Below are 144,179 nucleotides of genomic sequence, written 5' to 3' on the forward strand. Positions count from 1 at the left end.
CTTGCTCTATCAAAACCCCTCATAATTTTGAATAAGGAGAGCAATCCCAGCTTCTCCAATCTTTCCACATAACTGAAGTCCCTCATCTGTGGTATCATCCTGGTAAACCTCCTCCGTACCCTCTCCAAGGCCTTGACATCCTTCCTAAAGTGTGATGCCCAGAATTGTAAACAATACTCCAGCTGAGGCCTAATCAGTGATTTGTAAAAGTTTAGCATGACTTCCTGGTTTTTGTATTCGAGCCAAGTATCCCATACGTTTTTTTAACTGCCCTGCCACCTTCAAAGATTTGTGAATATGCACTCCCAGGTGCCTCTGCTCTTGCATCTCCCCCCCCCCTCAAAATAGTACCATTTAGATTATTTTGCCCCTCCGTGTTGTTCCTCCCAAAGTACATCACTTCATACTTATCCACATTAAATTGCACCTGCTATGTGTCTGCCCATTTCACCCATCTGTCTATGTCCTCCTGAAGTCTGCTACTATCCTCGTCACTATTTACTGTGTTGCCAAGTTTTATATTATCCACAAACTTTGAAATTGTACTACCTCTACCCAAGTCCAGGTCAATTACATATGAGAAGAAAAGCAATGGTCCGACCCCTGGGGGTCCCCACTGCATACTTCTCTCCAATCAGAAAAACATCCTTTCACCATTACTCCCTGCCAGCTATCCCTTAGCCAATTACATACCCAAGTCACCACCATCCCTTTAATTCCAAGTGCTTCTATTTTCCAAATGTCTGTTATGTGATACTTTATCAAATGCCTTTTGAAAGTCCATATATACAACATCTACCTTCATCAATCCTCTCTGTTACTTCATCAAAGAACTCAATCAGGTTAGTCAGACACAATTTGCCTTTGACAAATCTGTGCTGGGTGTCCCATGCTTCCCCAAGTGAGAATTAATTTTGTCCCTGACAATGGCCTCTAGTAGTTTTCCCACCACTGGCATTAGACTGATTGGCCTCTCATCTTTTTTGAACAGGGGTGTAACATTTAAAATCCTCCAGTCCTCTGACACCACTTCCATATCCATGGAGGGTTGAAAAATTGTGGTCAGAGCTTTTGCTCTCTCCACCCTTGCTTCTCTCAGCAACCTGGGATGCATCCCATCTGGACCAGGAGACTAGTTAACCTTGAGTGATGCCAACCTATTTAATGCCTTTTTTCTATCTATTTTCTATCCAATATCTCTACTCCCTCCTCCTCTACTGCGACATTAACTTCATCTTCTTCTTTTGTGAAGATAGATGCAAAGTACTCATTCAGTACTTCTGCCTCCACAAGGAGATTTCCTTTTTTGTCCCTAATTGGCCTATCCTTTTACTTTTTATATGTTTATAAAAGATTTTTGGGTTCCCTTTTATGTTACCTGCTAATCTTTTCTCATATTCTCTCTTTGCCCTTCTTATATCCTTTTTCAATTTTGCCCTGCACTCTCTGTATTCTGCCCGGTTTTCTATTGTATTCTTTACCTGACATATGTCATGAACATTTTTTTTCCGTTTTATATTAACTTCGATTTCCTTTGTCATCCAGAGAGCTCTAGCTTTGGATGCCCCATCTTTCCTCCTTAAGGGAATATGCTTGGTTTGTACCCAAACTATCTCCACCTTAAAGGCCTGCCATTGCTCATTTACTGTTTTCCTGGACGATCTTTATTTCCAGTCCATCTGTGCTAGATCCCTCCTCAAATCACTGAAATTGGTTCTCTTCCAGTTGGGTATTGTCACCTTTGATTTTTTTTGTGTCCCTTTTCATAACTACTTTAAACCTAATTACATTATGATCACTATTACCTAGATGTTCTCCCACTGAAACATACTCCACTTGTCCTACTTCATTTCCAGAACTAGACCCAGCACTGCTTCCTTCCTCATTGAGCTAGAAACATACTGATTAAGAAAGTTCTCCTGTACACATTTTAGGAATTCTTCAACCTCCTTGCCCTTTACACTGTTTTTTCCCCAAGTCTGTATTAGGGTAATTGAAGTCTCCTACTGTTACTGCTCTATTATTTTTACATTTCTCTAAAATTTGCCCATAGATTTGCTCCTCTATCTCCTTCTCACTACTTGGGGGTCTATAGTAAACACCAAGCAATGTGACGGCTCCCTTTCTATTCCTTAACTCTAACCAAAGTGATTCAGTCTTTGAACCCTCTAGTATATCGTCTCTCTGTAGAACTGTAATATTATCCTTGATCAATACTGCCACCCCTCTCCTATCTTGTTTCCTTCCCTATCCCTTCTGAATACATTGGAGCCAGGAATGTTTAGTTCCAATTCCAACCCATGTTTAAGCCAGGTCTCCGTTATAGCCACTATATCATAACCCCATGTGGCAACTTGTGCCTGCAGCTCATCAACCTTATTTGTAATACTCCTCGCATTAACAAACATGCATTCCAACACTATGCTAGTCGGCTATGTGTTTTTCCTCCATCTAATTCCTGTTCTTTCTACACTATTCTTAATTCTGTTGCTGTTTGCCCCTCCTAGTTTTCTATGCATCTTGTCTCTCCTCTCTGCTGCTATGTCCTCATTCCCCGACACCTGCCAAATTAGTTTAAACCCAACCCCACAGCACTAGTTATCCCAGCCCTGTTCAAGTGCAATCTGTCTGGCTTGTACAGCAGGTCCCTCCTGCTCCAGAACTGGTCGCAATGTCCCAGGAATCTGAAGCCCTCCCTCCTGTACCACTTCTCCAGCCACGCATTCACCTGTACTATCCTCCTGTTTCTGTACTCACTCACATGGCACAGGGAATAATCCAGAGATTACCATCTTTGAGGTCCTGTTCTTTAATCTTTTTCCCAGCTCCTGAAACTCTGCCTGTCGGACCTCAACCCTTTTCCTACTTATGTCATGGACCACGACTTCTGGCTGTTCCCCAGATGGGTAGAATTTGGTCTTGGGCAATAGTGTAAATTGAGCGTTACACTTCGACTTGCCTTCTTTTCTATTACTTTTTATGATGACATCCAGCCTCTGCTCGATGCCTCCCCACAGCAATGCTGCTGAGATAATGAACTCAGCAGCCTGGGGGATCAAATTGAATCCCACAACTCCAGGTACCACATACTTATAAACCAATACTACAACTACCAAAAACTTACCTTTTAAATTTAAAAATTTAGAAGAGGAGATGAGGAGAAATGTTTTTACGCACTGAGTTGTTATGATCTGGAATGCAATGCCTGAAAGGATGGTAGAAGCAGATTCAATAGTAACTTTCAAAAGGGAATTGGATAAATACTTGAAAAGGAAACAATTGCAGAGCTATCGGAAAGGAGTAGGGGAGTGAGCCTAATCGGACAGCTCTTTCAAAGAGCCGGCACAGGCACAATGAGCTGAATGACCTCCTGTGCTGTGTGATTCTATGGGTGGGTTATGGGCAGGTGGGAGGTTAAAGTGACAGCTTTTAGGAGCAGGACTGCATCCCGGCTCCAGCGCGCCCACTTCCGGGTTTGACCCTGCTACATTAGAGTGCGCGCGCATAACAGAAACCCAGAAATCTTTAAGTGCCAGTGGGCCGATATGTAAAGGGCCAATTTAGGTACTTGAAAGACTTAAGGTGATTAACTTTTTATGGATTCTGCAATGGAATAGAAAGTAACTTCTCTTGAACGTGTCTCTCATGGCTTCTGAAACATGCCATTGAAACGGAGGCAAGATGTAGCCAAAGCTCATTTCGCCCTTTAAACCGGTGATTGACACATCTCAATAAAAGGTGAGGTTTTGCAACTGGGCAATCAGTTCTCTCAGACAAAGCTTTGGCTGAGATTTCTTTGTTGAGACTGAGAATTCTTCTGTTCACACAAATTTATCTACATTTTGGAGCTCCTCAAACTGATGCTGACCAGGCGCCCGATTAAGACGGAAATGAGGAGGAATTTCTTCTCCCAGAGGGTTGTGAATCTTTGGAATTCTTTACCCCAAAAAGCTGTGGTGGCTGAGTCATTGAATACATTCAAGGCTGAGTTAGACAAATTTTTGATCAGCAAGGGAGTCAAAGGATATGGGGAAAGGGCGGGAAAGTGGAGTTGAGGTAAAAACCAGATCAAATGGCGGAGCAGGCTTGAAGGGCCAAATGGCCTACTCCTGCTCCTATCTCTTTCAGTCTTATGGTCTTACAACATCAGGATGGGCGGTGCAATGGATCTATTCCAGAGTACATCTGAGGAGGAAGCACATCACCATCTGTGGCAGGCACAGCATGCAGTTCTGAGATCTGCAGGTGCTCAAGACAAAGGTGCACAACAAGGACCCAGAGAAGAGCAGAGAGGGGACCAATGGAGGGGCCGAGGTCGCAGGAGGCACTACCCACGGGAGGGTCTACAGGCAGAGGCTGAGCTTCCTGGACCTCTCTGAGGAGCAGGCTCAATGTGAGTTTGCAGGTGATCGCAGACATCTGCAGCCTCGTTCAGGAACAGCTGCTCTCAGCTGGGCCTGATGGCAACGCAGTGCCCATTGCAGTTAACATCACCACTGTCCTCAATTTCTTCGCCTCCGGATCCGTCCAGGGCTCCACCGGTGACATTTTCAGGATGTCTCAGTCATCTACACATTAGTGTATACGACAGGTGATGGATGGCTTGCTTGCCAGGGCATCCGACTACGTCAACTTCCCCTGCAACGACATCAGCCAGACTGAGAGGGCAGTGGGTTTCAACTGTCTGGTTGGCTTCCCACGGGTGCAGGGCGCAATTGATTGCACACACATAGCAATCCGTTGCTCCTCCTTTCTTCTTCAAAATCCATTTTTGCACTGGCCCTTTAAATACTCCAGTTCACAGCATGTCATGCGGGTGCTCAGTACGCCCACTGCGCAGCTTGGAGACGCAAAACCCGAAAGTAACATTAAGTGCCTTCAATTAAGTTGCGATCGCTCAAACCGACGCGCTAAAATTATTGCCGGGTTTCCCACGTGACTAATTACCCACCCGCTGAGTTCCCGCCGCTATGCTAAAACCATGCCCTATGAGTCAGGGTATGTGATTTTTTTTTTGGTTGATTTACCTAGGGCTTCAGATAGGGGTGCAATAGTGGTGCCTTCTCACTGAACTGGACCTAATGTTTCAGACTGGTTTCATTTCTATGCCCTGAGGTTGACAATGAGCTGATTTTCGATGCGTATGCAATGCGATGCTCAGCAGCTGACAGCAGGTGGTTCTGAAGTAGCAGTTAATGAACTTGTAGATGAAAGGGTTTTTTGCATAAAGTGATCGGCTTTTCACCATTTCAGCTCATTTTAGCTTCCTCTGTAAAAGACCATGCAGAGAGAGACCACAAACATAGTGGAAGGAGTTAACTAGCAATAATTCGGAATCATGTAAGAAATTACAAGATGTTAGAAACAATTGTCAGATGGAGAGACAATGCACAGGTGCTAAGTATGAAACCATTCAAATGTAGAAGATCAAAAGCAATTATAGATGGATTTTGTTCTCAATTCATTTCATGGTCACTGAACTAAATTGAACTGTTCCAGGTGCAAAGATACAGTCTGATGTTTTGAATTGGACAGTGTTGTCATGCTGGTTAAATGTACATTTCAGCATCTTTTGGTTTAAGCTCATCACATCACCAATTTAACAGATCCTCCAAAGCTGTTTTTTTTAAATATAGTTTTATTGTCATCTATGAAGATTACATATTGGATAAGCTTAGGTGCATACATGATCACACAGTATTCACATAGATATACTGGCCTAGAAATTGAGTCACCTAATTGGTGCCTAAGGGTCCAATATGGCGGGCAGCCTTACTCATTCATTCTGCACCGGAAGTGCACTGCCTATCATATTGGTAAAGGCCCCTCCACGGGTGTCCAGGGTCCGTGCCTGAAACAGGCGTTAGGCCCTTTGCAATTGTAAAATAGGGGGCCTAACACCTGTTTGAAGCCCCCTTTGCAAAATTTGATTGTCCATGACGGCAGCATGCAGTGTGCATGCTGCAGTCTGTTTCTTCAGGCGCTTGGCAGCCAGATTATTGGTCTTTAAAGGGACTGCTAGAGGCTGCCACCCGAAAGGTAAGTTTGAACTTTTTTACTTACCTTATTGTGGAGCCCGGAGGAGCACGTCTGCACCCCCCACCACTCCCCACCCCGATTGCCTTCCTCCCAGGCTCTCCTATCAACCTAGCACAGAAACTGGCTGATCTTGCTGCCCCTGGGGATCATTATCATTCCGGCCTCATTATGTAGTGTGCGCTGCACTTGGATCACGGCCTGATTTGGGTGCGATCAAAATTCTAGGCCATAGGGGGGTTGCAGTAGGCTATGCTGCCTGATTTCATTTGTTTTTGGTCCCCCCCCCCCAACACCCACCCCCCGTTTTCTACCACCAATCTGCCTGACTTCAGAAGATCCAGCCCATATATTCATATCGAAATCAGTCACAATCCTTGTAGGGTTACACAGCACTCATATATTGTACACATCAAAATGAGTCTTAGTACAAATAAGGTAGAGCACTCATAACCATACAGTAACAGGTATGTGTAGACAGTTATGTAGAGGTTGGTAGCAATATATAAACTGGGTTAAAGTCCCTTCTTTGTGAGGGGAGGTAGTAATGACCACTGATTGTGAGCGTTAGAGAGGTGGAACAAGTAATACAGAGGCTGCACCTCGAGGTGGAAAAGTATCAAAATATGTGGGTTCATTCTACACTACTCTTCAAACCCAAATGCAATGGGGGAAAAAAATTGGATAGGGGCCATTTTTGGGCGTAGGTAGAGTGACGCGCTATTACCCCGCACCCAATGGCCTCTGCGCAGGCAGGACGCAAGTGTCGGCCCACCTGAGGACTCACCTGCAATCAACGTTCCATTCTAGGCCTTGCAGGTGGAATCAATGTCTGCATGGAGTCAGAACAGAGATCAGACATCGCATACGTAAAACACAGATCAGGTCCCATCCCTATGTTTGCACACTGATTAGTTTGCGTGTAGAAGCATTTCCTAACTTCACTCCTGCACATCCTGGCTCTGAATGTTAGGCTATGTCCCCGCGTCCTAGTATTCAAGTCTAGGAGACCTCCAAAAACAGTTACAAATGTCTCGGCAGCCAGAAGCAATAACCCAGCCACTAACCTGTAAATCCTGCATGGTCCCTTTAAATAGCGCTGGTGGGGGGTCCTCCAGGCACTCTAAGACATATTCAGATGTCGGGGTTAAGACTGTGCGTTGAGTTGAGCGTTAAGTGCAAAAATGGTGTCCATCATTTTAAATCAGCGTTGCACACTGATTGAAGCCATTTTCTCCCTACTTTACATGATTCCAGCGTTTGTTATCTGCACCTGCGCTAATTCCTATACCAAGATGGCGTCTGGCGCGTGTCACGCAGGAAACGTGCTTGCGCATCCAAGACACCATCTTGAATATCGGAGAGGCCGTGTAGTGCCGAAAAAACGGGCACCACACGGCCCAATTTAGTGTCCATTACATCATAATTTACACTCGGCATGTCAGGTAGCATCTGTGGAAAGAGAAACAATTAATGTTTCAAGTTGATGAAAGGTTATTGACCTGAAACGTTAACTCTGTCTCTTTCTCCACAGATGCTGCCTGACCTGCTGAATGTTTCCAGAATTTTCTGTTTTTATTTCAGATTTCCAGCATCAGCAGTATTTTGCTTTTATAATATAATTAACTACTGTTAATCGTGTAAATGATTTTAAAACATAAGTTATGTAAATCAAGACCATATACTTAAGTAGTAATACAAAAAGTAACATTACAGTCATTAAAAAGTTGCTTTCGAGTATTAGTAGTAATAGCCAACTAACAGATTAGCATTTTTAGCACTCACACTATAGGTGTGGACGGCCAAAATATACAGTACATTTTCCATACTATATAGTTTTACAGATCAGGCTCCCACATAAATGAACAGGAAAAATCTAGTGTTTAGAAAAACTGTGCATTTTATAGGCACTCATTTAAATAGGGCTGATACAGACACTGCTGTTCTCCTGATGGAATTGGCTGCAGGTCTTCAGCCAGCAATTTATATTACCTTTAATAGTCTTTGAGAAGGGAAGGGGAGGGGGAAGTACGGCCTTCTGACGCACCAACACTCACAAATGCTGAATAAGACCTTCTTCACCTATAAGTCCCGATGAGTGGATATCTGCATTTAGGGATGCCTCATTCTAAGAGCCTTCACTCTAACCTATTCCATCTCCTTATCCTCATCCTCTTCAGAACAAATCGAAAGAGGTCCCCACTGGGAAATCAATGATCTCTGAACTGTTTGCAGAGCTGGTGAAAAATAACAACAAAAGTCCTGCCAAAACCTTCAAAGTATTAAACAGATCGATTTGCAGGCAACGTAACATCTACCTTCAGTTGCAGCAAATAAAATTTCTTCTTCAATGCAGTATCTGTCACAGGGATATCCTAGTAGTGCTCATACCTCCACTTATAATTTGGGGCGGTTTTGGGAAAAAATGAGTTGGAAGGGTTAGCCACACCCATTTGACCCCATTTAAATGTGTCAGGGTGGGGCAGGGATGCAATGTTACACCAACAGTAAGCATTACTGGACCATTTTACTCCATTTATTGACCTAAAAACACAAAACAGATGATAATTCAGAGGAAAATCCAACCTTAGTTCTCCTTAAAAGAGCAGCCATTTCTGTAAAATACTGAAGATTAATATGATAGATGGGCATTGGTGGTAATTTAATGGTCATGCTGTGAAAAGAGAGCCATTCCTCAGGACTTACAGACATTGCATTAGTCTTGACGTATGTCACTTATGCAGATTTAGCTACATTAAGTAAATGCTTTTATGACTTATGTGAGAAGTTAACCCTTGCTGTACTATAATTATTTCACTTAGAGGGGGGAGGGAAGATTGGGCTACAGGAGCCTTGGACAAATCATTTCTCGTGCAGCAGCCCTTCCTAACTTGACTTGTTTATGACATCACCAGGTCAACCTTTAGAGTTCTGGCACATAATTTACCAAACAAAACGGGCTTTGGAATCGGTTTTCAATCAAAGACCAATTTACCAAAATGGCCGGTGGAACAAAGGAGGTTCGGGAAAACTGGTAAGTAAAATATTTTTAACATGAAAAACTTAGGAAAAAGATTAATAGATGGAATACAGTAAACCAGTTAGAAATTCTATGACTGTGTATGTGGTATTTGATTTCAGACATATTATCATGGGCTAATGATGTTAACAAATCAGGGGTATGAGAATTTCAGTCATAAGCCACCTACTTGAATTACATAGAATTACATAGAATGTACAGCACAGAAACAGGCTATTCGGCTCAACAGGTTCATGCCGGTGTTTATGTTCCATATGAGCCTCCACCCTCCTATTTCATCGAACCCGATCAGCATATCCTTCTATTCCTTTCTCCCTTGTGTATTTATCTAGCTTCCCCTTAAATGCATCTATGCTAGTCGCCTCAACTACTCCTTGTGGTAGCAAGTTCTACATTCTAACTACTCTTTGGTTAAAAACGTTTCTCTTGAATTCCCCATTGGATTTATTAGTGACTATCTTATATTTATGGCTCTCGTTCTGGTCTCCCCCGCAAGAGGAAACATCTTCCCCATGTCTACCCTATCAAACCCTTCCACAATCTTAAAGACCTCTATCAGGTTACCTCTCAGTCTTCTCTTTTCTAGAGAAAAGAGCCCCAGCCTGCTCAATCTTTCCTGATAGGTATAACCTCTTAATTCTGGTATCATCCTAGTAAATCTTTGTTGCACCTTCTCCAGTGCTTCTATATCCTTTTTATAATATGGAGACCAGGGGCTCAATTTTAAACTTAAATTTTGGGTGCTCGGGGGCGGGGGAGGGGCTGCAAAAATTGCAGAAATGCAGAGTGGGTTCGGAAGCCGGCTCCAACCTGCCGACTTCCAAATTTCCCACAGACACACCTGTCTGCACGCGGGCGTCCCGAATCAGAAAGAACCGCCTCATTGAGGTACTTAAAGCACCTTACTTGTGACATATTAGGTAGTGAGAACGATTTTTAACTTACCTGTGCGGCTTTCCCACGGCTTCTGATTCACGAAACCAGGCGTGAAGGGCCGGATCAGGCAAAAAGAAACAAAATAAATTAAACAACAAACCATTACACAAAGTTAAAACACAAAATCAACCTACCTTTCCACCCTGCTCCGATGTCCAATGTCTCCCTCTCCGATCTCCCCCTGATCCCCCCCACCGCCAATGTCCCCCCGCACTCCTCCTCTTCACCCCCCTATCTTCCCCTCTCCCACCCCCGATCTTCCCTTCTCACCCCCAATCTTCCACTCTTCCCCCCACCCCCCCACCGATCTTCCGTCGAATGACGTCTCTCTCTCTCTTTCTCTCCCCCCCCCACCCCAGCGTTGCAGCTCCTGTCAGCAGCCAGCCTGTCAATCAGACTGGCTGCCAGGCGCAAAACCCAGAAAGAACTTTAATCACCATCAATTACATTGCGATCGCGTCGGAAACAGAAAGCTTTTTTTATTTAGATTTGCCATGCACACCTTCACCCAACCACCTGCCCCCCCCCACCCAGGTGCCAACCCGCCACCATTTCAAAATTGAGCACCAGAACTGTTCCCAATACTCCAAGTGTAGTCTAACCAAGGTTCTATACAAGTTTAACTAAATTCCCTGCTTTTCAATTCTATCCCTCTAGAAATGGACCCTAGTGCTTGGTTTGCTTTTTTATGGCCTTTTTAACCTATGTGGCTACTGATTTGTGCATCTGTACCTCCACATCCCTCTGCACCACTACCCCATTTAGACTTTTATTATCCAAGCAGTACGTGGCCCCCTTATTCTTCCCACCAAAATGTAAAACCTCACTCTTAACTATATTGAAATTCATTTGCCAATTACACACCCATTTTTCAAGTTTATTAATGTCTTCCTGTATTTTGTCTCAGTCCTCCTCAGTATTAACTATATCCCCCAATTTGGTGATGTCCGCAAATTTTGAAATTTTACTTCCTATTCCCAAGTCCAAATCATTTATATAAATGGTGAACAACAGTGGTCCCAGCACCGATCCCTGTGGAACACCACTTCCCACCTTGAAGTGCTACATCATGCCAAACATGGTTAAAAGTAACAAGTTTCCTCTATCACATCAGCTGCAGCAAATGGCCTGTCTGTCCTTTAATCGGTTTGCTGTCCTGATGCCAGTGACGGGACCACTCCAAGCCATTGATTTTCTTCAGTTATTAGATCGATCCAGTAGCATCTCTTGGTAACTAAAGGAAGAAGCACTATCATATATCAACTGGAAGAAGTAGCCTTGTGCTAACAGTGAGCATCAGCTGTATTATAAAAGCAGCTGGTGCAGAGCTCTGCCAAAAAAGGTAAGCTTTTGAAGTGAAAAACAAATTCTGGCAGCCTGCTGTACCATCATTCACACTTTAATGATCGAACAGAACTGCCTGAATCATCAGCTATTTTCAATTATTAAAAATTACACTGGGGGTGAGAGACCAGCAAGCAGCGCTTTGCTATTGCATTTGAGTACACTGCACGGGGCTCTGCCTTTCCCAACTTCACAGCAATGTGAGCAGAAAGTGAAAAGGCATAGTCTGCCTGAATTGTTGTAAATTGATGCTGTATCTTTCAGTATAAAAGTGCCATTAATATAATTGTTCCAATCCTTTCTCTTATTCTTTTTCTCTCTCCTTTTTTCTCTGTCCTGTTTCCTTTTTTCTCTTATTCCCTCTCTTTCTTCATAGCCTACCTAACTTTGGGTTTCACAAATGTTTTCTTTCGCTTGCCCTATAGTTCTAATAGATAGTATTATTTTCCTTTGTGGATGCTGGGTTAGTCCTGCCTCCATGCCATTCTTTTGCTCTCTAGTGACAGAAAACAACGAAGGTCCAGGAACTATCCAGCACAGCCGCACAGGCATGAGTTCACAATCACAAGGCAAGAACATGATAAAAAGCACAGTGAAAAAAAGATCTGATTGAAAATAAATAAATGAGAAAATAGGACGATAATGAGGTGTAATGTGTTTTGGAGAGTCACATGTTGTACCTATAGAGTGGTGGGAAGAGAGTTCAGTTTAAAAGAAGAAAAAGAAAACGACAAGTATTTATTGACATTTTTAAAAGCCCAACATGTCTACCTGCAACGACCTCCCAACGATCACTGACCCCCACCTAAACGATCACGGACCCCCCCCCCCCGCTCCCGATATCCGACCTCTCCCCCAATGATCGCAGACCCCCCCCAATACAATCGTAGACCTCCGCCCCGATCTCCGCCCCCCCTCCAACAATCGTGGACCCCCGTGATGACCCCCAATACCGACACCTCCCCGATGAGCCCTGATCGCTCCCCCATGACCACCGGTGCCCCTTGCCCACCGGTGCTCCATGCCCATCAGTGCCCATGCCCCCGTCCCCACCCATGCCCATGTGCCCACCCATGCCCCCATGCCCACCCATGCCTCCTGTGCCCACCATCCATACTATCAACGGCTTACCTGAAGACTTACCTGAACACGTCCTCTCCCTGGCTAGTCTCCTGTCAATCAGGTCAGCCAGTCAGACGGGAAACGGACAAAAAAAAATAAAAGATGTCCTCACATCAAAATCGTAAGGACATCCAGGAAACCCGTACATCCGGGTTTCCCATCCGCAATTTGACCCCCCCCACCCCCTTCCTGGCTCGGGGTGAAAATCATGCCCCATGTATATTTTTGATAATTAGTTTCTAATGGCTGGCAAGAATTTAGTAAAACAAAAGAAACTTCAGCTTGAAGATTAAAAACAAAATGCTTATCTTTAACCACGTGATGTAATGTTCCACTTATCTCCATCTGTATTCTGTATGCAAGAAAAAGAAATGAAGATGGAAAGACATAAGTGAATAAAGATGTGGGATAAATATTTTTCACTAGTGTAAAGAGATTCTCCGGTCCATAAATAATTCAGCCATAATGATAGATATTTTATTGCTTAGTATGTAACTTGCTTCAATGATAAAAATAGAGCTGATAGAATGAGAATTGGAAATGAGAAAGCGAAGAGAAAACGGGACACAGTTCATCAATATAACATTTCTTTCTTAATTTCATCCGGGTCTCATGATATTTCATCATGTCACCAAGGTTTCACAATGGCCTTAGAAGGAACATCAGCTCAAACCCCAAAGGGCACAAAACTACCGTGAACGTAAAAAATTGTGGATTGTTGACGCTAAATAAGAATATTGTAATTTATTTAAGGAGTACAAATGGTTTCATAAATCATAAGGTTGAAGCCTGAATGGATAATGAATAGTACCTGAACCCTGAGGTTATTTTATAGGCTCTTACTCACTTTCTAGCAGTTCTAATTTGGTTTCATAAAATTTCCCCCATTGTCTTAATTCTAACACTCAAGAACGGGTGGGTTGGGGGCAGGTGGGTTGTTCTCAGAGCAATTAACGTCATTATGAGACGTTAATTAGGTCTTTTTAAATTGATTTTATTAGACCTTCAAATTTAACACCTCCCACACGGGTTTCCCGGGGCTCGTGAATCTCACCAGTGAAATGGAGGCGGGAAGGGTCAGATCCATGAAAGAAGTACCTTCATTGCACTGTTTGTGGGCCAGGAGGAGCAGGAGTGTTTCCTTCAGGCCCAACAAGCTTACATGCTGCGATCAGACTCCCGTGATTGGCCGATTCCCCCCTCGATGCTCGATGTCCGATCCCCTGTGTCTGACCCCCCCCCCCCCCCATGTCTGAGACACCCCCCCCGATGTCTGACCTCAACCCCTAACTGTACAAATATAATTATAGCATTTACCCACCTTCCAGCCCCCCCAGCATCTCCTTGTAGCGATCTCCCTCCTGGCATCCATTCCCCCGCTGCTTTCCCGCCCGACAGGCAGCCTGTCAATCTGGCTGGGTGTCGCGCGGGAATCCTGTTGAGAAAATTTAAAAGATGTCTGGCAGTTAAATTCTGCAGGACTTCTGGAAAACCCATACTTTTAGGTTTCCTGTCCAGAAATCCTCCCCCTCACTCTCTTCACAGTCCTGAGTACATATTGGGGCCAATGTTAATGATAACACTTAAAAGCAGTGCTGAAATTATACTGACTGAAAACAATGAGAAGATATAGGGGTAAGAATTCCTTTGGTCACTATGTGTAGGAACATTGTAAATGTGTTTGTGAAGATTTCCTCCGTTTAGTATTTCTAGCGAAATCTTACATTTTTTTAGATCATATTTACGATTTAGCTAGAAATATTGTACAGAGGAAAGCTTTACAATCACATTTACAGTGATGCTACATGTAGTGATCAGAGAAATTCTTATCTCATTGTGAGGTCAATCCTACAAAATTATATTGCCATATTATTCACAGTAAGGTATAATAAGGGAACTAATTTGCAGATCTAAATATGAATTATAAGGACATTAAGAACATAGGAATATATTTTTCTCTGTATAAAATTAAAGGTGTTTGTCACTAAACTGTCATTGATTTGCAATAAAAGTTTAGTAAAAGATTTTTTCTTTAACTTGACATACACAGGAAACTATATCCCAAGGTGTATATCTTATATGAAGCTAATTATCACCAGTCACAAAGATGAAGTGTGGGGAATGGGAATGCCATGGTAGTACAATATGAGGTGCTGCCTAAGGATGGAGCAATGTGACTTGCTATATCCTATGATATGAATAGGTTTGTCCACATATTTTTCCATAATTAACATTTTTTGCCTGCAAATATACGTGTGGATTTTACCATAGTTGTTAGTGTTCAGTAGTTTCAGGTCTCTTAAGATTCTGGCAGAACCATTTTTCAATGCTTCCACACATGTCTGAATCTGCTACTGTTGAATCTGCTTGCACACAATTACTTACATTTTCCCAACTTGCTTATCTCCTGCATGTATCTTTCTCCTAGTCTATCCTTCTCCCATTCTAACCCCTGTATATCTTCCTTAGCTGTCCTTCCTTTCCACTCCTGTCTCATTTAACAGAGATCCATGATCTGAACGAAAGGATCAATAAGCGGTGAGCCATTGTTTTTCGGACTGGAAGGAGGTGTTCAGTGGTGTTCCCCAGGGGTCGGTACTTGGACCACTGCTTTTCATGATATATATTAATGACTTGGACTTGGGTATACAGGGCACAATTTCAAAATTTGCAGATGACACAAAACTTGGAACTGTAGCGAACAGTGAGAAAGAGCGATCGACTACAAGAGGAAAAAGACACTCTGATGGTATGGGCGGACACATGGCAGATGAAGTTTAAAGTGGAAAAATGCGAGGTGATGCATTTCGGTAGGAAAAATGAGGAGAGGAAACATAAACTAGAGGGCACAATTCTAAAAGAGGTGGAGCAACTGAGGGATTTGGGGGTGTATGTGCATAAATCATTGAAGGTGGCAGGGCAGGTTGAGAAAGCAGTTTAAAAAGCCTGGGCTTTATAAATAGAGGCATAGAGTACAAATGCAAAGAAGTCACGATGAACCTTTATAAAACACTGGTTCGACCACAACTGGAGTATAGTGTCCAGTTCTGGGCACTGCACTTTAGGAAGGATGAGAAGGCCTTAGAGAGGGTGCAGAGGAGATTTACTAAAATGATTCCAGGGATAAGGGACTTAAATTACGGAGCTAGACTGGAGAAGCTGGGATTGTTCTCCTTGGAACAGAGAAGGTTGAGAGGAGATTTGATAGAGGTGTTCAAAATCATGAAGGGTCTAGACAGAGTGGATAGAGAGAAACTGTCCCCATTGGCGGAAGGGTCAAGAACCAGAGGACATAGATTTAAGGTGATGGGCAAAAGAACCAAAGGTGATATGAGGAAAAACTTTTTTACACAGCGAGTGGTTAGGATCTGGAATGCACTGCCCAATGGAGTGGTGGAGGCAGATTCAATCATGTCCTTCAACAGGGAACTGGATAAGTACTTGAAACAAAAAAATGTGCAGGGCTATGGGGATAGGGCATGGCAGTGGGACTAGCTGGATTGCTCATGCATAGAGCCGGTGTGGACTCAATGGATCGAATGGCCTCCTTCCATGCTGTAACCTTCTATGATTCTATGAATAATCACAGACTGAGCTCCTAATGGCATTGCCTCTGATGGACTGCAGCATTAATTGTATCAGCCTGCCAGCCATCACAGTCTGTGTGACACAGGACTCTATGAAAATCTTTGACATTACTATACAAACAATAGATATTATTTTATTTTCAATCAAGGGCACCAAGACATGTCATTCAAATGAAGCACACACTGCGACTAACAAAATGACATAGCATTTTGGAGCAAAGATATATGGCAGTGGTAGGATCAAGATTCAACTCCCCAAAATTCTGAGTTCCCTTTCATTGTTATGTTTCGGAGAATGTGTCAAGCATTAGAGAAAGGGAAAAGAAGAGAGGCATCTCTGAACAATTCTCTTCTAGGTGCTGGCAAAAATTAATACAACAATTCTAATGAATACACTAGAATTCAATACAATTGCATTTGTTATATATTTTATGTTTTCTATTGACTCAGATTTTTTATTATAATTTTGAGTGAAATAGTTTTGAAAGGTAATACAATAATATAAGGATCGCCAGGACCCGAATTTGAACTCAGTTCAGGTTTGGCTTGTAGATCTCAATAGGACTGCCTGCTAAGAATTGCGTAAAGGAAACATATTTTAAATCAAAGAGGAATTTGGGGCATATACGTTTCAGGACTGCCCATTTTTAAGCCCAGTTTTTAAACTCAGGGCGGGAATTGTTCAGGTGTGGGGGGGCAAGGTGGGTGGCAAGCCCCCATGACGTTGTCGGTGTGAGGCCCGGCAATTTTAACTCCCGGGCCTCATTAACATTTGCCGGCCATGTTGCCCTCCCAATCGACTGCAGCTTTGGGCAGCCTGCCCATGTGACACCCAAAATTTCCAGCGTGTTTCTCAACTACATAAAGCGATACTGCATCTCTTAAAGCAAGCTTGCATTCCCTGCTTGCATTTTTAATTGAACAACTGTGGAAAACTTGTTGGCTGCAGAGATGAGTTGAAGGGCTGCCCCCCACATTCCTGATGCCTCCCTGGATGTCCAAGAGGAGGAAATGAGGGCCAGGAGGGAGGTATTCTTCCCCAGCACCCACAAGGGCATCCCCAAAGCCACTGTCAGACAGGCCTGGACAGAGGTGGCTGATGGGGGTGATGCTGCCGACACCGACCCTAAGACCTGGGTTCAATGTAGAAAGAGGTTCAATGACCTCACAAGAGCAAGAAGGGTGAGTGCACCTCTTCACCGCTACTCCTCTCTCAATAGCACCTTACAACACTCATCTCGCTCCCTCCCCCACCACTCTCCACCAGGACCTCCTATCCATCACATCCTTCAACATACAATCACATCGGCACGCTAAAGCACCTCTTGAGGGCCCAGCTATGATATGAAAACTGCTGGCCTCACACAAACAGCTCTACAAGCTATTGGAAGGCGTACCAAGGAGCTCAACACTATGGCTAAGACTATGGAGGAGTCTGCGTCCAGCCTTTCTGGTGTCATCTCGCCTCAGATCCCTCACAGCCAGATGCTACACTGCCTCAGCCAGCCTCTCTCTCTCTTTAGTAAAAACAAATACTTATAAATACTTTTCCTGTCAAAACTTAACTCAAAAAAGGTTCTACAGTTCATGCGCTAGTTTGTTTTAAAAACATTTGGAGCAACAAACTTTAATGTCATAGCCCAAGAGAAGACATGCTTCAGGTTGTTGTAGAGATGAGCTGAGAGAATTATATTGATGCATACAGGGGGATTCTCCACAGTGCACATGCTTAGACTACAGCATTTTTCAGCTTATGGAAATTTCAGGCACAGGTGTAGTTGCTACCTCTCCAGCTGAAAGACTAATAGCTCTGGGAAGAATATTAACTTCAAGTGTATACTTTTAACATAAGCTGAGGCGTTCTAAATAATAACATCAATTAAGGTACTCAAAGACGCAAAAGACAATTTTTATCATATAATTGTGAAACGTGTAGGGGGGGGGGGGATTTGTTCACACCCTAAAACGGGCGCACAGGGATCAATCCTTGTGCCTGAATGGATAGGCCTGCGGCGCACCTAATATTGGTGCCGATTATTGGCAGTGGCTGCCTCAGGGCAACCAATATTGCAGAGGGTGCCTCAAACAGGAATTAGGTCCTTATTTGCATATAAAAAGGGCTTAACCATTGTTTCAGGCTCGGGCCCTGGGCTCCCATTTTTTTGCCTATACTAATATGGCGGGCGGCCGTAATGTCTATGTTTTTATCACACTTTGAGACCTAGATATTTGTGTTTGTCAGAAAGAAATATGGTGAATGAAAGATTTTTGAAAAACATTTTGAGTAATTTAATTGATTTAATTTCTGTATTTTTTATTGGTGGATTTTCATCACTTCTTACAGTCACAAAGTTCTGATATGTTACAACCAAAACATTTTGTAACATCCAATATATTATTCTGTTGCTAAAGTGTGTGTCCCTTTAAGGCTACAAAATCTAACTATTGTTAATATAATACCAGGTTAGTTCATTCAAAGGTTAATTATTATTAAGGCTGGACATTAGAATGTTTACTTTGTGCAAAATTCAATTAAGAGACTCCAGATATTGTGGTTGTAGTATTTTGTGTTCTTGGATAGTTTATATGTTCATTGCAAATTACTTCCTTTGTTTGTATTTTTTACAAGTGATGCAGAAATTTGCATTAGACAGGGTGTGTTGTCTGTAATGCGACAGACAGGAGGTGAGTACATGTGTAAAGTTTTTATAACATTGTAGGTAGATTACATGCTGTAAATAGATTACATAATGTAGATAGATTAATGATTTGAGTGAGTGTAGGGTAGGAAAGTTTGTAATGATCCCTAAATATTAGTGTAAAATAATTAATATGGAAACAAGGAATCATGGGCTCATGTATTAAATTAGCCCAGAAGAACACCTATTCTTATATAAAATCATTTTTGTGGTCTTTTTGTGAATCAGTGCCAAGTTATAGCAGTAGCCCTGTATCTACTAGGAACTCAACTGAGACTCACCAAACTCCATTCACTTCAGAGTCTTACAGTGAAGAGATGTTCATCCTGTGGGTCTGGGATGAAATCAGAGTCAAATCTCAGAGGTGAAAGGAAAACATTTCAGTTCATTGCAACATCCAGTCCCTCATCATCAAGATTTTACTGTTTCACAGGTTTCTACAGGTTTTTGCACCTGTGCTGTTTAGAATGGATGGTCATGCTAATGAGGCTACACTTGAGAAACACAAAAGAAAGGATGTAATCAAATTGGAGACACCATGGGCTAAAGGCTTCTAAATGGCATAGTAAGCAAATTAAATTAACTGCAGGAGAAAATGTAGACTAAAGCACATATGTTAATTACTTTGTTACTCAAAATAAAAATCTTCGTTAATATTAGAATATGTTATATTTGCTGAAATCATAGTATCATAGTAGGTACAGCACCGGAGAAGGCCATTCGGCCCATCGTGCCTGTGCTGGTTCTTTGAAAGAGGTATCCAATTAGTCCCATTCCTCTGCTCTTTCCCCATAGCCCTGTAATTTTGTTTCCTTTCAAGTAATTATCCAATTCCCTTTTGAAAGTTACTATTGAATCTGCTTCCACCACCCTTTCCAGCAGTGCGTTCCAGATCATTACAACTCGCTGCGTAAAAAAATGTTTCCTCATGTCTCCTCTGGCCCTTTTGCCAATCACCTTAAATCTGTGTCCTCTGGTTAACGACCTTTCTGCCACTGGAAACAGTTTCTCCTTATTTACTCTGTCAAAACCGTTCATGATCTAGAAGACCTCTATCAAACCTCCCCTTAACCTTCTATGTTCTAAGGACAACAAACCCAGCTTCTCCAGTCTCTCCATACAACTGAAGCCCTCATCCATGGTACCATTTGAGTAAATCTCTTCTGCACCCTCTCTAAGGCCTTGACATCCTTCCTAAAGTGTGGTGCCCAGAATTGAACACAATACTCCAGCTGAGGTCGAACCAGTGTTTTATAAAGGTTTACCATAACTTCCTTGCTTTTGAACTCTATGCCTCTATTAATAAAGCCCAGGATCCCATATGCTTTTTAACAGCTTTCTCAACTTGTCCTGCCAACTTCAAGGATTTGTTTGTGTACCCCCAGGTCTCTCTGTTCCTGCACCCCCTTTAAAATTGTACCATTTAGTTTATATTGCCTCTTCTCATTCTTCCTACCAAAATGCATCACTTCACACTTCTCTGCGTTAAATTTCATCTGCCATGTGTCTGCCCATTTCACCAGTCTGTCTATGTCCTCCTGAAGTCTGTCTATGTCCTCCTGAAGTCTGTTACTGTCCTCCACATTGTTTACTACATTTCCGAGTTTTGTGTCATCTGCAAACTTTGAAATTATACATTCTATACCCAAATCCACATCATTAATATATATCAAGAAGTGCAGTGGTCCTAAAATTGACCCCTGGGGAACACTACTGTATACTTCCCTCCAGTCTGAAAAATGACCGTTCATCACTACTCTCTGCTTTCTGTCCCCGAGCCAATTTGGTATCCACGCTGCCAATGTCCCTTTAATCCCACAGGCATTAATTTTGCCAACAAGTCTATTAAGTGGTACTTTATCAAATACCTTTTGAAAGTCCATATGCACAACATCAACTGCGCTAACTCCATCAACCCTTTCCGTCACTTCATCAAAGAACTCAGTTAAGTTAGTCAACCACAATTTTCCTTTAACAAATCCGTGCTGACTTTCATTTATTAGCCCATACTTTCCCAAGTGCCAATTAATTTTATCCCGGATTATTGTCTCCAGAAGTTTCCCCATCACCGACGTTAGGCTGACTGGCCTGTAATTGCCAGGTTTATCTCTCTCCCCTTTTTTGAACAGGGTTGTAACATTTGCAATCCTCCAGTCCTCGAGCACCACTCTCATATTTGAGGAGGATTGGAAGATTGCGGCCAGAGCCTCCACAATTTCCACCCTTACTTCCCTCAGTAACCTAGGATGCATCCCATCCGAACCGGGCGACTTTTCTACTTTGAGTACGGCCAATCTTTTAAGTAACTCCTCTTTATCTACTTTTATCCTATCCAATATCGCTACTACCTCCTCCTTTACTGCTACAATGGCAGCATCTTCTTCTCTAGTGAAGACAGATGCAAAGTATTCATTTATTACCCCAGCCATGTCCTCCACCTCCACAAGAAGATTTTTTTTGTCCTTAATCAGTCCCACCCTTCCTTTGACTACCCGTTTACTATTTATATGTTTATAAAAGATTTTTGAGTTCCCTTTTACATTAGACACTAATCTATTCTCATTCTCTCTCTTTGCCCCTCTTTTTCCTGTTTTTAGATCTCCTCTGTACTTTCTGTATTCAGCCTGCTTCTCTACTGTATTATAAACCTTATATTCATCATAAGCCTCCTTTTCCTATCTCATTTTAATCTCTATATCTTTAGTCGTCAAGGGAGCTCTAGCTTTGGATGCCCTTCCTTTCCCCCTCATAGGGATGCATCTACTCTGTACTCGAACCAACTCCTCCTTGAAGGCCTCCCTTGTTCAATTACTGTTTTGCCTACCAATTTTTGATTCTAATCCTCCTGGGCAAGATCACTTTTTAACTCACTGAAATTTGCCCTCTTCCAGTTAAGCATTTTCACATTTGCTTGTTCCTTGTCCTTTTCCATAACTATTTTAAGCATAATAATATTATGATCACTGTTCCCCAAATGCTCCCCCACTGAAACATGTTCCACCTGCCCCACTTCATTCCCCAGAACTAGATCCAGCACTGCTTCCCTCCTCATTGGACTGGCGACACACTTTTCCAGAAATTTCTCTTAAACACATTTCAGGAATTCTTCCCTCTCTTTGCCCTTTACACTGTTACTGTCCCAGTCTATATTGGGATAATTGAAGTCCCCCATTATCACTGCTCTATATTTCTTGCATCTTTCTGTAATTTTCCTGCAAATTTTTTCCTCTATCTCCTTCCCACTATTTGGTGGCCTATAGTATACACACAGTAACGTAATAGCTCCTCCATGTTCCTTAATTCTAACCAAATAGATTCTGTCCTTGACCACTCAACTACATCATCCCTTTCCAGAGCTAAAATAGTTTATTTGATCAATATTGCCCCCCTTCCCCATTCCTTTCTTTCCTTCCCTATCTTTCCTGAATACCTTGTAACCAGGAATATTAAGTACCCAATTCTCCCCTTCTCTGAGCCAAGTCTCTGTTATTTGTCACCATACTATAGTCCCATGTGGTGACTTGAGCCTGCAGCTCACCAACCTTATTTACCACACTACGTGCATTTATGCACATGCACTCTAAAGTCATCTTATAACTGCCTAGCATTTGCCCCCTGTCCGATCCCTTCCATTTTCTGAACTATTCTTTACTCTAGTGCTACTTGTCCTTCCTAGTCCTCTGTGCACATTGTTTCTCCTCCCTAATGTTTCAGCCTGGTGTCCATCTCCCTGCCAAGTTAGTTTAAACCCTCCCCTACTGCACTAGTTTACCTCCCCATGAGGACATTGGTCTCAGCTCTGTTGAGGTGCAATCCATCCATCTTGAACAGATCCCTCCTGCCCCAGAACTGGTTGCAATGCGTCAGGAATCTGAAGCCCTCCCTCCTGTACCATTTCTCCAGCCACACATTAACCTGCCTTATCCTACTATTCTTATACTAGCACGTAGCACTGGAAGTAATCCAGAATCTCCCACTGTGCCATGGATTTGCTATTGACTCCCCGGAGTGTCAACACCCTCACTGGTGTTCAACACTGAATTTATGAGTGTTGCACTCCCAGTGGATTCCTACACAGCCTGACTGTTCTTCCTAGTCTGTATGGTGGTCACCCACTCCCTCTCCGCCTGTAGCTGCGGGGTGACCACCTCCCGAAATGTGCTTTCCACGAAACTCTCTGCTTTTTGTATGCACTGTAGTGACGCCAGCTGCTCCTCAAGCTCAGAAACTTTGAGCTCAAACTCGAGCAGTTGGTGGCACTTCCTGCACATGTGGTTTTCCAGGACACATGAAGTGTTCTGGAGGTCTGACATGGCACAGGATGTGCATACAACAGGCCCCAGCTGGCCTGCCATGTTAGCTACAGCTATTTAAGCTGTTTGTTTAGCAATAAGGCAATTTACTGTTTATCTAACACTAAAACACTAACCACTAAAAAACATTAACCAACCACTGATGACACTAACCACTAAAACCAATAATCACTTAGCACCTCCTTCCCCCTCTGCACCTAATTCCCACACTCACCAAATTCCCAGTTGAAAGTCCTCACTCTGTTAGAGGTTCACTCTCTGTCTTTATCAACCTCTCTGCTCAAGCTCTAAAAATAGAGCTACTATAGAAAGTAGTATTAGAATTGCTTTATTACACTGCTTAATAACCTAGATAATAATAGCTGGTTAGCATCACTGGAACATTTATTCAAATGCAATTATCACCAGCAGCATATTTATGTAAGAAAATGAGAAAATCTGGAGCAAGAAAATGTCATTCAATCCATCAAGTCTGCTCTATCCAGAATCTCCAGTGATTGTGCTACCATGAAATTCCCACTAACAACACCACCACCTGCTGACCTCCTATTTTAAGGAGCGTTAAATTCTTTTCCCTGCCTCCTTTTTGGAAAATAAGCCGTATCTCAATGGCCGTCAATCTCTTTTCTCAACAGATATCAATCCAGCTCCCTTTTAAAAATGTTGTTATTTTCTCAGGGAGTTTGTCCACATATACACGGCCCAGTGGGGGGAAAGTTTTTTCCAATTTTTAATCTTCCTCATTCTTCCTACCAAAATGTATCACTTCGCATTTTTCTGCGTTAAATTTCATCTGCCACGTGTCCGCCCATGCCACCAGCCTGTCTATATCCTCTTGAAGTCTATCACTATCCTCCTCAGTGTTCACTACCCTTTCAAGTTTTGTGTCATTTGCAAATTTGGGAATTGTGTCCTGTACACCCGAGTCCAAGTCATTAATATATATCAAGAAAAGCAGTGGTCCCAGCACCGACCCCTGGGGAACACCACTGTACACCTCCCTCCAGTCCGAGAGACAACAGTTCACCACTATTCTCTGTTTCCTATCACTTAGCCAATTCTGTATCCATGCTGCTACTGCCCCTTTTATTCCATGGGTTTCAATCTTGATGACAAGCCTATTATGCGGCAATTTATTTAGTGATTTTCATAATTGCCCAGGATATTTTAATTCATGCAGCTATTCAGGAATCATTCCTGAGATTTTTCAGATCATTTTTTTTTTATTCGTTCACTGGATGTGGGCGTCGCTGGCAAGGCCGGCATTTATTGCCCATCCCTAATTGCCCTCGAGAAGGTGGTGGTGAGCCGCCTTCTTGAACCGCTGCAGTCCGTGTGGTGACGGTTCTCCCACAGTGCTGTTAGGAAGGGAGTTCCAGGATTTTGACCCAGCGACAATGAAGGAACGGCGATATATTTCCAAGTCGGGATGGTGTGTGACTTGGAGGGGAACGTGCAGGTGGTGTTGTTCCCATGCGCCTGCTGCCCTTGACCTTCTAGGTGGTAGAGGTCGCGGGTTTGGGAGGTGCTGTCGAAGAAGCCTTGGCGAGTTGCTGCAGTGCATCCTGTGGATGGTACACACTGCAGCCACAGTGCGCCGGTGGTGAAGGGAGTGAATGTTTAGGGTGGTGGATGGGGTGCCAATCAAGCGGGCTGCTTTATCTTGGATGGTGTTGAGCTTCTTGAGTGTTGTTGGAGCTGCACTCATCCAGGCAAGTGGAGACTATTCCATCACACTCCTGACTTGTGCCTTGTAGATGGTGGAAAGGCTTTGGGGAGTCAGGAGGTGAGTCACTCGCCGCAGAATACCCAGCCTCTGACCTGCTCTCGTAGCCACGGTATTTATATGGCTGGTCCAGTTAAGTTTCTGGTCAATGGTGACCCCCAGGATGTTGATGGTGGGGGATTCGGCGATGGTAATGCCGTTGAATGTCAAGGGGAGGTGGTTAGACTCTCTCTTGTTGGAGATGGTCATTGCCTGGCACTTATCTGGCGTGAATGTTACTTGCCACTTATGAGCCCAAGCCTGGATGTTGTCCAGGTCTTGCTGCATGCAGGCTCGGACTGCTTCATTATCTGAGGGGTTGCGAATGGAACTGAACACTGTGCAGTCATCAGCGAACATCCCCATTTCTGACCTTATGATGGAGGGAAGGTCATTGATGAAGCAGCTGAAGATGGTTGGGCCTAGGACACTGCCCTGAGGAACTCCTGCAGCAATGCCCTGGGGCTGAGATGATTGGCCTCCAACAACCACTACCATCTTCCTTTGTGCTAGGTATGACTCCAGCCACTGGAGAGTTTTCCCCCTGATTCCCATTGACTTCAATTTTACTAGGGCTCCTTGGTGCCACACTCGGTCAAATGCTGCCTTGATGTCAAGGGCAGTCACTCTCACCTCACCTCTGGAATTCAGCTCTTTTGTCCATGTTTGGACCAAGGCTGTAATGAGGTCTGGAGCCGAGTGGTCCTGACGGAACCCAAACTGAGCATCGGTGAGCAGGTTATTGGTGAGTAAGTGCCGCTTGATAGCACTGTTGACGACACCTTCCATCACTTTGCTGATGATTGAGAGTAGACTGATGGGGCGGTAATTGGCCGGATTGGATTTGTCCTGCTTTTTGTGGACAGGACATACCTGGGCAATTTTCCACATTGTCGGGTGGATGCCAGTGTTGTAGCTGTACTGGAACAGCTTGGCTAGAGGCGCAGCTCGTTCTGGAGCACAAGTCTTCAGCACTACAGCTGGGATGTTGTCGGGGCCCATAGCCTTAGCTGTATCCAGTGCACTCAGCCGTTTCTTGATATCACGTGGAGTGAATCGAATTGGCCGAAGACTGGCTTCCGTGATGGTGGGGATATCGGGAGGAGGCTGAGATGGATTATCCACTCGGCACTTCTGGCTGAAGATGGTTGCAAACGCTTCAGCCTTGTCTTTTGCACTCACGTGCTGGACTCCGCCATCATTGAGAATGGGGATGTTTGCAGAGCCTCCTCCTCCCGTTAGTTGTTTAATTGTCCACCACCATTCATGACTGGATGTGGCAGGACTGCAGAGCTTTGATCTGATCCGTTGGTTGTGGAATCACTTAGCTCTGTCTATAGCATGTTGCTTCCGCTGTTTAGCATGCATGTAGTCCTGAGTTGTAGCTTCACCAGGTTGGCACCTCATTTTTAGGTACGCCTGGTGCTGCTCCTGGCATGCTCTTCTACACTCCTCATTGAACCTGGGTTGATCCCCTGGCTTGTTGGTAATGGTAGAGTGAGGAATATGCCGGGCCATGAGGTTACAGATTGTGCTGGAATACAATTCTGCTGCTGCTGATGGCCCACAGCGCCTCATGGATGCCCAGTTTTGAGCTGCTAGATCTGTTCTGAATCTATCCCATTTAGCACGGTGGTAGTGCCACACAACACGTTGGATGGTGTCCTCAGTGCGAAGACGGGATTTCATCTCAACGAGGACTGTGCGGTGGTCACTCCTACCAATACTGTCATGGACAGATGCATTTGCGACAGGTAGATTGGTAAGGACGAGGTCAAGTAAGTTTTTCCCTCGTGTTGGTTCGCTCACCACCTGCCGCAGGCCCAGTCTAGCAGCTATGTCCTTCAGGACTCGGCCAGCTCGGTCAGTAGTGGTGCTACCGAGCCACTCTTGGTGATGGACATTGAAGTCCCCCACCCAGAGTACATTTTGTGCCCTTGCTACCCTCAGTGCTTCCTCCAAGTGGTGTTCAACATGGAGGAGGACTGATTCATCAGCTGAGGGAGGACGGTAGGTGGTAATCAGCAGGAGGTTTCCTTGCCCATGTTTGACCTGATGCCATGAGATTTCATGGGGTCCAGAGTCAATGTTGAGGACTCCCAGGGCCACTCCCTCCTGACTGTATATCACTGTACCGCCACCTCTGGTGGGTCTGTCCTGCCGGTGGGACAGGACATACCCAGGGATGGTGATGGAAGAGTCTGGGACGTTGGCTGGAAGATATGATTCTGTGAGTATGGCTATGTCAGGCTGTTGCTTGACTAGTCTGTGGGACAGCTCTCCCAATTTTGGCACAAGTCCCCAGATGTTAGTAAGGAGGACCTTGCAGGGACCATTTTCACTTAAACAAAGTCAATCCAGCAAAAGAAGTAGCTTCACCTTTTCTCTGGGTTTGTGTACTCATGCACTAAATGGATCAAGAAGGTCCCAGGTTTCATCTTCAGTGTCTACTCTTTGTTTGAGCAATGGAAAAGAAAGTAAATTTACATGTTCTGAGTTATTTGCTTATCAGGTAAGGCTACGAGCAGGAGGACTATCGATTGTAGCTATTCTACAACAATAAAGTGTCATACCCAGCTGCTCCAGGAGCCCTGTCCTGTACCTTGGGGATCAATGCCAGCACGCTTTTTGCACAATCAAATCCTTTGTCCAAGGTTGCTTATGTCAGCAAAACTCAAGAGACACAGAGGATTCCAGCTAAAATCATGTGTCTCTGTTGACGCTAGCTCCCAGTCACACTGGAAAGATAGACTTTAATTTATTTTTTGTTCTCCCTCCTGAAACTCTATTACGAGTAAAAATGTGAAGGTCATTCTTGACTTTTGCTTTCCAATGTGAAGAATAACACATCTTTGATCTCTTTAGTTCTGTGACTAATTATATACACTCTTTTGTGAGGAAATCATAAATGAGATAGTGAAAGAAATTGAAAACGTAGTATGTTAGCACCCTTAACAAGGTCAGAAGCTCTATGCTTCCAACTTCTTTTTGCCATTAACTGGCATATTAACTATCACTACCAATAACAGCAGTGACTGCAACTCAATTATACTATATTGATTATTAAGTGCTTTGTGATATTCTGTGGATGTGATAAAGTGCTATATAAATACAAGCTCTTTCTTTTAGCTAACTAAAATAGTACAGGGAACGATAGGTGAAAGTATAGCATGACCGAAGTCTTGGAGGAGTTTGCAATCTGTTAATATACACATATGGCTGAATGAGCATGGTGGGAAGATTGAAAAGAGTCAGTTGTATGTCTAACCTAAATGTGTGCAGGAGAAATGAAGGAACATTTTCCATCATCTAATATTTAAATAGAATGATGTACTAGTATAAGCTGAGAGACTTTGAGTTAATGGGGTGAAAATTGGTTATGGCACATTTGTGGGTCCATAACCAGCAGCATGCTGACAGCACACATCCAAACTCGGAGACTTGAGGCTGGCCTGAAATTGTTCCTCGGGCCTTATTATTATATACATGTGCTGCCAACGCCTGTCCACAGGCAGCTCATGCAATTTAGTAAAATCAATATCGGGCCACTTGCTGCGCCAGCAACAGCCCAATGGCAAATCCCAAAGGTGAATTGGTGGGGCAACAGGGAGGGCATTCACGAGAACTGTGGAGTTGGGGTGCTCTCCCGTTCCTCCTGGCTCTACAGGAATGCTTCATCTTTTTAAAAAAAATGTAAACTTACCTGATGGTGGCGGGCACTGCTTAGGCCACAGCATCCGTCGAAGAATCCTGAGCAGAGCAGGCCCAGTACCTGCTCCACTCATCGGAAACAAATTTCCCAGAGAGGTCCTTTAACAGGCATTAACATATGCAAGGAGGCCAACGCCTCTTTTAGGCAACTGCATGGGAAGCCTAAAATATGGGCCCGACAAATTTACCAGTGGCCTGAGCGCACGCACAAATTGGGCATGGGCTGTCCCACTGCTAAATTTGTCATCGTTATGCCCAAAAAACAGGACAAACACATACCAATTTCTACCCCAATGAAAACAAAGTGAACAACCCAAACAGCCTTTTGGTATCTATACTATTTTTGCTCCGTGTGAAATTTTTTTATATACTTTTATCCTGATATTGGTTACTTTTTCTACTCTCAGCAGGCCATACTTCCTTATTCAATCATACATATAACAGCACAGTTGATTTCTTATTCGAAGGTCACCCTGTACTTAGCTGTTTTTGTGCAGTGAAACGAAGCAAAGGAAATTTTTCTGCTGGCAAGAATACCCTACTTCCACAAGACATTATGGACTGGATCTTCCACATTAGCAGATTTACCACTAGAACTGTTTCTTTAACCTGCTGTCGTTATACCACCAAAAACCAGTGTGCCTTCATTATATGGCAGGTTCCAAACTCAGTTCTTTTTCCTGAGAGTAGCGTAGACTTCTCAAGCATTTGTGAGGATCATAGTGAAGTAGCTTTCCTGGATTTGCAGATGGAGAGGCCTGGGTACCAGTGGGCAGGGGTCATAGGCCACTTACGGTGCCTGGAATCTCGCTGGTGGTCCTCCTCACTCTTCCCTTCTTCATGCTCAAAGCAGAGGATCAGGCAGAAGCTTAAAGGAGACTTAATGTTTCCCCCAAGGCTGAATCTGCAAGCTTAAACTTAAAAATCACTTAAAAAAAAGCTTTAAAATACTTAACAAAATTCTTTAAAATGTCTAACATATTTAAAGACTGTTTTAAAAAAAATTGAAGATTTTTTCTTGAAAATCTTACAAAACTCCCCAAAATGTCTTAAACAAACATAACTATTGTTGTCAAAACTTCACATTATATAATTTCCCTTCTGGCCTTCAAAGATGGAGCTTCCCTCCCTGGGCCGTGCCTCCTGCTGCCAGTCACAAGATGGTCCGAAAGGGAAATTTTGCTCTATGTGGAACTCCACCTCTCATCTTCACTTGCATGTGCCAAGGCAAGGATGCAGTGAGCGAAGCTGCCTGCATCCAGCAAGGCTGGAGGAAAATCTTGCTGGTAATATATTGCACTGGACATGTGGGTCTATATTTTAACAGCGAGGCGGGATCTCAGTGGAGGGGTCAATAAGCGGGTGCAAAACCCGGAAAAAATGTTCATACATGTTCGCGAGTGATCGCTACTCAACTGAAGCCATTTAAGTCAACTTCCGTGTTTCACATCCTCAAGCTGCACAGCGGGTGTACTGCGCACCCACATGGTGCAATTTAAAGCCCACTATTTAAAGGGCCAATGCAACAATGGATTTTGAAGGAGAAGGAGTAAAATGCAGAATGGAGCGCCATAGAGGAAAGGCAGCACTCAGGTTCTCGGACGCCCTCCTGGCTGCTGTGAGAAGCGGGAGGGAGGTGCTATACCCACCTGACAGGAGGAAGAAATCTGGTCTGCCACCAAGAAGGCGTGGCTGGAGGTGGCAGAATAGGTCAGCAGCAGGAGCACGGTGCACCAGTCGTGGCTGCAGTGCAGGAAGTGATTTAATGACTTAACCAGGTCAGGAAAAGTGAGTACAGTTACTTAGTCACCTTATTTTGGGGTGAATATTACTCCCAACCCCCCACTTCACACTGCCCTGCGAAGCTACTCCATCACATCATTCCTCACACCCACTTAAGGCTCAGTGTCAAGTTACCTTTACTTTCTGTGCATTTCTCCCCCCCACCCCAATTTGTGCACCCACATCTCCCACTCACCCCAATCCTGATCCAATGTGATCAATCTGTCTGATAGTCACCCTCTGATGCATCTCATTCATTGTCAGCCTGACCCACATCAATGCATCCATCGGGTGACCCAGTCACTTTCATTCACTCATACGTCTGTATTTTCTCCCCTTGTAGGGGAAGAGAGCGCAAAATGCAAGGGAGAGGAGTTGGACTGGAGGGGGTCCTCCTCAAATCATGGCCCTTACAGAGGCGGAGGAGGAGGCCTTGGAAATAAGCTGAATGGTGGAGTGCCTGGCCGTTGGGGATGCAGAGACTGGCACCCCGCAAACGTCTGGTGACAGAACTTTAACATCCCTCGCACACAATGTAAACTGATGTTATCAATGATTGATCTGTTGCACACCTCAGTATACTGATCGCAACATTGCTTCTGTGATGAATCTTAATATTGCTGTATTTTCTCTTCCAGGGCCGTCAAGGAGAGAGGACATGGACGAGGGCGATTCCTCAGAGGAGCTCCCGGCCTCTGAGGGCGCACCGTCACATCTTAGTGAGCTATGCACCAGCACAGATACTCACACCTCGGTGGGTCCTATTAGAGAGGTAGTTAGTTGTCACTTGGTGAGTCACAACACACAAGTGAACACGAGCAGATACTGGTGGCAGAGGCAGCGGCGGAGAGTCCACGTCGGTGGGCTCAGCTTGGCACAGATGCTGACCTCCGGAGGCCATCCTTGAAAAGGAAAATGATTGAGCCTTTGCGACGTACCGGAAGACTTGCCACGCTCTGTCTCCACATTGATGCAGAGAATGGAGGAGTCCACCTCCAACATTAGTGGACTGGTGGCGCAGGTAAGTGCGGGAACGTCTGCGATGGAGAGAATGGCAGCCTCCATTGCGCTTCATGCACGGCTCACAAATGAGTCCATTCAGGCCTTGGTAACGGCCGTGCAGGTTCAGGGTGAACAATGTGCTGCCGCCTTAAACAGGCAGACAGAAATATTAGCATTGGCCTTACAAGGCATCGTACATATCCTCCAAACCGTTGTCCTGCAGAGTAGTAGGAGTGATATAGCCCTGGCCCGGGATAGGGATGATGGTGAAAGAGGACATGGAAGTGGGGGCTCCGCTCAAAGTGCTCCCATGTCTCACCCTGTGCCCACCCCTCAACCGCTACCCCCAATGCTGCCTCCTTTCCAGATGGCTGAGTCTGCCCCTGCACAGTTGCAGGTGGAGCAGTCTTTGGAGGGGCTCTCATGAGCTCCAAAACCCAGAGGTTGTGGGCTAAAAGCATCTCAGCAGTCCGGCTATGATTCTGAGCAACCTGCCACTACCTCTGCTGCAGCCACAGGGGATGCATCGCATAGAAGCGGAAGGAAGAGAAAAGCTAAGGTTTTGTAATCACGAAGGGTACGCATAAGGGTGTCTGACAGACTGTCATGTTTTTCATTTATATTTGATTTTGGTTAAATTCACATTAGATGTTACGATTCTCACCACCACTGCCACGTCTTGCCCATTCTTGAGTCCCTTTTGTGAAAGCGCCCTTACATGTGCTTCATCATGAACAGTGAGACTTGATGCCACTCATTGGGTGCGTTTACAATGGGCATAGTTGTGGTTGTAGGACTGTTTTGTGCAACCTGGGGGGGGGGCGGCGTTGGGGTGTGATGCTGGTGGTGGTCGTGATGGTCATTCCAGGTGATCTGAGTTCTTGACTATCATCACTTTGCAGATCTCCTTATGAGAATCTATCAAATATGAGTGACTTCCTAGCATCACAAGCAGCCAGGTGAGCCGCTGCTCTGCCGATGGTTCACCCATCATCCCCCTTCGCCTCCTTCTCATCTTCTTCAATGTTGATGGCAGGTGTGGATGCTTCATTAGCGGTTGGGACCTCATCCACCTGTAACCCTCTCTGTTGAGTGATGTTGTGCAGGACGCAACAGACGACTATTAATCTACACACCCTCGCTGGTGAGTACTGAAGGGCTCCCCAAGATTGATCCGGGCACCTAAAGCGCATCTTCAGCATTCCTATGGCTTGTTCAATGACAGACCTGGTGGTGATGTGACTGTCGTCGTACCGCTGCTGTGCCTCGCTGGTGGGGTTTGTCACAGGTGTCATGAGCCACGTCTGCAGGGGGTATCTTTTGTCTCCAAGGAGCCAGCCCCTAAGTCTCTCTAGACGTGGAAGAGGGCCGGGATGCTGGATTTGTCCAAAATAAAGGAATCATGGCAGCTGCCAGGGAATTTGGCACACCCCTGCAGAAATCTCTTCCAGTGATTGCATTGATGGAGTGATATCCCTTTCAGTTGATGAACAGTCCTGGCTCATGTGCAGGTCCTCGGATTGCACCCTATACCCGTGGGAAGCCAGCCAAAGAATGGAAACCCACTGCCCTCTCAGTCTGGCTGATGTTGTCGATGGGGAAGTTAACGTAATCAGATGCCCTGGCAAACAAGCCATCCATGACCTGTCATATACACTTACATGCAAACAACTGAGAGATCCTGGTGATGTCACCAGTGGTTCCATGGAAGTATCCGGAGGCGAAGAAATTGAGGGCAGTGGTGACTTTAACTGTGGCGGGCAATGCATGCCCACGAGGTCCATCCGGGAGCAGTTCTGTATGAATTTCTGTACGACCTGGCAACTCAATTTGAGCCTTCGTAGGCACTGCTCCTCAGAAAAGTTCAGGAAGCTCAGCCTCTACCTGTAGACCCTCTCACAATGGTAGTGCTTCCTGCGGACCTTGGCCCCTCCGATGGTCCCCTCTCTGCTCTTCTGCAGGTCCTTGGGGCACACTTCTGTCTTGTGGAGCTGCAACTCCCAGAATTGCACGCTGTGCCTGCCGTGGATATTGATGTGCCTCCTCCTCAGGTGTACTGCTGAATACACCCATTGCGCACCCCCCCCCCCCCCCCGCCATCAATGGTGTCAATTTGAGGGGGTCCAAAATGTAGGTAATTATGTCTGAAAACAAGAATTCTGAGTGCGAACAAAGAAATCTCAGTCTAAACACAAAAAACTCCCAGCCAAAGATTTGTCTGCGTGAAAACTGCAAAAACTGACCTTTTCTTAATGTGTCAATCACTGGTTTCAAGGTCCAAATGGTTGTCGGCTGCTACTCGCTCCCATTTCCATGGTGGGTTTCAGAGGCCACGGGAGACACATTCAGGTAGAGGTAAAATCGGTTGTCTGCCTCAATAAACTATAATTTAATTCCCTTAACTACTTCAAATGCCTTAATTGCCCCTTTAAGTGGCTTAAAGCCAGAACTTTTGGGTTTCTGAAGCGCACTTGCATCTAGATGTGTCTGGGTGAAACGCAGAAGTCAGTGGGTTGGAGTTGGAGGCAAATCTAGGCCTTTAACTGCTATCCTGCATAAAGTTAGCACTCCTTTAAAAATTTGGATTCAACTGAGTACACAGAAAGCTTATCGGATCTGAGCACGTAACTGCAATGAGGCTGAACCCCATGACTGCACCAGTGGGCATCAGTCGCGAAAATTGCTCTATTTTCTCAAATCGTATTTGATATTTTATGAAGTAGGTTACACCAGGAGTTCTTAAAAGATTATTGTTTGTTATTTCTATTATTGATGCTACTTTCAAAATTGTAGTATGTGTGGCACTTAGTAGAGGACACAGATAGCATAATGTTTTTCTTGAAACAGTAGTAGACCACAAAGGCAAATGACAGGTATGTGGAAGCCAATTTTGTTAATCATTCTAATAGTGAGAGAGAATAATGAGCTGCTCATTTCTCCCTTAAAATGATTGGGAGCTGAGCATTCATGCATTTAAATTCTACAGTTGAAACGCTTACAAAATTGAACAGATGAAAACTTATAGCCACATTTCCCCACATTTTGTAGCAGCTCCAAACATACTGTAAACAGAGGCTATTTTACGGAACATCAGTGGAATGTAGTTTTTATTTATATGAGTTATGGTCAATTTCACAAGCAGAAATAAAAGTCATATTTCATTTTCTTTGATATATTTTTAATATGTGATTTTTAGAGTGAAATGTTACTATTAATGGGGATCATCCCTTTTAAAAGAGGTAAATTTCAATAGTTAATTCACAAACAAAATTCCTTGTGTAGTTTTGGATCTATGCACTGCTTTGATAAGGAGAAATTTTGTATGGAACCCAGTGTACGCTGGATAAGTCAGCAATGAGACTGTGCTTGTGTACAGTCTATAGTTTTACTGTATGATTGAGAATTTTCTGTCAGAAAAAAATTAAGCAGAAATAACTATTATAATAGTCACAATTGTCCTTTAAAATATAGATGGTACTACATTTTCAGATCAAAATACAGCAACTTATTATTAGATTTTTCTTCTTTTAGCCTCACCTATTTGTTCCATTCCCTTTTCATCTCTTTTTAATTCCTGGTTTTAGCACTGTTCTGTTATCCATGTTTTTTTCTCTTGTGGACTGGTTCTTTATTTTAGCACGATTAGGGAGGACCGATACAGACTGGTTAATGGTGAGGTAGAAAAGTATCTCTGATTATTATACTTACCAATAAAAGACTTCCAGATGAGATATTTTAAATGTAAAAATTTAGTATAGTTACAATTTTGCTGAATCGTCCATTAATTATAGTAATTACAGTAATTCTGTTTATTTAAAAATTATCTATAACTAACTAAAATGCTGTGAAAAGTTGTCCAGTAAAATTAGAAGCAACTTACCTTGCTTCCTTGTACCATATTACTAGCTGGCTCTCTCCATAACACAGCAGCATATGACTCAGAATAGTGAGACTTAACCCAGCTAATAGGGTTAAATTTAATTTTAAGATTTTTTTATTCTAATGCATTCTTAATAAGGATGATTACAAGTGTAGAGGGCACTTTAATACTCACCATATATAACACACAAATGTATTCATTTTCCCTTGTAGATAACAAAGACATCCTGTCTCACTGAAAAACCCAGTAATCACCATCTCCCTCCTGATTTCAATTCCCTCAGTATTCTCTGTAACCACTGAGACTACTCAAACTCATTTGTGAAACCAACAGGACCATTGTATAATTAAGGCCCATAAATGGAACATAAACAAGGCTATTAGTTTTTTTTTAAAGGTGGTCAAAAGGAATACTGGATAGTCAGTTAATGGAGTTAAACAGTGCCATCTTGTGGGCAAGCCTTCATTTCTCTGATGCTGGAAGACTTTTCTTAATTATGGAATTTTCAAAGTTCTACATATTTTTATATATAGCTATTTCCTGTCAATTTTTAAAATATCTTTAGTCATGTTGTCATCATACCAGTTTTTCCTTTTCATATGTTATTCATTTTAAAAAGTATATTTGTAATTAGCTTTTCACAATTTTCTTCTTTTAGTTATTGCAATATTTTCTAAATGTCTTATTAAATTCTAAATTGAATACATTTCAATCTCTTTGTCCATTTTGATCTTTTTATATTTTGGTGTGTTTCTGTCAGATTCATGTACATCTCAGGTCAGCCAAGACTAATTGAATTCCAAAATTCAGCAGCTGCATGGTTGTTCTGCTGGAGTTAAACTCCTGCGCACTTCTTACTTATAGCCTTTAGCTAAGGATCTTACAGCGAGACCATGTTCTTCACCATAACAACACAAAATTAACAGTTGTGACTTTATAAAATCCTTGATCATGAACCTGCATAGTTCTTTATTGTGTGGATAAACTGACTATACCTTTTAAATCAATTTCACCTATGTTAAGAAGCATGGAAAAGAACTACTGCCATATTACAATGCTGTAACCACTATTATACCAGACACTGGAACTTCAGCAGTGTGTTTAAACCTTGGAGGGTGTCATTTTGACACCACAACCAATTAATGACTGGAATGGCAGAAAATGGAGATGATTCCCCACAATGTTCAAGCAAAGATTCCCTCCATGATGGCTCCAGGGGTCATGAATAAAACACATTTGGGAAGTCTAAGTCTAGTTTTGGCTGGGTATAAGCCTGCAATACGAAATGTATGATAATTTGACTCTGTCATTAAATAGGCTATTGCTTTAAGTGGGAATGTTAGGATGGCTCACATGAATGACATGCAGGAAATAATAAAGCAGTCTGGGTGTAGAATTATAAGCCTAGTGCTTTATGTTTAACAGAATGTGCATCAGGAAACAGATCCTTTTAATATCTGCTTAACAATAGGCCCTGCTGATGAACCAACACCAGTCCTTGTAGGCTGTGGTGTAGACATTACACTATGTGGCTACAGAAGTGGTTGATTCTCGAGATAAGAGTTAGATTAAGAGAAGTGAGTGAAGCTGGGTAAAGCTTGAGAGAGCTATGTGGTAGTCAAACGCAGCATGATTTGGCATAAATTTGCATTAAATTGGCAATCCCATTCTAATTACTTTTTCACAATTTTCTTCTTTTAATTAAGACAGTTTAAGAGAAAATAGGGAACTACAGGCCAGTTAGTCTGACATCAGTCATCGGGAAAATGCTGGAATCCATTATTAAAAAAGTGGTAACAGGGCACTTAGAAAATCATAATATGATTAGGCAGAGTCAACATGGTTTTATAAAAAGGAAATTGTGTTTGACGAATTTATTAGAGTTTTTTGAGGATATAACTGGCAGTGTAGATAAAGGGGAATCAGTGGATGTTGTATATTTGGATTTTCAAAAGGCATTCGATAAGGTGCCACATAAAACGTTGTTACACAAGATAAGGACTCATGGGGTTGGGGTTAACATATTAGCATGGATAGAGGATTGGTTAACAGACAGAAAGCAGAGAGTAGGGATAAACAGGTCATTTTCGGGTTGGCAGACTGGAACTAGTGGGGTACCGCAAGGATCGGTGGTTGGGCCTCAGCTATTTACAAACTATATTAATAACTTTGATGAAGGGACCGAGTGTAATGTATCCGAGTTTGCTGATGATACAAAGCTAGGTGGAAAAGTAAGCTGTGTGGAGGACACAAAGAGTCTGCAAAGGGATATAGATATAATAGATATATTAGAGTTCTTTGAGGAAGTAACAAGCAACATGGATAAAGGGGATCCTGTGGATGTGGTGTACTTGGATTTCGAGAAGGCTTTTGACAAGGTGCCACATCGAAGGCTACTACACAAAATAAGAGCTCATGGTGTAGGGGGTAATATATTAGCATGGATAAAGGATTGGTTAGCTAACAGGAAACAGAGAATAAATGGGTCATTTTCAGGTTGGCAAGATGTAATGAGTGGAGTGCCACAGGGATCAGTGCTTGGGCCTCAACTATTTACAATCTATATCAATGACTTGGATGAAGGGACTGAATGTATGGTTGCTAAATTTACTGATGACACAAAGGTAGGTAGGAAAGTAAGTTGTGAAGAGGACATAAGGGGCTCGATGTTACCAGGGCTGTGGGTTCGTGGCGGGGGGGGCGATTTGGCACGTAGGTAATGCGCCCGGTGAAATCAGTCTGCCCCCCGCGCGATCGCAGCCTAATTGGATCCACTTACCTGTTCTTCCGGGTTCCCCACTGCTGATCTGCGCGTCGGGCGGGCTGCGCATGCGCAGTAAGCTCTGTCAGCTGGAGGAGCTCTATTTAAAGGGGCAGTCCTCCACTGACAGATGCTGCAACAAATGGAAAAAATTACAGCATGGAGCTTCCCAGGGGGAAGGCTGCTCCCAGCTTAATGATGCCTCACTCCAGGTATCATTAGATGGGGTGAGGAGGAGGGGCAGGACAGAGATCTTCCCCCCGGCGAGAGGAAGCGGCCTGCCTCTGCCACCAAGAAGGCCTGGCTTGGGGTGGCAGAGGAGGTCACCAGCACCACCAACATATCGCCCACCTGCATACAGTGCAGGAGGCGCTCCAATGACCTAAGTAGGTCAGCCAAAGTGAGTACACTTACTCATTCCCCTACACTCCATCTGTCACATCACCGCCCCAACCCCACATCTCCTTCTGCACTGCCAACACTACTCTGTCACATCACCCCTCACACCCACTCAAACCTCATCCTCATCTTACCTGCACTTACTCACCTCGCCAGTACTCATCCCGCCACTACCACTCAACCCAATCCTCATACAATCTCATGGCTCTATCTCATACTCACCCTCTCGTGCATCTCTTTCACAGTCAGCCTCACTCAACCTGCCACTACCTGTGCTGCAGCCACAGGGCATGCATCACATATGTGCAGTAGGCAGCGTAGGGCAAACGTGTTGTGAGCATGAAGGGGATGCACAAGGGTGTTTGAGGGTTTGTCATGGATTTTACTTATATTGAATTTCTGACCAACTCACATCACATATTATATTGGCACCACTACTGCCACGTCTTTGCGAATCTTGTCTGGTTTGTGCAATAATGCCCTTTCCTGAGGATCACAATGAAGACCCACAACTGATGGCACTCATTGTGTCACTGCAGAGCGGGTGTAAGTGTATTTGCAGGGCTCTTTTGTGGAGACGTCGGCGATGTCCCCGGCGGCACCCTGGAAGGATGCGGAGGAGAAGTTGTTGAGGGCAGTGGTGACTTTGACAGCGACAGGTAAGAAGATGGTGCTCGGGCCAACCGGGAGCAGCTCGGCATGAAGGAGGCTGCAGATGTCCACGACTACATGTCGAGTGACTCTGAGCCTCCGTGTGCACTGCTGCTCAGAGAGGTCCAGGAAGCTGAGCCTCGGTCTGTGGACCCTGTGGCGAGGGTAGTGCCCTCTGCGACGCATCTCTCTCTGCGGTTGCCCTCCCTCCTGCTGTGCAGGTGGATGTGTCACAGCACTCTGTTGTGGAGCTCCACGTGTCAGAGGTGGACGGCGTGGATGGCGAGGCTGGTGATGGTGTTCGCCCTCCGAGGAGGTCATGACTGCAGCTACGGCGGCCCCCATCCGGAAGATGTACATCTGAGGGGGTCCGCAAGGTAGGTACATGTCTCCGGACCCCGAGGTAAGTGTGCAGGTTGGTGACTTTGACTGTCAGGAGGAGGGTGGTGGAGGCCAAACTTTGTCCCAAGTGACAGAGTGGCCTCCTGCAATGAGTGAGGGTCTCCCCCCACCACCTGTCAAATGGACCTTTGCAGCTGCCACAGGCTGACAGCTGCAACACGTCCATTTCAACTGGGAGTGTTTCCCCCAGTATGGGAAACAGTCCCAGTTGTTTGTAAAATCCCACCCCTCCTCACATAATCCCTTAATCAGGTCTGTTAATGACCTGAAATACCTAGATAAATATTGTCAAGTGGCATCCCGCTGGCTTTAATTGCCTGTGGGATTCCCACCTGCGGGGGCTGCGCGCGCACGCCGGCGCGTCTGTGGGGAACCCAGAAGTGGGTGGGTTGGAGCCGGGCTCCGAACCCGCTCCGGGATTCCCCGATTTTCGGAGGCCCCCCCGCCAGGAACGCACCCAATAGCGGGTGCTAAAATGAAGCCCAAAGAGTCTGCAAAGGGATATAAATAGGTTAAGTGAGTGGGCAAAAATTTGGCAGATGGAGTATAATGTGGGAAAATGTGAACTTGTCCACTTTGGCAGGGGGAATAGAAAAGGAGCATATTAATTAAATGGAGAGAGATTGCAGAACTCTGAGGTACAGAGGGATCTGGGTGTTCTGGTACATGAATCACAAAAGTTAGTATGCAGGTACAGCAAGTAATTAGGAAGGCAAATGGAATGTGTCATTTATTGCAAGGGGAATAGAATATAAAAGCAGAGATGTTTTGCTACAGTTGTACAGGGCATTGGTGAGACCACATCTAGAATACTGTGTGCGGTTTTGGTCTTCTTATTTAAGAAAGGACATAATTGCTTTGGAGGCGGCTCAGAGAAGGTTCACTTGACTGATTCCTGGGATGAGGGGGTTATCTTATGAGGAAAGGTTGGACAAGTTGGGCCTGTATACATTGGAGTTTAGAAGAATGAGAGGTGATCTTATTGAAATATATAAAACCCTGAGGGGAGTGGAAGGGGTAGATGCTGAGGGGATGATGTCCCTTATGGGAGAGACTAGAACTAGGGGCCACAGTTTAAAAATAAGGGGTCTCCCATTTAAGATGGAGGTGAGGAGAATTTTTTTCTCTCAGAGGGTTGTGAGTCTGTGTAACTCCCTTCCCCAGAGAGCAGTGGAGGCAGGGTCATTGAATATTTTTAAGGCTGAGTTAGATAGATTCCTGATTAACAAGGGAGTCGAAGGTTATAGTAGGTAGACGGGAAAGTAGGGTTGCGGTCACAATCAGATCAGCCATGATCTTATCAAATGGCAGAGCAGGCTCGAGGGGCCGAATGGCCTACTCCTGATCTTAATTCGTATGTTCGTATGTGGACAGGTTAAGTGAGTGGGCAAGAAGGTGGCAGGTGGAGTATAATGTGGGGAAATGTGAGGTTATTCACTTTGGTAGGAAGACTAGAAAAACAGAATATTTTTTAAATGGTGAGAAACTATTAAATGTTGGTGTTCAGAGAGACTGGGTTTCCTGGCACAAGAAACACAAAAAGTTAACATGCAGGTACAGCAAGCAATTAGGAACGCAAATGGTATCTTGGCCTTTAATACAAGGGGGTTAGAGTACAAGAATAAGGAAGTCTTACTACAATTGTACAGGGCTTTGGTGAGACCTCACCAGAAGTACTGGGTACAGTTTTGGTCTCCTTAACTAAGGAAGGATATACTTGCCTTAGAAGCAGTGCAACGAAGGTTCACTTGATTGATTTCTGGGATGAGAAGGTTGTCCTATGAGGACAGGTTGAGTAGAATGGGCCTATATTCTCTGGAGCCTAGAAGAACGAGAGGTGATCTCATTGAAACATTTAAGATTCTGAGGGGGCTTGACAGGGTCGAGGCTGTATGGTTGATTCCCCTGGCTGGAGAGTCTAGAACTAAAGGGCATAGTCGCAGGATAAGGGGTTGGCCATTTAAGACTGAGATGAGGAGGCATTTCTTCACTCAGAGGGTTGTGAATATTTGGAATTCTCTACTCCAGAGGGCTGTGGAAGCTCAGTCATTGAGTATATTCAAGACTGAGATCGATAGATTTCTGAACTCTAGGGGAATCAAGGGATATGGAGATCGGGCAGGAAAGTGGAGTTGAGGTTGAAAATCAGCCACGATTGAATGGCGGAGCAGGCTTGAGGGGCTGTATGGCGTACTCCTGCTCCTATTCCTTATGTTCTTATTTCAAAAGTGTGTTGTGAGAAACCTGGTGGTGTAAGAGAAACTTTCCTGAGGCTGGGGTTATGATGTGCTGTTGAGGTAAAGCAGACGGAACTTCTTTGCATGCTGGCTCATGTGCTATTCCTGAGCTGAGGGTACTTCATGCTAATAATATACCTTCCAAGTCTCCTACCTCAGATCACCTGTGGTGACTCCTAATGTTGCTCAAAACCTTCCAAGTGCCCGAACAGAGCAATGGAGCAGTGCAGTCGGGAACTGGGACAGGTGATCTTGGATCCTCCCAAGTAATACAAAACAAATTATATTAATACATAGTTCCTCTAGAACAGTTAGCTTATGTTTGTGTTTTTGTATTGTAAGACATAGGAACAGGAGTGGGTCATTCAGCCCCTCGAATCTGTTCCACCATTCAATTAGATCATGGCTGATCTGTACCTCAACTCCATTTATCCACCATATTCCTTGATAAACTTGTGTCAATAAAAATCTGTCAAGCTTGAAAATTTCAATTGACTCGGCATCCACAGCCTTTTGAGGGAGAGAATTCCAGGTTTCCACTACCCTCTGTGTGAAAGTGTTTTCTGATTTCACTTCTGAATGGCCGAGTTCCAATTTCAAGATTATGCCCCCTTGTTCTGGATTCCCCTGCCGGAGGATAGTTTCTCTGCATCTAGCCTAGTGAATTCTTTTATAATTTAAACACCTTAATTAAATAACCCTTCAATCTTCTAAACTCAAGGGAATACAAGCCAAGTTTATGCAACACGGCCTCATAATTTAACCCTTTAAGCCCTGGGATCACTCTGGTGAATCTGCACTGTACCATCTCCAAATATATCCCTCCCAAAGTGTGGTGCCCAAAATTGAACGCAATACTCCAGATGGAATCTAACCAATGCTCTATACAACTGAAGCATTACTTCCTCCCCTTGAGATAAAGATCGCAACCAACAGAGTACCCTTTGTCGTCCAGTACTTCCCCGGAGCGGAGAAACTACGCCATGTTCTCCGCAGCCTTCAACATGTCATCAATGACGACGAACATCTCGCTATGGCCATCCCCACACCTCCACTACTCGCCTTTAAACAGCCACCCAACCTCAAACAGACCATCGTTCGCAGCAAATTACCTAGCTTTCAAGAGAACAGCGTCCACGACACCACACAACCCTGCCGCGGTAACCTCTGCAAGACATGCCAGATCATCGACACAGATACCACCATCACACGAGAGGACACCACCCACCAGGTGCATGGTTCATACTCCTGTGACTCAGCCAACGTTGTCTACCTCATACGTTGCAGGAAAGGATGCCCCAGAGCATGGTACATTGGCGAGACCATGCAGACGCTGCGACAACAGATGAACGGACACCGCGCAACAATCGCCAAACAGGAGGGTTCCCTCCCAGTCGGGGAACACTTCAGCAGTCAAGGACATTCAGCCACCGACCTTCAGGTAAGCGTACTCCAAGGCGGCCTTCGAGACACACGACAACGCAAAATCGTCGAGCAGAAATTGATAGCCAAGTTCCGCACCCATGAGGACGGCCTCAACCGGGATCTTGGGTTCATGTCTCGCTACACGTTACCCCACCAGCGAACAAATGTTATCTGTTTTTAATATAACGGGTCAGTTGCTGTCTTTTCTATGTTTCTACCTGTCTATCTCTGTTTTTTTTTGTTTGTTGTTTTTTTTTTGGTGATTTGTATATTCTGAGACCTGGCAGGTAACACCTGTCTGTCTACACACTGATTGCCTTGGCAACGGGCAGTTGAAAAAACTGTCTGTAATCACCAAGCATTGTTCTGTGAATTATAAATGCGACTTCATTTCGAGGATTTCATTTCCACATCGTTCACCTGAGGAAGGAGGTAGCCTCCGAAAGCTTGTGAATTTAAAATAAAATTGCTGGACTATAACTTGGTGTTGTAAAATTGTTTACAAGAGATAAAGATCAACATTCTATTAACCTTTTTGATTACTTTTTGTACTTGTGCACTAGCTTTTAGTGATTTCTGTTTCTGGGCACCCAAACCACTTTGTTCCTCCACAGTTTCTAGCCTCTCACCATTAAGAAAATATTTCAATTTGTCTTCCTTGGATCCAAAGTGGATGACCTCACACTTCCTCCACATTCAATTCCATCTGCCACAGTTTTTCCCACTCACTTAGTCTGTCTATGTCACTTTGTAACTTCTTGCTCCCATCTACACAACTTAGTGTGCCTACTAACTTAGTGTCATCTGCAAATTTGGATATACAACTCTCTATTCCTTTATCCAAGTCATTGATATATATGGTGAAAAACTGAGACCCCACACAGATCACTGAGGAACACCACTTTATACATCCCACCAATTAGTGTATATTCCCTATATCCCTATTCTCTGTTTCCTACCTCTCATCAATTACTAACCCATGTCACAAGAAACACAATCATACACACCATTGGTATGAATGTAGTTACTGTCAGTCTTAGAACATGTTAAGTTAAATCAAATCTATAATGTTCTCAAATGAACAGGGCCATCCTGACATACTGGGTAATGAAATTCACTGGAATGTCTAAATGGACTTTTAATTTTGCAGGTCGAAGTGGTATGCGATAAGCAACATTTCACAAATTGGTTCATCTGGCTCTATTAAACATCTGCCAACTCCCCTTAGGAGCAAAATTTACCTAACAAGTATAAATTCACATAAATCACACCAAGATCCTTTCATGGTGAAACAGAAATCCCAAAATGAGACACTAACAATAATCCAAATGACCCTAATATTTTCATCCCAAATTTAATCCTGATTATAATACATATTTTGTATTAGAATGGTTACATATTCTGCCAAAATACATTACCAAAGGCATCAGAATTGGTCTGGTATATTTGCAAATGATAACAGGGGTGAAATTGGTCTTTGGCGATAGAACAAAATGGGAGGTAATGAATCAGCAGTCTGTTGAAGTCAATGGAAAAGAAAATCAGGCGGGATGTAAAACGGGCTGCTGATGCCGGCGAAGACAAATTGCATCCCCAATAAGTCAGGTTGGTTTCCGGGTTTTGCATGCCTAATATGTCACTTAAAAGTTCTGTGAAGCTAGTGCAACCACCACATATGTTGGAAATCCATTAATACAGATTCAGAGACAGGGATCAGAAACTATCCTACACCAGTAAATATAATCAGATTCTCAGCTATAATATGTGGAGCTACTTAAGTTGTCAATACACTTTATACTGTTAATGTCAGCAAGAATGCAACGCATTCTCTTTATAGCAAAAGTCTGCAACTGTAACAATGGGCCAGAAATCACACAGAGCGGTGAGGCACCGCTCACGGCAGCGCCTGCAAATTTAATTAACGAAAATACTTACTGCGGGCTCTTTGACGTCAAATTGCTTGAATTTGAATGTTAAACAAATTGTGCGCTATCAACCTAGCCTCTGTGCGGCATGAGTTGCCGCGCGGCTGGAAACATCAGTGAGGAGAAGACACAACCACAAAATTTATCAGGAAGAGAAGTCATGCCCACGGATTCAGCCTCCATTGCTCAAGCAGACAAGCAGAGTTCATTCATTTAAAGTTCATATTCTGGATATCATTGTAAATAAAAATGTTAATTTTTTTAAATAAAAAGCCAAAGAAATAATTGAATTAAGTTAAAGAGACAGAATGGAAAAGTAAAAACAAATTTTTAAACTTTTTTTAATGACCAAAAACTGTTAAAATAAGGAGTAATATAAGACTCCACATTTTTAAAAGATAATTTTTAGTTATTTGGTCATCATTAAAGACTAACCACGCTGTTATAACTCAGTTTAGATGAGGTATTTTTAAACGTACCTGTTTGGTGGTTTAATTAGTTACTTTCCAGCTGGGCAGAAAGCAAGTTGGTGCTTTTTCAATGATTTCTCTGATTGCAGCGTGTAATGTCCCTTTAACTCGAAGCTGTCATCTCATTGGTGAACCACTAGGAGCAAGTTCACGATTTCTGCGTTTTACTGCACATGTGCGAACACCGGAAATTGCTCCTTCAATTCACCACTAAAAACTGAGAGCACTGTTGAGCTCCTCCGTTATTTCTGGAACGATTTCTGGACCAATAATTTATGTCACAAATCAGTGTAGCGAACATTTACGTGTATAATTGATTTTCCATTCTTTTCATATAAGTATCCTAAGACTATCCTTCAGGGAAGTTTATATAAAAGGGTTGAAATTTCAAGACCTGACTTGGCACTGCACAGATAGCATGTGCCCCAACCGATAGGCTCGGGCCCAGCCCGAAATTGGACCTCGGACCTCATTAGCATTTTATGCGCAAACTGCCGGTGCCATTTGCGCATACAGGCGGTTCACGCATTCCAAATATCGAATGTTGGGCTGCTTGTCTCGCCAGCAGCAGCCCGAAGATAAGTCCCAGGAGGGGGTTGGAGCAGACAGCAAGGAGGGATGGCGATTGTGAAGGCTGTGGAGTTGGGGGTGCAATCATGCTCCTCCTGGCTTTACAAGAAGGTTTTTTTTTACTAATTCATATTTAAAAAATAATTACCATTCATTAGCACCCGCAGAGGCTGCTGAAGATTTCTAAGAGGGGCAGAACTGGCAACCTGTTTCACTGCATCGTACACTGATTTTACAGCGGGGTCCTTCAACAGGTATTAGATCCCTAATTAACATATTCAAGGGGCTTAACAACTGTTTTAGGTGGCCATCTGGAATGCTTGCAAAGCCACCTACACTTGGTGGCGCTTGTAATGCATGCACTGATCAGCATGGGATGATGCACCCCGAAATTGGTCTTTTTTGCCCCAGTTTTTACTTGGAAAATGAGCGCAACGAGGAACAATTTCTGCCCCAAGGTGTCTTTTTGTACATTGTAATACAGAAACTAAGGGTTATATTTACAAAGGTAGTACAATTTGGTATAACTCAAGGATCTTTACAAAGGCTAGACTCTATTGGTTCATGAATAATGAGGCGTTCCACTGACCCATTTAAATGAACAATTAACAGATCAGCAGCATCTGCAAAGGTGACAACTGCAGCGATTAATCTTCATCTTAAATCAAAAATAAACATTCTCTGGCAAAAAAATTTAAAACTATTTATCTGTATGTGCATGCATCGGATCTTCATATTCTCTTATGTTTTTGATTTCCTGGGAGCTAGAACAAAATCTAATTCCAAGGATTTTTTCAAATGTACAATATTATTGTCCACAAACAGCTGCAGTGTTTAAATAAATAAAGTAGTGGCTCTCCCATGGTGTTGTTTATGATAAGTTGGATGAAACTCTGTTTTGTAAGGACAGGAGCATTACACAATGTATTATTCTGCTGGTAAGGTGAAGCTATGTAGTGCAGTCAGCTATAAAGAAATGGGCAGAGGGGCTGGGTGTCAAGTGGGAGTGGGGAGACTTTTTTCCCCAAACGTAATGGGAACATGACAGAGGAGTGCAGTTGGGAGCAAAGCTGGGAGAGGAGCTAGTCATGCAGGGCTTAAAGGGAAACTGCAGGTTGTGGGGCCTGGAAAGGGTGCTGGAAGCTGGGGAGGCAAATGCTATGCGGGATTGAGAAATATTGGAGCAGAACAAAATTTAATCTGGGGCTGTAATGTTAAAAATATAAGTGGTAGGGAAAGCTAGGAGTGGAGGTAAGTGGGGGGAGGGTAGGGAAAGAGATTCTTTGGTTGTATTCTTAAAAATACTAATAGCAGCGAAAGTGAGCCAGAGCAGATGGGAGTGGAATGGGCTGCAGGTAAGAGGAAAAAGCCGGGGGAACGCTTTTTGAAATATAATGGGAGTGGTGTGTGGGGGAGGGGGAGATGGGGAGGTGGCTGGAGGCAGGAGACTGGCAGGCAAAGACAAAAGAGAAAGAGGTCCATGCTGGTAATGGGCCTGGAACCATAATTTTTATTTAGTTTTGCTTGGGCTGGATGCCTTTGAAACTGGTCAGGCTGGAGGCAGAACTAAGAAGGAAGTAGAGGTGAGGAGAGGGGAAGAAATATTTGAATTTACAATTTTTTTTTCCAAATGTTTTTAATATTTGCAATTACAAAGCTTGCAGGGCTTTCATAGTCTGAAATGTGAAGCTATATTAAATATGAATTTAATTTGAATAATGTTTGTGTTTCTCGAGGCAGAATCTGGACACCTTGTTCTGGTGGTTCTGGAGGTTCTAGAGGCAGCATTAGAAAGGGCATGTAATTTCTGTGATAGAGTTATTAAAAGGAGTTGGGTAAGCTAGAAGCAGGAGGAGAATCAGAGCAGGGGACTGTGGGCTGGATTAATTCCAGCAGGACTGAATGGCAATTGCAGAAAAGACCAGGCAGGAACAGAAGCAGGTGATGGGAGGCAAGGCATTGAAGGCAGGTAGAAACAAGGGGGAGGAAAAAGTTTTGGGGGCAGGGAGGAAGCTGGGCTGGGAGCCTGCCAGGCATCTGTAATGAGCCCCGACCCAAGAAAATGGGTTGGGGTCATTAAGAGTCGGGTGGTGGGTGGAAGTTTAGTCCCAATCCACCTTGAACTATGAATCCGACCTGGAGGGAAATCGAGCCCTACCTGTCAATAATCTCCCCAAATGCCTTTCCACTTTTGTTATTGGACGTCCATTCATTATGTCAACATTTTTCATACTTTCTCTACCCAGGTTAATCAACTTACATTTATATCTACATTAAGATCCATGTTGCTCTTCCTTTGCTCACGTAATTAATTTGTGTAAACCCCAATGAACGCCGTCAGTCTCCACTACTCTAGTCATCTGGTCACAACCCTAGTATAAAGATCCATTGGGTTTTACTAGAGTTGTTACACTGTTTATTTTTGACAGCAAAATAATTAAAATAATCTGCTCTTAATTCATAGTTGCTTAATTCAAATAATCTGATAATTCAATTTTATTTAACACTAAATTCCCAGTTTGCTGCATTATATATGTTGCTTAATTCAAATTCCCCTTTTTAAAGTGTAAAGAAACAACTGAATTGTCAGGAGTATAAGCCATCATGGTCCATTTCAAGAATGCTGATATTTTTGTATATGATGCACTACCTTTTTAAAGGTAGTGCATCATGTGTCTTTTTAAAAATCAGAAGAGCCATGGACAAAGCCACTAATTTTCTGTTTTCATTGAGAAAAAATCATGAAATCTGATCTCAAAATTCCAGTAAAAATCCCTGAATCCCATGGAACAAAGTGGAATTTGACTTATTCAGTCACCATAAACCAAAGGCCCTAATTATATGGAACAGTAGCCCCTTTGTGTATTATATACAAGGCCACTAGTTTTCCATATTCACAGAAAAACAGACCAAATTCTGAAATACAGTTCCCAAAACACCAACAAATTTTTGAATCCCATGCAACAAAACTGGAATTTGATTATTCACCACTACAAATCTCTGTCACAAAACTGGTGATATCAGCTTGCCTTTCACTATTAGGAGTGGGGTTCATCAGTTCTCTGCTGGGTCACTAGATGGAGCAGCACACTGTCAACAGAGTTGTAGAAAGCTGCCCTGCTTTTAAATGCTGTTTTGTTGTCCAGTTAGAAGATTACAATTTATGACGGTTTGTTTTGAGATGAAGATAGGTAAGACTGAAGTGGGTGAGAGATATATTTCAGTCACCACTGAGATACTACATTCTATGCAGTATCCAGATTATCATATTCCACCTTGAAAGCAACAAACTCTCAAAAACTCAAGTCTACACAGTAGTGAAAAGCAAAAAACTGCAGGCACTGGAAATCTTAAACAAAAACTGAAAATTCTGGAAACACTTAGCAGGTTAGTCAGCATCTGTAAAGAGAACAGATAAGTTAACATTTCAGCTACAGGCCCTTTGTCAGGAAATGGAGGCTCCAAAAAAATTAACTTATCTGTCCTATCTACAGATGCTAACTGACTTGCTGAGTGTTTTCTTCCCCATTTCTCTAAGGATCCTTGGATGCATCCCATCAGATCCTGGCACTTTGTTCTCCTTTAGCTTAATTAACTTCTCTAATACTTTTCTCTTATTTAATATCTCTGATCTCACATTTAACAAATTAAGGATTTACCTCATCTCCAGTATATTCTCTTTTGTAGCAATGAAGTGAAGTATTGTTAAGTACCCCTGCCAATTTCCACTTATTGTCTAATAACTCACACTCCTCTCTGGGGTTCCATTTCACATCAGACAATTTTCTTTTCACTGATACACTTGTGGAATACTTTTACTGTCCTTTTTAATTTTTTTGAGATTCTTTCCTCATACTCCTTCCTTGCTTTCCTGATCCTTTTTCAACTTTTTCTTTATTTTCTCATATTTTTATCATACTAACAAGCCCCAATATCCTCTCTTCTTCAATTTTAGTTTGGTTTCCTCAGACTTGAGAAAATAGAAGGGGTAGATTTTCTCCCGGTGTGGACATCAGGCGGCCAACTGGTGGAACGTGGTCGTTGGCCGTCCGATAATCCTGGCTGGTGGCCCAGTCCATTTTTAAGGCTAGGCCTCATTAGCATTCGGCTGGCGGGCAGTGGGTGGAAAATGAGTGTCCTGCAATATCGGGTTGCTCCGCCGGCTTTCGGGTCGGAAGAAGGTCGGTCCATGAGGAAAGGAGTCTGATATCTTGGAAGGGGAAGGGGGATCCGGAGCGGCAGTGCCCCAGAATGGTTTTATGGAGCCAAGAGGAGCACTCCTCCCGGCCCCATGAGAATACAATAAATCTTACCTGTGGGCTCATCTTCGGCTGAATTGTCAGCTGATACTGCATGCAGTTCGCGTGGCGGATGCTCCATTCAGTACTGTCCTAAAATGCAAACGGGATCCTATGTATATCATAGGACCTCAATTTGCATATTAAAAGGGCCTACAGCATGACTGAGGCGAGCACTCCAGCCATCCAGCGGCTGAGCTGGGGAAGATTGCAGTGGCCGCAGCGACAATGGGAACACTGCTGTAAGTCATTCCCCAGCATTTTCTGGGCACTATTTCTGCTGGGCGGGAGGCCTCAACATGGCCCCTGTAATGATAGGTGGGGGGGCCCCAAAATGCCAGAACCTTTAACAAGTAAGAAACAAAATCATTACTATTTATGATGGAAGTCTTATTTTACACAGGTTTGGTCTTTTAATATAAATGGAATCATGGTGCCAGCAGAGACCCCAAATCTATGTTGCCCAATAAAGAATACAAGCAGTTGAGAGGCAGAGATTCCAGCACAAATATGTCATGATCAAATAAAACATGAAGAAATCTGGAGTCAAAGGCCCCTAGCACTAACATGAGATGCTTTACAAAACTTAGAACAACTGGAAGGCACAGGTTTGCCAACCTATTTTCTTGATTTAAAGAGATAAAAAGTTGTCCCTTTAAGACCCTGTCCTGGCTGTAGATAAACTATGTCACCCAATTCCAGTATAATTCAGATTTCTCTGATTTTTTTTCCTCACTGGATTTTGTTCAAATTGAGAAAGTCTTTTTGGAGTGCTGCATTAATATTAATCAAACACATACACGTTAAAAGGTGTTTGTAATATCTCACTTATTTATGAACAAATATCGGCCAGAACTGTAAACTTTTATTTAAAATCTGATGATTAAAGAAATATTCCAATACGTTACATTTATCTAGCTGGTTGACTGTTTGAATTATAAAAACATCATGATGCCTTCAAAGATCTTTTTGCTTCCCAAACCCTCCTCACAACTCAGTGCCAAAAATAAATTTCCACACCTGTCTATATTCATTTTATCACCATGCCACCTGTTCAGAGATATTGGTATCATCCAGGTTGCAGATGGAAGGGCACTTTTGGCGGATTTCCACCAGTTTTGAGAAACAATTCTGCCCAGTGGGCTCTAACAACTCATCCATCATGACAACACAAAAATTTCTGTCAGCACAAAAGTTTTTTCTGCAGACAGAGAATTAAGATATCCACTCACATAACACACCAATAATTGCAGTTCAGTGTCAGAATAAGTCAGAAATTAGACCTTGATCCCTATAAAAGATCATTGCAGTTATTCTTCACTGGTAATCTTATTAGAAAATTCTACAGAAAATGTCACAATGAAAAAAATATCTGTTTCATTATTTTATTAAAATATATAATTTACCTTTTTAATAAAGATGTCTAGATACATGACCTTCTTTCCCCTATGTTAGAAGCTGGTTACTATTATTTTTTTAAAGTGTGCAAGGTGCCCCTCTGTCCTAAACTCTCTGAAGTCCTTTGATTTTGTGCCTCGCCTTTATTCTCTGTATCCTCATTTCCAATGCAGCTGTGTCTATTTTTGTATCGGGTAGTTCATAAAATAAATTGCATAAATTGATATTTTCATTTAGGTCATATAGATTAATGGCCTTTTAAGTCAACTTTATAAAATAATGTGAACACTATAAACAGTTTACAAATATATACTGCTTAAAAACCCTAAAAACCTTCTTTAAAAGCATACCTAGCTATGAGAATACATCTGGCAGATTATGACTACAGATTGTGACTACAAATCTGTCTAATAAAATAGGAACATATGAAAAGAAGTACAGGAAAACTCCACTTGATGCATCAAGCCCGCCCCATCCAGACACGGTGCAGCCACATACACGATTTACTTACCCACTAGTCAGGCAATGACCTGGGCAGATAAATCCGAAATTTTTATTGATTCCTCCTTTCTTTAGATTCACTAAAATTGAACTCTTACAAAAAGGGTATGCCATAGCTGGCCTGATCTTAGCTATCTGTAAGATCATTTCGTAATCTCTCTCTTGCCAATGCTGCTCTGACCAAGGCGAGGAATATGGTAGACAGCACAGTACGATTCTCCCACTTGATGTTTCCCTTCCTGAGGAAAAGCATCTAGCTTCCACTTAGTACCCTCTACTGCAGCATGTCTGTGATCAAAGGAGGGAAGGAAGAATGGATGGTTGGGTGAATGCTTTCACTGAATGAGGCGGATCTCATTTTATTTCTCACTCAACATTCTCCACATACCATAGGAGTCCAATCCTGTAGTACACAGGAGGAGTCTGGCCCTCTTTGTATAGATAAAGCACCGAAAGTGAGAACAGATATCTCAAACTTCAGATAAGCTTTAGCTGATAAGTCCATACAGTAATGTTTGATAAAAATATGAGGATAGCTGCAAGTAACAATCCCTTCTGACATCTGTTGACTCAGTGGCCCTGACGTTACTTGTGAGAATATAACTCCACAAAAAGCATTGAACTAACCAATTTGGCAATCTTTGGAAAGATGTCTAACATGACACAAATTGAGTAGAATCCAAATGGAATCAGTGTAACATGGCTGTCCTAGCATGTGCTTCATGAACTCTGTGCTCCACTTCAAATTTATCAGGAGACAGACAAAAAGACAGAGTAACAATTTTCTGTTGTAGGTAAAGCTACTTTAAGCAGGAACTTAAGCATTAGTATGAAAAGACAATATGGGGTCACAAAGGACATTTTCACTCTCCCAAAAGGTGGATCACCAATTAACTAACATTAAAGCTGAACAAAAAATAAAGACATGTTTGAAACAGGCATGATAAAAATAGAATACTGTATTCTAGTGCTTGGGGATATGGAAAACATGTAATCTGTGAACAGCCTATACTTTATCATTGTGAACAATGAGATCTTCTCTTGTTATTTCCCAAATCGCAACTAAAATGTATGTCATTTGCAGTTCACTGATACAAAATTGGTCTTCAGTTTATTAATGTTCATTATCCAATATTGTCAGGTTATGTTACTCATGGTACTGCTATCCCGTAGAATTCATGGCCTGTTTCATTGAAACATTTGTATGAGCAAAGCAAGGCTCGGACAGGGATAATGTGAACAGGTCTGGTCATGCTAGTTTCCTGAAAGATAAAAAAGTAAAAAGAATATAAATCACGAAACAAAGTTATATTCTTTATTTTCAGATAAAAACAGTTTCAGATTAAATCCAAAGAATACATTAGAGCTGGGACTAAAAAATTGCACTTGAATTTAATAAATGACTATTTATGAAGCAAAATTTGTCAAATTTGCCACTCAGACCAAAGAGCAACATGGTGTATTGGCATTAATCAATAGAATATATTTTGCTAAATTATTATTCTGTTTCAATTTTTCATTCTCATGGCATATTCCCATACATATTTTTAGTATCATTAATAACCCTAATTTTTTTTTAAAAATTGAGCAATGTCTGAGAGATCCATTGGACCTGAAAATCTTGAGGCCGTCCATTCTGGCCTAAGGTCCAGGATGCACCCACTGGTGACCTTCAGTGCTAACCCCACCAAAGTATGCAGGATCAGAAGGAGGTCACCATTATAATACCAACAGCAGGCACCCATGAAAATAGGGTGCATCACGGGCGCTCACTAGTCGGAGGAAGTTGGGAATCCAGGCAGAGGATCCCCTCTCCATTGAAAACATTGCTTAAACAGCCGATCGACCCCTATAATAAGAGGGCTGAAAAGTGCTGTTAACATTTTTTAAATCTGCAGGGGCCCAGTCCACCACCCAGGCCTGTTCTCCAGGGTGCACTCTACTTCCGCTGGCCAGCACACTTGCCTTCAATCGGCATACTAGCCAGGAATAAGAAGACTCCTGGCCTGTAAGTCCCTTTCATTGGTCTGGAAATCCCCTCCCTAGGCTATACTCTCATTAATATGGGCTCCCATGTTGGGGTGGATGGTTACTCCATCCAAAATAAGACTGTATAGAAACTGCTAGAAAAAGCCAGGACACATAGGAAACTCGCTGGTCCTGGAAAGCACGAAGATTGGCCAGCTTGAACACCGGCCGCGATGGTAAGCAGAGTCCGGGGGAGCGTGGGTAGGTGATGGCAATCGGGATGGGGCAAGCAGTGGCTGGCAGCGGCTGCAAATTTAATGTGGAGCCAGAAGTAGCACTCCTGTTCCTCCTGGCTCCACAATAAGGTATGCAAAAAAGTTACAACTTACCTTTTGGGAATCAGCCTCCATTTAAGGGCCACTGGTTTGGCTGCCATGCACTTGAGAATACTGACCACAGCATGCACGACACAAGCTGCAGGCAGAAGCCTTTACCAATATGGTAGGCGGCGCACTTTTGGCGCAGAATATGCACGTGCACACTGCCTGCCAAACTGGACACTTAATTGATTTCTCTTTGAATCTTTACAAGCTTCTGATCTGGTTATTTAAAAATCCAATTATTTCATCCAAACATCTGTCCCCTGTCTATTTCTGTATGTATACAGTATTTGAAACAAAATATTTTACCTGTGTTATATTAACAAAGGTCACACATTCAAGCCAAGTGTTTAGAAAGCTGTCTTTACATAGAGCACATATGCTTGCACGATCCAATATTTTTCTCGCTTCTGGGTAATCTTTAAGACCTGTATTCAGGTTGAATGAATTGCCCTTCAGCTTCTTCATGATATACCTTGCTGTAATTTCCTTCAAATTATAAAGAGAATGTACAATTAGGAGAGCAATAATGGAATTGCATACTGTCGTTTCACTTTAGAGATGTACATCTGAATCTAGCTCAGATTAATTAGATGAAATCTTTTCTCAGACTGTTGTGACAATCCTAAATGAAATGAGTTTGGATAGATCCCAGTTTCAGTTGTTACTGCATATAAATCCACATCACATGACTGTCCATAACAATTGTAAGTTGGTAGTTTTAATTAGAGGCCACAAATAGGTGACTTGTGAGAAATGGAAATGCTGTATTAAGGATAAACTAGCTGCTGATTTCATATAATAGCATAATGAGTAAATGCATTGCATGTGTAAATGCTGAGCTATAGGGCTTCATTTTAGCTATCGGGTGCATTCCTGGTGGGGGGGCTCCGAAAATCGGGGAATCCCGGAGCGGGTCCGGAGCCCGGCTCCAACCCTCCCTCTTCTGGGTTCCCCACAGACGTGCTGGCGTGCGCGCGCAGCCCCCGCAGGTGGGAATCCCACAGGCAATTAAAGCCAGCGGGATGCCACTTGACAATATTTATCTAGGTATTTCAGGTCATTAACAGACCTGATTAAGGGATTATGTGAGGAGGGGTGGGATTTTACAAACAACTGGGACTGTTTCCCATACTGGGGGAAACAGTCCCAGTTGAAATGGACGTGTTGCAACTGTCAGCCTGTGGCAGCTGCAAAGGTCCATTTGACAAGTGGGGGGGGGAGACCCTCACTCATTGCAGGAGGCCACTCTGTCACTTGGGACAAAGTTTGGCCTCCACCACCCTCCTCCTGACAAGAAAATTCTCCAACTTGCACACTTACCCCGGTGTCCAGACACATGTACCTACCTTGCAGACCCCCTCAGATGTACATCTTCCGGATGGGGGCCGCCGTAGCTGCAGTCATGACCTCCTCAGAGGGCGAACAGCATCACCAGCCTCACCAGCCTCGCCGGCCACGCCGTCCACCTCTGACACGTGGAGCTCCACAACAGAGTGCTGTGACACATCCACCTGCACAGCAGGAGGGAGGGTAACCGCAGAGAGAGATGCGTCGCAGGGGGTACTACCCTCGCCACAGGGTCCACAGACCGAGGCTCAGCTTCCTGGACCTCTCTGAGCAGCATTGCACACCGAGGCTCAGAGTCACTCGACATGTAGTCGTGGACATCTGCAGCCTCCTTCATGCCGAGCTGCTCCCGGTTGGCCCGAGCACCATCTTCTTACCTGTCGCTGTCAAAGTCACCACTGCCCTCAACAACTTCTCCTCCGCATCCTTCCAGAGTGCCACCGGGGACATCGCCGACGTCTCCACAAAAGAGCCCTGCAAATACACCTACACCACTCTGCAGTGACACAATGGGTGTCTTCAGTTGTGGATCTTCATTGTGATCCTCAGGAAAGGGCATTATTGCACAAACCAGACAAGATTCGCAAAGACGTGGCAGTAGTGGTGCCAATATAATATGTGATGTGAGTTGGTCAGAAATTCAATATAAGTAAAAACCATGACAAACCCTCAAACACCCTTGTGCATCCCCTTCATGCTCACGACACGTTTGCCTTACGCTGCCTACTGCACATATGTGATGCATGCCCTGTGGCTGCAGCACAGGTAGTGGCAGGTTGAGTGAGGCTGACTGTGAAAGAGATGCACGAGAGGGTGAGTATGAGATAGAGCCATGAGATTGTATGAGGATTGGGTTGAGTGGTAGTGGTGGGATGAGTACTGGCGAGGTGAGTAAGTGCAGGTAAGATGAGGATGAGCTTTGAGTGGGTATGAGGGGTGATGTGACAGAGTAGTGTTGGCAGTGCAGAAGGAGATGTGGGGTGGGGGCGGTGATGTGGCAGATGGAGTGTAGGGGAATGAGTAAGTGTACTCACTTTGACTGACCTACTTAGGCCACTGGAGCGCCTCCTGCACTGTGTGCAGGTGGGCGATATGTTGGTGGTGCAGGTGACCTCCTCTGCCACCTCGAGCCAGGCCTTCCTGGTGGCAGAGGCAGGCCACTTCCTCCCGCCCGCCGGGGGGGAGATCTCTGTCCTCCCCCTCCTCCTCACCCCATCTAATGATACCTGGAGTCAGGCATCATTAAACTGGGAGCAGCCTTCCCCCTGGGCTGCTCCATGCTGTAATTTTTTCTATTTGTTGCAGCATCTGTCAGTGGAGGACTGCCCCTTTAAATAGAGCTGCTCCAGCTGACAGACCTTACTGCGCATGCGCAGCCCGCCTGCCACGCAGATCAGCAGTGGGGAACCCGGAAGACCAGGTAAGTGGATCCAATTAGGCTGCGATCGCGCGGGCGGAAGACTAATTTCACCGCCCCCCCGCCGCGAACCCGCAGCCCTGGTAACATCGAGCCCATATAAACTAGAAGGTTCATAGTATAATCTACATTTGTACTGAGTTGGCTGATCTCAGCGAGGGCAGCAGTCGGGGACTACAAATAGCCTCAGCACCTCCAGGCTAAGGAAGAAAGAAAAATCAACCAGAGTATCCATGCCCAATTGCTATCCGGTAACTCCTGATGAAGAGTTCTCATATGTTGATGTTAGTATGGAAGGATCAGGCTTTCTGAGATGCCTGTACAGTTAAGTAGCCCATCAGCTAGGGTTGCCAACGCTGGTTGCAAGTAATCCTGGAGATATCATCAAAAGACCTCCAACCATTTTGGTAGGAAGACTGAGGAGAGACAATATTAACTAAAAGGTACAATTTCAAAGGGGGTACAGAAAGAGAGAGACCTGGGAGAATATGTACACAAATCTTTGAAGGTGGCAGGACAAGTTGAGAAGACTGTTAAAAAAGCATATGGGATCCTGGGCTTTATTAATAGAGGCATAGAGTACAAAAGCAAGGAAGTTATGCTAAACCTTTATAACACACCGGTTAGGCTTCAGCTGGAGTATTGTGTTCAATTCTGGGCACCACACTTTAGGAAGGATGTCAAGGCTTTAGAGAGAGTGCAGAAGAGATTTACTGTGATGTGGAGATGCCGGTGATGGACTGGGGTGGACAAATGTAAGGAGTTGCACAACACCAGGTTATAGTCCAACAGCTTTATTTGAAATCACAAGCTTTCGGAGCTTTGCTCCTTCATCAGCTGTCTTCACCTGATGAAGGAGCAAAGCTCCGAAAGCTTGTGATTTCAAATAAAGCTGTTGGACTATAACCTGGTGTTGTGCGACTCCTTACAAGGGATTTACTAGAATGGTACCAGGGATGAGGGACTTCAGTTATGTGGAGAGACTGGAGAAGCTGGGATTGTTCTCCTTAGACCAGAGAAGATTAAGAGGAGATTTGATAGGTGTTCAAAATCATGTACGGTTTTGATAGAGTAAATAAGGAGGAACTGGCAGAAGGGTCGGTAACGAGAGGACACAGGTTTCAGGTGACTGGCAAAAGAACCAGAGATGACATGAGAAAACATTTTTTTATGCAGAGTTGTTATGATCTGGAATGCACTGCCTGAAAGGGTGGTGGAAGCAGATTCAATAATAACTTTCAAAAGGGAATTGGATAAACACTTGAAGGGCCACAGGGTTAGAGCGGTGGAGTAGGACTAATTGGATAGCTCTTTCAAATAGCTGGCACAGGAACCAAATGGCCTCCTTCTGTGCTGTAACATACTATGATACTATGAACCACCCTACCAATCAAACAGCCTTTTTTTCCCCATCTCTAATATTTTTATAACTAATAAACAGAAGTGTTCAAAGAAAATTTAATAAAACACACTATTATTTTAATGCTCCTATAACTTTTCTCCTGAGTTCCTTGTGGCAGTGTCTAGGAGATTAATATTTAATACCTGAAGACTTAAGGACAATCCTGGAGGGTTGGCAACCCTACCATCAACACTCACTATCTCAACTCAAAAATAGCCACTTAAGTGAGGTACCAGAGGGCTGCAAGCATCTGTGAAACTTTACCTCAGCATGAGTCAGTATATTCAGGTGAGGAGGGTAGAAAATTGATAAAAAGACACACTGCTGAACCAGTGCAGAGCAAGATTTTGCTTGTATCTAATCCTTAAAATACAAACATGAGATGCAAAAAAGCACTTATTCATTCTCCAACACTGATGATCCTTAGCTTGATTAAAAAATAATCACCAATAATTTATTAAAAATGACAGGATGAGAAAAAAGAAAATATAATGCTGTTTGTTGAAAGCTTTATACTGGAACACTTAGGAATTAAGGTGTCTCAGTGGAGTAGCAACTTGCTCTACCAACAGCCTATGTCACAGAGATGTAGGAAGTGGATTGAAGCCAGTGAAATCACAGAGTGAGTTCTTGATCTTGATCAACTTATCAGGGAAGCACAGACCAGAAGTCAGGTAATTCCACATAAATTGGAAGGATGAGCATAATGCAGTTACAGATGCCTGGGCATTTGCAGTCTGACCCAATTTCAGAGGCAGCACATGTTACCACTGGTTGAGGGGTATATAATTTTAGCCATTAACAATAAAGTAAAATTATTTTAAATACTGTATTTTCAGGACCAATTAACTTTAAAAAAAAATATCGTTAGGTGTATATGCAAATGGACAGGGAAATCTGGCAGGGTCAGGCAACTTTGGAGTTCAACAGAAGTCCCACACAGCCATGCTATGGCAGCGATGCAGGATCGCTATTTTTTGGGACCATCGTCATTTTAATTGTACGTTTAAACTGTGCAGCAACACTTATTTAATGTTAGTAAAACAAAATCAACAATTGGTAAATGCCATTAAATAAAAGTTGCCTTTCTGAAAATTTGCTAAGGGATTTAGTATTTTCAATGAATATATAGAGAACAGGTCACTGCTAGCAACAAGCTATCAGAGATGTCTCTGCAAGAGACTGACTAGGTCGTTAGACTTAGAAGGGGAGTTAATAGTTATTGGAACTCACTGCTTGCCATAACATCGTCTAGCTTTACTACCTGTTTAAAATATAATTTTAGACAGGTATATGTATTATGCCGTCAAAAGATGGAGATGTGAAAAAATATGAAGATTGTTGCCTGACCACACACATGGTACAACTAAGATTACTTTACTACACGATAGCTCAAACTTCAACAACTGTCTACAAACTACAAGGTATCAGTGTGCGCAGCTTTTTGTTTTGTAGTGGGCAGAACTAGTTAGGTGACGTGATTGGCTTGATATTTTTTCCTGGATGAATGAGCTGAGATGGGTCAAATGGCCTCCTTCATCTTGTGCTCTTTGAACTGATCCCATATATTGTATAATTTCCATATGGAACATTTTTACTGATTTTGAAAATATAAACATCATCAGGATACATGATTAAAATTAGTTCAGAATTTGAAAGGTTTGCTTAAGAGTTATGAAAGTAACACTGTATTTTGTTAGCATCTGTTTTTACTATTCAAAATGTATCAAAAACATGTTAATTTTCAAAACAGTTATAGTTCCAGACAGAGTGGACTGAGCTATGTGTAATTTTATTCACTAAAATATATTAAATTATTTTTAAAACTGTATCTTCAAGAGCAATGAACGTGCAATTGCCCTAAAATTCCTTCAATAAAGAAACAGTAAAAAAAATATTAGGAGTGTTATTTTGCTTTGTTTTGAATGGACAGAACCTATTATAAAAGTACAACTTCTCTTTCAATATTACTTTAAAAGCTAAAGGGCAAATTCATCAATTCCACACCGAGCCCAAATTTCAGCATCTTCTCATGCCTCAGCCTTCTGATGCTAGGAATTAGCTTTGAAGCTCTTCAATAAATTACCACCAGACATTGAATGGCTCACTTGTGTCTTGGTGACCAGAAATAGACATGGTACTCAAGGTGTGGTCTGACCAGAGCACTATACAGTTTCAGCATGACTTCTGAATTGTACTCTACTGTTTTGACTACATAGTTCAGCATTCTATTTGCTTTGTTGGTTGCTGCTTTGCAGTGGTTGAACATGTTGAACTTTTAATCTACTAAAATGGATAAATCATTTTCAACTTCAACCTTAGCTATTTTGATGCCATTCACGTTGGAAATGTGTTGCCCAGATTTCTTCCTACATGCAATACTTTACACTTGTCCTTATAAAATTTCATCTGCCCTTGTTCTGTCCATTTTCATATTTTGTCCAACTCATTTTCCATTATCCGAGCTACACCTTCCAATTTGGTATCAACAACAAATTTAACCAATTTCAATCAAATTTCTGAATCCAAGTGATTAATGTGAATTAGAAACAGCAGTGGTCCCAATACTGATCCTTAGGGCACCAAATCAGCACTTTCTTTTTTATTCGTTCATGGGATGTGGGCGTCGCTGGCCAAGCTAGCATTTATTGCCCATCCCTAATTGCCCTTAAGAAGATGGTGGTGAGCCTCCTTCTTAAACTGCTGCAGTCCGTGTGGTGAAGGTTCTCCCACAGTGCTGTTAGGTAGGGAGATCCAGGATTTTGACCCAGCGACGATGAAGGAACGGCGATATATTTCCAAGTCGGGATGGTGTGTGACTTGGAGGGGAATGTGCAGGTGGTGTTGTTCCCATGTGCCTGCTTCCTTGTCCTTCTAGGTGGTAGAGGTCGCGAGTTTGGGAGGTGCTGGCGAAGAAGTCTTGGCGAGTTGCTGCAGTGCATCCTGTGGATGGTACACACTGCAGCCACGGTGCACCAGCGGTGAAGGGAGTGAATGTTTAGGGTGGTGGATGGGGTGCCAATCAAGCAGGCTGCTTTGTCCTGGATGGTGTTGAGCTTCTTGAGTGTTGTTGGAGCTGCACTCATCCAGGCAAGTGGAGAGTATTCCATCACACTCCTGACTTGTGCCTTGTAGATGGTGGAAAGGCTTTGGGGAGTCAGGAGGTGAGTCACTCGCCGCAGAATACCCAGCCTCTGACCTGCTCTTGTAGCCACAATATTTATATGACTGGTCCAGTTAAGTTTCTGGTCAATGGTGACCCCCCAAAAAAATCTTAACTGGACCAGCCACATAAATACTGTGGCTACAAGAGGATCTTGCAGAGGATTTTTGTCTGGATGTATTTTTAGCTAATCACTTGAGGGGGAAAATGTCTAGAGCAACTGCAGAAAAAACAAGCATTTTTTTTCCTACAATTTGGGGGCAGGGAATTATTTGAATATCTGTCTCATCTCTTTTCCCAATGTGCTAGTTTCCATTTTTCTGTTTCAGATTAGGTCTTTGTGACAATGGCTCAAATATGTTCCTAACAACCTAAACTTGAATGGCCAAAATACCACTTAGCATACCTCTCAACCTGCAATGTGTTGAAAAGTTGAAATTTGGGTCAGCGCCTTGGATAGGAGCACAGACTTTGTAGAACCAACAAGTCAAATGATCAGCGGAGTAGTGTTATGCACCACTGCCACTTTTCTCAGTGGCAGCTTCATCATAGTAACACAGTAGATACAGAACAGGAGGAGGCCATTCGGCCCATCATGTCTGAGCAGGCTCTTTGAAAGAGCAATCCAATTAGTCCCATTTCCCCGCTCTTCCTCCATAGCCCTGTAATTTTTTTCCCCTTCTAATATTTATCCAATTCCCTTTTGAAAGTTACTATTGAATCTGCTTCCACCATCATTTCAGGCAGTGCATTCCAGATCATTACAACTCGCTGCATAAAAAAATGTTTCCTCATGTCACCTCTGACTCTTTTGCCAATCACCTTAATTCTGTGTCCTCTCGTTACCAACCCTTCTGCCACTGGAAACAGTTTCTCCTTATTTACTCTATCAAAACCGTTCGTGATCTTGCACACCTCTATCAAATCCCCCCTTAACTTTTTCTGTTCTAAAGAGAAAAACCCCAGCTTCTCCAGTCTCTCCACAAACTAAAATCCCTCATCCCTGGTACCATTCTAGTAAATCTCTTCTACACCCTCTCTAATGCCTTGACATCCTTCCTAAAGTGTGCTGTCCAGAATTGAACACAACAATCCAGCTGAGGCCTAACCAGTGTTTTACAAAGATTTAGCATAACTTCCTTGCTTTTGTACTCTATGCCTCTATTAATAAAGCCCAGGATCCTATATGCTTTTTTAACAGCCTTCTCAACTTGTCCTGCCACCTTCAAAGATTTGTGTATGTGCACCCCCAGGTCTTTCTGTTCCTGCACCCCCTTTAAAATTGTACCATTTAGTTTATATTGCCTCTCATCATTTTGCCTACCAAAATGCATCACTTCACACTTCTCTGCCATGTATCTGCCCATTTCACCAGTCTATGTCCTCCTGAAGCCTGTTTCTATCCTCCACATTGTTTACTACATTTCCAAGTTTTGTGTCATCTGCAAACTTTGAAAGTACACCCTCTATACCCAAGTCCAGATCATTAATATAGATCAAGAAGAACAGTGGTCTTAATACTGACCCCTGGGGAACCCCATTGTATACTTCCCTCCAGTCTGAAAAACAACCGTTCATTTCTCTCTGATTTCTGTGCCCTAGTCAATTTTGTAATCACGCTGCCACCAACCTTTTAATCCCATGGGCTTTAATTTTGCTAACAAGTCTATTATGTGGTACTTTATCCAATGCCTTTTGAAAGTCCATATCCACAATCATAGAGTCATTGAATGGTTACAGCACAGAAGGCAGCTATTCTGCCAGTCAAGCCCGTGCCGGCTCTCTGCAAGAGCAATCCAGCTAGTCCTACTCCCCTGCCCTTTCCCCATTGTCCTGCAATTTTTTTCTTCAAATACTTACCCAGTTCCCTTTTGAAAGCCATGATTGAATCCAACTCCACCATCCTTTCAGGCAGTGCATTCCAGATCATAACCACTCGCTGCACAAAAAAGCTTTTCCTCATGTCGCCTTTGGTTCTTTTGCCAATTACCTTAAATCTGTGTCCTCTGGTTCTCGACCCTTCTGCCAATGGGAACAGCTTCTCTCTATCTATTCTGTCTAGACCACTCATGATTTTGAATACCTCTATCAAATCTCCTCTCAACCTTCATTGCTCTAAGGAGAACAACCTCAGCTTCTCCAGTCTATCCACGTAACTGAAGTCCCTCATCTCTGGAACCATTCTAGTAAATCTTTTCTGCACCCTCTCTAAGGCCTTTACATCCTTCCTAAAATGCAGTGCCCATCATCAACTGCACTACCCCTCATCAACCCTCTCTGTTACTTCATCAAAGAACTCAATCACGTTAGTCAAAAATGATTTTCTTTTAACAAATCCCTGCTGATTTTCATTTATTAGTCCATACTTTTCCAAATGTCAATTAATTTTGTCCTGGATTATTGTCTCTAAAAGTTTCCCCACCACCGGCGTTAGGCTGACTGGTTACTCTCTCCCCCCCACCATGTACTCCAGTTGTGAAGTTAAGTTTCCCACAGAATTACCAGCTGTTACAAATAAGTACTGTACCCTGTAATATGGTGACAACTGCACACTGTCCTATAGCTATACTGCATCAGCATTTGGAGTCATGCAATGGCAGTGGTGATTAAATGCAGTTTATATTTACAGATTTACATTGCCTTTGAGATTAAAAATGCTAGCAAAGTGAATCAGACTTTCAAATTTATAATTCCAGCACAGAATAACACCTTATAAGAATGAAGGACATGCATGAATGAAATTAAGTTTGCCAGCTTTGGCTCAGTGGTAGCACTCTTGCCTCTTAAGTCAAAAGGTTTTGGGATCAAGTTCCACCCCAGAAATTTGAGCACATAATCTGGACTGAAACTCGAGTGCAGTACTGAGGGGGTGCTGCACTGTTGAAGACACTGCCTTTCGGGTGAGATGTTAGACTGAAGTGCCATCTGCCATCTTGAGTAGAAAGATTTCATGGCACCTAGCGAAGAAGAGCAGGGGAGTTCTCCCGGAGTCCTGATGAACATTTATCCCTCAACCAACATCACTAAGACAGATTATCTTGTCATTTATTTCATTGCTGTTTATGGAATCCTACTGTGGGCAAATTGACTGCCACATTTTCCTACATTACAACAGTGACTACACTTCAAAGTACTTCATTGGCTGTAAAACACTTTGGGATGTCCTGAGGTCATGAAAGGCACTATATAAATGCAAGTTCTTTCTTCTGTTACTGAACTGCATTACTTTTACATAATCACTACAAGTGCAGTGCAATAGTAAGATAAGGCACTTTGTAAAGATGTTCATTGTTTAAAGAAAATGAACCCACATGCAATTAATCAGCTTGGATACATATGGACAACAAAGTACAAAGGCAGATGTTTAAAGACAATGTTATATTCCAGTAATTGTTTGAGACTGATACCAACATTACAGACTTATACTGCTGGCTCCGCATTGCTCTCTGGTCAGACAATGCACCTCATGTGGCTAGCCAAAATTTGATGCACTGTCAATTTAATCTAACTTCATCCCCAGTTATATTGCAACATTTGCATCAATGCAACATGAAAACTGCATTGATTAAAAATTGGACCACAACAGACTTCTCCATAAGGCACTCTCACAGTGGCTAGGAATATAATGGTATTATGATAGATTGATGTGAGATATGTAAAAATCCACAATCCATCTAATATCGAAATACTACTAATGGCACTGTTACTTATTAAAATCAACAGGAATAGTGGTATTTTACCATTCCGGAAATACAAATTTGTTGCTTTCACTTTATTCTTCACTTTCTAAATCATTATCACTTAAAAAAGGTTTATCAAAGAACAGTTTTGAAAATATGCCACCAGGTACATAGCCAGGGAATCACTGGTAAATTGTTGAGTGAAGGATATCCAGACATCAGTGACTGCAATGCTTCTGGGATGTCTGAAATGATTTCCAATTGTCAGGATGGCTTACACTAACAGAGATCAAATCTAACTGCTGCTGGATGGTAAGTGTCAGATTTGCCTCTGGTGCATCCTCACATGTGATACTCTGAGAATCAATAATAAAACTTGACACACACTTGACTACCAAAACAGAGCATCAGCTGCTGTCATGAATCAAATCCAAGCAGCAGTGGAGTAATGGAAGAAAATGATCCATTATGGCAACAGCATTATATCGAGTTCTTTTTCCCACCTAAATATCATTGTATTCATTCTTTCTTCTGCACTCTGCAGTGAACATTATACTTTTAATTCAGTATTCAAAAGATTAAAAGTTGGAAATTATGGGCCCGATATTACCATGGGGGCGGGGGGTGGGGGCGATTGGGCGCGTGGCTAACAGCCCGGTGAAATCAGTCTGCCCCGCGCGCAATCGCAGGCTGATTGGATCCACTTAGCTCTTGTTCCGGGTTCCCCGCTGCTGAGCTGCGCGGCGGGTGGACTGCGCATGCGCAGTAAGGTCTGTCAGCTGGAGGAGCTCTATTTAAAGGGGCAGTCCTCCACTGACTGATGCTGCAAGAAATAGAAAAAATTATAGCATAGAGCAGCCCAGGGGGAAGGCTGCTCCCAGGTTTAATGATGCCTCACTCCAGGTATCATTGGATGGGGTGAGGAGGAGGCGGTGGATAGAGATCTTCCCCCTCGCGGGCAGGAGGAAGTGGCCTGCCTCTGCCACCAGGAAGGCCTGGCTCGAGGTGGCAGACGAGGTCACCAGCACCACCAACATACAGTACAGGAGGCGCTGCAATGACCTAAGTAGGTCAGCCAAAGTGAGTACACTTACTCATTCCCCTACACTCCGTCTGCCACATCACCGCCCCCACCCCACATCTCCTTCTGCACTGCCAACACTACTCTGTCACATCACTCCTCACACCCACTCAAACTTCATCCTCATCTTACCTGCACTTACTCACCTCGCCAGTACTCATCCCGCCACTACCACTCAACCCAATCCTCATACAATCTCATGGCTCTATCTCATACTCACCCTCTCATGCATCTCTTTCACGGCCAGCCTCACTCAACCTGCCATTACCTGTGCTGCAGCCACAGGGCATGCATCACATATGTGCAGTAGGCAGCGTAAGGCAAACGTGTCGTGAGCATGAAGGAGGCTGCAGATGTCCACGACTACATGTTGAGTGACTCTGAGCCTCTGTGTGCACTGCTGCTCAGAGAGGTCCAGGAAGCTGAGCCTCAGTCTGTGGACCCTGTGGCGAGGGTAGTGCCCTCTGCGACGCATCTCTCTCTGTGGTTGCCCTCCCTCCTGCTGTGCAGGTGGATGTGTCACAGCACTGTGTTGTGGAGCTCCACGTGTCAGAGGTGGACGGCGTGGATGGCGAGGCTCGTGATGCTGTTCGCCCTCCGAGGAGGTCATGACTGCAGCTACGGCGGCCCCCATCCGGAAGATGTACATCTGAGGGGGTCCGCAAGGTAGGTACATGTGTCTGGACACCGGGGTAAGTGTGCAAGTTGGTGAATTTTGTTGTTAGGAGGAGGGTGGTGGAGGCCAAACTTTGTCCAAAGTGACAGAGTGGCCTCCTGCAATGAGTGAGGGTCTCCCCCCCCACTTGTCAAATGGACCTTTGCAGCTGCCACAGGCTGATGGCTGCAACATGTCCATTTGAACTGGGAGTGTTTCCCCCAGTACGGGAAACAGTCCCAGTTGTTTGTAAAATCCCAACCCTCCTAAAATATCACGTTAATCAGGTCTGTAAACAACCTGAAATACCAAAATAAATACCTTAAGTGGCACCCCGCCGGCTTTAATTGCCGGCGGAAGTCCCACATGCGGGGGCTGCTCGTGCATGTCAGCGCGTCAGTGGGAAACCCGGAAGTGGGCGGTTTGGAGCCGGGCTCCTGCCCCGCCCCGGGAATCCCCGATTTTCGTAGCCCCCCCGCCAGGAACGCACCCGATCGCGGGTGCTAAAATAGAGCCCTATATTTACACTTCTCCAGCAAAGCAAAAATGTAATAACATTGCCTTTGTTCATGTTTCTTAACTAAATGCCATTTGAACCTGTTTCACTGTAAACAAACTAGTCTTAGACATTACAAGCAGGATATAAATGGCTAGGATTCTGCTTCAGTTCGACTGATGTTCTGCAGTGTGTGTTGCTAGATCTCGGCCAAAATAGTTACTAAAACACAAGATGTCTATGCATGGGGTACTGAGGTCAACTAGTAAAGTTCAATAATTCTCTGAATCTAGGCCAAGAAACACAATTCCAGATTCCAGGAAATGTGTTTGATTTGTAGCAGGAGATGAACAGGGTCCCCTACAATAAACACAATGAAAGCTATTCAAAAGAACTACAGTGCTTATCACTCAAGTTATAAAGAGAAAATGCTTACTCACTGCTTAAATTTAAATTAGTTGTTTGAGGAATTTAACATATTGATCTCTGTAGTTGCAAACATTATTGTAATTTTATTTTCAGCATTAAAATCCGCATGTCTTTTATTGAATCCAGATGAGTATTCTAAAACCTGTGAATAAGTTCAGCATTCAACAACATTAATCATGAAGGCATTTTACGAAAGAATATGTTGGAAATATACAGCAGGTCAGTCAGCATCTGTATAAAGGACAGGTTATGATGTTTCAGATCTGTAACCCTTTATCACACCAAGAACGTAACCTGTCTGTTCGCTTTACAGTTGCTGACTGACCTGCTGTGTATTTCCAACATTTTATTTTTATTCAGATTTTCAGAATTTGCATTTTTTCCTTTTACTTTACTGAAGCATTTTATAATTCACCTGTGCAGCTAGTATCTTTATTAATTTTGTTGGGCAAGAAATCATTTGGGCATGCAAAACTTTGCATCGGGTGCACTAATTCATAAAATATATTTTGTAATCTAGGCTGAAATGTAGTACTGCACCAGTGCTTCATTGTTGCAGGTGCTATCCTTCAGATGAGATGTTAAACATAGTGTGGAATTCAAGCAGACATTAAAGATTCCATGGCACTCCCCAGACCCTGGCTTACCATTCTTCCTTCAACCAATACCACCAAAAACAGACTAATTTGTATTACTGTAAATAGGATATTGTTGTGCAAAAAATGGATTTCATTGCATTTCAAAGTAATTCATTGTGGGTGAAGTGCTTCGAGACAGTTGAGATTTGATACGGTACTATATAAATGTAAAATTTTTTTCTACACTGACTATATTATATATATATAGTGTGGGATATATAGGATAACAAACAGGCTGCATAAAATACAATATATTGAGGGGTTGAGCATGATGTCATAAAGCACAAAAGTGAAGTCCAAACAGTTGATTAAAGTCATCGCAACTCTCAAGACATGTTAGGGGTCACCTTCAACTTCACCACCTGGGTGATAACCTGGAGGAACAGATCACCCCCCATATCAATGGGATGACTACCGGGCTGATTCTACAATGGGTGAGCGATCCACTCCACCAAGTTACTGCCCACACAATGAAGTTGAAAATTACCCCCATTATATCCCTAAAATAGCTTTCATTCTGTGTTATTTATAATGTACATGCAAATAATTAGGACAAAAGGCATAGGATAAAACTAGAAAACGCCAAATTTAAGACTGATATCAGGAAATTCTTCTTTACACAAAGAGTAATCAACATGTGGAATGGAGTTCCAGTTAGGGTAGCTGAGGCAAAAACCTTAAAGCGGTAACTGTAACTTCTCTCGGGACAGACGAGCTGGTATGGGAAAAACGGCTGCTTATATCTATCTTGTGATCTTGTGAACTGGAATTTCAAGGGCACAAGTTTGTTTTGTTTTTTATAAGCTTTGGGGGTCAATATCATGGCAGGCTTCCGTAATTCAATCATGTAACTTGAACTGAAATGCTATTGAACATGATTTGAGGTAGAACTATATCAGGTTTTATATTTCACCTTTATCACTTGAATAGCATACTCTCAGTATATATTATATAACAATATTCATATCAATAAAATGTTCCTACTATGAAGCAGCTCATGCAGAAATAAATAGCTAATTGGATTCATTTCATTAGATCCTCAGTGAAGACAGGACTGGCTCATTATAGTTTTAACTTATTTAATGAATGCATGGAATGCCCCCACTGCTGTTCAATGGCGTGTTAGAATTATCTCTAATAATCTCTAATAATTACCTGGAGAGTTAAAACTTCATTCTGTTGCGTTGACGAAATAAGTTTTTTTTCCAACAGAGGATTCTGCTCATAGTAGAATTCATCAAGTTTAAGCTGCAGGAACTTTACAATTAAAAGTACAAAATAAAAATCATTGTCTTTGGTAAGTGCATGGCAATTACTTTACTATATTTATAATATATTAAAAGTCTTGCACCTGTGTACATTTCCTGTTTGTCACACATATTTTGTGTTTCACATTTTTGTCTTCAAAGTAAAAACAGCAGCAAATCAGGACTGAAGAGGTGGGGAGGGTATGAATCAAAAGTAAGGCATTAGCATGCTGAGGGGAAGATTCAGGTGCCTACATAGGTCCAAGATGCTCCCAAAGTTATTAAATGAATTTTGGTAACCTACTGTGTTCTCCACAGTTTTGTTCTTCAGAAAGGTCTGTCGTGAGATTCCCAAGGAGACAGACTCAGAAGCTGAGACAGATGAACTTGAACATGAGGAAGACACAGTGGGGTCATAGACAGCGGTTGGGAGAGAGCTGGGAGACAAACTCATCAGAGAAACTTCTGGTAATGTTTTAATGTTTGATTATATTATAGCTATCCAACATCTGTAATAACCAGGATGCTCCGCATAATTTAAATACGCAACCCTTCAGAACACTCCATTCCTCATTAAAAGGTCACCCTATTATAGAAAGGATATTATTAAACTAGAAAGAGTGCAGAAAAGATTTACTAGGATGCTACCGGGACTTGATGGTTTGACTTATAGGGAGAGGTTAGATAGACTGGGACTTTTTTCCCTGGAGAGTAGGAGGTTAAGGGGTGATCTTATAGAAGTCTATAAAATAATGAGGGGCATAGATAAGGTAGATAGTCAAAATCTTTTCCCAAAGGTAGGGGAGTCTATAACGAGGGGACATAGATTTAAGGTGCGAGGGGAGAGATACAAAAGGGTCCAGAGGGGCAATTTTTTCACTCAAAGGGTGATGAGTGTCTGGAACGAGCTGCCAGAGGCAGTAGTAGAGGCGGGTACAATTTTGTCTTTTAAAAAGCATTTGGACAGTTACAGGGGTAAGATGGGTATAGAGCGATATGGGCCAAGTGCAGGCAATTGGGACTAGCTTAGTGGTATAAACTGGGCGACATGGACATGTTGGGCCGAAGGGCCTGTTTCCATGTTGTAAACTTCTATGATTCTATGATTCTATAAAAGCAAAAGTCCCATGAACGCTCCCAAATTCACAAACATCTTTTTCAGATCCAATGGAACTTTATGTTTTCAACAAAAAAAACACAATCATATTTCTGACAACAAAAAGCCATAAGGTTTTTGGAATGTTATAACAGAAGTTAATTATAATCACCACTGTGCACCCTCCTTGTGACTTTTCAAATTTTCCTCAGTCGTATTCCAACACTTCTTCTAAGTTACATCTGAGGACCTATGGTCTGAATTGTGGACAGCTGCTCTATATGAATATGACCCTCAAGGGATCGAGGTGGCCTTCCTCTCCTCTGCCAAGTCCTGGGAGGGACCTGCGACAAACTGCTTCTCTGGGCTTGGAATCTCCACAGCCTTGGCCTACTGACTTCCTTCCACCTGTGAAGGCATCTGAGGCGACTGAGCAGAGAAATCTCTGATGCTGCTGTCCTGAGGGAAAGCAGCATCCTTGAAGCCATTTCCTGCTCTCCCAGTAGGCATGAGATCAGCATATCGGTTGCCTTTGGTTTGCAGGAAAAGATATCTTATGGGATTACTAATATCCCTTAATCCCAGGGAGACAGTATACCAAATACCCTGTAAACCCCCCTAAATAATGCTCTGGAGATCTCAGAATCCGGTAGATATTGCTCTTTCCATTTTGACACCCACAGCATGAATTCCACCAGTCAAGGCCTGTACATTGGAACACAAGCCTCTTTGTTCTGTGCGACTTAAGCAGAGATTCCTGTAGCTGCCCCTTATTCCATGGTACTTCGCATTATTGAGAATCCCTCTCTGATGTTGCTGCAAAGGATGACATTGGATTCTGCCACCTGCTGCACATTTGCAGGGAGGTTTTGCAGTGTTTTAATGATCTGATGCTCTGCTAGCATCTTTCGTATCCCGCAGAACCCGAGGTCATTGTCCGAATGCTCTTCAGCCAAGGACTGAAGTTTCCTTAATCTCCGCTCAGGAACATCTGTCTCCAAATCCACTGCCTCTTCCTCTGGCTTCTTTGTGTGTTGTGCTGCACTCAGTGTCCACTCCTCATCTAAAATATCTATTTTCTCAGGTATGACTCTATCTGGGCTGGTGAGTAAAAGTAAAAGGGTGAATGACGGTGCGGGTGAATTTCTGCTTTCTGCCCCTGTGGTTGAGGGCCGTATGAGACTGTCCTTCTCTGCTTCTTTGTTCTTGCATCCACCTCCTGTGGGGAGAAAAGGGCAGAGAAAAGCAATGAGTTTCCTGCTATCCACTTTTTCCTTACTGTAAGGGCCTCCTTAGAATGTGTCAGAAAACTGAAACCTTTTTTTGATCTTTGAGCATTAGCACTTGCTCTGCACAAACCAACTGTGAGTCCAGGATCACCTGTATCTACGTCCCCTATCACCTCAACTGACTGGGATCACAACTTCCACCTCCTTCTCCGGCTGTGTTAATGGATGAATGTCTGCTGTTTTTCTTCTTGTAGTTTGTTGTTCTCATGAATTATATGCAATTTTGTCCTGCATGAGAACAGAATGCTTGTTACTTTCAAGCACAGACTGATTTATTATACAACTATTGGAGAACTCCTATCATTTCTCTTATGGTAGGTTTACTCCTATCATTTCAAAAAACATATATGAATTACAGATTTTCCAGTGATATCATTTAATTACATAGAAATCCATGTAATTCTATGTAATTAAATTATATCACTGGAGAATTTCAATTTAATTGTTCCATCTGAATGAGTCTGTGCAGTTCATTTCATTCACAGGGTTATAACCTTAAGCTTGCTACTCCACGTTTACAGTTAATATCAGTTTGCAGTCTGAAAAATTTAAAACATAGATGAATGGCAGCTTGCTGCCATCACACTTACCTTTGCCGATCTTGTACGGTCATTAAACTTGTTCCTGCTCTGGAGGAATGTCCTGGGGTTTCTGACTTTCCACTCACTGCCTGTCCCACCTCTTTCAACATGATCCTGTCTGTTGTGTTGGCAGGTTTCTTGAACCCACATTCAATATTGCTTCTATCCTCTAACTAATTTCAATTAGCAGAATATTTATATCACTCTCTGAAAATATTGCTGCCCTCCCTTTACTTATTCTTGTAGCAGACATTCCTGTGTGTTGGCTCTGCTTTAAATCCTGCAGCTGCACTCTCACAATGACTTCCTCTACCCCTGTCCCAGATGCAGTACATCAATTGTTCGTGGAACTCGAACATTTGTCCTGCCCAGCAGTATTAAGTTTAGCTCACCCCGTGATTTCTGGCGGAGTCAGCAGTGGGGCAATTGGATGGGTGGAAGCCCCACCCCACTGCACTACCAGCAGCAGATCACAGGACTCAGAATTTCAAGGCCTGTGTTTTTAGTCAAGGTTTGTATTTTTCAGTTTTTGTTTGTATGAGTGACAAATGTAAAAGAAAATAAATCTGGACAAAGCAAGAATTTCACACAAATAAAAACATCTTTAACATCTCTACACAGTTGAAATGTTGGCTTTGATATTATTATGTGTTTCATATGCATATGACAAATTACTACAAGGTCAATTCCATGCTCCCAGTGGGATGCGGCATTCGCAGGGAGCACATCACAGTTGCATAATACATGGTTTTCTAGCTATTAATTTTAATAGGTGGACAATCGCAGCCTGTGCACCCACAAAGTACTGTCTCCCCACTGGGTGCACAGATTCAGCGCTTTTATCAACCACTCGTGTAATTCTAAGACAGAATTGTAGCACTGCTATGCTCAAGAGAAGTGACAGTCTGTAGCATTTAAAATCCATTAAAAAAGTTCTTAAATTGAGATGTACCAGTTATATCACATCCGTTATGCAAAATGGAGTCATTAATTTAGTTCAACAACAAAGGCAAAAAGTTTAAAGAAATTAGGAAATAAGATTCATAGTTGATTGTCTTAGGGAATAAAGGTTAAAAGCACAACAGAAATTGATGAAAGATTTAATGCATCGTAATACTAATACAGATTATATTCAGAGAATAGCACTGACCTTCGTTGGAAAAATATGTAACTGATTTCCAGCCACATCTAGTACTCTCAAGTTTCTTAGTATGCACAGTTCCTGAAAAATAGACACAAGGTAAACATTATTTTACTTGCTCCTCCCACAAAGTATCACTGTTATTAGATTCCTTTTCACTTTATAAAGAATGAGTGCCTTTTCAACTACAATTAGTGACACTCAGTGATCGATTTGACAGGCGGCACAGAGGAGGTTCAATTTTAATTAAATCTCCAGTTTCAGGGCCTAAATGTTTTATTTGTGCCAAAAAATTGTCGATGTACTTGAAGTGCAATTTTATTAAACTGCCTCCGTCCATCCGTCTCTGAGTATTAATAGAAAAACAGATGGTGCTTCATGACAAGTTTTGATTCTAATCATGCTATTGAGGGCGGCACTGAGCAAAAGTAAGACAGTTACCCAAAGGAAAAAAATCAGTGGGTAAGTCAACCTAGGCCTCACAGCAACTACAATAAAAACAGCAGGTAACCTGGGAGCATGTTACCTGCTTGTTTGTTCTCTCACCTAGGAAGTGCTAAAGTGGAAGAAAATAAAACTAGAAATGGAGGATAAATAGAATAATTCATAGGGGAATACTGCAAAATAACAATAACTTGCTTTTTGTAAAGAGTTTTTCAATGTCACAAGGTGAATTATTTTGGACTATGTCATAATGCACAAATCAGTCATTCTATTTAAACCCTATCTCAATGTGGTAAAAAAAATTGAAGGCTAGTGATGCTCACAATCAGCAGTAACCTGATTTTACTCATGACTCAGGAAACCACACATGTTCTGCAACAGTGCCTGCAACAGTTTCCAAGAAGTTTTACATAGTATTACATAGAATGTACAGCCCTGAAACAGGTCATTCGGCCCAACAGGTCCATGCCGTTATGCTCCACACGAGCCTCCTCCCTCCCCACTCCATCTAACCCTATCAGCATATCCTTCTATTCCTTTCTCCCTCATGTGTTTATCCAGCTTCCCCTTCAATGCATCTATGCTAATCGCCTCAACTACTCCTTGTAGCAGCACGTTCCACATTCTCACCACTCTCTGTGGTGGTTAAGAAAGCATATGGAATACTTTCCTTTATTAGCTGAGGCATAGAGTATAAGAGCAGGGAGGTTATGCTGGACTGTACAAAACACTGGTTAGGCCGCAACTTGAGAACTGCTTACAGTTCTGGTCACCACATTACAGGAAAGATGTGATTGCACCAGAGAGCGTACAGAGGAGATTTACCAGGATGTTGCCAGGACTGGAAAATGTTAGCTATGAGGAAAGATTGGATAGGCTGGGGTTGTTTTCCTTGGAACAGAAGAGGCTGAGGGGTGATTTAATTGAGGTGTACAAAATTATGAGGGGCCTAGATAGAGTGGATAGGAAGGACCTGTTTCCCTTAGAAGAGAGGTCAATAACCGGGGGGCATAGATTTAAAGTGATTGGTCAAAGGATTAGAGGGGAGCTGAGGAAAAACTTTTTCACCAGAGGGTGGTAGGGGTCTGGAACTCACTGCCTGAAAGGGTGGCAGAGGCAGAAACCCTCAACTCATTTAAAAAGTGCCATGACCTACAAGGCTACGGACCAAGTGCTGGAAAGTAGGATTAGGCTGGGTGACTCATTATTGGCCGGCACGGACACAATGGGTGGAATGGCCTCCTTCTGTGTCGTAAATTTTCTATGATTCTGGGTAAAGAAGTTTCTCCTGAATTCCCTATTGGATTTATTAGGACTATCTTATATTAATTGCTCCTAGTTCTAGTCTCCCCCGCAAGTGGAAACATCTTCTCCATACCTACCCTATCAAACCTTTTCATAATCTTAAAGACCGCTATCAGGTCACCCCTCAGTCTTCTCTTTTCTAGAGAAAAGAGCCCCAGCCTGCTCAATCTTTCCGGAGAGGTATAACCTCTCAGTTCTGGTATCATCCTAGTAAATCTTTTTGCTCTTTCTCCAATGCCTCTATATCCTTTTTATAATATGGAGACCAGAACTGTTCACAGTACTCCACGTGTGGTCTAACCAAGGTTTTAATCAGGTTTAACATAACTTCTCTGTTTTCAATTCTATCCCTCTAGAAACGAACCCCAGTGCTCGGCCTTATTAACCGGAGTCGCTACTTTTAGTGATTTGTGTATCTGTACCCCCAAGTCCCTCTGCTCCTCTACCCCATTTAGACACTTAGGGCACTAAATTGGGACGTGTAGTAACCGTTGTTTCAGCACTACGCGACCCCTCGAGGTGCCAAGATGGCGTCTTGGCTGCGCATGCATGTTTCTAGTGTGATGCGCGCTGGACGCCATCTTGGTGTAGGAGTTAGCGCGTGCGCAAATACCAAACACCGGAAGCAAGTAAGGTAGGGAGAAAATGCGTGCAATCAGTGTACAATGCTGATTTGAAGTATAGACACCATTTTGGACCTTAATGCTCAATTCAATGCACTGTCTTAACCACGCATACCTGAACGTGTCTTAGAGTGCCTGGAGCACCCCCCCACCAGCGCTATTTAAAGAGAACATGCAGGATTTACAGGTTAGTTAATGGATTATTGCTTCTGGCTACTGGTGGAATAGGAAGTGTTTTTTGAAGCTCCCTATACTTACCAAGAGTTCCTACAGTACATTTGAGAGTGGTCTGCCAGGTACTGCCTTAAGGGTCGGAAAGTTACAACCGTGTTTGAACATTTCTGGCAACCATGGGTGGTCTGCTAGGGCTCCCGCTGGGCATTGAACACGACTGGGAGTATGCAGAGAGACCATGCACATCAGGTCAAGCTGCGAGAAGAGGGAGGAGGAGGAGGAGGCGCAGGGCATTGAACAGGAGGCCCTATATAATGAGGGCCTTCCGGGACGATTTCTCTTACCTCAACATGGCCGAGGAGGATTGCATCCGATGCCTGAGGTTCACCAAGGAAGCCATAACTGAGATCTGTCAACTGGTCCGGCCACAATTGCAGCCTCAGAGAAGGGCGAGGACAGCATTCCCTGTGGCTGTGAAGGTCACCGTGGCGCTGAATTTCTATGGTTCAGGATCATTTCAGGCCTCTGCTGGCGACATGTGCAACATCTCGCCGTATGCAGTGCACGTTGCATAAGGGAGGTCACAGATGCACTGTACCAGATGAGGAACAGGTTCATCACCTTCCCTCTTGACAGAGAAGCAGAAGGAGTGAGCCCAGGGGTTGGCTCGCATTGCTGGCTTCCCCATGGTGCAGGGTGCCATTGACTGCATGCACATTGCCCTGCATGCCCCGCACATCAACTCAGCCATCTTCATCAACCGAAAGGGCTTCCAGTCCCTGAACGTGCAGCTGGTGTGTGCGACCATATGCATCGAATCATGGAGGTTCAATGCTTGCTACCCTGGGAGCAATCACGACGCCTTCGTCATGCGGCAGTCCAACGTGCTAGCTATCTTTCACCTGCCTCAGCAAATCAAAGGCTGGCTATTGGGTGACAATGGCTATCCCCTCATGCCAAGGCTCATGACTCCGGTCAGGAATCCATGCACACATGCTCAACAGGTCTATAATGAGAGCCATGCAGCCACACCCAACTTTGTGGTGCACACCATAGGCCTCCTCAAACAATGCTTCCGCTGCCTGGACCGGTCTGGAGGAGCCCTGCAGTACTCCGCTGAGTGGGTGGACAAATTTGTGGTGGCAAGCTGCATGCTGGATGACCTCGCCATCATGAGGGACTAGCCTTTGCCAACAATGATCGGAGAAGACCCTGAGCCAGAGGTGGAGGAGGAGGAGGCTGAGGAGGAAGAGGAGGAGGAGAAAGAGGCTGAGGATGCGGAAGGGGAGGATCTGGAAGAGGAAGTGGAAGAAGATGCAAGGGTGCAACAGGGACCACACGCCTTGTCTGCAAGGGGTCTGCATGCCCTCCTGATTTGTGCCCGCTATCAATAATGTCAACTACATCCCCCAAACTCACCAACTGTCCTACACTCCCCACCTTTCCTCTCCCACAAGAAAATCAAATCTCCCTCCATTTGATTGCACATTGGTTTCTCCCTCAGCTCATCGCATAAATAAAAACCACCACCAAATGCAAATTCAAAGTCACATTTATCAATGAATAAATAAAATTATGGAAACAGAACAGAACTATTCACTCTTGTGCATTGCCAAAGTGCCTGTTGTTTGTGTGCCTTTATCTATCCTTGTGCTCCTACAAGGTGCTTCCCCAGTGGATGGAGCATGGGTGGTGGGAGGCTGCTGGCCTTCCATGGAGGAGCTGGTAGATGGCCTTGGAGGACGACCTGGAGCAGCTCTGGGCCAGGAGGCTCCAGCTTCAGACACCATCTCAGCATGGGCTGCAGCAGTCTGGCCTGGCTGGTTTATAGGCAACAACAAGGGCACTGGCGGAGTGGCAGGGGTGGGAGCAGAAATGTTGCCCTGGGAGAGGATAGCAGGTCCGACTGCCATGGCGCCACTGTCACTCTCCTGGGGCAGCGCCTCAGCAATCCTGGTGATCAGCCGGAGAACGGATTGCTGGAGTGCTGTGATGCCCTGGAAGCCCCATTCCACGGGCCACGATAGCAGCAGTCTGAGCTTCCATGGCAGCAGTCTGAGCAGCAATCGTCGCTTGCAGACCTTTGATGACATCAGGTTGTGCTGCAATGGAAGCCACCATATCGGCCATCAGATGCTGCATCATGGTGGGTTCCACAGGTGTGCTGATGGAGGCAACCATCCGTTCCATGTTGGAAAGGATGGGCTCCAAGCTCTGCGCAAAGCCCTGTGCCAAGTTGGAGCTGGACTCCTCCATTCCCCTTCTCATTGTGCGCAGGCTTTCTGGCAGGCTTTCCAGTGCCCCAAGCATTTGGTGGTGTACGCCCATCAGCCGTCTTCTGTAGCCTGGCTCATCTGACTCCTCTGCGGCAGAACTAGTAAGCGACCTCAGCCTCTGGCGAGCCGGCACCTGCAGTATCCGTCCCCCAGCCCTGGCTTCTGCACACTTGTGCCCGGTGTCTCACCACGTGCAGATCCCTCCTCTAAACTAGCCTCTAAGTGACATGCAGTGTCAGTCTCTGAGCTGGTGGAAGCAAGTGTCAGATCGAGTGATGGTGTGGCTTCAGTGTCCTCCTCCTCCTCCTCGGACAGTACCGCCATGTGTAGTTGGGTATCTGCAATGACAAAGGGAAACAGGTTGAACTGTGGACTGGGGAGAGGAGCAAGTAAGACGTGATACCGACAGCATCTACAGCACGTGAGTCAGAAAAGATTATGGGAGGCGGGAGATGTGGGAAACAAGAAGGAGCATCAGATATGCAGAGACCCCCTTCAATGGGACCTCCAGCACGGCAGCCTGCCCAATGATCCGATGCACTGTGTCCTCTAGGGGGGTGAGGACGTGTAGGCTTCCCGTCCACCCTCAGATCTCTCCTGCTGCCAGCTGTTATGCGCAACCGTCTCCTGCAAGTCAGAGGACAGTGCGTCAGTGAGTATCCTGCAAGGTATGTGGGTGATGTGCCTGTCATGGTCAAATAGCTGCCAGTGTGTGTGACCTGTGAGTGGTGGTTGTGTGGCCTGAAAGTGTGGTACTATGTGCGGGTGAGATGCAGCATGCCGAGTGCAGCATTGCGTATGGATGGGCAGTGCCAGCATGGAGCAGCCCAGGGGGAAGGCTGCTCCCAGGTTTAATGATGCCTCACTCCAGGTCCTACTGGATGGGGTAAGGAGGAGGGGGAGGACAGAGATCATCCCCCCGGCGGGCGGGAGGAAGTGGCCTGCCTCTGCCACCAAGAAGGCCTGGCTCAAGGTGGCAGAGGAGGTCACCTGCACCACCAACATATCGCGCACCTGCATACAGTGCAGGAGGCGCTGCAATGACCTAAGTAGGTCTGCCAAAGTGAGTAGTGAGTACACTTACTCATTCCCCTGTGTGGGTGAGATGCAGCATGCCGAGTGCAGCATTGCGTATGGATGGGCAGTGTTTGTTGGTGGGTGGGTGATGGGGGGGGGTCGGGGGCGGGGGGGAAGATGTGGAGCAGTGGTGCAATTGGTAGGATGTGTCACTTGACACTTGCATTCACTCACCTTGACCACTCGTGTCAAATCATTGAACTTATTTCGGCACTGTGCCCACGTGTGTGGCGCCATGCTCTTGGCATTCACTTCCTGTGCCACAGCCTGCCAATGCCTGCGGAGCTGCAGTATGGAGGGTCTCCTGCCACCCTGCGGGTATACGTTGGCCCCCCTTTCATCCACCCCTTCCACCAGGGCCTCCAGTGCATCATCCAAGAAGCGTTGGGCCCTCTCTCACGCCAGTCCTGCTATCCTTGCGGCCATCTTTCCCTCCTCCTAGTGGACTGTGCATGTCCCATTTAAAATGTGTACCTGCACCTTTAAGAGGTTGCCGATGACGTGCACTGAGCACGCTCCACTTCCGACGTCCTCATTCTCCGTGCAGCCTCTCAGCAGCGCGGGTAGCACTGGCTGCACAGAGATATCATGGTAAGTAGCAGGCAGCTTGAAATTCATGCTCTGCCTGCGTAGGGGCCATCGGGCGCGGGGTAATAACGGATCACGCTATCCATGCCTGAAAATGGGCCCTATCGAGTTTTTTCCCCCTTATTATCCAAGCAGTATGTGGCCCCCTTATTCTTCCTACCAAAATGTAATACCTCACACATATCTATGTTAAAATTAATTTGCCAATTACACGGCCATTCTGCAAGTTTATTAATGTTGTCCTATATTTTGTCGCAGTCCTCCTCGGTAATAACTACACCCCCCAATTTAGTATCGTCCGCAAATTTTGAAATTGTACTTCCTATTCCCGAGTCCAAATCGTTTATGTAAATGTCCCAGCACCGATCCTTGTGGAACACCACTTCCCACCTTTTGCCAGTTTGAGTAACTACCTTTAACCACTACTCTCTGTTTTGTAGCCAGCTTGCTAGCCATTCTGCTACTTGTCCCCTGACTCCACATGCTCTGACCTTAGTCATGACTCTACTATGTGGTACCTTATTGTGTACTAAAGAACCATCATGAAAACTTAAAAGTTTTTTTGCCAAATTTGCTGGTTTTGTGTTAGTTTTAATAAAGTAAGTGAGTAAAGCTTAAAATAAAGGTAAAGTACCACATTAACAAGCAGGAAGTTACAGCAGCAGCTGTTGTCCTGATACATAAATAGACAAAGTTGCTTTTGTGTTAGTATGATGGCCTAAAGCTTGATCCCAGTGATAAAGCCAAAGGACCCTAGACCTAGAGCTGAGAAATCTGAAATAATAGCTGCCAGAGCTCAGAGGTAAAGAACGAAAGACCCAGGAGATCTCAGAGATAGAACTGGAAGATAGAGGTAGGAGCCAGGAGATCCTGGGGATCAAACCAGATACAGAAAAACACAAAAACCAAAGTTGGAATACAACTGAAGGATAGTAAAGCAGGAATATACATAGACACCCAGTAATCATGGAGAAGTTAAAAAAGAAAAATGTATTATTTTAAATGAGAGATAGAAGATCAAAAAATCAGAAAACAAAAAAGAAAAATAAATGTTACACCCTTGTTCAAAAATGGGTGTAAAGATAAACCCAGCAACAATAGGCCAGTCAATTTAACCTCGGTGGTGGGGAAACTTTTGGAAATGATAATCCAGGTCAGAATTAACAGTCACTTGGACGAGTGTGGATTGATTAGGGGAAGCCAGCACGGATTTGTTAAAGGCAAATCGTGTTTAACCAACTTGATAGAGTATTTGATGAGGAAATAGAGAGGGTAGATGAGGGCAATGCAGTTGATGGGGTGTATATGTATTTTCAAAAAGTGTTTGATAAAGTGCCACATGGTAGGCTTTCTATTAAGATTGCGGCCCATGAAATAAAGGGGGCAATAGCAACATGGATGCAGAATTGGCTAAATGACAGGAAACAGAGAGTAGTGTTGAACGGTTGCTTTTTGGACTGGAGGGAGGTGTGCAGTGGTGTTCCCCAGGGGTCGGTGCTGGGACTACTGCTTTTCTTGATATATATTAATGACTTGGACTTGGGAGTACAGGGCACAATTTCAAAATTTGCAGATGACACAAAACTTGGAAGGGTAATGAACAGTGAGGAGGATAGTGATAGACTTCAACAGGATATAGTCATGCTGGTGGCATGGGCGGACATGTGACAGATGAAGTTTAATGCGGAAAAATGCGAGGTGATGCATTTCGGTAAGAAAAGTAGGGCGAGGCAATATAAACTAGCGGGCTCAATTCTAAAAGGGGTAGAGGGATCTGGGGGTATATGTGGCAGGGCAGGTTGAGAAAACGGTTAAAAAAGCATACGGGGTCCTGGGCTTTGTAAATAGAGGCATAGAGTAAAAAAGCAAGGAAGTCACGATGAACCTTTATAAAACACTGGTTCGACCACAACTGGAGTATTGTGTCCAGTTCTGGGCACCGCACTTTAGGAAAGATGTGAAGGCCTTAGAAAGCGTGCAGAGGAGATTTACTAGAATGATTCCAGGGATGAGGGACTTAAATTATGTGGATAGATTGGAGAAGATAGGATTGTTCTCTTTGGAACAGAGAGGGTTGAGAGGAGATTTGATAGAGGTAGTCAAAATCATGAAGGGTCTAGACAGAGTAGATAGGGAGAAACTGTTCCCATTGGCGGAAGGGTCAAGAATCAGAGGACATAGATTTAAGGTGATTGGCAAAAGAACCAAAGGTGACATGAGGAAAAATATTTTTACACAGCGAGTGGTTAGGATCTGGAATGCACTGCCCAAGAGAGTAGTCGAGACAAATTCAATCATGGCCTTCAAAAGGGAACTGGATAAGTACTTGAAACGAAAAAGATGTGCAGGGCTACGGGATAGGTTGGGATAGTGGGACTAGCTGGATTGCTCCTGCATAGAGCTGGCGCGGACTCAATGGGCCGAATGGCCTCCTTCCGTGCTGTAACCATTCTGTGATTCTATAATAGAATAAAAGGTAAAAGCAGAAAGAGAAAAATATAAGAACATAAGAACATAAGAAATAGGAGCAGGAGTAGGCCAATCGGCCCCTCGAGCCTGCTCCGCCATTCAATAAGATCATGGCTGATCTGTAATATAATTGGGAATAACAGCAGCAGCAACAACTTACACTCATAACGTACCTTTAATGTAATAAATGCGAAGCAGTAGTAGAAGAGTTAGGAAAGGTGAGAGAAAGCATTGTCAAAAAGATAGATTTTGAGAAGGCTTTTAAAGGCAGGGGGAGAAGTAGCAAGATGGAGGAGTTTTAACATGGATTTCCAGAGAAGGGAGCGCAAACCTTTCAACATCAAATTGCATTTATATAGCGCCTTTAACGTAGTAAAACATCCCACGATGCTTCACAGGAGCATTGTCACACAAAATGTGACACCAAGCCACATAAGGAGACATAAGGATAAGTGACCTAAAGTTTGGTCAAAGAGGTAGATTTTAAGGAGCATCTTAAAGGAGGAGAGAGCAGTCGAGAGGTGGAGAGGTTTATGGAGGGAATTCTTGAACTTAGGGCCTAGGCAGCTGAAGGCATGGCCGCCAATGGTGGAGCAATTAAAATCAGGGATGCGCAAGAGGCAAGAATTGGAGGAGTGCAGAGATCTTGGAGGGTTGTAGGGGTTGAGGCGGTTACAGAGATAGGGAGGGTAGAGGCCATGCAGGGATTTGAAAACAAGGATGAGAATTTTAAAATTGAGACGTTTCTGGACCGGAAGCCAATGTAGGTCTGCGAGCACAGAGGTGAATGGGACTTGGTGCAAGTTAGGATCTGGGCAATAGAATTTTGGATGAGCTCAACTTTATTGAAGTTTATCAAGGCCCTGCTACTGATGATAGGAGGGTGGAGGCCAGAGTCAAAGGATCAAAGGTTATGGGCTGGGATATAGACCTTGATGAAGTTAAGGAGGTAGGGTAGCTGAGTTTTGGACAAATTAAGCTTGTGTCGGATGGAGCTCAGGAGGCCAATGAGGATGTCATTGGAGAAATTAAGTTTGGAGATAACGAAAGTGTGAATAGGATTTCAGCAGTAATGGGGGTGAGGTAAGGGCATAGGCAGTCAGTGTTATGGACGCTTAAGTAAGTGGTTTTGACAATGGATAGGATATGGGGTTTGAAACATAGCTCAAATTCAAACAGAATACCAAAGGTGCAATGCAGAGGAAAAAGGGGTATTAATCCTTTGCTTGTGTTCTGTACTTGAATAGCATTGCAGTCAAAAATCCCCTCTGGCTTTTCTGGTGTCTGCAACTGTGTACCTAAAGAGAGTGCAGCAATCTAAATTGCATGCAACTTTGCAAAGAGGGCTTTGCACCCATATTTCCTCTTATCTGTCAGGTTGGTTAATTGGTAGCACTCTCACTTCTGTTTCAGAAGGTCCTGGGTTCAAGCCCCACTCCAGGATTCGTGGAGTGTTTGCTTACATAATAATAGTGACAATATTTTAAAAGCAATTCACTGGCTCTAAAGCATTTTAGGACATCCTGAGATCATGAAAGGCGCCATATAAATGTAAGTTGTTTCTTCTTAACAGTCCGGGTGCAATTCAGGGGCAGAGTGCCCCCATAAAAATCCGGCAATTACGATTCTTGAACTGCAGTTTAGGCACTATCAGGTTTGCTTTAGAAAGATAGGTCTTTGATTAAAAAATATTTTTATTACTTCAGGACATATCCAGAATGCTGTTAACATTTTAAACTTAGTGATGGAGGAAATGTTGGCCTCGATATTAACTCCCCAACAACAGGCGGGAAAAGGTTGGGGGTGGGGGGGTTAAATCCTAAGAAATGGGGAACACGTCCCCAAACCACCGCGTATGTGCCCGTTTGTATGGCGGTGGGTTTCAAGCCCAACCATGTGTTTCATTATCATACTTAAATCGGGCTCCCACAGTGCAATTAGGAGTCTGATTTAAATTTAACTGCTGCTGGCCGGGTTTCCCAGGGCTCGGGCAGCGAAAGGGAGGCGAGAGCTGTCTTCTCCAAAATGCGAGTACTTTTTATAGTACTCTTTGTGGGTCAGGAGAAGCAGGTGAGCTTCACCCAGGCCCTCAAGCAAACCTTTGGCCTCCCCACTGCTCTCTCTAGCCCCTAGATCAGCGACCTCTACCCCCACCAACCCCCAATTGCCAGCCTGCCCCGCGATCTGACCTCCACCCCCCTCCAACCCACGATCGCCGGCGTGCTCAATGATCTGGCCGACCCCCCCCACCCTCCCGCAATCCCCGATCCATTCTCCACCCCCCCCGACCTCCGACCTACCTCCCCACAACCCTCGATCGCCGGCGTGCCCCACCGCCCCCCCCCCCCAGCAATCTGGTCACCATCCCCGCAATCTCCGATCCGGCCAACGCCCCCAACTCCCAATCCAGCACCCTTACCTAACCCCCAATAGCGGTTGCTGTTGGGAACGTCCGCAAGGGTCCTCAGCTGCGGCCTCCAGCCGCTGGTTTTCCTACCCGGCAACCGGCCAGCCTGTCAGTTTTGCTGATTATAATGAGGCCTTTCTGTTAAATTCGGCAGGAACTCCGCATCCCCGGCCTTGCCAGGTTTCCCCCGCGCTACCTCACTCCCCCACACCCTCTCCACCTCCCTGGAAATATTGGGGCTGTTGCATACCTTGGTTGCCCTCTTTTGTGCTATAGCTTATTTTTTTTTTATTCCTTCATGGGATGTGTGCATTTATTGCCCATCCCTAATTGCCCTTGAGAAGGTGGTGATGAGCCGCCTTCTTGAACCGCTGCAGTCTGTATGGTGAAGGTTCTCCCACAGTGCTGTTAGGTAGGGAGTTCCAGGATTTTGACCCAGCGACGATGAAGGAACGGTGATATATTTCTAAGTTGGGATGGTGTGTGACTTGGAGGGGAACGTGCGGGTGGTGTTGTTCCCACGTGCCTGCTGCCCTTGTCCTTCTAGGTGGTAGAGGGTGCGGGTTTGGGAGGTACTGTTGAAGAAGCCTTGGCGAATTACTGCAGCGCATCCTGTCGATGGTACACACTGCAGCCACGGAGTGCCGGTAGTGAAGGGAGTTGTGGTGCATAGGGTGCCAATCAAGCGGGCTGCTTTGTCCTGGATAATGTTGAGCTTTTTGAGTGCTGTTGGAGCTGCATTCATCCAGGCAAGTGGACAGTATTCCATCACATTCCTGACTTGTGCCTTGTAGATGGTGGAAAGGCTTTGGGGAGTCAGGAGGTGAGTCACTCGCCACAGAATACCTAGTCTCTGACCTGCTCTTGTAGTCACAATAGCTATGTGGCTGGTCCAGTTAAGTTCCTGATCAATGGTGACCCCCAGGATGTTGATAGTGGGGGATTCTGCAATGGTAATGTTGTTGAATGTCAAGGGGAGGTAGTTAGACTCTCTCTTGTTGGAGATGGTCATTGTCTGGCACTTGTCTGGCGTGAATGTTACTTGCCACTTATCAGCCTAAGCCTGGATTTTGTCCAGGTCTTGCTGCATGTGGGCACGGACTGCTTCATTATCTGAGGGGTTGCGAATGGAACTGAACACTGTGCAATCATCAGTGAACATCCCCATTTCTGACCTTATGATGGAGGGAAGGTCATTGATGAAGCAACTGAAGATGGGTGGGCCTAGGACACTGCCCTGAGGAACTCCTGCAGCAATGTCCTGGGGCTGAGATGATTGGCCTCCAACAACCACTACCATCTTCCTTTGTGCTAGGTATGACTCCACTGGAGAGTTTTCCCCGATTCCCATTGACTTCAATTTTACTTGGACTTCTTGGTGCCACACTCGGTCAAATGCTGCCTTGATGTCAGGGACAGTCACTCTCACCCCACCTCTGGAATTCAGCTCTTTTGTCCATGTTTGGACCAAGGCCGTAATGAGGTCTGGAGCAAAGTGGTCCTGGCGGAACCCAAACTGAGCATCGGTGAGCAGGTTATTGGTGAGCAAGTGCCGCTTGATAGCACTGTTGACGACACCTTCCATCACTTTGCTGATGATTGAGAGTAGACTGATGGGGCGGTAATTGGCCGGTTGGATTTGTCCTGCTGGACAGGACATACCTGGGCAATTTTCCACATTGTCGGGTAGATGCCAGTGTTGTAGTTGTACTGGAACAGCTTGGCTAGAGGCGTGGCTAGTTCTGGAGCACAAGTCTTCAGCACTACAGCCGGGATGTTATCGGGGCCCATAGCCTTTGTTGTATCCATTGCACTCAGCCGTTTCTTGATATCACGTGGAGTGAATCGAATTGACTAAAGACTGGCTTCTGTGATGGTGGGGCTATTGGGAGGAGGCCGAGATGGATCATCCACTCGGCACTTCTGGCTGAAGATGGTTGCAATCCCTTCAGCCTTGCCTTTTGCACTCACGTGCTGGACTCTGCCATCATTGAGGATGGGAATGTTACTGGAGCCTCCTCCTCCCGTTAGTTGTTTAGCTGTCCACCACCATTCACGACTGGATGTGGCAGGACTGCAGAGTTTTGATCTGATCCGTTGGTTGAGGAATTGCTTAGCTCTGTCTATAGCATCTTGCTTCCGCTGTTTAGCATGCATGTAGTTCTGTGTTGTCGCTTCACCAGGTTGGCACCTCATTTTTAGGTACGCCTGGTGCTGCTCCTGGCATGCTCTTCCACACTCCTCATTGAATCAGAGTTGATCACCTGGCTTGTTGGTAATGGTAGAGTGAGGAATATACCAGGCAATGAGGTTACAGATTGTGCTGGAATACAATTCTGCTGCTGATGGCCCACAGCGCCTCATGGATGCCCAGTTTTGAGCTGTTAGATCTGTTCTGCATCTATCCCATTTAGCACGGTGGTAGTGCCACACAACACGGGGGATGTGTCCTCAGTGCGAAGATGGGACTTCGTCTCCACAAGGACTGTACGGTGGTCACTTCTACCAATACTGTCATGGACAGATGCATCTGCGACAGGTGGATTGGTGAGGACGAGGTCAAGTAAGTTTTTCCCTCGTGTTGGTTCGCTCACCACCTCCGCAGGCCCAGTCTGGCAGCTATGTCCTTCAGGACTCGGCCAGCTTGGTCAGTAGTGGTGCTACCAAGCCACTCTTGGTGATGGACATTGATGTCCCCCACCCAGAGAATATTTTGTGCCCTTGCTACCCTCAGTACTTCCTCCAAGTGGTGCTCAACGTGGAGGAGCACTGATTCATCGGCAGAGGGAGGGCGGTAGGTGGTAATCAACAGAAGGTTTCCTTGCCCATGTTTGACATGATGCCATGAGATTTCATGAGGTCTGGAGTCAATGCTGAGGACTCCCAGGGTCACTCCCTCCTGACTCTATACCATTGTACTGCCACCTCTGGTGGGTCTGTCCTGCTGGTGGGACAGGACATACCCAGGGATGGTGATGGAGGAGTATGGGACATTGGCTGAAAGGTATAATTCTGTGAGTTGCTTGACTAGTCTGTGGGACAACTCTCCCAATTTTGGCACAAGTCCCCAGATGTTAGTGAGGAGGACTTTGCAGGGTCGACTGGGCTTGGTTTAGCCTTTGTCGTGTCCAGTGCCTTGTGGTCCGTCCGGTTTTATTCTTATTGTGACTTTCTGTAGTGAGATTGTACAACTGAGTGGCTTGCTAGGCCATTTCAGAGGGTGATTAAGAATCAACCACATTGCTGTGGGTCTGGAGTCACATATAGGCCAGACTGAGTAAGGACGGTAGGTTTCCTTCCCTAAAGGACATTAGTCCTTAGACATTTGTGGACCAGATAGGGTTTTACGGCAAAACAGTTGTTTCATGGCCACCATTACTGACACTATTTTTTTAATTCCAGATTTTTATTTAAGTAATTGAATTTAAATTCTCCAGCTGCCGATTTGAACTCATGACTCCGGATTATTATTCCAGTAACATAACCACTATGCTGCCGTACCCTGGAAGCAGAAAAGGGGAAACAACCACAAGCCCCCTTGACAACTGCTGAACAAATTCATCTCACCATCTCCTGAGCCATAAACGCTTGTTTCCCTACCACAGGGCAAGAACCCCTGGTGCAAAGCAAATTGACAGAGGAAAGCATATTAAAATGAACAAAAGGAGCGGAGACATGTAAATTTTTGCTTCTGGCTGGCAAAAATGGATTTCAACACTTTAAAATTTTTAAAATATAAAACTGCTTCTGATCGATGAAAGCATTGTTGAATTATTTCACTTCCATCATTTTGAAAGATGGAATGATCAGCATAGCCATTTTCCCAGATAAGGGGGAAATAAAAATGCCGGAACAAAAAAGCTTAACATACTAGTAAGAGCTGTACATTTTCAATCTTGCTGCAAAAGATTATACATCTCTTTCCACAAACCCACCAAAATTATTCTGAAGAAAAGCTACATTGACAAGCAGATAAAACTCATCAGACACTATTATGTTGCCTTTAAGATCACAGAAGTGTCCAAAATTCCTCTTCCCTTTGGCCTGTACTCAGTCGTACACCCACATATATACCTGTTGTGTACTATTAAGCTTTAAATTAGGCCAGACAGAGCATTTCTTGTGAGATCCTCTATCTTTTTTTTCCTCCCAAAATCAATCACCTCACATTTCTCTGCATTAAATTTTATTTGATATTATATCGGCCCAAACAACTAACCTATGTCCTCTTGAAATCGCTCATAATCCTTTTCACAGTTAACCATACTCCCTATTTTTGTGTTGTCTGCAAATTTTGATATTGCACCCCCTATACCCAAGTCCAAATCATTTATATATATATATATATATATATAGAAAAGAGCAATGGTAAAAATAGTGACATCTGGGGGACCCCATTGTTTACATCCCTCCAGACTAATAAATATCCATCATTCACTACTCTATTTTCTGTCCTTTAACCAACTTTCTATCCATGCTGCGACACTTACTTTAATAACAAGTGCCTTAATTTTATCAAGAAGTCTCCCACACGGTGCTTTATCAAACACCTGTTGGAAATCCATATACACAGGGATCAGTGCTCAACTATTTACAATCTATATCAATGACTTGGATGAAGGGACAGAATGTATGGTTGATAAGTTGTGAAGAGGACATAAACCCCAAGAATGGGTGGGTTGGGGACAGGTGGGAGTTGGCAACAGTTGTTATTTGGGTCGCGACCGCAACCCGGCTTTATTTCCGGGTTTAACGTTGGCGCAGAAAAGTACAGGCTTCCCACTGGGAATGCCAAGTCCAAAAATTTTGCGGTCGCGACCCAAGAAAACAACTATTTTCAACTCCCACCCACTCCCAACCCACCCATTCTTGGGGTTTAAAATCACCCTCAAGGAGTCTGCAAAGGGATATAGATAGGTTAAGTGAGTGGGCAAAAATTTGGCGGATGGAGTATAATGTGGGAAAATGTGAACTTGTCCACTTTGGCAGGGGGAATAAAAAAGCAGTATATTATTTAAATAGAGAGAGATTGTAGAACTCTGAGGTACAGAGGGATCTGGGTGTCCTAGTACATGAATCACAAAAAGTTAGTATGCAGGTACAGCAAGTGATTAGGAAGGCAAATGGAAAGTTGTCATTCATTGCATGGGGAATGGAATATAAAAGTAGAGAGGTTTTACGACAGTTGTACAGGGCATTGGTGAGACCACATATAGAATATTGTGTGCAGTATTGGTCTTCTTACTTAACAAAAGACATAATTGCTTTGGAGGTGGTTCAGAGAAGGTTCACTCGACTGATTCCTGGGATGAGGGAGTTATCTTATGAGGAAAGGTTGGACAAGTTGGGCCTGTATACACTGGAGTTTAGAATGAGAGGTGATCTTATTGAAACATATAAGATCCTGACGGGACTAGAAGGGGTAGATGCTGAGAGGATGTTTCCCCTTGTGGGAGAGACTAGAACTAGGGGCCACAGTTTAAAAATAAGGGGTCTCCCATTTAAGACGGAGACGAGGAGAATTTTTTTCTCTCAGAGGGTTGTGAGTGGAACTCCCTTCCCCAGAGAGCAGTGGAGGCAGGGTCATTGAATATTTTTAAGGCTGAGTTAGATAGATTCCTGATTAACAAGAGAGTCAAAGGTTATAGTAAGAAACGGGAAATTAGGATTGAGGTCGCAATCAGATCAGCCATGGTCTTATCAAATGGCAGAGCAGGCTTGAGGGGCCAAATGGCCTACTCCTGCTCTTAGTTCGTATGCTTGTACAACATCCACTGCATTTTCTTATGCAATATAATCCATTTCCTTAAAGACTTCTATTAAATTTGTCAGACACAACTTGCATTTTAAAAATCCATGCTGGCTATTTATTATTTTTACTTATATTGTACATTTAGAAGAAAAAAAATCACATCATCAGCAGAATGGGCAGAACAGGAGTAAATCTAATTAAGACATACATTTATGTAACTCCACAATTGTACACTGAAATACCCAGCAGATTAAATCACTTGTGAATCACAGTATACCACAGTTGGAGCCCCAAATTGGTTAGTTTCTCCATCCTCTTAAAATAAATAATTTTAAAGTTGCAGTGATTTGGTTACAAACTGACACAGCTGCAATTACCCCATTTATGGTGCCAAACAAATGAGAAAAAAGTTCAAGCAGTTTAGGTCTTGTTTGCCACTATAAACATAGCAGTAGAGTTAACATCAATCCTACTGATTTATAGCGACTGAATAAGTCAAATTCAATTTTTATTAAATGGCATTCTGAGATTTTTCCTGATGCTTTAGGGATTAAATTCCATAACAATGTTCATTGTTCTGTGAAAACTGTAAATGTATCTTATACACATTTCTTTATATTTACTTTTATCCCTGAACATTTTAAAAGCTGAAAATAGATAGTGAGCAAGATGCACCTATTGGAGGAAGACATCTACGTCCTAAAATTCCATAGGGCTACCATCAATCTCCTATCATAACGTTGGTAGAAGACTGGCAGAAGCCCCTGGGAAATGCATAAATGGACATTTCTCCAAAGTTTCCTTCAGTCTTCTACTGGATTTATATCAGTAGACAAGTGGTTGCCCCACAGAATTTCAGGGCTCTGGTATTTAGCAATATGGGGAGGAGAAATGTAATTTAGCTGCACTTTTGGGCAGTCCTGGTCTTCAGCAGCACTGGAGAATAATCCTGGTATTTAGCACAACTGGAGTGCCAGTTCTGGCATTTGACAGTATTGCAATGGGCCAGTTGGACTTTGTCGCATGGGAGGATCCTTTGATCTGGCATCACTGGGAAGGGCGAGCTTAATGTTTGGCATAACAGAAGATGTAATGTGTGGTGTAGGGGGTGGTGGTGTGTGTCAGCTTTGCCTCTGACTTCTGAGCAGTTCGAATCGCTCCCACTCCCTGGGTTCTAGACCTTGATCTTATTTGGGGGTTGTGACAAAGTGCAGCAGACAACTGGTTTTGGCGCAAGAAACTTTGACCTTTATTCAAGAGAGAAAATACAACACAACAATCTTAACTCTCTAACAAAATGGGGAACACTTCGGTACACAAAAGGGAAATTACAGTAGAAAAATACCTCACCCCTCCTAATCCCACTGTACTAGCTAAGTTGGACTCTAAAGGGCCAGAGATAATGCTCACCAAACGAATCCTTGACAGTAATTCACCCAGAGGTAAGTCAGAAATAGATTGTAGAGTGGAAACTTTGCAGATCTTCGGTTTTCTCCCGAGTTGGTTTGCTTTGGTCGTGGTGGCCCAATATTACCCAGTTGGTTGGTGGCAATATTCGGTTGGTTGTTTCGTAAGGCCCTTGTTGCTGCGAGGTGTCTGATGGTCACTGGGGCTGTTGCTCTGGTTTCTTCTTGTGTGTCGGCCTGCTTCTAGAGCTGCTGACCTTCTCTCTGTTGCCCCCTCGCCTTGTTGAACGCTGGAAGCTGCTCTTCCTTCCAGAGACAGGCAGAACAAGACAAGCAGCACACAAGCGCCAGCAAGAACCAGAGAGAGAGAGAGAGGTTTTGAGTTTCCACTTCTATATCCCTCTCTTACAATGGTCTTCGTCACTTTAAAAAAAACACTTCATGTCTGTTTAAACAGTTCTCACAAAGTCCTTAAGAATCTTTGATGGCTTTTTGATGGTCCCTCATCATGTTGCAATTGCTTCTCCCGATGGGTCATTGTTAATTCCGATTTTTAGAGCTTGTCACACAAGGCTTCCTTTTGTATCCAACGTCCTAGGTGTTGATCGGTTTTGCTTTAAAACAAAGACATGGCCCCACCATGTCTAGAGCAGTTGCCTCTTTCAATGGCAGTGGGTGTTGACCACCTGCTGTAGGTTTTGCATTAAAACAGAGACATGTCTGAAGCAGTAATTCTCCCACATTCCACTGTGTGTGTGTTGTTGAATTCATCTGGTGACCTCTCACCTATCCTTCCATCTTAGGATTTTGGTCAATGGCCAAAGTTTTTCCATACTCAGGGAAAAGGTGAATTCCCAGAATTCTTACAGTCGCCCCTACGAGGAAGCAAGTCCCTTAAAGGACCTGGATTTCTCAAAAAGTACTTTTCCCTGGTTGATGCTTCCTGGTGAGGCGCGTGTGTGAGTCACCCTGAAATGGTTAGAAAAGAGTCCGAAGTCCTTTTCTTTAGGGTTTTTCTCCGAGTTTTGGGGGATCTGTGAATTTTGAGAATCTTACACTCCCCCCTGTGATACTTTAACCTTGCCTCAAGTATCATACTGGTAAAAGGTGAGCAAAATTCTCGATCCTCTAGACCCAACCTTCCCCTGTAGTTTACCTATCTAAGACCCAAAACATACATTCCCCTTTAGGTGTAGTGTTCAGATGCAGACACAGGTAAGAATTAACATTCATCTCCAAGCACGGAGGGGGTCCAACACCCCTGCACCACTTGGAAAAATACGGTACATACATAGAAAAATAATATACGGTAAACAATAATACTTAACCTACCAACCACCTTATATAAAATTGAACTACACCCAAACTGAACAATCTCAAAATTAAATAACAGAAGCTATGTACATCCGCCGCCCGTCCCCGGGCAGCCAGGCTAATCCCTGTTTGGGCTACAGCATACTACTCCCTTCCGTGTGGCCGCCCTGTCCTGTACCTTTGGTCCCTTACAGCCAGCGGCTGCTGGCTGGGGACCTCTGTCCTCAGATCGATCCCTGACTTGAGGGGCTGCCCTTTTAAACTGGGGAGCCGGTGACCACGGTTTCTTTGGCCGTGGCATTCGTGGGGACCTTCTAGGGACTCTGGCTGGTGGGTCTCCAACCCGAGCCACTGTCCCCTCTTGTGCGGTCTGTGGAATCTCCACTGCCGCTGGCTGGGGATTTCTATCCTCAGGCTGTACCTCTTCTAAACCTGTGTCAGGGGCAGGTAACTCTCTGCCCTCAGGTCCCACCTCGTCAGAGTCCCAGATGAGCAGGGGAGTGTCCCAAACGGTGGGTGGGATGGCCCTTCCCTTAAAACAAGCCACTGCACCTGCTTGTGCAGTCTGTGAGTTTGCTCCTGCTGCAGGCTGAGGATTTTTATCCTCAGACCTTGCCCCAACTGGCTGTTCCCTTCTCTCGGATTTAAACAACTTACATTGGTTAATGTGGAACCATTTGGTGCGCTGAGGCAGCTTTATGGCGTATACCATGGGGCTTGCCTTATCTACAATGCTGTAGGGCCCCACGTATAATGGTTCTAGACTGCCTACCTGAGCAAAATTCCTAACCATAACCTGATCCCCTATCTCCCACTCGTGGTGTGTACAGGGTTCTAGCAGCAGTCGGTTACTCCAATGCTGTTTTCCCATGTTGCTAGCAGCCTGCCAGTGAACCTGTTTAAGGTGTTCAAACAGATTCCTGACGAAGCTGTCCCGGTTCACCTCTCTGAGCTGACCCTCCGTGAGCACCGGGGCTAGCACATGGGTGGGCGTCCGCATAACCCTACCAGTCATGAGCTCGTGTGGGGAATACCCCGTGCTTTTTGACTGGCTTGCTCGGATCTCCATTAGGACCAACGGTAAGACTTCTACCCACTTTCTAGGTGAGTCTACCATCTCTTTCCTCAGTCTTTCTTTCAAGATTCTGTTCATCCTCTCTACAATCCCTGAGGACTGTGGGTTGTGTGCAACGTGCCATTTCCCCTCTATGCCGAGTACCATAAGGGTATTCTGCATGACCTGCCCGGTAAAGTGGCTCCCTTGGTTGGACTCCACGTACTGTGGTAGCCCCCATCGTGAGAACACCTCCCTGACCAGGATCCTGGCTGTACTCAGAGCTGTGGCTGTTCGACAGGGGAAGGCTTCGACCCACTTTGTGAACACATCCACCAGGACTAGGCAGTACTTATAGCCTCCCTGGGCGGTGGGTAGGGGCCCGATGTAGTCGACCTGGATTGACTGCCATGGTCCCTCTACCCTCCTGATGTGTCCCATACGTACCTTCCTTTTGTGGGGGTCAGGGTTGTTAGCACCACACACCAGACAGCTGGCACAGAACTCACGGACATCTTCCCTGAGTCCTGGCCACCATCCTGTCTGTTCCACCTGCTGCCAGGTGGTCTCAGGCCCGGGATGCCCCGCTCCTGGACCCTCATGGGCCAGTTGAAGGAATTCCCTCCTGTGCTGCTGCGGTACTACCCATTGCTCTCCCTTAAACAGCATGCCTTCTTTTACAGAGAGGGCTGCTTTGCTGTAAGGGCCTTCTACCCTTTTCCCTTCTGCCACTGCACTGAGGACTGTCTTGAGGACGGGGTCTTTGGTTTGGACCGTCTTAAGATCTGGGGTTAAAGCTACCCCTGCACTCCCCCGTGTCCCATTCCTACCCGTGACTGCTGCTATAGGACGGAACCCATATGGGTCCCAGAAAGTGCCTGTGCGGGCACCCTCCCTAGCTAGCACGTCGGCCTGCCGGTTGCCCTCACTCCGGGGTTCTGCGGAGGAATGGGCTTTCACCTTATGGATGAAAACCTCTCCTTCCTCCCCCACTGCTGCTAAGATTTTCTCCAGCAAGGGTTTCACTGTGAGGGGTCTCCCGTCAGTGAAGGTGTATCCACGACGGGACCAGATGGCCAGGTACTCCGAACACGAATTGCATGTGAACATGCTGTCCGAGCAAATCGTGTATGGGGTGGGGAAGATCTCGGGGTGTGTAACCACGTATACTACCGCGGACAGTTCAGCCTGCTGGGCGCTCATGGTGCTGGGGAGCTTAATTGCCAGGGCAAGGTTTGCCGCTGGGTCATAAACTCCACACCCCGTGAGTCGCTCACCAGCAGATACTGTGCTGGAGCCATCCACATAGATTTCACGGCCTGTGGGGTGTATCCCGGCCCATAAACCTATGTCTACTTCCCAAACCCCTTCTATGGAACACCGGTGGGCTGTTCCTGGATGTACCAGGTTAGCTGCGAGCTTTGGCTCGCAGAGCCCTTTTACTTTGAGGTCCATCTGTGAGAGAAGCAGGGTCCAGCGAGCAATGCGGGCACTGCTCACTGTCCCATCCTTGATTCTCCTGTCCAGGAGTATCTGGGTGGGCGTGTGATGGGTGAGGAGGGTGATGGGAGAGGTGCCTGTGAAGATCAGCGATCTTTTCACAGCCCAATGTGTGGCCAAGAGGTACCTTTCACAATTGGAGTAGCTCTTCTCCACATCTGTGAGTATCCTGGAGGAGTAGACCATCGGTCTCAGCTTGCCATGCCGCTCTTGGAGCAGCACAGCACTCAGGCTAACCCCGCTGGCTGCTACCTCCAGGAAGAACTCTTTCCCTCCATCTATGGCCCCTAGAGCTGGTGCGGTCTGCAGATCTTTCTTGAGCCTGACAAATGTTGCCTGGCAACCCTCATCCCAAACCCACTCCACTCCCTTATGCAGGAGTCGGAGCAGTGGGGCTGCTGTGGCCGCATAGTCCTCAATGAAGTCTCTGCAGTACCCGGTTAGCCCTAGAAACGATCTCACTCCTGTGACTGTGTTGGGGACTGGTAACTCCTGTACTGCTTCCCTTCTAGCTTTATCTATGGCCCTTTCCCCAGCGCGTAGTGTCAGGCCCAGGAATTTCACCTCCTGCTGGCCGATCTGCGCTTTCTTTGGGTTCACTTTAAAACCTTCCTGCCCCAGCAGTTCCAGCAATTCGGCCAGAAGTGGGCCATGCTCCTCTCTCGAATCAGTGAATAGGAGCCAAACCAGCTGCCTGGGCTGGCTGAAGCCCTTTAAACTGTTTGCCGTGCATTGGTGGAAAATGCTGGGGCTATTATGGAAGCCCTGAGGCAGACAGTTCCAGGTGTACTGTTGCCCTTTAAAGGTAAAGGCAAACTTGTACTGATCCTCTCTCCTTAAAGGGATGGACCAAAACCCGTTGGAGATATCCAGCACCGTGAAAGTGGTCGCGGATGCTGGGATACTTCCTATCAGGTCGACAACTGCTGCTACCGTGGGTGCACAGGCTGGGATGTTACTGTTGAGCACCCGATAGTCCACTGCGGCTCTCCAGGAGTTGTCTGGTTTTCTAACCGGCCACAGTGGAGAGTTCACGTGGGTGGCTATCGGTCTTAGGACCCCCTGTTGCACTAAGGAGGACATGGCTGCTTCCATGTCTGGCTCCGCTTCCCTGGGGAAGTTATATTGCTTTTACGGTCGGGCCATAGTGTCCCCATCTACACTGACCTCGAACCCGTTGACCCTCCCACAATCGTGTTTGTGTGTGGCAAATGTGGCTAGGTGGGCTCGCACAAATGCCTGGAACTCCCTTGGGGTATTACTGACCATGAGTTTGAGGGATTCTTTGGGTCAAACCACATTCCTGCCGCGGCCCTGACCTGTGGCAAGCTGTTCGCCACCAGGCAATGGAGCCAGTGGGCCCGCTGATCCTGGTCCAGGTTAGCCCAGTTAGGCGTCCCACTGCATGCACTCCTATACACCGGCCACAACCTGTCTGCAAAAGCCTGCGGGGTTTCTCCTACGAGCTGCACTGTTTTTTCCACCCGGGAGAAAGGACTTCCCTCATTCATCCCCATGGCCTCAAGAACTTCCTCCTTGAGCTCCCCATAATCATACTGTACCATATTACATTGGTCAGAGAGGGACTGGAAGAGCTTACTCTCCAGGGAGAATAGCAGCATTTTGGCCTGTTCAGCATCATTGCACTCATTGATGCTTGCTGCTTGTTCCACTTCCCTGAAGTGGACCGAGGGATCCCCATTTGCCGCAAGTTCAGTTAAATGGCTTACCATGGCCCTAAGCTGTTGGGTGCCGTGGGGAACTACGAACTGGTTTTGGAGGGGTCCCTCAACCTCGTTATCAGCGGGCGGGCCGAATCTTTGCTGCCGGGCCGGGCACATCGGCCCCGGTCCCAGCCTCTCTTGCTGAGGGTTTTCCTCCTCAGCTTCTGCCCATAATTCCACCCCCCCCCCCGCCAGATTTCGCTAAAGCTTGGCGCTATGGGTGGTGGTCGTGGGCCCTCCTGCTCCTCAACCGGGTAGTCCATTGGCACTACCTGTGGTGTCTGAACCGTCCTCCCCAGGTTCCCTGTGATGTCGACCTGGGCTGCACTAGGACTTATGAGGCACACCATGCCTTTTGCCGTCCTTAGAGCAAGGTTCAGACTCTCTATCTGCTTCTGGCAGGGGCCATTGTCTGCATCCTCAAACCCCTGTGCGCTCACTATCTTATCAGCTGCCTGTAAGCCTTTTACTTTCTCCTCCTGCTCTCTTACTTGTCTTGCTAGGCGGGCATTCTTTTCCCGCAACCTCAGCTCATTGTTCTTAGCCTCGGTGACCTGACACTGTAATTATTCCTGCTGGGTCTTATGCTCCCCCACTAACTGCACCCTTTCCTGGTTCAGAGCCTGCAATGCTAACAGTAACTTCTCCCCTGCTAGGGCCTTTATTTGGACTTCCAGGGCTGACTCCCGAATCTCAGCTGCCTGTGCTTCAATGAGCCTATCCAAAAGCTGGATCTGTTTCTTGAAGCACATCAGCCAGACTGCCTTTTCTATGGATTTTTTATGATCCTTCCCTTCTGTCCATTTAGCTGCAGCATCTAACGGGCGCCCAGCCTTTAACAGATTAGTGACCCTTTTTTTTCCATATTCACCTTACTGAACACATAATTTGAAATCCTCTCTTCCATTACAGTTCTCTCTTCCAAATCAGTGTCCACTGCATCGCATCCCTTTTGCCAAGGTCCCTTCGTGGTCGCCATTATGTAGGGGGTGGTGGTGTGTGTCAGCTTTGCCTCTGACTTCTGAGCGGTTCGAATTGCTCCCACTCTCTGGGTTCTAGACCTTGATCTTATTTGGGGGGTTGTGGCAAAGTGCAGCAGACAACTGGTTTTGGCGCAAGAAACTTTGACCTTTATTCAAGAGAGAAAATACAACACAACAATCTTAACTCTCTAACAAAATGGGGAACACTTCTGTACACACGAGGGAAATTACAATAGAAAGATACCTCACCCCTCCCAATCCCACTGTACTAGCTAAGTTGGACTCTAAAGGTAAGGAATCTTACAACACCAGGTTATAGTCATGAAGGAGATAATCTCCGAAAGCTTGTGATTTTCAAATAAAACTGTTGGACTATAACCTGGTGTTGCAAGATTCCTTACATTTGTGCACCCCAGTCCATCACCGGCATCTCCACATCAGGACTCTAAAGGGCCAGAGAAAATGCTCACCAAACGAATCCTTGACAGTAATTCACCCAGAGGTAAGTCAGAAATAGATTGTAGAGTGGAAACTTTGCAGATCTTCGGTTTTCTCCCGAGATGGTTTTCTTTGGTCGCGGTGGCCCAATATTACCCAGTTGGTTGGTGGCAATATTCGGTTGGTTGTTTTGTAAGGCCCTTGTTGCCGCGAGGTGTCTGATGGTCACTGGGGCTGTTGCTCTGGTTTCTTCTTGTGTGTCGGCCTGCTTCTAGAGCTGCTGACCTTCTCTCTGTTGCCCCCTCGCCTTGTTGAACGCTGGAAGCTGCTCTTCCTTCCAGAGACAGGCAGAACAAGACAAGCAGCACACAGGCGCCAGCAAGAACCAGAGAGAGAGAGAGAGAGAGAGAGGTTTTGTTTCCACTTCTATATCCCTCTTACAATGGTCTTCGTCACTTTAAAAAAAACACTTCATGTCTATTTAAACAGTTCTCACAAAGTCCTTAAGAATCTTTGATGGCTTTTTGATGGTCCCTCATCATGTTGCAATTGCCTCTCCCGATGGGTCATTGTTAATTCCGATTTTTAGAGCTTGTCAAACAAGGCTTCCTTTTGTAACCAACGTCCTAGGTGTTGATCGGTTTTGCTTTAAAACAAAGACATGGCCCCACCATGTCTGGAGCAGTTGCCTCTTTCAATGGCAGTGGGTGTTGACCACCTGCTGTAGGTTTTGCATTAAAACAGAGACATGTCTGAAGCAGTAATTCTCCCACTTTCCACTGTGTGTATGTTGTTGAATTCGTCTGGTGACCTCTTACCTATCCTTCCATCTTAGGATTTTGGTCAATGGCCAAAGTTTTTCCATACTCAGGGAAAAGGTAAATTTCCAGAATTCTTACAGTGGTTCATCCCAGTGGTGTATTCCTCATGTCCTTCAGCCGTGAGGGGAGTGAGGAGGCTTGACAGTACTGTTTGGAGGGAATCCCATGTCTGGCAGCACTTTTTGTGACTTTCTAAGGGACCTCTGAAAATATTGAATTGATGTCTTGTGATGTCCTGCATGTGTATCAATGCGTGTCTCTCATAACACACAGCTGTAAGAAGATCTAAACATTCTTCTAACTATCTATAAACCATGGGTTATAATTAGGGCTTTCAAAATTCAACTCATTTGTTTTTGTTTGAAAAAATGAAGTCAAATTATGAGAAAAGATACCAGGGAGAACTTTCAACTTCGGCGGGAGTAGAAAACTGATGGTGTTGAAACAACTGCCCGCTATACATTCCATTCGATTTTCCTTTTCCATTGACTTCCTTACTGCTTGTCTAGCCAGATCAACCCTTCCCATTATGGCATTGATTTGCAGGGTTACCTGCAGCCAAGTGGGAAAAATTCTAACCCTCATTGACAGGTGTACCCATTCAGGTTCCATTAGTGAACCAGGATAACTGGTCAATTTTCAACAGTGCCCTGGAGTACTTCGGAGGTTTCTAGTTCAGGTATTGGATTACTAAATTTGTTACAGAAGGTTTACTTGATTCCTAACTTCCACTCCCAAGCAAGTCATCTTGGACTCACTGTGACCCATACTCCTCTCCCCAACCTAGGGAGAATAGTGATTAGTTGGTCATTAGGGATCTGACAAGCATGGGTTTCAGCCCTCACCGGGCACATAGCAGGTAGAAGGAACTTAATGAGTGGCATGGTGAACAGTATCACTCCTAACTGTACTGTATGCCATTGAACAGTGGTTTTACCAGTCAGAGGTGCAGAGTTCCAGCAACAGACTGAACATATGAGTGCATGTTCTCATATGCAGCCTCCAAGTAACACCTTCTAGCAGTTGTCATCCAAGTCTCAGAGTTTACATATCTGCTATACAGTGGAAAATCTGCCTTCAGTGGAAAGACCTACACAGGGCAGCTTGCAACGTGTCAGCCAACTTGATATAATGGATGTCCAATATATTCATTTTTTTCTGCCAGTGCCAACATCCAAGAGTCCATATCAAATAGTGCATAGGTTTGGTGCAGTTCAGGGCACTGCCCAAACATCAGTACTGTGCAAGTCTCAGCTTAGCTCAGTTGATAGCATTCATACCTCAGAATCAGAAGGTTGTGGGTCAAGCAATCTAGGTTGACATTTCAGAGCAGTACTGAGGGAGTACTGAAATAACAGAGGCACCGTCTTTTGGATGAGACATTCAACTGGGGCACTGTATGCCTCTTCGAATGGATGTAAAATACTTCATGGCTCTATGCACTGTTGCCGTGAGCTACAATACAACCAAAAAAATCATACAACTGGTCATTTGTCCAATTGCTATTTGTGGGATCTTACTGTGCACAAATTGGCTGCCATGTTTGCCTGCATAATAGTGACGACACTTCAAGAGTAGTTCAACTGGATATGAAAATCAAGTAAAATAATGGAACCTGTTCTAAGGGTCAGGCTGGAGGGGTACAACAATATTTTAAGAAACAAGCAGTATGGTTTACAAGTTGAAGATCCTAACTAACAAATCCCCTTGATTTCTTTGAGGATGTTGCAAAATATAATAGATAGTGACACTTCCTATGATATAATTCATTTACATTTCCAGAAAGCTTTTGATAAAATTCTACCTAAAAATTTAGAATTAAACTAAAAACCACAAGAATCTAGGATAGTTCCAAGGTTTGGATTTTTTTTTTAAAAACTGTTTTTAAAACAGAACTCAAGAGAGCTATGAGAGTAGATTTTATAAATTTGTGCTCCCAGCGCATAGCTTGATGTGACGGGCTGGATAATCGGAAATTCATGCGTGGCGGTCAATGCCCCTGTATGATTTTCCATCCATTAAAGCTCTGTGCCAGGGGTGCAAATTTGTAAAATCTACCCTGTAATGTTAAGCCCAGGGAAGATATTAAATGGAGTCCTGCAGAAATTAGTACTTGGACAATCAGACAGACATATAGCAAAAGTAACTTTAACACTGATGTTACACATATTTATCATATTTTTTCAAACTAAGTATACAATGAATGGAACTGAATTAGCATAAGGAGACTTGGAAAGAGAGTCTTGGAAGCAATAGCAGACACAATACTTTCACTGCCAGGACAATGTGGCAAACCAATTAAAAAAATATTATACTACGATATAAGAGCAGGTCAGAGGCTGGGTATTCTGTGGTGAATGACTCACCTCCTGACTCCCCAAAGCTTTTCCACCATCTACAAGGCACAAGTCAGGAGTGTGATGGAATATTCTCCACTTGCTTGGATGAGTGCAGCTTCAACAACACTCAAGAAGCTTGAAACCATCCAGAACAAAACAGCCCACTTGATTGGCACCCCATCCACCACCCTAAACATTCACTCCCTTCACCACCGGCACACCGTGGCAGCAGTGTGTACCATTCACAGGATGCACTGCAGCAACTCACTAAGGCTTCTTTGAAAGCATTTCCCAAACCCGCGACCTCTACCACCTAGAAGGACAAGGGCGGCTGGCACATGGGAACAACACCACTTGCACGTTCCCCTCCAAGTCACACACCATCCTGACTTGGAAATATATTGCGTACCTTCATTGTCGCTGGGTCAAAATCCTGGAACTCCCTACCTAACAGCCCTGTGGGAGAACCTTCACCGCATGGACTGCAGCGGTTCACCATCACCTTCTCAAGGGCAATTAAGGATGGGCAATAAATGCTGGCCTTGCCAGCGACGCCCACATCCCATGAACGAATAATAAAAGAAGCTAGAACAGAGATCTACAGAAGGTGTGCCAAGGCTTTACAATGCAGTGGTGAAACCACACTTAAACTACAGTGTTTAGTTTTGGTCACTGCACCACACCACAAAAAAATATATACTTACAAAAAAACTATATAACAGTTACAGAAATGTGGAACAAAACTGAGTCTAAGTGTAGAAGGGGTCAGCTAGGAGGTAAGATTAGAGAACCTTAAGCTATACAGTCTAGAATGAATGTGGATAAGGGGGACTTTACTAAGGTATATAAAATATTGAAGACTATACATAAGGTAAAGAAAAATTATGATTTCAAAATATCCTAAGAAAGTAACACCAGAGGATATAAATGGAAATGAGTGAAAAGTGAATTTAGATCAGATATCAGGAAAAAACAAAGACTGATAAATATTAGGAATAATCTACCTAGCAAGGTAATAATAGATAAAAATGTTGGGGTTATTCAAAATACAATTATTTGCCATGATGGGAGTATTAATGTACTAGAGGAATAAGCTTCTTTGGGCTTAACGGCCTTTTCCCATCCCTGCTTTGTCTTAAATTCTGTCATGAAATAAGCATTTCTCGTTTTTTTTAAATGGGATGCCATACAGATATGTTGATCCCCCTCAATTACATAGTAATTTAAGAATGTCCCTATTTACAATGACACCAAAATGTTGAATCTGCAATCCTTTCCACCAAAAAACTTCTGAGTATTGCTTTTTTGGCTCAGTGGCATTGCTGTTCATTGCTGTTATATAAGTAGGTTGTTCCCTCCTGCAAACAATTAAGCTATAACACCAGGGTTGATCATAAAGGTCATCTTAGCCCTCTAACCAAGACAACAACAAATTCCAACTATCTGTGGAACAGCTTTCTTTACCAATCCATTGCAGTCTGGAATAAATTGCTAGCAGCAGTTTTCACAAGTGAGCCAAATATTTAAAGGTCCCAGGGCTTTGTTAGTATCCATTTTCTCTCTGATTTTTAGCTATGGGACAGCTTATTTGGTTACGTGCAGATCCTTAACATACCTACCATTTTGGGCTAACAGCATATATCAAATTATATATATTAGCTTGACTCAGTTAGTAGCACTCTTACCTCTGAGCCAGAAGATTTAAGGTTCATGCCCCACTGCAGACTTGAGCATATAATCTAGGTGGACAGTACTGAGGGAGTGCTGCATTGTCAAGAGGTGCCAGCTTTCAAATGTGATGTTAATTCAAGGTCCTGTCTGCCTGCTTAGGTGAATGCAATGATATTCCATGACATTGTTTGAAGAAAAGTTGTGAGTTCTCCCATGTGCTGGCCAACATCTCTCCCTCAAAAAACACCACTAAAACCAGATTATCTAGTCATTCATCTCACTGCTTGTTTTTGAACTTTTCTGTGCACAAAACTGTTTAACAATGTTTACCTAGATAACAGGTGACCATACTTCAAAAGTAATCCGTTGATTGTAGAGCACTTTGGGACTTCCGGAGGATGAGATAAGACACTATATAAAGGCAAGTTCCTTCTCTCTATCTATATAAAATAGGGCAGAATTTTTACAGGTCTTGTCCCAGTTGTCTGATGTAACTTCAGCGGAAGAGCCATGGAAACCCAGGAAAACTGGCATTCACATCATTTCTCGGGGTTTCCACGGATCTTCCACTTAGGTTACGGCAGACGATCGGCAGAATCCCTGCAGAAATTAATGGCGTTTATATATATATTTTAAATCAATACACTGGAAAATGCTCAATCACAATAACTTACTTCTGGAAGCTCCTGGATTTGGTTTCTTGGCACAGAAAGCTTCTTGAGATTAGTCAAATATCCAATGTCATGTGGAAATGATTTGAGATTATTGTTTGCTAAATGTAGCTCACAAAGCTGTTGCAGCAGACAAAGCTTGCTTGGAATGCTCTCCAGTTGGTTGTTGTTCACATTGAGATACTTGAGTTCTGCCAGCCTGCAAAACAAAAAAAAATTGAAATTAATTATTTATTGTGGTACAGTGGCGCCCTCTTCAGATCAGACCTTATTTACCAGAGAAGGATTGATCTTAAACTGGATTTAATTTATCAGATCTCCCTATTTTTTATATGTTTCTAAACTGAGGGAAATAGTTTTTCTATTCTATTCATGATGTTGTCCTTTTAAGTGTGTTCCACTGCATTTACATACAACAACAGACTCAAAAGGTATCCACTACAAGGGACTATATAGTCTGATGTGCCTTACACCTAATCTAATAGTATACAATTTACAATACAAAGGAGGCATATTTTTAAAAAAATCTTCTTGACATTAAGAAATAATCAACCTTTTAACTGATGTCTCAAGGAACTCACAACAATGCCTGTATAGACAATGCAATGGTAGGCTCTGTGCTCTACACAAAGGGATATCACTTAAGCATGAATTGTGTGGATCTGTTTTTGACCTTTGGGACCACCTAGATGGACTGAAATGGTCTTTCCCTGCCCTGTACCTTTCTATATTCCCATGAGCTGCTTGACAATGTTGATGCATTAATCCAAAAAGTGTCAGACTTTCTAAAATTTAATGAGTTAATGTCAAGAGTTCCTAAACTTAACAGAGATTCAAGAATTGGTTAAACATACACTGTTTAGACGTCCCTATGATTTAGTGTGTACATACATGGTGTGCTCCTGAACAATATATGCCAGAAAGTCTCAGGTTTAGTTCCCAGTATGTGCTGAGTTAGCTAATCCAAGCCAGGGCAATTGGGATGTCATAAATGACCTCAGTGCCTGGGACTGAAGAGGGGAAAAGCACAATCCAGTCAGGGCTCCCGCTCCTGACTATTATCCAATGTCACCTGCTGGAAAGTGGCCATGTGAGGACGTCGGGTGAGGACAGGATTAGGCTTGCATGTGATGCTAATGCCAATGTCGAACACTTGCCAATGCTCACTACCTAGGAGCACACATGAAGAATGGATGGGGTACTGGAGGGCTGTCAGTAACTGCAGAACTGTAACTCAGCCACAGTCTGCACCTTCAGGATAGATAGGTAGACAATTGTGGAGATGAACAGTTTTTACATAATGTGATAGCTCAATTGCAGGGAGATTCTACTGTAACAATATACTATAATAGCTATTTCTCTACCTGTATATTTCTTGAGGCAAAGTTGTTAGCTTGTTGTTACTCAGGTTCAAGAAAACTAGGTTTTCTAACCCCTCTGAAACGACAGAACAAAAGGTACATTTTTGTAAATGAGAGGAGGATTAAGAAGTAAACAGCAATTGTACAGAATAGCATCAACCCTACTCCGGTAACTTCTCTATCTTCACCATGTTACTGTATAAGGCAGTTGCAAATAGAGACTTAAGAAAAAGGAGGGAAGCAAAGTCAGGGCAAGATTAATCCCAGTCTGTTCTTGCTGCCTTACAATATCTAGTTCAGAGTAATACTGATGAAAGCCTGAAAACAGGTTACCAAACTGACCTTTTGGCCATGAGGAGTACATTGTCCAGGAAGACTTCTCCAGAGAGAAAATTAGCTACAAAAATGGGGTAAATACTCAATCTCCAAAATAATACATCAATAACAACTGTAGGAAGAGAAAGGGCTCAGTGACTAATTTAATCTTGAAAAGATCAGCTGATGCTGATTCATCCTGATTTTCTCTGCATTTTCTACCTAGAATCATAGAACGGCACGGAAAGAGGCCATTCGACCCGTCGAGTCCATGTCGGCTCTCTGCAAGAGCAATCCAGCTAGTCCCACTCCCCCACCCTATCCCCGTAGCTTTGCAAATTTTTCCCTTCAAGTACTTATCCAATTCCCTTTTAAAAGCCATGATTGAATCTGCCTCCACTGCCCCCTCAAGCAGTGCATTCCAGATCCCAACCACTCGCTGTGTAAAAAAGTTTTTTCTCATGTTGCCTTTGGTTCTTTTGCCAATCACCTTGAATCTATATCCTTTGGTTCTTGACCCCTCCGCCAATGGGAGCAGTTTCTCTTCATCTACTCTGTCTAGACCCTTCATGATTTTGAATACCTCTATCAAATCTCCTCTTAACCTTCTCTGCTCTCAGGAGAACAACCCCAGCTTCTCCAGTCTATGCACATAACTGAAGTCCCTCACCCTGGAATCATTCTAGTAAATCTCTTCTGCACCCTCTCTAAAGCCTTCACATCCTTCCTAAAGTGCGGTGCCCAGAACTGGACACAATACTCCAGTTGTGGTCGAACCAGTGTTTTATAAAGGTTCATCATAACCTCCTTGCTTTTCCCCTCTACGCCTCTATTTATAAAGCCCAGGATCCCTTATGCTTTCTTAATCGCTTTCTCAACCTGCCCTGCCACCTTCAACATATACCCCCAGATCTTTGTACCTGCACCCCTTTTAGAATTGTACCCTTTAGTTTATATTGCCTCTCCTAGTTCTTCCTGCCAAAATGTATCACTTTACATTTTTCTGTGTTGAATTTCATCTGTCATGTGGCCGCCCATTCCACCAGCCTGTCCTTGTCCTCTTGAAGTCTATCACTTTCCTCCTCACTGTTCACTACCCTTCCAAGTTTGTGTCATCTGCAAATTTTGAAATTGTGCCCTGTACACCCAAGTCCAAGTCATTAATATATATCAAAAAAAGCAATGGTCCTAGTACCGACTCCTGGGGAACACCACTGTATACCTCCCTCCAGTCTGAAAAACAACCGTTCACCACTACTCTCTGTTTCCCATTACTTAGCCAATTTTGTATCCATGCTGGCACTGCCCCTTTTATTCCATGGGCTTCAACTTTGATGACAAGCCTATTATGCGGTGCTTTATCAAATGCCTTTTGGAAGTCCATATACACCACATCAACTGCATTGCCCTCATCGACCCTCTCTGTTTCCTCATCAAAAAACTCAATCAAGATTTGCCTTTAACAAATCCGTGCTGGCTTTCCCTAATCAATCAACACTTGTCCAAGCGGCTGCTAATTCTGTCCCAGATTATCGTTTCTAAAAGTTTCCCCAATGCCAAGGTTAAACTGAGTGGCCTGTAGATGCTGCGTTTACCCTTGCACCCTTTTTTGAACAAGGGTGTAACATTTGCAATTGTCCAGTCCTCTGGCATCACCCCCTTATCTGCAATTTTCACCCATACATCTCTCAGCAGCTTAGGATGCATCCCATCCGGACTGGGTGACTTGTCTACTTTAAGGTAGACTTATCTATTTAAGGAGGTCCTAGCCTTTCTAGTACCTCCTCTTAATCAATTTTTAGCCCATCCAGTATCTCAACCACCTCTTCATTTACTGTGACTTTGGCAGCATCTTCTTCCTTGGTAAAGAAAAATGCAAAGTACTCATTTAATACCTCAGCCATGCCCTCTGCCTCCACGCGTAAACCCGTGGAAAAATTGAGAAAAATCTCTCCTATTGTGTTGCTAACAATTTTTCACAACTGTGAGAACTCAAAAGAACAGGCCATCCCCACATTACATATCTTAAAAGAATCCCCCAATTTTTCCATGCTTTAAGATTTTCTCTTCTCCATGCTGCTTAAATGCACCTTTTTCCTAGCATATCGCTGCATCAAACTTTTCTCCACCTGCCCCCTCAATGTTACCATCAAACCCACATCTGCTCCCTATTTGCCTCAGACTTTTATTTTAACTTCATTGCACAGCCAATCAAGCTTTCCTTCCATCACTGCTGCTTCACTGTTGCAGCAAGATTATCCTGGCATTCTTACTGAAAGGAACATAGGAACAGGAGTAGGCCATTCAGCCCCTCGTGCCTGCTCCACCATTTGATAAGATCATGGCTGATCTGTGATCTAACTCCATATACCTGCCTTTGGCCCATATCCCTTCACTTACACTTGGGATGGCCTCACCACATAACACTCTCAATCCTCATCAACATTCGGCAAGGTTGAGACGAAGCAGCAGACAACTGCAGTGGAATAAAAGATAGGAGCCACCTGGAAGAGGGTGAAAGGAAGAGAAGGAGTTTGAGGTTGGCGAGAGAAGTGATGGAGCTGCACATTGGGTAACTAAGCAGGGAATAGTTTTGAGACACACATGGGTAGGGTGCTGTAGGAGTGTTTCAACCTGGCACAGGATGGACAAAAAAGAATGGGTGCGGCTATCAATACCCTGGATGATAGAATATCAAAATCTGTCAGCTACTCTTTAGGATAAAAGATTGATTTTGGTTTGTACTTGACTCACAATAGTAATTTTAAAAGTATTGGTTTGTGATAAATATTAATGTTAGATATTGTATCTTTTATTTTTCCATTATTTCTTTTCTATGCTTAATCTTTTAATCATAGAATCATAGAAAATTTACGGCACCGAAGGAGGCCATTCGGCCCATTGTGTCCGTGCCAGCCGAAAATGAGCCACCGAGCCTAATCCCACTTTCCAGCACTTGGTCAGTAACCTTGTAGGTTATGGCACTTCAGGTGCATATCCAGGTACTTAATGTGCTATCAGCATGTTTATCTATGAGACAATAAATATCATAGTTAGATTTACAGTATCTTATACAAGTAATTATATTAATCCATTGGGAAGTAGGTTGGTTATGTATGAATAGATTTTATTTTGACTATTTATTTATTGTATTGATATTTAGTTATTGTTGTAAAACCATACTTATGAATTTAAACTGAAATGCTGGAAATACATAGCAAATGCAAAGGCACAGATGGATCAGTTGTGGTCAGTCAAGAGCTTCATTAAAATATTTAAATGTTAGGATGGAAATGACCTGCATGCAATTGCCTGCCCCCACATATAATGGTGGCCTTGGGTTGCTAGGGACGGGGAATACATGAAAATTCACTTAATGATCACAGTTAAAACGTTCTAAGTATTTTCAGATCATTTCCGCACATTTTTTCTTGTTTTGTTTTTCTGTTGCCACTTATTTTGCAGAAACTTTGTAGCTATTGCACTGCTTCTTTTTTTCCAACAGCTCCATTACTGTCACCAATAGGTTCCCCAACAGAAAGTCATCATCTCAGCTTTCTACAGGATGAAGTGGAAGTCAAACCACCAGTACTGCCACATCTGCATCGACATGAAAGAAGGCATGGCCTAATTGGAAGCACCACCAACACCCCACCAACCACATCTGCAGACTTTGGTGCCTATTGCAATGCCCATGGGGAAATGTCTTCAGAGTCTCGGTCAGCAGGAAGTCAGATACAGATCTGCAAGGACTAAACTAAAATGTGCCAGTGTCAGTAACGGTCAGCTATGGCCTCAAATCTACCTTCAGGTATACAGCAGCGCTTACCTACCCAGATAGTGTCATGGAGTGATAAAAGGACCAGCCTCCTCACAACAACTTCACATAGCACCACCTCCAATTCAGCAGCCAACAAACATTTAAAATTAAAGCCATTGGTTAATTATGTCAAATTTTGATTTATTATGCAGGATTTTCACCAGTGTTTTCAAGATTGCATTTCGTGATTGTCCTTTTTTCTACGAAAACTACAAATTAGTGGCCTTGGCTATAACTACTTCCTGTGGTGAATCCTTTAGCATGCCCACCTGAAAGGCATGGAACTCGATTACCACTAGAATACATGCAACCTGCTGGTCTTTTAGCCCTAAAAAAACTTGTATTCACATTGTGCCTTTAACATAGAAAAATGTCCCAAAGCGATTGACAAAGGCGTAATCAAAAATGTATGGTGAGTCAAGGAAGCAGATATTTGGAGGTGTGACCAAAAGCTTTGACAAATAGGTAGGATTCAAGGAGGGTCTTAAAGAAGAAGACAGAGGTGAAGAGGCGGAGGGGTTTAGGGAGGGAATTGCTGGGCATTGAGCCCAGACGGCTGAAGGCACAGCCAATGGTGGGGTGAAGGGAGGGGAGATGCACAAGAGGTCGGAGAACGAGGAGTGGAGAGTTTAGGGGGTGAGTTGTGAGGCTGGAAGAGGTTACAGAGATTGCGAGAGGTGAGCCCATGAAGTGATTTTTAAACACGAGGATGAGAATTTAAATTTGAGGCACTGGGGGACTGAGAGCCAATGTAGGTCAGCAAGGACAAGGGTGGTGAGTGAGCAGGACTTGTTATGAAAGAGGGTACAAGCAGCAGCGTTTTGGATGAGCTGACGTTTATGGAGTGTGGAGGATGGAAGGCTGGCCAGGAGACCATTGGAATAGTTGGGTGTGGAGGTGACAAAGGAATGGATGAGGGTTTCAGGGGCAAAGTTGAGCGATGTTACAGAGGTGGAAGTAGGCAGTCGCTGTGATTGAGGGGATATGAGGTCAGAAAATCAGCTTTGGGTTGAATAAGGTGCCAAGGTTGCAAACAGCCTGGTTCAGCCTGAAACAGTGGTCAGGGAGGGGGACGGAATCATTGGCTAACATATGAAGTTTGTAGTGGTGGTCAGAGATGATGGCTTCAGTCTTCCCAATGGTTAGCTTGAGGAAAACGCACCTGATCCAAGACTGGATGTCGGACATGCAGTCTGAAACACAGAGGTAGTGAAGGCATTGCGAGATGGTGGAGGTGTAGAGCTCGGTGTCATCAATATACATGCGGATGATGTCGCCAAGGGGCAGCATGTAGGTGAGGAAGAAGAGGAGGCCAAGGACAGATCCTTGGGGAAATCCAGAGGTAACGGTGCAAGGACGGAAACAGAAGCCATTGCTGCAGTTGCTTTAGCTACGATTGAATAGGTAAGAGTGGAACCAAGCAAGGGCAGTCCCACTGAACTAAACAATGGAGAAGAGGCTTTGGAGGAGGATAGTGTAGTCGATCATGTGAAAGACTGCAGAGATGTCCAGGAGGATGAGGAGGTGCAATGCACCACTATCAGTCACACAGAATGTCATTCCTTACTTTGGTAGGACCGTTTCAGTACTGACAGGGGCAGAAACCTGATTGGAGAGATTGAAATAGGGAGTTGTGGGAGAGATGGGAACAGAGTTAGGGGGTGACAACGCATTCAAGGACTTTGGAGAAGAATGGGAGTTGGAGATACGGCGGCAGTTTGCAAGGACATTAGAGTTGAGGATGGATTTTTTTGAGGTGGGGAGTGATGACAGTGGTTTTGAAAGGGAGGGGGACAGTACTCAAGAAGAGGGAACCATTTACAAGGTCAGCTAGCATTTGTGCCAGGAAGGTAAGTGGGGATAAGGTCAAAGGAGCAGGAGATGGGTCTCATGGATGAGATTTTACATCGAGTTATATCGAATCTACAGCACAGAAACGGGCCATTCGGCCCAACTGGTCTAAGCCGACATTTATGCTCCTCACGAGGCTCCTCCCTCCCTAATTCATCTAACCCTATCAGAATACCATTCTATTCCTATCTCCCCCATGTGCTTATCTAGCTTCCCCTTAAATGTACCTATGCTATTTGCCTCAACTACTCCTTGTGGTAGCGCGTTCCACATTCTTACCACTCTTTGGGTAGAGGTTTCTCCTGAATTCCCTATTGGATTTATTAGCGACTATTTTATATTTATGACCGCTAGTTTTGGACTCCCCCAGCTCAGAGAGGACATGGGAAAGATGGGAGGGAAATTAGAAAGAGGCAGGGGGGCGCCAACCATACCGATAGATTCTACACCGTTGTTATATTAGAATTGTTGGTATTAAATGTATCCCTCTATGTGGATAACTTCAACACAGTGGTCCGAATATAGAGCAGTTGGATTTGACTGCCCTACTTACAGCGAAACCAAAGCCACCAAGATCTCATGACAGCTAATGGTGAAACAGCACTGGTTCCAATCTTACAGCTGGATCTGACCCAGCAATCAATGCACATCGTGATGTCACAATGTTAGGATCATTGTGAAACCACTTATTTAAATACCTCTGCACGTCTGACCACACCTTTTCCCAAATACACCACCATCAATAAGGAGTTTAAAAAATGTGCAAACAGGTAAAATGGGGCTCAAACATCATTCATTCCTATTTATTTATAAATTCAGAACACTACTGCACATTGCAAGTACTTACCTGCAACGTCATTACACTTACAAAATTTTAGAGTAAATTGGAGCACCTGCTAACTAGAGGAGGCAAGCATAAAACAGATACTGATTAATGTGCCTCACTTGCACTAAATAAATAAGGCAAATTCCAAATGTGAGTTACTGTATTAGAGTGCCCTCTAAAGGTTGAATTTGAAAGCTGTTTTCCAGGCTCTAAAGTTCAGCAAAAATGATTTGCAACGTATTTATTCCACTTCTTTTCACAGTTCCCTCCATTTTATATTTTATTTGCATTTTGATATGGAACGACTCAAACAAAATCCTCATGATCATATTCAACAATTTTTTTTAATCACAAGACTGCAAAGTTTGCTGTTGTACTGGATTAATGTTTGGCATATAATGATATACAATGATTTTATGGTGGTGGGGGGAGGAGAGTATGGCATATGTGTAGGAGTACCAACACAGGGTACCATGGAATGGTGGGATTAACGGTTGACTCTGCTGAATTCTGCCAGGTTTCTGAACTCAGATGCCACGTTGGAGAGGTGTCGAATGGATTCTATTCAAAACCATCCACGCTGCTATCCACATCTACTGGCAGACTGTAGCCTGTCCTACCAACCACTGCTCAGGCAACTATGAAACTAAGGGAAAAAAAGAGGCATTTTGTACCTTCGAAGGAAATCATAATTATTTTTTTTTATCTCTTAGCAATGTGGAAAACAAGTATAAGAGCACTTTATGCATATTTTGTAAGAATGATGGTTATGAACTTTCCTTTAAATCTAGTTTATTTTTCAAGCAGACTTTAATTTATGGTCAACACTGGATAGATGGGATTTATGTGAAGGTGTCCCTACCACCAAACCAGCCCACTGGAACTGCTCTACTTAATTGAAACATCTCACTTGGCTTCTTACAATCACAAACTCATCTTGGAACATCATGGAACACAATGTTCAGACTTGAGGGAGTACCATGGCACCAAATGCAACTGCAAACCAGGCAACAGTCATATATTAAAAATCTTGCATCTGTGCACACATCTTGTCTGCAAGACAATGGGCCAAATTTTACTGTCAAAATAACGGTGGGGCTAACAGCACTCACTGTTATTCATGTGAAAATCGAACAGCAACTTCAGGTGAGGGCAGATGCGCAGTTAAACACGAAAATATGGAAGCTGCTGTCCGAAATGCGCCGCTCCGCCATCAGCTTCTCGAAAACAACATCTCGCTGTCTGACTCACCATTCAAATACATTGAACGGCGTGAAGTTCCTGTACTTTCATGATAGATACAAACTAAATTCGCCACAGAAAATTAGGACTTGTCCTTTTCAGTCTAAGGACCCTTTTTAACCGTGCGATAAGTTTTAATTAATGCCAAACAACCTCTCTGGCACTGAAAATTAACTTTTACAAATGTGGAGTCTCATTTAATTGTTGGAGATTTTTAAAAAAATGTAAATACTTTTTTTTACTTTTTCTTTCTGTCTCTTTTATCTCTCTTTTAATCCAATCTTTCTTTCCCTCTCATTTCGCTTTCTGTACCTATTTTGACATTGAATTCACTATTCTAACTTACACTTCCTGGTTCAGACTTTGCGCTGCTCATTAACGATTCTTCAATCTAATTGGTTAAGGAGACACACAGTTGCTTGCCATGTTCACACTGGTCCCAGATGCCCTGTTTGGATTTCCCGCTGACAGCAACTTGCCGTGCAAAACTTCATGGAAAGTCCAAAGGCAAAAATGCACGTCTAACGAATGGCGGGTGTCGTTTGTTCACCACTTACAGTAAATTCTGGCTCATTATTTCCTGTTGCCATGTTTATGCCACACGTTTGTGTCAATTTTTTTGCAGCAGGACATTGACTATGCCAAGTATCAGACTGTGTCCTCTGACTCACTGTTGGCAATATCACAGAAGATCAACTAGTGATTATAGAACTATCCAAAGAGCTCTTGCCTCTCCTCACAAGTTTCTCCCAGAACTCTGTTACACTCATGAAGAACAAATAAATTATTCAAAGGATGATTTTTAATGGGTGTTAGAATCATCAAAAACATATTGTAGCGGAAGAATTGCTTTTATCAGATGTCAAACAAACTAATTACAAAATTCTATATTTACAATTTGGGTGAGGAACGTGAAGATTTGCAGTGCTGTTGAACTACACCAACACAAGTCTGTAACCTTGTGAAAAGAGTGGAGAAAACCAGGGGAAAAAGGACCTTGGTTCTAGCCATTTGTGATTCTCTATAATACATTTTGTTAATTTGTAGCTTCTCTTACAGTAACATGACAGGCAGACTGATCTGAATAGACGTGGTGTAAAAATGGTGAAAAGGTTACAAAACCGAAAATAATGTTGGCCCTGAGGGTATCGACTCTCACGTTGAAGGATTTATTTCAGCAGCACAGTTCCAAAAAATAAACTAGATGCTAAAGTTATATTTTCAATATATAAATACCTTGTATATACTAGAACAAATATTCATACACATAATATACTTTTTAAAAAACAAATGTTTAATTTTAATCCAACTGCCACCTCTTCCCACATCTAATCTGTACGAAAAAGCTGAGAAATATAACATTAATGTAATAAACTAACTTTCATAAATCAATAATTGATTTGAAATATGCAAGCAAGAATTGAGAGCATTAGTTATATTTACCAAACACACTTGGAGACAACTTGTCTAGCTTGTTACCAAACAAGTGGAGCTTCTTTAATCGTCTTAGATCCTTCAGAACTTCTGGAAGCACTTCGATGGAATTATTTCCCAAGTTGAGCTCTGTCAACTACAAAATAGTTATAAAGGTTTCCCATAAATAGAAACATAAATAGTCAGCTAAGTTTATACAACAGCTGTTGCTACTATATTAGGGATGTCCAAACCCTTTTGTATTCATAGGCTGCTTAGAATCATGCAGCCTCAAGGGACACAGATAAAGTTTAGATTTTTAAAAAATGAGAAAAACTGTAAATGCTGAAAATCTGAAACAAAATAAAAAATGCTGGGAATATACAGCAACTCAGCTATAAATTTTAAATCTGTGTTCCTATTATTTCGTAGGTATCTCTAGCTGTTGATACCAACAGATCTTGGTATTCTGATTTAGTATTTACCCACTAATGAAGATCAACAGCAATAAAATAAGTCCTTTTCAAACCTCCAGGCCCATGAATTGGAAAGAGACAAAGCAGCATATAAGGAATATGCACAAACAGGACAGAGCATCCTGAACTTCATGGAGTGGATTTCAGGGCCCACATTGGTGCACCATCTGTAATTTGGACACCCCTACTCTCGATAACATCAGCACAAAATAACTTTTTAAAACTGCTTTCAACATTATGAGCTGTATTTTGCAACCAAGAGATATTTGGAGAGGTGACCGGAAGCTTGGTCAAGGATGTGGATTTTAAGAAGGTTTGTAAAGGAGGAAAGCAAGAGGGTTCAGGGAAGGTATTCCAGAGCGCAGGGACTAGGCGGCTGGTGGCTAAGACGTCAATGATGGGGCAAAGGGAGGGTGGGGCTGCACAAGAGTCAAAGTCAGAGGAAGAGAGAGTTCGGGCAGGGTGGCAGTAGAAGATTACAGAGAAGGGGACGGGTGAGATCATGAAGGAATTTAAACATGAGAATTTAAAATTTGAGGCATTGGGAAACCTCGAGCCAATGTAGGACAGCAAGGACAGGAGTGATGGGTGAGCAGGACTTGGTGCAAAATAGGATACAGGCAGCACAGTTTTGGATGAGCAGAAGTTTGCAGAGGGTAGAGGATGGGAGGCTGGCCAGGAGAGCATTGGAATAGTCGAGTCTAGAAATGACAAAGGCACGAGTGAGGATTTCAGGGCAGATGCATTGAGGTAGGAGCAGAGGAGATTGTGATGGAGAGGATATGTGATTGGAAGCTCAGCTTGGAGTTCAATAGCGTGTCCATTCGCGTGTGCATTTTGGCTGCCGCTCCGGACCCAAGTCCATCGTTTCTACTTCCCTTTTTTTCTTCTTTTCTCTTTGCCCCTCCTAGCCCCTCTCTCCTGCCGTTGTGCCTCCTTTCATTTCTCCCCTCTCGGGACGTTTTAATACATTAAAGGCGCTATATAAATGCAAGTTGTTGTTGTTATTGATGATGTAAAAGCTGCAAATAGTCTAGTTTAGTCTCAGACAGTGGCCAGGGTGGAGGATGGAATCAGTGGCAAAGGTGGGAGTTAATGGCAGGCGCCGATAATAATCGCTTTGGCCTTCCCAAAGTTTAGCTGGAGGAAATCACACCTCATGCAAGACTGGATGTTGGACAAGCAGTTTAACAGCAGGGGGTTATGGGGAGAGGGTGGATGGGTGGGGAGGAGCGGAGGTTACGGTGGGTGGGGAAGCAGGGGTTACGGTGGGTGGGGAAGCAGGGGTTACGGTGGATGAGTGAGGGGTGAGAGTTACGGGGACTGGGTGGGGGTTACAGTGAATGGGGAGGCACAGGATTACGCTGAGTGGGAGATTACGGTGAGCAGGGGTTACAATAAGTGGTAGACTGGGGTTATGGTGAATGGGAGCGGGCGCGGGGGTTACAGTGAGTGGAGGCCGGGAGGGTTACGGTGAATGGGGGGGGTGGGGTTACAATGAGTGGGGGGCAGGGTATGGTGAGTGGGCGTTACGGGGAGCATGGATTACAGTGTGTGGGGGGTTACAGTGAGTGGGGGGAGTTAGGGGCTATGGTGGGTGGGTGGTGGGGGGCAAAGACGATGGAGACTTTGTGGAGTCAGTGGGGTTATGAGGAATGGGTGGGGTTACGGTGAGTGGGTAGGAGCGCTGGGGTTACGGTAAGTGGGGGATGGGGGTTACGGTGAATTTGGGGTTACGGTTAGTGGGTGGTGGGGGTTAGGGTGGGTGGGTGAGGGGTGGGAGTTACGGGGACATGGTAGAGGGAGGCAGTTATGAGGAGTGGGTGGGTGAGAGGCCACGGTTATGGTGAGTGGGAGGGGTTATGGTGAGTGAGGGGGTTATGGTGAGTGCGGAGGTGGGGGGCTATGTGAGTTGGGGGGTTGCTACGGTGAGTTGTGGGTTAGGGTGAGTGGGGGTTACGGTGAGTAGGGGAGGCAGGGTTTACGGTGAGTAGGGGAGGCAGGGTTTACGGTGAGTAGGGTTACGGTGAGTGGGGGGAGTTACAGAGAATAGGGGTGGAGGTTACGGTAAGTGGGGGTATGGTAGTTGGGGGGACCGGTGGCTATGGTGGGTGGGTGGTGGGCAGCTGAAGTTAGGGTGGGTAGGTGAGTGGTGGGGGTGACAGGGACTGGATGGAGAGTGGGGTTACTAGAAGTGGGTGGGTGGTGGGGGTTGCAGGGAATGAGTGGGGGTTATGGTAAACTGGGGTTACGGTGAATGGGAGCGGGCACGGGGGTTACGGTGAGTGGGGGGATGGGGTAATGGTGAGTGGGGGAGTTACGGTGAGTAGGAGGGGCATTACGGTGAATGGGGATTACGGAGAGTGGGAGGCCGGGATTACAGAGAGTGGGAGGCTAGGGTTACGGTGAGTGGGAGGCCGGGGTTACGGTGAGTGGGAGGCCGGGGTTACGGTGAGTTGGGGTTACGGTGAGTGAGGGGGTTATGATGGGGTGGGATTACAGTGAGTGGAGTTGCAGGGGCGGGGGTTATGGTGAGTTGTGGGGGTTACGGTGAGTGGGGGGCAGGGTTAGGGTGAGTGGGGGCAGGGGTAATGTGAGTGGGAGGGGCGGGGTTACAGTGAGTGGGGGCGGGGTTACAGTGAGTGGAGGGTGGGGTTAGTGAGTGGAGGGGCGGGGTCACAGAGTGGGGGCGGGGTTACAGTGAGTGGAGGGGCGGGGTCACAGTGGGGGCGGGGTTACAGTGAGTGGAGGGGCGGGGGTTAAGGTGAGTGGGGGCGGGGTTAGTGAGTGGGGCGGGGGTTACTGAGTGGGGGCGGGGTTACGGTGAGGGGGTGGGGTTAGTGAGTGGGGCAGGGGTTACAGTGAGTGGGGGCGGGTTACAGAGTGGAGGGGCGGGGTCACAGAGTGGGGGTGGGGTTACAGTGAGTGGAGGGGCGGGGTCACAGAGTGGGGGTGGGGTTACAGTGAGTGGAGGGGCGGGGTCACAGTGGGGGCGGGGTTACAGTGAGTGGAGGGGCGGGGGTTAAAGTGAGTGGAGGGGCGGGGTCACAGTGGGGGCGGGGTTACAGTGAGTGGAGGGGCGGGGGTTAAAGTGATTGGGGGCGGAGTTAAAGTGAGTGGAGGGGCGGGGTTACGGTGAGGGGGGCGGGGTGAGGGGGCGGGGTTGCGATCCCTGCCCAGCCCCCTCCCTCCTCCCTCCTCCTCCTTACGTTGCCGAGCGCCTGTAGCTCCGCCGGGAGCTCGGTGATCAGGTTGTTTCTCAGCTGCAGCCGGCTCAGCGCGCGCAGCCTCGTCACCGCCTTCGGGACCCGCCTCAGCTTCTTGAAGCTCAGGTCGAGGTTCCTCGCGTTTCCCCGGATCGCTCGCAGCACCAACACGTCCGCCATCTCCAAGCACCGCGTCCTGTCTCCAGGGAGACGAGCCCGGCGGGCAGTCGGAGGCGAGAGGCCGGGCAAGAGGCGCCGCACCGCGGGACCTCACCGGGCAGCATGGGCTGGGGCGCCATCTACCGGCCGACTGACTGATTCGCAGCAACAGCAGACCCACCTGCTCTTGGTCAGTCAGGCACTCTCTCTCACACACACACCTGCACCTCTCTGTTTCGCTATTTACCTCGCCCAACTTTTCTCCCTCTTCATGCTGACATCTCTTGACCTCCTGTGAGGCACCCTGGAACATTTTGTCACTATAAATGTGCACACTGTTATCTAATCCAGTAACATAACTGCCAAGTGTTGCTCAATGTGGAGCAACCAATACTTATGTTCTAAGCATGAGGTCTGTTTTGATGTATCTCACTTAAATAAATAGATACACAAGTTTAAAAGTGTTCACAGCCTGCTTCACCCTTACCCATCATAAATCTCATTTGCTAACAATTTCTTACACGCAGTGGTGCTTGCCCAACTGAAGGCAGTGGATTTTCCTTTTCATTTCCACTTTTAATCAGCTTTGTCATTGGGCTTTTTTTCTGAGACAGTCTGTGGTGAGTCCGTGGCAGGTGCAAGTGGAGAACTCCAAACATATCTGACATATTGAGATATCATGTTTTCAAGCTGAGTCTGGTATCTCTTCCCCAACCCCACCCCACCATCTCCAACACAGAAGGGCTTTTAGTTTTGCACTGCTATCTTTTTTTCCATGATGTTGAATACGCCCTAGTAAGAACGGGATATGACGCTCGACTCATCGATCGACAGTTCTGACGGGCCACAGCGAAAAATCGCATAGACCTCCTCAGAAGACTAACACGGGACGCAACCAACAGAGTACCCTTCGTCGTCCAGTACTTCCCCGGAGCGGAGAAACTACGCCATGTTCTCCGCAGCCTTCAACATGTCATCAATGACGACGAACACCTCGCTATGGCCATCCCCACACCTCCACTACTCGCCTTTAAACAGCCACCCAACCTCAAACAGACCATCGTTCGCAGCAAATTACCCAGCTTTCAGGAGAACAGCGTCCACGACACCACACAACCCTGCCACGGTAACCTCTGCAAGACATGCCAGATCATCGACACAGATACCACCATCACACGAGAGGACACCACCCACCAGGTGCATGGTTCATACTCCTGTGACTCGGCCAACGTTGTCTACCTCATACGTTGCAGGAAAGGATGCCCCAGAGCATGGTACATTGGCGAGACCATGCAGACGCTGTGACAACGGATGAACGGACACCGCGCAACAATCGCCAGACAGGAGGGTTCCCTCCCAGTCGGGGAACACTTCAGCAGTCAAGGACATTCAGCCACCGACCTTCGGGTAAGCGTACTCTAAGGCAGCCTTCGAGACACACGACAACGCAAAATCGTCGAGCAGAAATTGATAGCCAAGTTCCGCACCCATGAGGATGGCCTCAACCGGGATCTTGGGTTCATGTCACGCTACACATAACCCCACCAGCGAACAAAAGTTATCTGTTTTTAATATAACGGGTCATTTGCTGTCTTTCTCTTCCTTCCGGATGTTTCTATGTTTCTGCATCTCTGTCTTCTATTTTATTATTTTTTTTTTGGTTGTTTGTATATTCGGTGGCCCTGTAGGTAACACCTGTTTGTCTGCACACTGTGATTGCCTTGGCAACGGGCAGTTGAAAAGACTATCTGTAATCACCAGGTATTGTTCTGTGATTTATAAATGCGAAGGGTTCGAGGATTTCATTTCCACATTCACCTGAGGAAGGAGGAAGCCTCCGAAAGCTTGTGAATTTCAAATAAAATTGTTGGACTATAACTTGGTGTTGTAAAATTGTTTACAATCTTTTTTTCCACCAGAGATGCACAATCTTCTCTTAAAGAGTTACTGATAACATTTATGTTTTTCCCAGTAAAATTCAACAGAGTTGCAGAAAAAGTGAGCACATTTCATGAAAGCTTCAGATAGTAATAAATTTACATTTCTGCCAGGGGCAGCAGTTAGGCAGTACAATTGGCCTCAGTGTGCTGTGACAAGGCCAGGCAGAGGAGGGGCAAAAAAAGGACAATTTTTTTTTAAAGTCTGCTGGAGCTCTTCCTCCTGATTTGCATCCAGTAACTCTGCTTGGAAAGCACACATGGATCCCGGATGAGGATAGTTTTTTTTTATTCGTTCATGGGATGTGGGCGTCGCTGACAAGGCCAGCATTTATTGCCCATCCCTAATTGCCCTTGAGAAGGTGATGGTGAGCCACCTTCTTGAACCGTTGCAGTCTGTGTGGTGAAGGTTCTCCCACATTGTTGTTAGGAAGGGAGTTCCAGGATTTTTGACCCTGCGACGATGAAGTAACCGCGATATATTTCCAAGTCAGGATGGTGTGTGACTTGGAGGGGAACGTGCAGGTGGTGTTGTTCCCATGTGCCTGCTGCCCTTGTCCTTCTAGGTGGTAGAGGTTGCGGGTTTGGGAGGTGCTGTCGAAGAAGCCTTGGTGAGTTGCTGCGGTGCACCCTGTAGATGGTACACACTGCAGCCACAGTGCGCCGGTGGTGAAGGGAGTGAATGTTTAGGGTGGTGGATGGGGTACCAATCAAGCAGGCTGCTTTGTCCTGGATGGTGTCGAGCTTCTTGAGTGTTGTTAGAGCTGCACTCATCCAGGCAAGTGGAGAGTATCCCATCACACCCCTGACTTGTGCCTTGTAGGTGGTGGAAAGGCTTTGGGGAGTCAGGAGGTGAGTCACTCACCACAGAATACCCAGCCTTGGCCTGCTCTTGTAAGCCACAGTATTTATATGGCTGGTCCAGTTAAGTTCCTGGTCAATGGTGACCCCAGGATGTTGATGGTGGGGGGATTCGGCGATGGTAATGCCGTTGAATGTCAAGGGGAGGTGGTTAGACTCTCTCTTGTTGGAGATGATCATTGCCTGGCACTTGTCTGGCGCAAATGTTACTTGCCACTTATCAACCCAAGCCTGGGTGTTGTCCAGGTCTTGCTGCATGCTGGCACGGACTGCTGCATTATCTGAGGGGTCATGAATGGAACTGAACACTGTGCAATCATCAGCGAACATCCCCATTTCTGACCTTATGATGGAGGGACGGTCATTGATGTAACAGCTGAAAATAATTGGGCATAGGACACTGCCCTGAGGAACTCCTGCAGCAATGTCCTCGGGCTGAGATGATTGGCCTCCAACAACCACTACCATCTTCCTTTATGCTAGGTATGACTCCAGCCATTGGAGAGTTTTCCCCCTGATTCCCATTGACTTCAATTTTACTAGGGCTTCTTGGTGCCACACTCGATTAAATGCTGCCTTGATGTCAAGGGCAGTTACTCTCACCTCACCTCTGGAATTCAGCTCTTTTGTCCATGTTTGTACCAAGGCTGTAATGAGGTCTGGAGCCGAGTGGTCCTGGTGGAACCCAAACTGAGCATCGGTGAGCAGGTTATTGGTAAGTGCCGCTTGGTAGCACTGTCGACGATATCGTCCATCACTTTGCTGATGATTGAGTAGACTGATGGGGCAGTAATTGGCCAGATTGGATTTGTCCCTTTTGTGGACAGGGCATACCTGGGCAATTTTCCACATTGTTGGGTCGATGCCAGTGTTGTAGCTGTACTAGAACAGTTTGGCTAGAGGCGTGGCTAGTTCTGGAGCACAAGTCTTCAGCACTACAGCTGGGATGTTGTCGGAGCCCCTAGCCTTTGTTGTATCCAGTGCATTCGGCCGTTTCTTGATATCACGTAGAGTGAATCGAATTGGCTGAAGACAGGCTTCTGTGATGGTGGGGATATCGGGAGAAGGCTGAGATAGGTCATCCACTCGGCACGTCTGGCTGGAGATAGTTGCCAACGCTTAAGCCTTGTCTTTTGCACCCAAATGCTGGACTCTGCCATCATTGAGGATGGGAATGTTCACAAAGCCTCCTCCTCCCATTAGTCGTTTAATTGTCCACCACCATTCACGACTGGATGCGGCAGGACTGCAGCGCAGGTTAGGATCGGGCTTGGCTATGCTGCCCCTTCAACACTCACTATCTGGGCTAGCAGTCAACAAGTGTCCATTTGGCTAAGGCAGCATAGGGAAGCCAACACCCATGTAACTGCATCCTTTCTATGTGTAGATGAGGGAGAAAAACTGATAAGACAACTTTTGGTGATGGCAAGAAGTTGTTTCTGGTTCCTTTTCAAAACCCTAATAGGACAACTGAATGGTGGATTTTTAAAATAATGCTGCCTTCAAATTATTTTGTCTAATGCATGTGTGTGCACTTTCATAACTATTCAAAAATATGTATACATCAATAAATTAAAAAAACAGAACAGCAGCTGCATACAAGTTGGTAAAGCTCATATTTTAACAAGCATTTTAGTTAAAATGTGTACTTGTGTCAACACATTTTTAAGGATAATAAGAAAACTTGTGTCAACACATTTTTAAGGATAATTTAAGAATAGGTAATCCATTATTTTCAATTTTAAAAAGAAATGCTGATAACATTGAAGAAACTTGGTTGGATGGAGTTACTGGGGATATGGCAAAAAGAGGGAATTTAAACTCAGGCAAGCCTTGTTGATAGACTATCCTCATATAACTTTAGCTCCTAGCACATAACTCCCTTAAGTCAATCTACTGAACATTAAAAAAAAGACAGAAAGTTTTTAAAAGATGATTTAAAAATTAGTTTTATAAAATGGGATACTGATTGTGAAATTGCCCATTCAACACTGCATAAATACAAAAACACTGTGGCTGTAAAAGACATTAGGATATCTCTGAAAACAAAGTCTTATGCATTTTAAAAGAAAAATACACAATCAACAGATCTTTGCAATCTGTATTTCAGCATAATTTGTTTTAAAATTCAATGGCACAAATATACAGTGAGTATTACACGTTTGTGCTATAGCACTGAATAATGAACAGAAGTAAACTGCTGCAAATTCTAAACAACTTCCTTTTACTGAAAGCCTCATGGAAAAATTAAAAGAGTGATCAAGACAATCTACTGTGCTCATCTCCATTCCTTTTTCCATTTTAATTTTTTTTTCTCACTATGCACAGCATATACTGAAACAACAGGATCACTGAAATTTTCAACCCCGAAGAACACATGCAGTCTTCATTCAGCTTTTATTACTGGTCTTCTCACAATTAAATGGTCTAGCCAGGAAAAGAAACTGGGATATGCATCACCTTTCTCCAATTTTCCACATGAACTGTGCACAAAATACAATTTTCAGCTCAACAGAAAAATTACAACATTGAGAAATTCAAATACTTTGATGTAAAAAGTAAAATGTAAATACTGATCAGTATTTAGCATCCATCTTCTGTAGCTGACTCAGTTAATTGTTCTACAGAGTTATAATGTTCTCCTAAACCATATGCATGTCTCATGTACCTGTAAACGAGAGAAAAAAAAGTATTCAATATAGTAAGATTGTATGTTATGAAGCAGTTTTACAAAGAATAAGTAACATCAGCAGGTGTTACAATCTTATAACACAGCCCCACTCCTGGCTGAACTCCGGACTGATTTTTTTTGGCATTAACAACCCGACTGTTAGAAAACAGTATATCCTTGGACTAGCCGTGACAATGTTGCAAGAGATTCACTATCCATCATTAGAATAGCACTGTCAGCAATTTAGCAAATATTTTCAGTGTTAAAACTAATCTTTAATATGTGATCTGTGCTTACCCTGAAATAATATGCAGTTTCCCCTTATATAAAAGTGTTATAAAGTCTATAATTATAGTATTTAGAAGGCTGTAGCATCTGTAGTTACATAAATGTACTTTGTTGCTGATATTTGAATTCTGACCTGTTGAGTTGGAGGCATTTAGGTTGACATCTCTGGTGCAATTTTTGTTTCCTTCTTATCCCAATGAGATGTGCTCACTGTCAGCTTTGGAAGTGTCCATTAGTCAGAACATATTGAGCTGCTGTCAGCTTTTGTGTTAAGCTATCAACAACATGTCCAACCTACAGTATAAAGTTATCCCAGGTCCACAGCAGGTACTCAAGGCTGGGTGTGGGTGGCAATTTCTTTTTAGATAAAATTTATGAAGGGGCAAGGGGGAGGTAGTCACAGGTATGGAGCAGCAACAGACCAGCAGAAAGTCAGGCCTGAAACAGCAAGGAAAGGATTTTTTTTAAAACTACAAGGCCAGAGGCCAGATGGCTGAGGCCAGTGATGCTGGGATCAGAAATGTGGTCTATGGACAGTCCCCGTGGTATGCCAAAAAAATTAAAAATAATTTTCTAACAACAATAATCTGGCTCTGATTTGTTCAGGCCCTTTTATTACTGTTTTTTTCCTCAGTTTTACTGGTTCCCATATGAAAGGTATTACACTGTCATGTAACATTATTTTATTGTGTGATCTACAGGCTAACAAGAATTGCAGGTAAATGTAAAATGAAAACATGCAGCTGAGGTTAACATAGGGATTTTCAATTTGAAATGGAATGTTGTGACCTACCAACCAATTTTTAAATATATAGTAGATACAAGCTAGTCTGTTTTGCAGGTAAGTACTATTAACACCACTCAGTTCTTTATCTCAGCTGCAGTGTGTTGAGCAGAGGCTTAGCGCCTTCTTGCAGGCAGAGGAAAGAAATCAAGTCCTCTTAGCACCCTTATTAAGAGGAAGGAATGTCAACTAGGCCTGCTGTTGCAACAGTGGATTCATAGCAGTATTAGTGCAGTCAAGAGAACGGGCCACCTCCCTCCCCATTGCTGGTGTGTGAGCAGGAAAGACATGGGGCCCGATGTTACCACGGCTGCGGGTTCTTGGCGGGGGGGCTATTGGGCGCGTGGGTAACGCGCCCGGCGAAATCTGTCAGCTCCCCGCGCGATCGTAGCATAATTGGATCCACTTACCTGTTGTTCCGGGTTCCCCACTGCTGATCTGCGCGTCGGGCGGGCTGCGCGTGCGCAGTGAAATCCGTCAGCTAGAGGAGCTCTATTTAAAGGGGCAGTCCTCCACTGACAGATGCTGCAACAAACAGAAAAAATTACAGCATGGAGCAGCCCAGGGGGAAGGCTGCTCCCAGTTTAATGATGCCTCACTCCAGGTATCAATAAATGGGGTGAGGAGGAGGGGGAGGACAGAGATCTTCCCCCTGGCGGGCGGGTGGAAGCGGCCTGCCTCTGCCACCAGGAAGGCCTGGCTCGAGGTGGCAGAGGAGGTCACCAGCACCACCAACATATCACCCACCTGCATACAGTGCAGGAGGCGCTCCAATGACCTAAGTAGGTCAGCTGAAGTGAGTACACTTACTCATTCCCCTACACTCCGTCTGCCACATCACCGCCCCCACCCCACATCTCCTTCTGCACTGCCAACACTACTCTGTCACATCACCCCTCATACCCACTCAAACTTCATCCTCATCTTACCTGCACCTACTCACCTCGCCAGTACTCATCCTGCCACTACCACTCAACCCAATCCTCATACAATCTCATGGCTCTTTTCCATACTCACCCTCTCGCGCATCTCTTTCACGGCCAGCCTCACTCAACCTGCCACTACCTGTGCTGCAGCCACAGGGCATGCATCACATATGTGCAGTGGGCAGCGTAAGGCAAACGTGTCGTGAGCATGAAGGGGATACACAAGGGTGTTTGAGGGTTTGTCATGGTTGTTACTTATATTGAATTTCTGACCAACTCACATTACATATTATATTGTCACCACTACTGCCATGTCTTCGCGAATCTTGTCTGGTTTGTGCAATAATGCCCTTTCCTGAGGATCACTATGAAGACCCACAACTGATGACACCCATTGTGTCACTGCAGAGTGGGTGTAGGTGTACTTGCAGGGCTCTTTTGTGCAGACGGCTGAGAGACGTTGGCGATGTCCCTGGTTGCACCCTGGAAGGATGCGGCGGAGAAGTTGTTGAGGGCAGTGGTGACTTTGACAGCGACAGGTAAGAAGATGGTGCTCGGGCCAGCCAGGAGCAGCTTGGCATGAAGGAGGCTGCAGATGTCCACGACTACATGTCAAGTGACTCTGAGCCTCCGTGTGCACTGCTGCTCAGAGAGGTCCAGGAAGCTGAGCCACGGTCTGTGGACCCTGTGGCGAGGGTAGTGTCCTCCGCGACACATCTCTCTCTGCAGTAGCCCTCCCTCCTGCTGTACAGGTGGATGTGTCACAGCACTCTGTTGTGGAGCTCCACGTGTCAGAGGTGGACGGCGTGGATGGCGAGGCTGGTGATGCTGTTCGCCCTCCGAGGAGGTCATGACTGCAGCTATGGCGGCCCCCATCCGCAAGATGTACATCTGAGGGGGTCCGCAAGGTAGGTACGTGTGTCTGGGCCCCGGGTTAAGTGTGCAAGTTGGTGACTTTGATTGTCAGGAGGAGGGTGGTGGAGGCCAAACTTTGTCCCAATTGACAGAGTGGCCTCCTGCAATGAGTGAGGGTCTCCCCTCCCCCCCCCACACCTGTCAAATGGACTTTGCAGCTGCCACAGGCTGACAGCTGCAACAGGTCCATTTGAACTGGGAGTGTTTCCCCCAGTGTGGGAAACAGTCCCAGTTTGCTCTAAAATCCCAACCCTCCTCACATAATCCCTTAATCAAGTCAGTTAATGACCTGAACAAGCAAAATAAATGTCTTCAAGTGGCATCCCGCTGGCTTTAATTGCCTGCGGGATTCCCACCAGCGGGGGCTGCGCGCGCACACCGGCGCGTCAGCGGGGAACCCGGAAGTGCGCGGGTTCGAGGCGGGCTCCAGTCCTGCTCTGGGATTTCCCAATTTTCGGGGCCGCCCCGCCAGGAACGAATTGAGCCCATGTTTTTGAATAGGAATATCTGATCCGAGTAACCTTTTTTCCATTTGATGAAAAACTACAATATTGCACAAGTATTATTGTAGTTGGTAGTAAAATCCCCAAGAGTTTCCACTTACACTAGAATTATTGGTTTCCGTCCATACTCTTCACCTATTGTGATTGGAGTAGAGTCTGCTTGTATAACCTCCACTGACATTTTCAAAACGTGTGACAAAGCCCTCAACTGTAAGGAATTAAACAAATATTGAAGAAAAAAAATTAGATACTTATCAATTTGCAATTTTCAGTGCAACCTGAAAACATATGATACATGTAGAGATTGTATGTGCCATCAGTTAAAAGTCATCTTTGGGACATGAATTTAATTCAGTCTAAACAGATGAAATATAGAGCTCACTGGCCTTCGATAAGGTTCCGCATTGTAGACTCACGACTAAGGTCAGAGCATGTGCAGTCAGGGGACAGGTAGCAGAATGGATAGCAAGCTGGCTACAAAACAGAAAACAGGGTTTGGGGTTAAGAGTAGCTATTCAGACTGGCAAAAGGTGGGAAGTGGTGTTCCTCAGGGATCAGTGCTGGGACCACTGTTCACAATTTACATCAATGATTTGGACTTGGGAATGGGAAGTAAAATTTCAAAATTTGCAGACATCACAAAATTACAGTTAATACAAAGAAAGAATACGTTAAAGTGCAAGAAGACATTAATAAACTTGCAGAATGGGCACGTAATTGGCAAATGAATTTCAATATAGATAAGTGTGACATGGTGCATTTTAATAGGAAGAATAAGGAAGTCCCATATTGCTTGGATAATAAGAGTCTAAATGGGGTAAGAGGTGCAAAGGGATCTCAGGGTACAGATACACAAATCATTAAAAGTAGCGATGCAGGTTACTAAGGCCATAAAAAAAGGCAAACCATGCACTGGGGTTCATTTCCAGAGGGATAGAATTGAAAAGCAGAGAATTTATGTTAAACTTGTATAGAACTTTGGTTAGACCACACTTGGAGTACTGTGCACAGTTCTGATCTCCATATTATAGAAAAGATATAGAGGCATTGGAGAAGGTGCAAAAAAGATTCACAGGGATGATATCAGAATTGAGAGGATATATTTATCAAGAAAGACTAAACAGGCTTAGGCTAAGAGAAGGCTGAGGGGTGACCAGATAGAGGTCTTGAAGATAATGAAAGGGTTTGATAGGGTAGACGTAGAGAAAATGTTTCCACTTGTGGGGGGAGTTCAAAACTAAAAGTTATCAATAGAAAATAGTCACTAATAAATCCAATAGGGAATTCAGGTGAAACTTCTTTACCCAAGGAGTAGTTGAGGCAAATAGCATAGATGCATTTAAGGGGAAATCTAGATAAGCACACGACCGAGAAAGAATAGAAGGGTATGCTGATAGGGGTAGATGAAGTAGGGAGGGAGGAGACTCACGTGGAGCTTAAATGGCAACACAGACCAGTTGGGCCGAATGGCCTGTTTCTGTGCTGTAGACTCAATGTAACCCTGACTGGTTTGAAACAGTTAGAGTTAGACAAAGTTGTTTGTTACCAACTATTAACATCTGCCTCAAAAACATCATGACAAAAGCATTAAATAGTTTGGAAGGTAGAGTAAAAGTACATAGCAGGAAGATTTTGAATTTCCACTTGAGTGATGACAGTCTTCCCCGTCGAAATGAATTGGCTCAGAGAACAAGTGAAATTTATGGCATCGTCATAAAGTAAAAATACAACCAAAGCTGAAATTACATGTAAAAGGAACCAAATTAATCTTCACACTGGAACAGAGGTTCTGGAATTGGTGCACCAATTTCAATACTTGGAAAGCAAGACTGATCCCGATAATCACTGTAAAGAATGAAATCAGAGCAAGAACAACCCCGGCAACTTCAGCTTTGGTGATTGAACTCTAGAGTTCAGAGATATTTATATGCACTTATTTTTTCCCCCCACTTTTGTGAAAGATATTACAAACTACACAAAACGACATGGACATTCAAATAACCTTATAGAAGCCCTTAAAGATTCCCTACACTGTGCAGGCCATCTATGTAACAATAAGGCATTGTTAGAGCATCATAAATAGAATCCATCTGTGGAAATTACAGCAGGACCAGCATGTCACTCAGATACTAACATGCAAGAGCCAAGAAGAGAAGTGACAGAAGCCTCCCTGCTCTATTGGCTACTGTAAGTCTTCAATTAAATTAGCTTGGGTAGTATTTATAATAATCATCACAAGGCAAGCTTAGACACCAAATAGCTAGATATCATTAAAACAAACAACAAAACAAGAAAAGTCAATTCACTTAATCTAGTTAGGTTTACACTGTAGATATTATCTGTCATTAATCTTAAAAGCAACTCTGGCCAGAGAGGTAAGCTAATAACCCTCCACATCGTCATGCTGTAGGAAGATTTGAAACTAAATTCAGTGTCAGCTCTGCTAGGTGGCAGTTCATTCTGTTCACTGTCTCAATTTCTTTTTTATTTGCATTATTTTGTGCCTTATGGTAACTTACTTGTCAATTCCTCCACTTTTCCACAGAGAAGATAGCACACTCCTGCTTAATGCCTCCTTCAGATATGGCGTGTTGCCTCCATGGTGCCAGGGTAAAGGACATTACTGAGGGTGCAGAACATTTTTTTTTGGGAGGGGAACAGTCAGAAGTCGTGGTCCATGTGGGAACCAATGACATAGGAAGGAAAAGGGATGAGGTCCTGCAGTCAGGGCTACAGTAGCCAGGGAGGAAGTTAAAAAGCAGGACCTCAAAAGGTAGTAATCTCTGGATTACTCCCAGTGACACGCACTAGTGAGTATAGGAACAGTAGGATAAGACAGGTTAATGTGTGGCTAGAGCAATGGTGCAGGAGGGAGGGCTTCAGATTCCTGGGGCATTGGGACCAGTTCTGGGGCAGGAGAGATCTGTTCAAGATGGACGGGTTGCACCTTAACAGAGCTGGGACCAATGTCCTCACTGGGAAGGTTAACTAGTGCTGTGGGGGAGGGTTTGAACTAATTTGGCAGCGGAATGGGCACCAGGATGAAACATTAGAAAGGAGAAACAAAGTACACAAAGGATTGGGAGAGACAGATAGCACTAGAGTAAAGAACAGTTCATAAATAGGAGGGATCAGACAGGGGGCAAAAGCGAGGTAGTCTAAGATGAGATTGGAGTGCATGTGCGTAAACGCATGTAGCGTGGTAAATAAGGTTGGTGAGCTGCAGGCCCAAGTCGCCACATGGGACTATGATATAGTGACAATAACAAAGACCTGGCTCAAAAAAGGCCACCAAATAGTGGTAAGGAAATAGAGGAGCAAATTTGCAGGCAAATTGCAGAAAGATGCAAGAACTATAGAGTAGTGATAATGGGAGACTTCAAGCATCCCAATATTGACTGGGACAGTAACAGTATAAAGGGCAAAGAGGGGGAGGAATTCCTGAAATGTGTACAAGAGAACTTTCTGGAACAGTGTGTTTCTAGCCCAATCAGGAAGGAAAAAGTACTGGATCTAGTTCTGGGGAATGAAGTGGGGCAGGTGGAGCATGTTTAAGTGGGGGAGCAGTGATCATATCATCATTAGATTTAGAATAGTTATGGAAAAGGGCAAGGAACAATCAAATGTGAAAATGCTTAACTGGAGGAGGGCAAATTTCAGTGAGTTAAAAAGGGATCTTGCCCAAGTTGATTGGAATCAAAAATCGGTAGTCAAAATAGTAATTGAACAATGGGAGGCTTTCATGGAGGAGTCGGTTTGTGTACAGAGTAGACACATACTGACGAGGAAGAAAGGAAGGGCATATAAAGCTAGAGCTCCCTGGATGACTAAAGATATAGAGATTAAAGTGAAGCAGAAAAAGGAGGCTTATGACAAATGTAAGGTTCATAATACAGTAGAGAACCAGGCTGAATACAGAAAGTACAGAGGAGATCTAAAAAAGGGAATAAGAGGGGCAAACAGAGTATAAGAATAGATTAGCGGCTAACATAAAAGGGAACCAAAAAGTCTTCAATAAACATATAGATAGTAAAAGGGTAGTCAAAGGAAGGGTGGGACCGATTAGGGACAAAAAAGGAGATTTTCTTGTGGAGGCAGATGGCATGGCTGAGGTAATAAATGAATACCTTGAATCGGACTTCATTAAAGAGGATGCTGCCATTGTAGCAGTAAAGGAGGAGGTAGTTGCGATATTGGATAGGATAAATATAGATAAAGAGGAGGTCCTTAAAAGATTGGCAGTACTCAAGGTAGAAAAGTCACCCGGTCCAGGTGGGATGCATCCTAGGTTACCGAGGGAAGTAAAGATGGAAATTGCGGAGGCTCTGACCGCAATCTTCCAATCCTCCTTAGATTTGGGGACGGTGCCAGAGGACTGGAGGATTGCAAATGTTAAACCCCTGTTCAAAAAAGGGGGAGGGATGAACCCGGCAATTACAGGCCAGTCAGCCTAACATCGGTGGTGGAGAAACATTTAAAGACAATAATCAAGGACAAAATTAATTGGCACTTGGGGTAATGGGCCAATGAGCTAAGTATGGGCTAATAAATGAAAGGCAGCACAGATTTGTTAATAGAAAATCGTGTTTGACTAACTTGATGGAGTTCTTTGAAGTAACGGAGAGGGTTCATGACATCCTGGGATGGCAGGACTGTCGTATGAGGAGAGGGTGGGTTGACTCGGCCTGTATTCATTTGAGTTTAGAAGAATGAGAGGGGATCTCATTGAAACATATAAAATTCTGACAGGGCTAGACAGACTGGATGCAGGGAGGATGTTTCCCCTGGCTGAGGGGTCCAGAACGAGGGGTCACAGTCTCAGAATATGGGGTAGGACATTTAGGATAGAGGGGAGAAGAAATTTCTTCACTCAGAGGGTGGTGAAGCTGTGAAATTCTCTACTACAGAAGGTTGTGGTGGCCAATTCACTGAATATATTTAAGGAGATAGATAGATAGATTTCTAGACACAAAAGGCATCATGGGGTACGGGGAGAGCGCGGGAATATGGTATTGAGATAGAGGATCAGCCATGATCATACTGAATGGTGGAGCAGGCTCGAAGGGCTGAATGGCCTACTCCTGCTCCTATTTTCTACGTTTCTATGGTATTGCAGTTGATGTTGCGTATATGGACTTTCAAAAGGCATTTGGTAACGTACCACATAATAGACTTATTGGCAAAATTAAAGCTCATGGGATTAAAGGGACAGTGGCAGTGTGGATACAAAATTGGCTATGGGACAGAAAGCAAAGAGTAGTGGTGAACGGTTATTTTTCAGGCTGGAAGGGAGTATACAGTGGTGTTCCCCAGGGGTTAGTATAAGGACCACTGTTCTTTTTGATATACATTAATGACCTAGACTTGGGTATAGTTTCAAAGTTTGCAGATGACACGAAATTCGGAAATGTAGTAAACTATGTGGAAGGTAGTAACTAACTTCAGGAGGACAGACTGGTGAAATGGGCAGACACATGGCAGATGAAATTTAACGCAGAGAAGTGTGAAGTGATGCATTTTGGTAGGAAGAATGAGGAGAGGCAATATAAACTAAATGGCACAATTTTAAAGGGGGTGCAGGAACAGAGAGACCTGGGAGTGCACATACACAAGTCATTGAAGGTGGCAGGTCAAGTTGAGAAGGCTGTTTAAAAAGCATATAGGATCCTGGGCTTTATAAATAGAGGCAGAGTACAAAAGCAAGGAAGTTATGCTAAACCTTTATAAAACATTGGCTAGGCCTCAGCTGGAGTGTTGTGTTCAATTCTGGGCACCACACTTTAGGAAGAATGTCAAGGCCTTAGAGAGGGTGTAGAAGAGATTCACTAGAATGGTACCAGGGATGAGGGTCTTCAATTATGTGGAGATTGAAGATGCTGGGATTGTTCTCCTTAGAACAGAGAAGTTTAAGGGGAGATTTGATAAAGGTGTTCAAAATCATGAACGATTTTGACAGAGTAGATAAGGAGAAACTGTTTCCAGTGACAGAAGGGTCAGTAACGAGAGGACACAGATTTAAGGCGATCAGCAAATGTGCCAGAGGCAACATGAGGAAACATTTTTTTTTTAAAACGCAGTTGTAATGATCTGGAATGCACAGCCTGAAAGAGTGGTGGAAGCAGATTCAATAATAACTTTCAGTTATTAGTTGGATAAACACTTGAAGGGATAAAAAAGAGCGAGCAGGGGAATGCGACTATTTGGGTAGCTCTTTCAAAGAGCCAGCACAGGCATGATGGGCCGAATGGCCCCCTCCTGTGTTGTACCTACTATGATATTCTGATGTACAGCTGCACAGATCCACATTCTAGTACAGCACATGACTGTGCCAATATCTCAGTTTTTATCGTTTTAAAAAAGAAACAGTATTCTATATTGAAAATTCAAAATTAATTTTGTTTCATTCACGATTTTGAAAATTTTGATTCCTAACTTTTCACTCTTCATTCCTTTTATTACAAAAGCGGAATGAAATAACTTACTAGGAGGCAGAGTGTTTAGAAAATTTGTCCCAAGGAAAGGAATGGCCAGGGTGGCAAAATGAAAGGTTATCTTGTGTAAAAAAAAATCCACATTCTGACCTCAATCACATCTAGTGTATCCATTTAAAATCAGAATCCTCCTTATTACCAGTGGGATAACTGTTTATAAGTTTAACACAAAATGTGCTGGTTGTGATTAGCTAAAGGACACAGTGAGAAAATTATTCCAGTGAAAGACTAGCTTTTGTGTTGATAGAAGTTGACTCACCACCACCTTCTCAAGGGCAATTAGGGATGGGCAATAAATGCTGGCCTCGCCAGCGACACCCACATCCCATGAACGAATAAAACAAAGATTACTTCTATTTATTGCCTATAAATCAGTATGAATATAATCTAAAAATAACTGCAGCAAAATAACAATTGCTTACCTCAAGTTGTCCACCCCAGGCTGCTGTGTTGGCTACTTCATCACAGTACTTTTCAAATTCCTCTGAAATAGAGACACTTATTGAAAGTATGATGATAGAAAAAAAAAGTTACAAAGCAGGAGTATGTTACAAATCACATTATTTCCTCCAGACAAGAGGCTTAAATCTTTATTTTACAAAGGCTTTATAATTAGATTTTTAAATTCAACTTATTTTTTTTAAATCGTCCCAAGTCAGGAACTTAGCACGTGAGTATACTGCGCACGTAAACCCACATCCGACCACCCTGTGGCCCTCCAATGCAGTGTGTCACCATCCCACCCCAAAAATTGTATTGTTTAAAGAGTAAGAACTTCAAATATAGCCAGATCCAAATGATAAATGATAAATGAAATGGTGTGGATGAGAACTTTAAGCATAAGACAGTACTTTGGTTATAAAGATAAAACAAATATTTTTTTTTAAGAAGGAACTGTAGTAGACTTCCAAGGACATCATGTGAACCTCCTCATAAATTAACCCCTTCCCCATCCCCACACCTTATCTCTCCTCTCATGTAGGTAATCTCATTCTGTGACTGGATATGGGCCCCTCTTCTGGACATTTATTTGAAATAATGCAGTTGATTTTTTAAAAAATGCATCTTGTTATGTGCATCTTGTGCTAGATTTTCAATTGACAGTAATTAAGTGTGAAGATAACTTGCTGACTGCTGCACCACATGCTGAAAAAATTGAATTTGTTCCTTTTTGGATTTAAAATTGACACTTTTATTTGTATTTTCTTGGATTGCCGAGGATAGGAATAAACGCACCATTTCCTTTAATGTACTTTGTATCAGCTTCTACACAATGTAGACAAAATCTTAATGTTAATACATCTATCTTTAAATTCATTTGACATTAATTTAGGGTATGGCATTCTTTGTGGGAAGTTTAATTTCATTAAATTGTATTTTTTTTAAAGAATCAATTACCCAATCCACACTTCCCCAACTCCTTCCACAACAGCCTCTTTTCACTGTCTATCCCACCATACCCATATCCACTTTTCTCCAAGAAGAATCAAAAGGGTCTAAAGTGAGATCCATAGAAATTACAGCACAGAGGGAAGCCATTTAGCCCATATCAGTGCTAGCTTTTCAATTGGACCTATTTATTCAAATCCCATTTCCCCGCCCTTTCATATTCCTAAGGAAATGTTACCCATTTGGTATAGTTATCTGAGCATGAAATAAGTACATTTTCTGAATGATTATAGGGGAAGACACAATCAACATGCCCTTCACAAAAAGAAAGTACCAAAAGTCAAGGGGACTTTTAAGGAGAGATTTAATAGGTGTTCAAAATCATGAGGGGTTGATCGAGTAGATTGGGAGAAACTATTTCCACTGGCAGGAGGGTCGGTAACTAAAGGACACAGATTTAAAATAATTGGCAAAAAAACGGGGAGAGATGAGGAGAATTTTTTTTACTCGGCCAGTTGATATGATCTGGAATGTACTACCTGAAAGGGTGGTGGGAAGCAGATTCAATAATTACTTTCAAAAGGGAATTGGATTTCTTAAAAAGGAAAAATCTGCAGGGCTATAGGGAAAGAGCAGGGGAGTGAGACTAATTGGTAGCTCTTTCAGTGAGCCGGCACAAGCACGATGGACCAAATAGCCTTCTTCTGTGCTGCACGATTCTATAAAAAGTACTTCTGAACTTCGATATAAATGAGTGAGAAGTCCTAAACAAGCCGAAAAGGCTTAAAACAAATAAACACCCAGGATTAGATGGTATTAATCCCAGAATATTAAGAGAGACTAAAACTAAGATGGCAGAAGTACGGTCTGAAATGTTTCCAATAGGCTCTGTGAAGATGTTCACAGACTAGGCACAAAGTTACCAAGCAGCCAGTTTGTGTAATTACAGCATGACAAGTTTACAAAAGCAAAAAACATTATAAATATGGAAACAAGAAATTATAATGGGAAAAAAAGTGACACACAAAGTGTGATAACAGGAAGTCTAGTGTCAGACATAAGATTTGTAATAAGATATAAATATATAGATCTTGAGAGCCACACATCATTTTGATTTGTGACAATGAACACACTTGTCATTGTAATGATAACGATGATACCCTCTGTTCTTACGTCTGCGTGTGTCATGTGTTTGTGTATTATATGTATAAGTGAGAGGGATTCCATGGTTTGGTTCCTCGTTCAAGTCAAATAAGCTCCTTACATCCATATTATCTTAAAAACCTTGACTACATTTACTCTCAATTTTAGCCAGTCTTTTAAAACCTATTGTTGCCTACAAAATGTATCGTAGGAGCAAGAAGTAAATATGTAAATGATTTTAAAGTTAACCTTTTAAGAAAAGAAGTTATAGGATAGAAAAACAGCAAAACTAAAAACAAAAATAGGAAAGATCACAGAAAAGAAGTGAGAATGGGACAGAAGAGACAAATGAACAGAATTTAAATACTTACTGTTTTATTACTAAAATTGTACACAAGTGTTTAAATTAGCTGTGTAGTATTATAGTAATAAAGCGATTCCAGACGTTTAAGAAACTTTATTACTTTACTGTAATATTACTGTCAGCGCACGAGCTGAAAACTTACAAAACTGACTGACCTATGGGAAAAGAATGACCTCAGACCCGTCTGCAGTCTGAAGATTAGTTATCCATGGGAAACTACAAATTGTGTATCACAAAAGAATATTCTAGCTTTAGTTTGCCAGTTTTTAGGAGAGTGATGCTTTTAGAATGACAATTTAAAAATAAAGCTGTTGACAAAATAATGTTCTGGAGGTAATTTTGTAATAAATGCAAACAAGAAATTTTTTATAGCACTTTTAACATAGGAAATGTCTCAAGACACTTCATAGAAGAGAAACAAATGTCAAGCAGTAATATAAGAATCAGGCTGAGATAATTGAAAGCATGGTCAAAGAGGAGGTTTTCTGAAGCTTGGAGAATGGTAGCAAGTGGAGGAGTTTAGAAACAAAGAGGCTAAGGAGGTCTCTGCTGATAACACTGGAATGCAGTGGGGGCGGGGTGGGGGGGGGGGGGGGGGGGGGAGGGGGAAGAATGCATAGGAAGCCAAAGTTGGAAAACAGAGGAGCATGGACAGGGATTTGGAGCTATAAGAGGTTGCAGACCTAGGGTAGGGAAAGGCCATAAAGAGATTTGTAAATAAAGATGGGGATCTTGAATTGAACACACTGACAGGAAACCAATGGAAATTGATGAAGTTAGAGGTAATATGTGAGGTTAGTACGGGGCAAGATTCAGGCAGGAGTTTTGGACAAGTTTTTTTTAAAACTCATTCATGGGATGAGGGCATCGCTGGCAAGGCCAGCATTTATTGCCCATCCCAAATTGCCCTTGAGAAGGTGGTGCTGAGGCGCCTTCTTGAACCACTTTAGAGGGCAGTTAAGAATCAACCACATTGCTTGGGTCTAATATAGATAATATACACATATGGGCCAGACCAGGTAAGGATGGCAGGTTTCCTTCCTTAAAGGGCATTAGTGAACCAAATTTTTACGACAATCCTGTTGTTTCATGATATTAGCTTTTTATCCCAAATTTTATTTAATTAACTGAATTTCCCCAGCTGCCGTGGTGGGATTTGAACTCATGACTCCGGATTATTAGTCCAGCACCTCTGAATTACTAGTCCAGTAACATAACCACTATGCTACCGTACCCGAGTGTGGTTTTATTTAAAGCGGAGCTCAGTGGAGGTATTGAGGAGACCACTGGAGAAGACAAATCTGGAGGTAACAAAAGTGTGGATAAGGATTTCAGCAATAGTGGGGGATGAAGTAACGATACAGGCAGGCAATGCTGTTAGGTTAAAGTAAGCAGTCTTGGTGATGGAGAGGGTATGGGGTTTGAAGCACAGCTTAGGGTTGAATAGAATACTGAGGTTCTACACTGTTGGGTTCAACCTGAGCAAACAGCTGAGGATGAGTGGCGTTTTTGGCAGCAGCCAAACAGGATGACTTCAACCTTACTTCAGCCTTACAAATACCAAGCTTTAGAAAGTTCTGGTTCATCCACAATTCAATGTTTAACAAGCAATCCGATGGCAAACAGTGGCAGTCATGGAGTCAATGATGGCGTTAGAAAAGTACAGCTGGGCGTCATCAGCATATATGTCAGAAGTTGATCCCATCATTGAGGACAACATATAAATGAGGAAAAGCAGGCAGTCTCAGATAGAACCTTATGGCACTCCTGAGTTGGCCATGTGGGAGCCAGACAAGAAGTCACTGCTGGAGATGTGCTGGTTAAAGTACACTAATAGCAGAAAAATTGGTGCAGCATAGATATATTTGAAAACTTTATATACCTAGTGCTTGCTCTTTTGTGCAACACAGACAAAAAACACAAACATGATTGCAAGTTAATTTTTAACAGAATCAGTAGCTTCAAGCATTTGAAGCACCACATTAATACCTACCAGGTGTATACACGTCTCCTGTATTAGAGTTGGTCAGAAAAGGTAGGAAATCATCTACGTGACTTCTCATGTATTCAGCTGCCTGTGTCCTTAGCTCTGCAAGGGTCAATAGACTGCTTTGGTTTTTAAGTTGGTCTTCAATAGCTTTGTACATGCAGTGACCATCAGATGGAATCTGCTTGATCTGTAACTGCCTTTTAGCAAGGATTTCAGCAAGTTTCTGATTTTCCAGGTGCCTGGCTCCTTTCAAATTCTCTACTTCAGCTTCAGCTATTCTCTCTTCCCTTTCTTTGTCCTGAGCAGCTTTCTTCTCCTTATATTAGAGTTGAGAATTTGAAATTTTTTTGATTGAAATCAAGTATTACAGCATTGAATACATATACAATATCAGTTTCCAAATATGACTGCCAACTAAGATGTTTACATTTGTTATTGCAAAAATATCTCTAAACAATATTTTGATCTTAAAACTGTGTATTTGCCACATGTTTTAGTTTTAAAAAAATTAAGAGGGAAAATATGATCAAGATATTTATAGTCAAAAACACACCCTCCTCTTCTGTGCCTTGGATACCCGAGACTGCTTAAATTCTTTCTCATTATCGATCTCCAATTCTAAATTTGCAATTCCATTGGTAGAAGATTCAACCTAAAAGGAAAAAGTATGATCAGAACTTAAACATATCCTCAGATAACATAGCTTTCAAACATCCATTTATTAAAGTCATTGCCCTTGTTTGCCTATAGAAATCCCATGACTAAATTCTAAAAAGAGCTACAAGGCTTTCTGTTGCTGTATCAATTTTGTCCAGTAAATATTATATGGTTGAAAACATGTTAGGCATACTGCAACACTTAACTACATCATTCAGTGAAATTAAAATCAAACTGGCTTGGAAAATCTATATTCCCCCCCCCCCACCAGAAATACAAACTAGTGCTGATTTTTTTGCTGCTATGATTTGTACAAGATTTTTTTTTTAAAAAGTAGCAACATCCAGTGGCATAAAATCAGTACTGCAACTGTGATTTTAAAAAAGCTCTGGAGAGATAACTTGGTGACTGCAAGACTGTGGAGTAGGGTATGTATGTTGAAAACACTCCCCTTGTAAACTGCAGCATTTGATTGGTTGTTCATGGAGTTGCTGAAGACAGGAAAGGTAAAGCACAATTTTGTAATAACACACTTTGATCCAGTTACTACAAAGTTTTGACTACAATTCCTGCAAGTTGGGCAAATTATGACTAAGTTTTACGATGTAAAATTAAGATTTGACTAACTTCATTTTTTTTAAACAAAAATTGTTTCTCTACATAATTATGCTCTACCATTAGCTTTATTATAAACTGTGAAGGCATGATGTGATAAATTGTTTTCTTAAGATACTGAAGTCTTTACTCTTATTTTCCTCCACCAGGCAGAATAATTTTCACCAACAGTATTCATCTCTGCAAGTTTCCGTGGTAACACTCCACTTTTTACACAGTGTTTGACAATTGCATATTTTAGCACATATATAAACGATGCACTTGGACTAGACCGGCAGGTCTGAAGTGCAGTGTTTATTCTCAGTTTTACTTGCAAGAATGATCAACCAATGAAAATGCATCAGGAACTCTCCAAACTCAAATTTCTTTCTGCTACTGGATGACAGTTTATTAATGTGATATTTATGTACAACAAATGATTAGGAATCTATTTTAAACCTGCAACAATTGAGATTCAGAATATATCATAAACCATAAGGATAAAGCTCAAGATTGTGTCACAACCAAATATCTCTTCACTATTCTATTCAAAATATTATGTGCAAACAATCTGATATTTTTGTTTACAAGTACAATTAAAGTTTGATTATCTAATCTTTTCTTCGCTTATATGGTGAATCTTCCATTGTGGCATTTATACTATACAGGAAAAAGAATGGCACTGCTCTATGATTTAAACTCTCAAGGTGAGGCAGCATCATGCATCAGGGTTTTATTTTTGCACTGATGCCAGGAATTTTCTAATGATATATATGGACTATTGCATATTCTGTCCCTTTTAATAGTTTTACTTTGAAAAAAAGAGGAATTTGATTTATTTGGAAGAAGGAGGACTCTAAACACAATACCATTCCCTCACCGTACTAGACTTATCAAGTGACCGAGTGAGCTGTTTAAGTTCCTCCTCATGCCTTAGTTCCAGGTCGGCCTCAAATTTTGCTACTTCTTCTACTAGCTGTTTTCTTCTTTTCTTGTCATTTTTAGGGACAGCACTTTTCATTCCCTGTATTTTAGCTGCAATTCAAAGTGAAGGCATAACATTTAGCAATTTGTTTTCTTTACATATAAAAATTTCTACATATATTGAATAATGTAAAGTTGGACATGCCTACCTGGATGGAATTTAGTTGAGAAATTCAGTTGACAAAAATCACAAAAGTTAAGCTCAAACCCCCAAGAAAAGTTCAGTAATATTTTTAAATATATCACAACTTTTCTGTCAGGTAAATGGACAACTAAAAGTAGTACAGTATAACATTCACCAAGAGTAATAAACAACTTTTTGGAATCATTATTCAGGATTTCTTCAAGTATAGGAGAGACCCCATGCTAAAATTACAAGCTCTGACATTTAAATTTGCCCAAATCTCTACACCTTTACCCTCAATCCTATTAATGCTTACCAGCATAATAAACTAATCTATCGCTTAGTAAATCTGCAGTAAAGGAATTGCATTCTTAAATTTTGGCCTACAGCCTTTATAAAAATAAACAGGCATCACATAGCACTAGAATACAAACTCTTAATATTTTACCACCACTACCCATTGTCACCAACTTTATGAATTACTTTTTTTTAATATGAATAGCTTGGAGTCCGTAACACCTGTTTCCACAAAGTTCAGCAGAGTTCAGTCTTTTTTAATAACTTATCACTGGAAATCAAATAAATAGTTAAAAGTTCTAATGATTATACTCATGATATCAATTCCTTACATATTCTATGGCGAGAATTTCCCTATTTATACCAAACAGTTGATCAAAATAAAACCTCAGTAACATACTTACAGTAAATGAAGAATGGAAGCACAGTACTTCTCATTCATTCTTTCCTACCTTCTTTTCTTTCAACACTTTTCCAGCTGAACAAACAACACTGGAAACTGCATACCTCCAATAAATATTTAGCACCTCCTAAATGTTTTGGATAGAAGTAAATGTATTTGTGCCAACTCTAATTGAAACCATGTGGCTCAATGTAAATGTAACGTCCTTTTACGTGCAATGACACTAGATAAAAATGAATGTATTAGTGCCAACACCAAATGGTGTACTTCAATGTAAATGTAGCATCCTCTGAACTGCAATGTTTGAATGTATTAATGCCAACATTACCTGGAATACCACCTCAAAGTGTCTTCAAACTATGATTATGACTTTTGCAATGTTCAGAATGTCTTTTTGGACCATATTTATATATTTTGCTTTGAGAATAAACTTTATTTTTGTAAATAAATAAACAAACTTTGCCCAACTATTGCTCTTCAGTCAGTAAAATGGAATAAGAACAGACTATTCCACAGCCCTAATAAATGTCTATTTCATCTAAAAGATACACTGTTGTTGGGTATGATTGATCATTCCTCTTCACCTCTAAGTTAACTTGACAGATTACATTAATTATCCACACCAGCACTGATCAACCATCCAACAGCTTTCTTTCTAAGCTCAGCATCTGAACACGATTGTTAGGTGACCAAGTCAGTACATTCCCAAATTTTACTTTTCATTTAATAAAATTAATTTAGTGCACAGCAGGCCCTTAAGACATTAAAAAAAAACTGAGCAGTGTTACTTCAAATGGGCTGGGTTAGGGCAAGGGTTGCACATAATTTTTGCACTCAAAGCAATTCTTGCTTTATACGGATAGATAGATACACGCGGTCCAGTTCA

At 43.8% G+C, this 144,179-nt stretch overlaps 2 protein-coding genes across 5 annotated transcripts in view; both read right to left on the bottom strand.

The window, feature by feature from the left end:
* Window positions 1-53,035: 53,035 nt before the first annotated feature.
* lrrc69 (leucine rich repeat containing 69) lies at window positions 53,036-120,040 on the bottom strand. 2 transcript variants are annotated; one of them, XM_067979367.1, is made up of 8 exons: window positions 119,817-120,040; window positions 116,162-116,288; window positions 106,668-106,740; window positions 105,307-105,502; window positions 74,277-74,348; window positions 70,069-70,170; window positions 54,912-55,091; window positions 53,036-53,516 (listed from the first exon to the last, which is right to left on the bottom strand). In XM_067979367.1, exons 1-8 carry the CDS (start codon window positions 119,991-119,993, stop codon window positions 53,406-53,408), a joined length of 1,038 nt encoding a protein of 345 aa, XP_067835468.1. In that variant the 5' UTR covers window positions 119,994-120,040; the 3' UTR covers window positions 53,036-53,405. The 2 variants fall into 2 exon arrangements, with proteins under 2 accessions (XP_067835468.1, XP_067835469.1); XM_067979368.1 differs by lacking the exon at window positions 70,069-70,170.
* A 4,663-nt stretch (window positions 120,041-124,703) lies between these two features.
* otud6b (OTU deubiquitinase 6B) overlaps window positions 124,704-144,179 on the bottom strand; it is a 23,654-nt gene continuing 4,178 nt past the window's right edge. For 2 of the 3 annotated variants that reach the window (XM_067979373.1, XM_067979369.1), the window contains exons 2-8: window positions 142,366-142,520; window positions 140,788-140,886; window positions 140,238-140,550; window positions 135,771-135,832; window positions 128,959-129,065; window positions 126,924-127,038; window positions 124,704-125,438 (exon numbers count right to left, since the gene is read on the bottom strand). In XM_067979373.1, the coding sequence (XP_067835474.1) occupies window positions 125,400-125,438; window positions 126,924-127,038; window positions 128,959-129,065; window positions 135,771-135,832; window positions 140,238-140,550; window positions 140,788-140,886; window positions 142,366-142,506 (876 nt within the window). In that variant the 5' untranslated portion in view covers window positions 142,507-142,520 and the 3' untranslated portion in view covers window positions 124,704-125,399. The remainder of the gene's footprint in view (window positions 125,439-126,923; window positions 127,039-128,958; window positions 129,066-135,770; window positions 135,833-140,237; window positions 140,551-140,787; window positions 140,887-142,365; window positions 142,521-144,179) is intronic. The other variant, XM_067979372.1, reaches the window with a different exon arrangement.

This window comes from Heptranchias perlo, chromosome 3, assembly GCF_035084215.1.
Source record: "Heptranchias perlo isolate sHepPer1 chromosome 3, sHepPer1.hap1, whole genome shotgun sequence".
NCBI classification, from domain to species: Eukaryota; Metazoa; Chordata; class Chondrichthyes; order Hexanchiformes; family Hexanchidae; genus Heptranchias; species Heptranchias perlo.

What these genes read in the sequence shown, in the direction of transcription:
- lrrc69 (XM_067979367.1), bottom strand. Translation starts at nt 119,993, where the DNA reads ATGGCGGACGTGTTGGTGCTGCGAGCGATCCGGGGAAACGCGAGGAAC. An exon ending in GTTGTCTCCAAGTGTGTTTG is followed by an intron (nt 106,741 to 116,161) that starts GTAAATATAACT and finishes CTGTCGTTTCAG; the next exon opens with AGGGGTTAGAAAACCTAGTT. An exon ending in TACATATTTTTCCAACGAAG is followed by an intron (nt 70,171 to 74,276) that starts GTCAGTGCTATT and finishes TTAATTGTAAAG; the next exon opens with TTCCTGCAGCTTAAACTTGA.